Source organism: Oncorhynchus nerka, linkage group LG26, assembly GCF_034236695.1.
Source record: "Oncorhynchus nerka isolate Pitt River linkage group LG26, Oner_Uvic_2.0, whole genome shotgun sequence".
Classification (NCBI taxonomy): Eukaryota; Metazoa; Chordata; class Actinopteri; order Salmoniformes; family Salmonidae; genus Oncorhynchus; species Oncorhynchus nerka.
In genome coordinates, this window is record NC_088421.1 from 17,685,225 (window position 1) to 17,829,403 (window position 144,179).

The window sequence follows — 144,179 nt, forward strand, 5'->3', positions numbered from 1 at the left end:
TTTGGATGCTGACAGCAGTCGCACCATTGGAAGACATAGCTTGGACTGTATCCTACAAAAGCCTATTCCTGCTCTTTTCTCACGAGCCATCAAACACATTGGGTGTGTCATCATAGTGGTCTCTGACTTGTGGTCAGACTCGCTCAGGTGGAACAAACTTAATGTGCGCCCTTTTTCAATGCTGATTTGAATGTCATTAAGAAACCAGAGAAGTGTCAAAGATTTTTTTTTTGTCGTAAACATCCTTTCTGAATGTAATCCTTGAAGTAATCATCTAGTTTTTCAAAAGTATCTGTAATCCGATTACAATTTTTATTGCTTATTATGTTCTGGATTACAGTTACTGTGTTTGGTAATCCCTTACATGTAACGGACTCCCCAACCCTGGTTAAGTGGATGTTCAGACTGTTGGCTCATGGAGAGTCTATATTGAACTTCCCCAGATTTTCTCCTCCTCCCATACTTCAGTCCAGCCTTGTGGGTTCAGTGGTATTGGTCTCACTCTCAGTGTCACACCCACACTGTTGACAATGTACAGATAGATGGAGCAAGAGAGCGAGATAGAGAGCGAGATAGAGGGTGAGAGAGAGAGAGAGAGAGAGAGAGAGAGAGAGAGAGAGAGAGAGAGAGAGAGAGAGAGAGAGAGAGAGAGAGAGAGAGAGAGGAGAGAAATGTTGCTGAGAGATGCGATGAGGATAGAGGGAGAGAAAGGAAAACCCTAAAACGTGACAGGGAGTGATGGGAGGCAAAGCATCAGATGGTGAACAGAGAGGAAAACCTTTAAGCCACTCTCAGATTGTCACTGACAGCTGTTAACTGAGAGGAGGATATACAGGCAATTAGGGAGAGGCCGGGAAACACTCATAGTGGAAGAGAGAGACCGGCATGGAAATACTCATAGTGGAAGAGAGAGACCGGCATGGAAATACTCATAGGGAAACAGTGATATGCAGTTCATTATTCCTAGTTTATGTCATTATTATGTTGCTATACCATTCATCTAGGTAGGACCTTTCTGTCGCCGTGGCAATGGGGCTATGTAGGCATGGGCCTCCAAGTGCCAAGCCCTGTTGGCTGGTGATCTTCCTGGCGAGGGTAGGTGAGTTGGAGCTGGAGGGTGCATGCGGACAGGAAATGAGGCCACAAGCGAGGAATTATGGGATTGGCAAGCACCCCAAAACCACCGTAAATGAAAGAGGCTCAGAACAAAAGGGATGGTGTTGAAATAGCCTGCATATTGTACGAATCTGTTCTGTGTGTATCTGCCTAAGATCTGAGGTCTGTCTCTGATCTAAATACATTTTATTTTACAACCCATTTATATTTCTCCCAAATGTTACTGTCATTTTATTTTTGTAAACATTGCTATACAATGTCCAAATGTCCTTGTCCTTCATAGACTTTACTCATCTGTGGCATCCTTGTTCAAAGTAAAACCGTGTCAACAGAAGTACGCTAGGGGACTGTCTGCAAAACAGGTTCCACTGATCACATGCAGACACCTCCCACTATCCACCTGCAGAGGGCAGACTAGCTCTACTGAGCAGGGACTGTGAATGGTTTAATACCATTACATCTAACTACAGATGAGAGATTAGGGATGAGATTATCAGAGCTTCACGGTGTCATATAGTTCACATGCAGCCCATAGGTTTATGCTGTCTAATTCACAAGTGAATATGGCCTGAACATAGTTCATCTCAATGGGTTAACTAGTTCACTGATTACCTGTAAAATGCTTAAAAAACATTATATATGTTTATAGTTAATCCTTACATGCAACATCTCATAATTCTTAAACAGTTCTCGGAAGTACTACACTAAGTAATGACTGTGTTAGTCTGTCCACACTCATGTTCATATACAATGTCATTGTCATGACCATCTCTAAACTATAGAGAGAGTCTGCTAAAGAGAGGGAGTTGATGGGGTTTGTTGAGTACATCCCTGCTGTGCTCTGTGCTCTGTGTATCTGTCTGTCTGTGGACTGGCTGTGTTATTGGTTCAACACATGTTATTACACAGACCTCAACAAACCACAGACGGACAGAGGGAGTGAGGGGCGAGAGAGGGGGGGGTGAGAGAGAGGGTCAAAGAGGGGGAGAGAGGGAGGGGCGACAGAGAGGGGGAGAGAGGAAGGGGGCGAGAGAGAGTGTCAGATGGCAGAGAGTACACAAAGTGTGGGAGGAAAATTAAATTAAATCTGAGACTGATCAAATATAGATGAAAAGCAAGAAATCATAGGAAATATGAAAGAGAGAAGGTGTCCCAGTAAAAGTTACAGGTGTTTAACTCAGACATGAGGAGGGGTAGAAGGACTAGGATTATTATAAAACCTGTTATACCCTACATAGACAGAGAAATTCAACTATAAAGTTCAGGACTAGGATTATTATAAAACCTGTTATACCCTACATAGACAGAGAAATTCAGCTATAAAGTTAAAGTATAGATTCCAAAAAAGAGAAGACAAACTGAGCTCAGAGTTGGTTGTGGATAATTAGTGGGGAGCCTATAGCCAAAGGAAGAGGAGAAAAGTACTGTTGTGTTGAGGCAGGAAAAAGAGAGAGAGAGAGAGAGTGAATGTATAAGATAGAGAATTATTTATAGATGACTGTTGCATTTAAGTCTTTGTGGTTATGCATAACAATAACTATGGGGATTTGGTTTGAGGACCTGCCTCTAAAACAGATTGCAAAGGGCAGAGTTTGCCTGTCCTCTGCTTTCATATCATTGCATTCAACACCCTTTTTTGAAAGCCACGATTCTGTATGTGAATGCGCAATTTTATGTACAGTACCAGTCAAAAGTTTGGACACACTCATTAAAGGGTTTTTCTTTATTTAAAAAACAAACATTTTCTACATTGTAGAATAATAGTGAAGACATCAAGACTATGAAATCACACATATGGAATCATGTAGTAACCAAAAAAGTGTTAAACAAATCAAAATATATTTTATATTTGAGATTATTCAAAGTTGCCACCCTTTGCCTTGATGACAGCTTTGCACACGCTTGGCATTCTCTCAACCGGCTTCACCTGGAATGCTTTTCTAACAGTCTTGAAGGAGTTTCCACATATGCTGAGCACTTGTTGGCTGCTTTCCTTCACTCTGCGGTCCAACTCATCCCAAACCATCTCAATTGGGTTGAGGTCCGGTGATTGTGGAGGCCAGGTCATCTGATGAAGCACTCCATCACTCTCCTTCTTGGTCAAATAGCCCTTACACATACTGGAGGTGTGTTTTGGGTCATTGTCCTGTTGAAAAACTAAGGATAGTCCCACTAAGTGCAAACCAGATGTGATGGCTTGTCGCTGCAGAATGCTGTGGTAGCCATGTTGATTAAGTGTGCCTTGAATTCAAAATAAATCACAGACAGTGTCACCAGAAAAGCAACCCACACCATCACACCTTCATGCTTCACGTGGGAACCACACGTGCGGAACCATCATCCGTTCACCTACTCTGCGTCTCACAAAGACATGGCGGTTGAAACCAAATATCTCAAATTTGGACTCATTAGATCAAAGAACAGATTTCCACCGGTCTAATGTCCATTGCTCGTGTTTCTTGGCCCAAGCCAGGCTCTTCTTCTTATTGGTGTCCTTTAGTAGGGGTTTCTTTGCAGAAATTCTACCATGAAGGCCTGATTCATGCAGTCTCATTAGAACACACCTGTTAATTGAAATACATTCCAGGTGACTACCTCATGAAGCTGGTTGAGAGAATGCCAAGCGTGTGCAAAGCTGTCATCAAAGCAAAGGGTGGCTACTTAGAAGAATCTCAAATATAAAATATATTTAGATTTGTTTAACACTTTTTTGTTTACTACATGATTCCATGTGTTATTTCATAGTTTTGACATCTTCACTATTATTCTACAATGTAGAAATAGTAAAATAAAGAAAACCCCTTGAATGAGTAGGTGTCCAAACTTCTCCATTTCGTCTGTGTGCAGTGTGTGTGCATGTGTCTCTGTGTGTGTATTGTTCACATTTGACACCATGTTATCCTGTCTTGTGTCAGTGTATCTCTGTTACAGTGAATGTGTGTGTTTGTGAATGTACCAAACGTGTGATTAAATCCAGGATGTAGTTAAATATTCTTGTGACTGTACTGTCTGTTTAGGTATGTGATATGTCTGAGTGTGTATGTACCTACCTCAAACTGCTGACAGGGTAGAATGAGTGTTGGCATTGTGCAGGACAGTTTGTTGGTATTGGCACTGAGGAAGTGTAGGGGGAACTGAGGCAAGAGAGACTGAGATTACTTAAAAGGAGAAAGTTGGATAGTGCTCTCAAACAAGGAATATTATCAGATTAAACTGTGGAATGCAGACAGAACTATACTCACACACACATACTGTACGCACACATGCACACACACACTTTTCAAAGTATACCTCTCTCCTTGACTGACCCCACTAATTGATACATTTAACCTCATCCTGGAATAAACCGTAACAGCTTGCACATGTATCTTATACACAGACATGCTGTCTCGTTGTCAAATCCAAACCGTTGTCTAGCGAGCCCAAACATCCAGGAACACCACATTATGGTAAGTATTATGAATCCAAACCGTTGTCTAGCGAGCCCAAACATCCAGGAACACCACATTATGGTAAGTATTATGAATCCAAACCGTTGTCTAGCGAGCCCAAACATCCAGGAACACCACATTATGGTAAGTATTATGAATCATGAATCCAAACCGTTGTCTAATCCAAACCGTTGTCTAGCGAGCCCAAACATCCAGGAACACCACATTATGGTAAGTATTATGAATCCAAACCGTTGTCTAGCGAGCCCAAACATCCAGGAACACCACATTATGGTAAGTATTATGAATCCAAACCGTCCAGGAACACCACATTATGGTAAGTATTATGAATCCAAACCGTTGTCTAGCGAGCCCAAACACCACATTATGGTAAGTATTATGAATCCAAGAACACCAGGAACACCACATTATGGTAAATATTATGAATCCAAACCGTTGTCTAGCGAGCCCAAACATCCAGGAACACCACATTATGGTAAGTATTATGAATCCAAACCGTTGTCTAGCGAGCCCAAACAGCCAAGAACACCACATTATGGTAAATATTATGAAAACAAGTATTATCATAATTGTTGACAAAGCTGCACAGAGATATTGCTGTAATAACGTTTTTCCTCCTTTATTTGGTATAATTCACAAAGGGCGTGTACAAGAAAATGTAGAGCAATTCATTTCAAAGGGAATGGCAGACGAAACACAATGAATTAATTCAGGAAATGATTTATAATTGGTGTTTAAGTAATAACCTGTTGAGCAGTGGAGAGAGAGATGTTTGGATTTGGCAATGTTCAGCTAGCTGCCTGTTCCTCCTTCCCGCTGACAGTTAGAGGAGACGTGTTTGTTGCTGAGATGTGGGACTGAATAAACATACTTTATTGGCTAAGCAAGAGGAGAAATAGCAAACATCAAAATAACAACTCTGGCATAACAAGTATCTGTCACGAATGCATATTCTACAAGAGCCAGCTGAAATGTTAAACCTGGAGAGCATATACTTTACAGTTCTGATGAATTGAAGAGGTAACTTACCTAACTTTCACTCCACCCTGCACAAGGCCCATGCAGGCTTGTCACAGGCCAGCTAGGGACTGGGACAGTAGTGGGACCATTGTTGGTTCATAGGGAGACGGTCTTAAGTAATGTCTGCATACGTTCAGTCTCGTAACATCCCCCACTGGACGACGTATTGGTGGAGCTACGGCATAATATCACACTGTTGTTTACTGTTCGTATTTCCTCATTTCATTGAGTCATTTTCTATGTGTCTGCAGCTAAATGTGTCTACTGTCCTCTAATAACTTGAGACAGTGAATCATAGCAACGACTATTACAAAAATATGTTGGAAAAATAGCTGGAAAAACACAAATGTTGTGTTTGTGTGGGTTCTGTTTCTCCCACTAGCCAGCAAACCAGCTGATAGAGCCTCAAAGTACACCTATACCTGTTAGACAGCTTCAAATAGAGAGAGAAGACTATCTTGAGTGTGAATGTTTAGGGACCTGATGTTTTGGGTTACGGTGTCAATATTTCCATGCTCTCACTTTCTCTGTTTCTTTCCGTTTCCCGCCTACTCTAACTTTCTGCCTCTGTCTTTCTGTCTCTCCCCTAGATTTCTTTGAAAAAAATATCTACATCAAACAAGACTATCTTGGCATTGTAATGATCGGGCCGTGTTCCAAAGCTCTTAAATCAATCTAAATATCAATGAAAGCAGGACAAAAATAACATAAATACACACATATGCTCCCTCTCATGTTTGTCTTGTTGCATTTCTCTCTCTCTTATGATCCCTCTCCCTTTTCTTTCAGCCTCTCTCCTTCCTGTTGATGTTTGTAGAAGGAAATAGGATCTTTAATATTGCCATTAGATATTCAACTTCAGCACGACCGCTCATGCCCAGTGTTGTAACCCTAATATGACCACATCACTAACCCTGTATGAACCAGAGCACCAAATGTCTGTTTGACAACATGTGCCTACGCCCCTGCCTTAATTTTGACAGTGCCTTTTTGAAAGTATTCATACCCCTTGACTTATTCTACATTTGGTTGTGTTACAGCCTGAATTCAAAATGGATTAAATAGATGTTTTCTCTATCGCTGATCTACACACAATACCTCACAATGACAAAGTGAAAATGTTTTTACACATGTTTGAAAATTGGTTGAAATTCAAATGCAGAAATATTCCATTTATATAAGTATTCACACCCCTGAGTCAATAGTTTTTGGAAGCACCTTTGGCAGCGATTACAGCTGTGAGTCTTTCTGGGTAAGTCTCTATTAAGGGTGTTTCACACTTGGTCCCTTTCAGCCAATTTTTGTGAACTTAGTGCAGTTTGCTTAACTTTGTGTGCAGTGCAAACACTCCAAAGGAACTCAGACCACTCAAATGAGCCCCTGAAGAGAACCGAACTGAGACCACCTCGAGATGTGGTCTGAGTTTGGTTCGCTTGAATTCCGTGGTCCGATTCCCTTTTTTAGGGAAATGTGAACACAAAGCTCCACAGGTTCGCTTGTAATTATTCCCGCACCACACACTAACCTACCATGCCATAGACACTCACATTGGTGTGACAAAAAAAGAAAATAATGATGCGCGGAAAAAACGTATTCTGTTTTTGGATATTGCTTAGCGATTGTCAAGGATACACAGACATTCCAAAATATGTGTGGAGTTTTTAGTTCAGATGATTTGTTTTATGTGATCTGTAGGTTAAGATAGCTTCATAAACTGTTCGTTCGATTGTGGGGTTTGAATTGTGTGAGAAGACAAAAACATAGGGTATAAAATCTATTCTAGCTCTTAAAGGGACAGTAGCCTACATTGCGTGTACATTTGTAATTATAGCGTTATTTAATCTGCATGTATTATTCTGCTATTTATTCTGTTACCAATAATATTTGCATATTAATAGTATCTTCTGATTACACTTATTATGTCTCACCTTTTAATTATATGCAATCTATTAGCTTCCAAAATGAAAGGTATATGGTAGAGTATATCTAGCTGTCCGATGACACATTCTGATGGAATGGCTTATCCTGCACAGTGCATTGAGGGAATGTTGGAAAAAGATCTTGGTTCCTTTCTAAACATAGCAATGAGAATGCAAAGAGGATTTGGATCACAAAATAGGTGAAGTGAACAGGCAAAATAGTTCAAATCAAATTTTATTGGTCACATACACATGGTTAGCAGATGTTAATGTGAGTGTAGCGAAATGTTTGTGCTTCTAGTTCCGACAGTGCAGTAATATCTAACAAGTAATCTAACAATTCTCCAACAACTACCTAATACACACAAATCTAAAGGGATGAAATAAGACTATGTACATATAAATATATGGATGAGCGATGGCCGAGTGGCATAGGCAGGATGAAATAGATGGTACAAGATACAGTATATACATATGAGATGAGTAATGTAATATATGTAAACATTGTTAAAGTGACATCGTTTAAAGTGACTAGTGAGTCTTTATGTTTGCAGCAGCCTCTCTGAGTTAGTGATGGCTGTTTAGCAGTCTGATGGCCTTGAGATAGAAGCTGTTCTTCAGTCTCTCGGACCCAGATTTGATGCACCTGTATTGACCTCGCCTTCTGGATGGTAGCGGGGTGAACAGGCAGTGAACAGGCAGCTGAGTCCTCATTCAAAGGCAAGGGCAGTGTGAATACAACGAGAACTGAGATCTAGCTTCTTTTTTTTACCCCAGAGTTCACTTTAAAGAGGACTGAGATAGGTTATTTTAAAGGGGACTATATGTGAAAACCCTAATAAGAGATTTCCACACCTGGATTGTGCAACGTTTGCCCAAATTTATTTTCAAACTGTTTCAAGCTGGTTGTTCATCATTGCTAGACAACCATTTCCAGGTCTTGCCATAGATTTTCAAGTAGAATTAAGTCAAATCCGGAACATTCACTATCTTCTTGGTAAGCAACTCCAGTGTAGATTTGGCTTGTTTTAGGTTATTGTCTTGCTGAAAGGTCAATTGTTGGAAAGCAGACTGAACCACGTTTTCTTCTTGGATTTTGTGCTCCGTTCTGTTTCTTTTTTATCCTGAAAAACTCCCCAGTTCTGAACGATTAGAAGCATACCCATAAGATGATGCAGCCATCACTATGCTTGAAAATATGGAGAGTGGTACTCAGTAATGTGCCACATTGTCTTGCAAACAGGATGCATGTTGTGGAATATTTGTGTTCTGTACAGACTTCCTTCTTTTCGCTTTGTCAATTAGGTTAGTATTGTGGAGTAACTACAATGTTGTTGATCCATCCTCAGTTACTCCTATCACAGCCATTAACCTCTGTAACTGTTTTAAAGTTACCATTGGCCTAATGGTGAAATCCCTGGACGGTTTCCTTCCCCTCTGGCAACTGAGTTAGGAAGGATGCCCGTATCTTTGTGGTGACTGGGTGTATGGATACAACATCCAAAGTGTCATTAATGCTCAAAGGGATATTCACAAATATGTGCCCTTCTTTGTGAGGCATTGGGAAAAAACGTCCCTGGTCTTTGTGGTTGAACCGGTGTTTGAAACTCACTGCTCGACTGAGGGACCTTTACAGATAATTGTATGTGTGAGATGAAGAGATGAGGTAGTCATTCAAAAACCATGTTAAACCCTATTATTGCACACAGAGTGAGTCCATACAACTTATTACATGACTTGTTAAGCACATTTTTATTCCTGAACCTATTTAGGTGTAGTTATTGACTCAAGACATTTCAGCTAGTTTTTTAAATTGATTTGTAAACTTTTTCGAAAAACATAATTCCACTTTGACATCATGCGTATGGTGTGTAGGCCACTGACAAAAAAAAATCTACATTTGATACATTTTAAAATTCAGGCTGTAACACAATCACATGTGGGAAAAGTCAAGGGGTGTGAATACTTTCTGAAGGCACTGTATCTGTCTGGCTCTTTACCTTATGTTTGTTTCCCTTTGGGCAGGTCTGGTTTCACTGAGTTATTCCTAGAACATTCCAACTTAAGTGAGGTTACATAAGGAAACCTTAAGTAAGGTTACATAAGGAAACCTTAAGTGAGATTGCATAAGGGAACCTTAAGTGAGGTTACATAAGGAAACCTTAAGTGAGATTGCATAAGGGATTTGTATTCTCATCTGAGCTTAAATCTAAAGAGGTTATTACATACAACTGTAGAACTATACTCAAATATCCCTAGATATATGATTAGTATAATAAATGCATCACCCCACTATGCAGTTAAGAACACTGTTTTGTCAGTCAAAAACATGAAAGGACAAGGACTGGCACTACAGTGAAAGTTCTACATTACATTTTTGGGAAGTGTTGATGCTAAATAGTGGAGTCAGTCCGTGTGGAGTTTGTATGCTACTTGCTCTTTTCATACCATGCTGTCATGTTGGTAAACAGCAGTAAATATTGTCAGGTAGCTGTGATAGAGCAGGTAACTCCGCTACTGGTCTTCCTCTCTATTCCTCTCCTCCATCCCTCTCTCGTTCTCTGTTTACACCCTGTCTGTTTTGCTTCATTCCACTCCACCTTTCCATAATCTGTTTTTCAGCAAACGTGTGAGTATGTTTATAGAAGAGAGAGGGAGAGAGTGAGTTAAGTGTGGTGTGATTGAGGAGGTGGAATGGGCTGATAGAAAGAAGAAGGGAGGAGAAAGAGAGAGGGAGGGCTGAGAAAGAGGGAGTAGGGGGAAACAGACGGGTGGGGGGAGAAGAAGTATAAAAGTATAAAAGCCTTGCTAAACAGAATAAAGAAATATCCCTAGAGAGAGAGAGGGATTCTGAAAGAGACTTTACCAGAGAGTTGACACCATAACTATCTTCTTAGGGTAAGTACAACTATCTCATAGCTACATAACAATATACTATCCACAATATATTAAAAACAAGATATACATTTGATATTGGTAACTTTGATTTAACTCCAAAAGAAATCAAATCCCATAAAGGAGGTTAATGTTTAGGTGTAAATATTGGCTGTCACTTTTTGCAGCCTAAAATTAACTGTAAAGAACAAAACATACAGACTTTGATCCATTAAACATAGTGATACAGTGAGATGCATGGGTACAGCCTTCAGTTTATTTGATGTGCTACTGAGTGCTGAGTGAGTAGGGGTCATTAGCCTGGTGGTGCAGTTCTGTGGGTTAGTAGCATCCTGCATGGTAAAGTTTTTTTTCCAGTGAGGTGAGCACATTCTGGCCTGGGGGGGGGGTCTCAGGGCCTGCTGTGTGTTCGTCAGGCTTCATACGCGCATAAAACGCTGCAGACGATGCTGTCAGCACCTCACTAACACACACACACCCACTCATTGATATCCTCATAACCCTTTTGCCTGTAAGGTCTGTGAGCTCCCTCCCTGTGGGCCAGCTGTGCCCCATGCCTGGGGGGTGACATGTGCCATTGGGTATGTAAAGGAGGGGCGTTGTACCAGGTTGTCATCCTACCCTACAAACACAGGAGGCGACAGAGAGGGTCTGCCATGGGGCACATGGATGTGGGTGAATGTGGGGGTTTTTGTTCGCAAGGTTGGGGTCTTGTTGACTATTTGTACAGGTGTCAAAAACATGGCAAGGTCACTGTGTGTGTGTGTGTGTGTGTGTGTGTGTGTGTGTGTGTGTGTGTGTGTGTGTGTGTGTGTGTGTGTGTGCGTGCGTGTGTGGACGAAGTCCCCACAAGAATAGTAAACTAACAAACATTTGACCAACTGGAGACATTTTGTTGGTCCCCACACAGTCAAATGCTATTTCTGGGGGGTTTAGGGTTAAGGTTAAAATTAGTGTTAGGTTTAGAATTAGGTTCAGGGTTAGGGTTAGGAGCTAGGGTTAGTTTTAGGGTTAGGTTTTTTGGTTAAGATTAGGTGTGTGTGTGTGTGTGTGTGTGTGTCACTGCTCTATTGCTTCCAGCACTATGACTGTTTGTCTCCCTCCCCCATCATTCAGCAATGGCACTGACTAGTTACTACAGTATACCCATATACAGTGCCGTGAAAAAGTATTTGCCCCCTTTCTGATTTTCTCTATTTTTGCATATTTTTGATACTGAATGTTATCAGATCTTACCAAAACCTAATATTCGATAAAGAGAAGTTTACAAATACCAGTTTATACCAGTTTAATGGAAGTATATATGGAGATAGTTTAGTGCCTAAAATAAGGGGATGAATAAAAATGGTTTCCTGATACTACTGATCTCTCAGCTATAGGACAGACACTTCAGAACAAACTTCCTTTAGATTTTTGGGGGGACTATATGTTGTTCCATGTAGTGAATCTGTTATTCAATGTGTTTCTAATGGCTAATAGCAGTAATGACACATTCAATGTTTCATCCAATAATTTTATATATTTCTTTGATACCTTAAGGGGTTTTAAAATTCAAAATCAAAAAGCTAAATAATCCTTGGTATGGTCATCTTAAAACAATTCATAAATTAGCTTAGAACCCCCCGGCTTAAACAGGGCTTTTCAGTTTATGCTTGAAAACCCACAAATATTGCTGAGTTAAAGCAGTTCTGCATGGAAGAGTGGGCCAAAAGTCCTCCACTGCGATGTGAGAGACTGATCAACAACTACAGGAAGCATTTGGTGGGAGTCATTGCAGCTCAAAGTGGCACAACCAGTTGTTCAGTGTATGGGGGGAATTACTTTTTTTACACAGGGGCATTGGGTGTTGCATAACTTTATTTATGAAATAAATTAAATAAGTATGTAATTGTTTTGTTATTTGTTCACTCAGGTTGCCTTTATCTAACAGGTTTTGGTTGAAGACCTGATCACATTCAGTATCAGAAATATTAGAGAAAATGAGAAAGGGGGTAAATACTTTTTCACAGCACTGTACGCCCATAGAAACCCTGTACTTCCTGTCTGTACATCACAAGCGACCCTAACATCCAGTCATACAAAAATAACATTGGTTTTGGGAATTTGTTTGTTTGCCCTCTACTCTGGAAAAACATAAATGTATAGGCCTAGATATGAATTTTTTTGTTGACATTGAGAAATAGTGTGTAGTCAATGGATTTATGGCTGCGTTAACATGTACATGAACCCACATACAGACCCATGTAGACTCTTTACCATCAGTTCACTTGTTTTATAGCTGTCACAGTCCCTAACGTACAGTAACGTCATGCACTCCCTCCATGCCTTCTTTCTCTCGTGGTGGTATTATGACACATTTTAACATCAGTCTTCTCTCCAGCAGACCAAGAGACCGACAGACAGCCAGAGTGAGGATGAGGACTCTCCTCCAGTGTGTGGCCCTGTCTGTCACCATCTCTCTCTGCGTCTGCTACGGTACATTTCTACAAATCAATGCTGCGTCAATTCAGAATCTTTTTAGTAAACCTGGTGATCTACAGTGATAAGTCACGGATAACTTTCCCCTTCTTTTCCACAGATTCTCAAGAAAGCACGGAATCCTTTGAAGGTGATAGACCTTCAGATTCTTATGGCAGTAAAACATTCCCACATATTTGATGTATTATAAAAACACTATATTTGTACATTTTTTCATATTATTTCATCTGATTTAGAATTCCAGACCAACTAGGCCATTTAGTGAATTCAATATGATTTTGTCACTGAAATCTGTATGACCGCTCCTGTTGAGATGGGGGTAATTTCTTCTAATAAAATGGTTTTATTTAATTCCATGACATTCCAGATGTGTTTGTCAGCCCTTCCCGAGCCAACTCATTCATCAACCCACAGAGTCCACAGAGGGGAAGTGCCTACAACACTCCATCAAGAGGCAGCACATACAGGAGGTACCACACACACGATCACTGGCCTACACACAATACCCCATAATGTCAAAGCTGAAATGTCTTGAATCAATAACTATTCACCCCCTTGTTATGTTAAGCCTAAATAAGTTTAGGAGTAAAAATGTGCTAAAAAAAGCCACATAATAAGTTTCATGGACTCACTCTGTGTACGATAATAGGTTTTAACATGATTTTTGAATGACTACCTCATCTCCTCACCTCACACATACAATTATCTGTAAGGTCCCTCAGTCGAGCAGGGAATTTCAAACACAGATTAAATCACAAAGATCAGGGAGGTTTTCCAAAGCCTCGGAAAGAAGGGCACCTATTGGTATTTCTTAAAAAACATTAAATCACACATTCAATATCCCTTTGAGCATGGTGAAGTTATTAATTACACTTTGGATGGTGTATCAATACACCCAGTCACCACAAAAGATACAGGCGTCCTTCCTAACCCAGTTGCCGGAGAGGAAGGAAACCGCTCAGGGATTTCACCATTAGGCCAATGGTAACTTTAAAACAGTTACAGAGGTTAATGGCTGTGATAGGAGTAACTGAGGATGGATCAACAACATTGTAGTTACTCCACAATACTAACCTAATTGACAAAGCGAAAAGAAGGAAGTCTGTACAGAACACAAATATTCCACAACATGCATCCTGTTTGCAAGGCAATAAAGTAAAACTGCAAAACAAAGCAATTAACTGTTTGTCCTGAATGCATAGTGTTATTTTGGGGGCAAATCCAATACAACACATTACTGAGTACCACTCTCTGTATTTTCAAGTATAGTGGTGGCTGCATCATGTTATGGGTATGCATGTAATCATTAAGGACTGGGAAGTTTTTCAGGATTAAAAAAAAACATTTACGGAATGGAGCTAAGTACAGGAAAAAAAATCCTAGAGAAAAACCTGGTTCAGTCTGCTTTCCACCAGACACTGAGAGATTAAGTCACCTTTCAGGAGGACAATAACCTAAAACACAAGGCCAAATCTACACGGGAGTTGCTTACCAAGAAGACCGTGAATGTTCCTGAGTGACCGAGTTACAGTTTTGTCTTAAATCTGCTTGAAAATCTATGGCCAGACTTGAAAATGGTTGTCTAGCAATGATCAATAACTATTTTGACAGAGCTTGAAGAATTTTGAAAAGAATAATGGGCAAATATTGTACAATCCAGGTGTGCAAAGCTCTTACACGGAACCCAAACAGGCTGTGCGTGTGCGCCATCGTGCGCTATCGTGAATAAATGTATTTTGTCCCCCTACACCAAACGCGATTACGACACGCAGGTTAAAATATCAAAACAAACTCTGAAACAATTACATTAATTTGGGGACAGGTCGAAAAGCATTAAACATGTATGGCAATTTAGCTAGTTAGCTTGCACTTGCTAGCTAATTTGTACTATTTAGCTAGCTTGCTGTTGCTAGCTAATTTGTCCTGGGATATAAACATCGAGTTGTTATTTTACCTGAAATGCACAAGGTCCTCTACTCCGACAAATTAATCCACACATGAAACGGCCAACCAAATCGTTTCTAGTCATCTCTCCTCCTTCCAGGCTTTTTCATAGTTGAACTTATATGGTGATTGCAACTAAACTTTCATAGTATTACCACGACTACTGGCAAAACAGTTAGTCTTTAAATCACCCACGTGGGTATAACCAATGAGGAGATGGCACGTGGGTACCTGCTTTTATAAACCAATGAGGAGATGGCACGTGGGTACCTGCTTCTATAAACCAATGAGGAGATAGGAGAGGCAGAACTTTCAGCGTAATCAGTGTGGTTGCAATAATTGAATAACATGGATTTGTACATTTATTTTGCGACGCTCGCGCACGACGTGTCCGATCTGGTCAGCATGTTAGAGACTTACCCAGAAAGACTCACGGCTGTAATCGCTGCCAAAGCTGATTCTAACATATATTGGCTCAAGGGTGTGAATGCTTATGTAAATGGTTATTTTTGTATTTAAATATCAATACATTTGCTAACATTTCTAAAAAACATTCTGTCTGTAACACAACAAAATGTGTAAAAAGTCAAGGAATATGAATACTTTCTGAAGGCACTGTGTGTTCTTTGTTTATCTGTGTTTCATAATGGTTGACTGTGATTGTAGTTGACTTGTGTCTGTGTTTCAGAACAATGAAGTCTCCAGCGGAGAGGCGCACAGAGACATGTGAGGACTACTCTCCCTGTCGCTTCTTTGCCCATCGCTATGGTTACCAGCTGGCCTATCAGAGATATTTTGGAGCCAGGAATCCAGGCACGACGGGGAGCCATGGATTCTGAGTCCCTGTCCATCTTATCATAGCAATTATTCCTGCTATTGATTTACTGTACGCTCATTCAACACACTCTGACATTACGTAACAGGATATTGGTTCGGTGATGTAACAGTGAAAGAGATGTGACAAATATATGAAAACATATCAGTAAATCAATTACGTATATAGTGATCCAATAATCTTGCGCATTTATATAATTCAAGCGCCATTTATTGTATAACTTTATAGCCTACTCACAATCACCACACCCTCAAAGAAGAACTGCTTTCAGAAATCTGTGTTTGTGAAGATTAGCTTCACACCCACCTCCATTGTTCCCCTTTTCCATCCACACTAAGACAACAGTCTCTGTCTAACCCATATGTATTTATATGTATTAAAAAGTGTTTTTGAAGAGTTTCTTACATTCATTGTCTAAATCCTATGGTGTCACGCTATTCCTCAGAGAGGCTTAGTAACCTTACTTGTGGGCTATAGAATTCCACCTCATTTGGTTCCACGTGTTGCCAAATTTCAGCTGAATAGTATTTTGAATAGGGAGCAGATGTGTGAACGCTAGTAGCTGTCCCAGTTTGACCAGTGTGGTAGCAACAAATCAGAAAAATGTAGTGTTGAAACAATAAAAGCCAACGGAAGCTACATTTTTGCACCAGCATGACAAAGTTTGCACCTGTTTTTAAACTGTAAATGTAAATTATGTTCAGTCAGTTACTATTTGTTTGATAATCCAGTAGTTTGTATGGCCTCATCTTCTGTAACGCTCCGGGTGTCGTGGGTGTGGAATCAGACGCAGGAAACAGAGAGTGCAATACTGTGCTCTTTAATGCACTAACGCAACACTGGGTGCTCAAAACCAAAATGCCCCAAACACGGGGGACAAAAATAGTACAGCAGAATACACAACCAGGAACAAACACGTTCCTCTACTACATAACCGAAGGTCACAATAATTAATCCCGCACAAAGAAACAGGCGGGCCGGCTGTCTAATAAAGCCCAACTAATGATTCACGAACAGGTGCTAACAATAAACATACAAGGAGGGGGAGGAAAGACAATCAGTGGCAGCTAATAGGCCGGTGACGACAACCGCCGAGCGCCACCCGACCGGGAAGGGAAGCCACCCTCGGTCGGACTCGTGACATCTTCCACTTTTGGAATGTAAATGTATATATTTTTGGTAATTTTTTCCCTAACTTTTGTAAATGGGAGCATCAATGGTATCAATAGAAAATACAAATTCCCAGGTCACATACAAAAATAAGTAGTCAGCTGGTCACTGGTTTTGTTGACAAAATGCAGCTCCTCTCCGTACCATAAGAACCAGAGGTCATCTGAACACAGTGAATGTCAGTCTCTAGAAGATGAGAGAGACACAAGCATCACACTGGATCTGGCCATGGCACACCCACGAACAGTGGTGTAAAGTACTTAAGTAAAAATATTTTCAAGTACTGCTTAAGTCATTTTTGGGGGGTATCTGTACTTTACTATTTATATTATTTTATATTATTTATATTATTTTATTTTATTTACCGCACTATATTCCCGTATAAAATATTGTTATTTTTACTCCATACATTTTCCCTGACAACCCAAAGTCCTCCCTACATTTTCAATGCTTAGCAGGACAGGGAAATTATGAAATTCACGCACAAGAGAACACATGGCCATCCCTACTGCCTATGGTCTGGCGGACTCACTAAACACAAATGCATCTTTTGTAAATAATGTCTGAGATTTGGAGTGTGCCCCTGACTATGCGTACATTTTAAAAATAAGAACATGGTGCCTTCCGCTTTGCTTATTATAAGGAATTTAAAATTATTTATAATTGTACTTTTGATACTTAAGTATATTTTAGCAATTCAATTTACTTTTGATACTTAAGTACATTTAAAACCAGATACTTTTAGACTTTTACTCAAGTAGTATTTTACTGGGTGACTTTCACTTTTACTTGAGTAACTTTCTATTAAGGTATCTAAACTTTTACTCAAGTGTGACAATAGGGTACTTCTTCCACCACTGCCCACGAACAGGCAGTCACATTGATGTTTTTTTGTGATTCCGCAGAACCAAAATGTTCATAATGAAGGCTTTGCTAGGATAGATTTCTGAACTTTGTCTCTACATCGAGGAACGACATCAGCACTTACCCAGACGCTGAAATTACACCCCACATTGTCAAGGCCCAGAAGTCCGATTTGGAAAGAAACTGAGAGAGCAAAATATAGAGGTCTCTACATTCTGCAATGCTGTCAAGCAATAATGTGCTACTTAAGAAGTTGAACATGAGTGGGGAAAAGGCAACAAGTAATAGAATAGAATGGTGCAAAATATAATATAATGGAGCAGAATAGAATCGAATGAAGCAGAATAGAAAATAATGGAGCAGAATAGAATGGAGCCGAATAGAATAGAATTTTGTTCTACTTCAGTAGTTGAACAATTTATGTGTTTTAGTTTTTATATGCCTATCAATGCTCCATACAGGCACTGGATATACCATAATATGTGTATTACTGGTGAATGAATGTACAATCAACAATCAATCTAAAAATTGCTTTCAGTTTCTTCATATAGGAAATCACTGTGGTTTGTTATAAAAAAGCAAAACCTCTGATCAAAAGTCTGTCACATAATGACGGATGTCGGTTTCTCTTCTTGTTCGATTAGTATCATATGGTTTTATCAACCAGTAGTTAGTTAGTGGATTGAATAGGATGTCGTGTGGGCATGCTGTAAAACTCGGACCTCTTGAGGTTGTCTGGTGGTACTGCACATTTAAAGGAGTGTTGTCTTTATACAGTGGGGTCCGAAATTATTGACACCCTTGATAAAGATGAGCAAAAATGCCTGTATAAAATAAATAATTCAAATACTGAGCTATATTGTATGCAACAAAAAAATTGGGACATTTTCATTCTCTATTTTCATGTCATCCAACAAATGTAAACGCCTGGAGTTTGCTAAACAGCATTGGCACTTGTATTGGAGTCAGTGCTATGGTCAGATGACATGAAAATAGAGCTCTTTGTAAAATATGGTGGTGGATCTTGAATGTTATGGTACTATTTTGCTTCCACTGGTCCTGGGGCCCTTGCTGAGGTCAACGTCATCATGAACTTTACCCAGTACATAGACATTTTAGCCCAAAACTGGTTGCCTCTGCCAGGAGGTTGAAACTTGGCAGCAAGTGGATCTTCCAGCAAGACAATAACCCCAAGCACACGTCAATATCCACAAAGAAATGGTTAATTGGCTACAAAATCAACATTTTGGAATGGTCCTCTCATTCTCAAGACTTGATATCCATAGAAACTCTGTGGTTTGAAAAGAAGAGGGCAATCTTTATTTTTTTATCCATTATTTTACCAGGTAAGTTGACTGAGAACACATTCTCATTTGCAGCAACAACCTGGGGAATAGTTACAGGGTAGAGGGGGGGGGATGAATGAGCCAATTGTTAACTGTGGATTATTAGGTGACCGTGATGGTTTGAGGGCCAGATTGGGAATTTAGCCAGGACACCAAGGTTAACACCCCTACTCTTACAATAAGTGCCATGGGATCTTTAGTGACCTCAGAGAGTCAGGACACCCGTTTAACATCCCACCCGAAAGACAGCACCCTACACATGGCAGTGTCATTGGGATATTTTATTTTTAGACCAGAGGAAAGAGTGCCTCCTACCAGCCCTCCAACACCACTTCCAGCAGCATCTGGTCTCCCATCCAGGAACTGACCAGGACCAACCCTGCTTAGCTTCAGAAGCAAGCCAGCAGTAGTATGCAGGGTGGTATGCTGCTGTCAATCTATAAGCACAGATGAAGGATATCAAGGATCTGGAAGGATTATGTATGGAGGAATGGTCTAAGATCCCTCCCAATATGTTTTCCAACTCATTAAAAAATGCATTGCCATTATCCTAGCAAGGTGAGGTATTGAAAGGTACTGAAAACAGGGATGTCAATAGTTTTGACCCCTATCTTTTTGAGAAAAAAAGTATTACTTGTATTACAAAATCTCTTTCTCTGAAGAATTGTATTAGCAGTGGTGTAAAGTACTTAAGTAAAAATACTTTAAAGTACTACTTAAGTAGTTGTTTTGGGTATCTTTACTTTACTTTACTATTTACATTTTTGACAACTTTTACTACATTCCTAAGGAAAATAATGTACTTTTTACTCCATACATTTCCCCTGACATCCTAAAGTACTTGTTACATTTCAAATGCTTAGCAGGACAGGAAAATTGTCCAATTCACACACTTATCAAGAGAACCCCCCCTGGTCATCCCTACTGCATCTGATCTGGCAGACTCACTAAACACACATGCTATGTTTGTAAATTATGTCTGAGTGTTGGAGTGTGCCCCTAGCTATCCGTAAAAAAAAATTTGAAATAGTGCCGTGTGGTTTGCTTCATAATATAAGGAATGTAAAATTATTCATACTTTTACTTTTGATACTTAAGTATATTTTAGCAATTACATTTACTTTTGATACTTAAGTATATTTAAAACCAATATTTAAAACCAAAACCAAATGTTGTATTTGTAGTATTTTAATGGATATCTTTCACTTTTACTTTAGTCATTTTCTATTAAGATATCTCTACTTGTACTCAAGTATTACGATTAGGTACGTTTTCCACCACTGTGTATTAGTATAAAATAATAGCATTTCCACATTTTTGGAGCATACAATTTAACTCAGTAATATAATTATTTAATTTCCACATTTTTGGAGCATACAATTTAACTCAGTAAAATAATTATTAATTTCATCTTCATCAAGGGTGTACATTTCGGCCCCCACTGTAGGTGTGGGAATTATTAGAGACATGTACATATGTTTTTACAACAGTTAAGTATAAAAGGTGTAACAATATTTTTTCATGGGGTTTAAAAAAAAAAGACGTTTTTTTTAAAGCATGACCTCACCAAAAAATATGATGAAGCATAAATGTAGAATGTTTTTTCGAATGTTTAGAATATATGCAACAATTATTTGAGAATTCAGGGTGTGTGTGTGTGTGTGTGTGTGTGTGTGTGTGTGTATCTGTTCAAGGTGCCAGTGTACATTTGCTGTTGCTTGTGAGTGTATGATACATGATTCCTCATCCAATCACAACTCAAGATATTGTGAGGGTCATAACTATAAACTGAGTGTGTGTTCTTGTACTGGTGAGAGAGACAAGCAAGACAGAACAGTCTAAATCTCATACTTGTTGATCGTCCAGATCGTGAACCAAACAGCAAAGAGAAAGATGAAGACCTTGGCCATCCTTGACCTCTCTGCTCTGGCATGTGTGTGCCACTCTATGGGAGGTAAGAGCAGAGATAGAGCGACAGCGTTAGTCAAGGTTTTGCACCTGTGCAAAATGTGCAACTCTTTTTAGGATTTCAGCATAAATGGAATAAGGAAAATAGTCAAATAAATAATTAAACTTCATATAAATGTTAAAGAATAAATAAAACATGTAAACAATTTATAATGTTGTAGTTGTGTTTTCAGATCGAGATGATTAATCATGTACAATAGTGTTTCCTGTCTACATAGACTCCTCTACCACCACTGCCTCAAAGCCTGCTAGTGAGAAAAGAGTGGGTAAGAAACATCACTAGGATAATTAGTACCAGAATGGCAGGAGTCTGATTGTGTGTACTGTAATGTTGATGACCAGTCGTAGATGCACTGAACATGGTTATTCTAAGTGCAGTGGGATTACACTTGTTTATATTTCTCTCGTTTTAAAAAGTGAATATGTTCTATGACCTTACAGGTGTGTTTGTTAAGAAGGACCTGGCCTCCACTTTGGTGCGACAGAAGAGAGCCGGCACTGCCCTTGCAGACTTGTCCCACTCAGCTGGAGAGGTACAGTACTGTTCTGTTGTCCCCTGTCTGTCATCTGATAGCCTGGCACACAAGGTTGTTTTTCTACAAGGTGTCATAAGTTGTGTGAAGTTGACTGGATGTAATTTGGATGGTGGACCATTCTTAATAAACACTGGAAACTATTGAGTGTAAAAAAACAACAACAGTGTTGCCGTTCTTGACACAGACCGGTGTGCCTGGCACCTACTACCGTACCCTGTTCAAAGGCACTTAAATCGCTTGTCTTGCCCATTCAGTCTCGGAATTTCACACATACACAATCCATGTCTCAAGGCTTACAAATCCCTCTTTAACCTGTCTTCTCCTCTTCATCTACACTGACTGAAGTGGCTTTAACAAGTGACATCAATAAGGGATCATAGCTCTCACCTGGATTCACCTGGTCAGTCTATATCATGGAAAGAGCAGGTGTTCTTAATGTTTTGTTCACTCAGTGTATGTGTTTTGCTGTTAATCAATGTTTGTATGGGAACAAGCATCATTTCCACTTAATTTAAGATTCATTTAAGATGAAATGTGTGCAAATATTCAGGGAATTTCCTGTTGTTATAGAGTGAAATGTTAATTATATAAAGCCTCTTTCTTCACACTGGATAATGTGTAGATTTTCATCTGGTTTTTTTTCTTCCCCCTTTCTTCTTTCACCTCTTCCTCTTATTTTATGGAAACTGCCCAACCCCTTCATTCCCAGTCTGAGGGAGGTGTGTGAGCTGAACTACTGGTGTGAGAACATGATGGACACAGCTGGGATCATTGCTGCCTACACCGAATTCTATGGACCAATCCCATACTAGATGTCAACCCACTCCACAAACCAACTTCTATTCTGCAAGGCTTTTTGGAGAGAAGTAGGTGTAATGTTCTGAGGGTGAAACATCTGAATAAATCAATGAAGTATAAATTGATACGGTGTTAGAGGGAGAGCGAGAGAGAAAGAGAGAAAGAGGACAATGGGAAGTTATCAAGATAACTATTTGGTAATATTCTGTAGTGTAGCATGGTCAACAAAAATATCTAAACAATGTGTCTTTCATAAAATGATTTCATATTACATAATAATATTCTAACAATGTTATAACATGATACATTGTGTGAGATCTGTCATTTCCTAAAGGGAACAAATGAGAAACAGATTAGGCTACACACTAACGGAGACCTGAAGAAATGACCTCTGTGGTATCAAAGGCTGGTAAAGACCTTGATACAAAAATAGTGGAGCAACTATAGTGGAGCAAAAAGTTCCATTGGCTTGACATTACTGACTTTGTTTATTGAAATATTGAAAGAGCAAAGTTACATGTACAGATCTTCAGCACCTTCATGAATATAAAACATCTATGACAGCTGAAAACATTTAGACTACATTGCATTTTATATTGCATGAACAAACATATCTATCTACCTGTTCAATTGCATAAATGATCCCAATGCTGGGGCATTTAACTTGGTCATCACTGCCAATGTTCGTATTCACAGTTGAAGTCGGAAGTTTACAAACACTTTGTTTGGCGTCAATAAAACTTGTTTTTTCCACCACTCCACAATTGTATTGTTAACAAACTATAGTTTTGGCAAGTCGGTTAGGACATCTACTTTGTGCATGACACAAGTCATTTTTCCAACAATTGTTTACAGACAGATTATTTCACTTATATTTCCCTGTATCACAATTCCAGTTGGTCAGAAGTTTACATACACTAAGTTGACTGTGCCTTTAAACAGCCTGGAAAATTCCAGAAAATGATGTCATGGCATTAGAAGCTTCTGATAGGCTAATTGACATCATTGGAGTCAATTGGAGGTGTACCTGTGGATGTATTTCAATGCTTACCTTCAAACTCAGTGCCTCTTTGCTTGACATCATGGGAAAATCTAAAGAAATCAGCCAAGACCTCAGAAAACAAATGGTAGACCTCCACAAGTCTGGTTCATCCTTGGGAGAAATTTCCAAACTCCTGAACGTACCACGTTCATCTGTACAAACAATAGTACACAAGTATAAACACCATGGGACCACGCAGTTGTCATACCGCTCAGGAAGGAGACGCGTTCTGTTTCCTAGAGATGAACGTACTTTGGTGCGAAAAGTGCAAATCAATCCCAGAACAACAGCAAAGGACCTTGTGAAGATGCTGGAGGATACAGGTACAAAAGTATCTATATCCACAGTAAAACAAGTCCTATATCAACATAGCCTGAAAGGTCCCTCAACAAGGTAGAAGCCACTGCTCCAAAACCGGCATAAAAAAGCCAGACTACGGTTTGCAACTGCACATGGGGACAAAGATCATACTTTTTGGAGAAATGTCCTCAGGTCTGATAAAACTAAAATAAAACTGTTTGGCCATAAAGACCATTGTTACATTTGGAGGAAAAAGGGGGAGGCTTGCAAGCCAAATAACACCATCTCAACCGTTAAGCACGGAGGTGGCAGCATCATGTTGTGGGTGTGCTTTGCTACAGGAGGGACTGGTGCACTTCACAAAATAGATGGCATCATGACGATGGAAAATTATGTGGCTATACTGAAGCAACATCTCAAGACATCAGTCAGGAAGTTAAAGCTTGGTCGCAAATGGGACTTCCAAGTGGACAATGACCCCAAGCATACTTCCAAAGTTGTGGCAAAATGGCTTAAGGACAACAAAGTCAAGGTATTGGAGTGGCCATCACAAAGCCCTGACCTCAATCGTATAGAAAATGTGTGGGCAGAACTGAAAAAGCGTGTGCGAACAAGGAGGTCTACAAACGTGACTCAGTCACACCAGCTCTGTCAGGAGGAATGGGTCAAAATTCACCCAACTTATTGTGGGAAGCTTGTGGAAGGCTACCCAAAACGTTTGACCCAAGTTAAACAATGTAAAGGCAATGCTACCAAATACTAATTGCGTGTATGTAAACTTCTGACCCACTGGGAATGTGATGAAAGAAATAAAAGCTGAAATAAATCATTCTCTCTACCATTATTCTGACATTTCACATTCTTAAAATAAAGTGGTGATCCTAACTGACCTAAAACAGGGCATTTTTACTAGGATTAAATGTCAGGAATTGTGAAAATGTATTTGACTAAGGTGAATGTAAACTTCCAACTTCAACTGTATGTAAGGTCATCTTGCCTTAAGATTAGTTTAACCTGGCCATTCTACCCTCAAAATAATGTATAATAAAATGCAAAAGGCACTCACTCACCTGCAAGAGAACTTGGTTGAAGCGTAGGCTATTCGTAACAGTAGCAGTAGCAAAGGTTGCAGGTTCACCCAAAACTGCAGACATGAAGCAAAGACTTTGAGTGCAAAACTGCAGTCTACTAGGTCAGCCACTGGGGGGGTTGAGCGTATTTAGTTTGACCTTCTTTTTTGGTGTTTCCGGTTTATCTCACACGAGACTTCCGCCCTAGCTCGCGGCAATCAAAACATGGTGGACGGCATCAATTAGCCAAAAGCGTTTGTGTCAGTGTGATCTAAAAGGGTATCACATACATTAGTTTGATACAGGCAACGGCATTTATAGTTGACAATTCACCCGATTGGAAAGTAAGAGAGGGGAAAGGCGCACTGCCCACAGTTTGCACGTGGATAAAGGTAGAGCCAATTCAAGTTAGCTTTTTCGTTACCTGTTCATCGAGCTAGTTGATTGGCTAATTTAGCTAGCTAACGTTATGCTGATGTGAAACCTGCAGACTTTGGTGATATAGCTACCGTTGGTTACAATATGTGCTAGCTAGCTAACTATTTAACATTTCAGAAAATTAATATTGGCGAGTATTTGCATTATCTATGCCTAGCTAACATTAGAACTGGTACAGCTTTACTAGCTAATTTACCTAACGTTAGTTGTTAGTTTGGACTAGTTAACGTATACTTCTGACTAGCTGCTATTCAAACAATAATTGTTTTGTGACATTGTGCTGGGAGACGAACTTGTATGTACAAGTATGTTTCCGAGCACAATGTCAAAAGGCAATTCATTATTGGTTTAATCGCAGCAAGAGAGTGAACGTTATTTATAAAAAGGACCTCTCTGAAATGAAAATGGATGGTCCTCCCTAGAGCAAAATATATTTGACCTAAACCCTCCCTGAACGCAAAAAACGAGTGACCCTCCCCTATACCTAAGATAATAATGAAAACAAAGTGGATAGCAGAGAACATGGCTACCGTCTACCCTCACTTATTGGACAGACCAGAGCCTTACATGAATATTTGTTTAATACCGTACCATTTTCCAAAATTACAGGCTAAGAATGAACATATGCCTGTGTGTTTATCTCGTCATATTAATCCAATGCCAAATAAATGTCTTGTTTGCAATGAAACTGCCCCTGTTTGCAAATAATAAAATCTGAGACCTCATTAGGAATCTGAGCATGGTGCTTTCCAAAGTTAGGCCTAACTTATCACCCCAGGCAGAGTAGACCGACGCAGAAAAATGGCAGCTTTAACTGCTCGCCATTCTTCTTCTGTAGCTCAACCCAACGAGAGAAGGTCACAAGCGTTTACCTAAAAGCTGTCTGGGTTTAAACATCTTATATTGTATAGAAAGTGAATAACTTAATCAATTGGTAGTGACAGAATACGATTACTTCCCAAGCAAAGGACATTTTTTGTCTTTATGCTAGAAACAATGATATCCCCATATGCATCGGAATCATGTCTTTCCTGGATATTTTACAGCTTGTTTCTAGCATAAAGCGCACCAAAGCGCTGCTATAGATCACTTTATATAATCAGATCTGTTTTTTCTTTTTTGCAATTTTCTTTAATAAAAAGCAGGCCTACGGCATACCATCTCCATACCCCATCAATTTGAGTCTTGGTTTTAACTTAGCCTCCTTGTCAGTGAAGTGCTGTTATTTAAAGAGTGGATGGTGGAATTGACCAACAAATCTATTGACATAGCAGCCTATAGCCTAAGTTAGTCTGCCAACCAGGTGGGCCTACCTCTTATTTTTTTGTTAAATAGGCTCCAACACAAAGCCCTCTTGTTAGTAAACTAATTCAAATTAAGACTGTTGAAATGAATTATGCCTATTTGAATTTGCCTGCTTTCAGCACCATGAGCTGTCCATTTCCGATTGATTGCTTCATTTCAGCACCACAATGTAAGTTACTCGAATCTGGCTTATTGAGTTGTCAATAACTCTGATAAATAGGCCTACATCATGGGCAAGAAACATTTAGTTTTTAATCAAATAATTTATAGTAGTAGCAAGCTATAAAAGTTGACCTCCAGCCTTGTCATCTTTGCGCTCTCCTTCTCAAACTTAACTGAAGATAGGCTATAGCAGTGTTTCCCAATCCTGGTCCTCTAATACTCCCAACAGTACACTGTTTTGTTGTGGCCCTTGACAAACACACATCATTGAGGGCTTGATGATTAGTTGACAAGTTGAATCAGGTATGCTTGTCCAGGGTTACAATAGAAATGTGTACTATTGTAGGTACTCAAGGACCAGGGTTGGGAAACACTGTTCATGCGCAAGGGTGCATTTTTTGGGGGGAAGAAGCTCAAAAACTCTCCCTCTGAACTGCCACCGTAGGTCTACACAGCGCAGCCATTGGTTAGGAATCACACAAAAAAAAAAAAATTTGTTCAGCAAGAGCAGAGCAGGCTGGGGCTCCTGGTTGGAATATACATTGCAGTGTGTAATATTTGTATTTACACCATCCCAGCAGCTATCTTACAAGTATAACTTATATATTTTCTCCTGATTCCAATAAGTTGATACTGTATCTTCCCTGGCAGGGTGAAGGAGACGCGCTATCACCATGGGGCGACGTTCGACCTCCTCCACCAAGAGTGGGAAGTTCATGAACCCCACCGACCAGGCCAGTAAGTAACGTCATATCCTTTCCGTCGTCACCCATTGTTACTTAAGCTTCAGGGGATCCCATGTCTGTGAAAGGAAAATCATTTCAGTGTCTTATTGAGCTCAGCAGCACTATGAACAATAGTAAAGGCATCAACGTAGAGGAGCTGTAAGGTAACAGGTTCTACATCAAACTTAATGCGGTGCCTTTTCCTCTTCAGGGAAGGAGGCCAGGAAACGGGAGCTGAAGAAGGTAAGACCTTGGCTGACAAGTTGAATGTCAATGACAGGTTGACTTTGTATTCTGTCTATAAATCTCACTGTGTTCTTCTTTGCTGCGCCACAGAACAAGAAGCAGAGGATGATGGTGAGAACAGCTGTACTGAAGATGAAGGACCCCAGACAGATCATCAAAGACATGGAGAAGCTGGATGAAATGGGTGAGCCATTGCAAACGGGTTTTAAACAAGATTGTGTGTTTTGTTATTTGTCTTCCAAAAAGATCTTGCTAATCATTTTCTTTTCTCCTGTTCACATCCATTCTCTATCTGTTTTTTCCTGTGCCAGAGTTCAACCCTGTGCAGCAGCCACTGCTGAATGAGAAGGTGCTGAGGGACAAGAGGAAGAAGCTACGGGAGACGTTTGAGCGCATCGTACGTTTGTACGAAAGAGAGAACCCAGACACTTACAAGGAGCTACGCAAACTGGAGCTGGACTATGAGAGCAATCGCGGCAAGCTGTCACTCTACTTCGACTCAGTCAAGGTGTGTATGCTATGCTGATGAACATGTATGAATTGCACAGATAAACCGAGCAGTGCTGAGATCATGTCATAATTTTTTGCTGTTGTTCACTACTCACTATTTCTCTTCCTCGCTCTGTCAACTAGAATGCTGAACTGGTGGAGGTGGATAGCATCCCACTCCCAGAGATGCCCCACGCCCCCTCCAGCATCCTGATCCAGGACATCCCCCTGCCTGGGGCCCAGCCTCCCTCCATCCTGAAGAAGGGCTCCTCGTTTAGGTGGGCACTCCCCTGAATTTAGAGTACTGTCTCAGTATCATTCCTATGGACCATACCACAACCCTACCAGCTGCTCTGTAAACACTCTCTCTTTCTCTCTCAGTAAGGGGATCAGTGCCTCCATGTCTGCAGCGGTGGCAGGCGTCCCTCGGTTACCCCCTGGTAGGAAACCCCCGGGTCCCCCACCTGGCCCCCCACCGTCTCAGGTCCTGGCACTGTACGCCTCACGCAGGGCCCAGTTCGCAGCAGACGCAGGTACTGCACACACACCTCACTACTGCTTGTTTGCACATGGGATCAGGAGGAATAAATATGCTTCATTCTACTTTCTCATCCAAATCCACCTTTCTCTACCTACAACCAGATCCGTCCAACCAGGCCTCTGACATGGAGAAAGCCATGGACACTATGCTGATGGGAGGAGAGAGGGACAGTGGGAGCGAGAGCGATGGAGACGATGGGGAGGAAGACGACAGCGACTCTGAAGAAGACAGTGAAGGAGAGAGGGATGACGGAGGCGAGGTTGACAAGAGGATGATGGAGGACGATAGAGAGAAGGGCAGAGAGGAGGACAGAGGGGACAGACATGCAGGTGAGAGGCAGAGCCCTATCCGCATATGTGCTTTCTTGATCACCCCAAGTGTGTTGGGTTCAGTTTTCAAGTCTGTGCACTACTTGGTGTTGTAGTTTAAAGAATGATAACGCAGATATGGCGTTTTACACAAGGTTGTGTGATATGTTTTGCAGGACGCAGTGTGCGGTTTGCAGACATGCCCCCCTCAGCACCCAGGGAGAAGAGCAAGAAGAAGAGGATTGTGAAGAAGAAAAAGGCCATCACTCCTCTGCAGGCTATGATGCTTAGGATGGCAGGTACTGTATCTCCTTCAGTCTGCACACAACACCACTACCACACTTCAGCAGGACTTGATGATGCAGATGAATGATTGGATTGTTGACACTATTTTGGAGAATGACGTAATTTAGAGGTTTGTATGTAGGATGATTTCTCCATGGGAACTAGGTTATAATTTCTTCCTTCATCCCTTTCTCACTCATCCCCTTTATTATTTGTCTACAGGGCAGTCCATCCCTGAAGAAGAAGAGGAGGAAGAGGAAGTTGAGGAGGAGTATACTGACTCTGACGACTCCGACATCGAGGATAGGGGACCACCAGGCGACAACCAATCTCATCTTATACCCAATCAGCGCATGCCTCCACCCTCTGGACCAATGGGAGGACAGCAACCACCTCTACACATGCAGGGTCCACCAGGAACAGGGCCTCCACCGTTGGGACCACCCCCAGCTCCTCCAATGAGGCCTCCTGGTCCGCCCTCTGGCCTGCCTCCCGGCCCTCCTCCAGGTTATTTGGTTTTATGTGTAGTAATGATTGGAGTACAGTGTCATCTTGTATGAAGTTGCTTCATTACTATCAAATTACTTAAACAAAGCACTATGATGTGATATGTCTTGTTTGTCATCCTAAGGTGCTCCCCCGTTTTTGAGGCCGCCTGGTATGCTAGGTGGTCCAAGGGGACCGATGCCCCGGCTACTGCCCCCTGGACCCCCACCAGGTCGTCCCCCTGGCCCTCCCCCAGGCCCCCCTCCAGGTCTCCCTCCTGGTCCTCCACCCCGGGGACCCCCACCCAGACTGCCTCCCCCAGCTCCCCCAGGTATGTGTGGATGTATTTTTGTGCCTTTTATTGGAATTTCACGACTTTATCCCTTCTCCTTAAACACGGAACATTGTCAAAACATACATCTTTTTTTAAACATAACTACAGTTATGCAGTAGTACCCAAAGTTAACAGTAATAAAAATATATGTCAACATGGCACATACCTCAAGCTAAAATGAATGTAAAATGTATTTTGGGCAGCAAAGCATGGGAATAAAGCAGGATTTCCCCCCACTCTAATCTCCTCTGTTCTCCCTTTCTGTAGGTATCCCCCCTCCTCCACGATCTGGCCCCCACGCCAACTCGCCCCTCCCCTCTCTCTTTTCCCTCCGCCGCTTAACTCCAACGTCCTCAGTGCTCCCCCCAGCATCGTCCACCGCCAGAAACTCGGCTCCAACCCAGATGGCTCCCAGAGCAACCCAAATGCCTCCATGCTGCCCCCTCCCTCCATGCCTATGTCCATGCGCCCAGGGATGCAGATGCCCCCTCCCCCGGGGACAAGTGCCCTGCCGTCGGGCGCAAACCCCACCAGCCACCACCATGCACCAACCATCGAGAAGCGGGCCAACATCACCTCTATCTCAGCCGGAGGCAGCAATCTGGCAACAGGCCAGGGGAGTGGCGGAGCCACCATCTCAGCCAAACCCCAGATCATCAACCCCAAGACAGAGGTCACCCGCTTCGTGCCCACGGCGCTGAGGGTGCGCAGGGATAAAGGGGCCGGGAGCGGAGGAGGGCCTATGGAAAAGAGAGGAAGAAGAGATGAAAGGGTGGGAGGCCAGAAGCAGCAGTCGATGGCTGCCCCCATGGGGTCGGCCAACCCTACTCAGATGGGCCCAGTCTCTCAGCCCAACATGAAGACCAAGGACCAGATGTATGAGGCCTTCATGAGGGAGATGGAGGGACTCCTCTGAGACTGACAGGGGCTGCGGGGTGAAAAGGGTGGGTGTGTTGAGAAGGAATGAACAGTAGGGGCCATGAAGAAAGTGTTAGTGATACCATCAAGCAGATGCTGTTCAGAAACACATTGGTATCTCTAAATGAAGCAGAAAGGCTTTGTTTTTCACAATGAGACTAGAATCTCCTCCCTACCAACCTACTGTACATGGCTATGATAATTTGGCTCAATCTTTGTGAAAAAGCTAGTGTTTTTTTATGACTGTCAAATGTTTATTTTATTGTTGAACTGAGAAACTTGATGGATTTCAAAGAAAGAAGGGGGGTGTTTTGTCAGGTGTTTGTAGGAAAATCCAAATGAGTGTGCATATGCTTGTCTGAAATGGTTAGACCTGCAACTAAATAAATACTTAAACTCAATTAACTATTTTCAGTACAATCTTTTTTTAAAGTATATTTTCATAAGTCAGACTAGAAATTAATAAACCACCATGATGAACAGGCTCGTTCAGCAGGATGCAACGTTTTGGAACATTTAGATGGAGGAACTAGGTTAAGGAATCACATCAGCTCTATTCATGGCATTTCTATCTGCAACGTTTGACAACTGAATGTGGTCTAAACATTGCAATTTGAACGATTTATGAATTCAACGGGGAACATCAAGTCCCAGAAATCCTAGCATGAAATCTTATCAATTTCCGTACATGCGCACTTTAGCGTAGACGGCACGTTGGCAAACAAGCATGGCGGACGACTCGAAGAAAAGTGTTGAGATAAAAACAGATGACGCAAAGGATGAAGAGTCGAGTAATGATGATAACAGTAACGTTAATATCGCTGAAAATGATCTACAATTGAAGACCTTCAAGGATCTGGTGAGTAACGTTAGCTAGCTAAATGGAAATGGTGTATAAGCTTGCCGGCTTGGAAGCGAGCTAACGTTAGTTAAAACAGCACATCAACCAACCTACCGCTGATAAGTTAGCAAGTTAACTGTCTTTCAACTACCAACATTCAGTTCAGCATCCGACTGATGAGAGCTAGGTACAGCTGTGAGATGATGTGATTTAAAAATGGGGCGCGCATTCAGCCATGCGATGTGTAACATACACTCCATATTCTAACGTGTTTACATATTTCTGCCATGGCATGCATCTGTTTAATATAGGGTGTAACTGAAGTGCTGTGTGAAGCTTGTGAACAGTTGGGATGGAAGACTCCTACAAAGATCCAGGTAGAGGCCATACCTGTAGCCTTACAAGGTGAGTTCAGTTGGATGGAGGGGGGTGAATGTTCTTGTTTGTGCCATGTATAAAACGGTTGGTAAAGACCTGTCCTCTCGGGGGAAGGTCTCATGTCTGTTTGTACACTCACGATGCACTTTCTTCTCTCCTTTCTCAGGAAAGGATGTAATTGGCTTGGCAGAGACTGGCTCAGGGAAGACCGGTGCGTTTGCTCTGCCCATCCTGCAGTCACTCCTCGCTTCCGCTCAGAGGCTGCATACACTCATACTCACCCCCACCAGAGAGCTGGCTTTCCAGATAGCAGAACAGTTTGAGGCCCTGGGCTCCAGCATCGGAGTCAAGACCGGTACGAGGACATTGGAAGGAGTAGAAACATATTTGATGGAACTCAAGTGTCATGTGACTGTTGTTTTAACTCGTCTTTTTTTCTGTTTCAGCTGTTATCGTTGGAGGAATTGACATGATGTCCCAATCCCTGGTCCTGGCCAAGAAACCTCACATTGTCATTGGTGAGAAAATAACTTAATCCAACCTACCCCTTTCAGTTGCATAATATGGTACCATCTTTTAAGTGCATTCCTGGTTGATACTAACTGTGTCTTCACCGTGCATGTTATAACAGCCACCCCCGGGCGGTTGATAGACCACTTAGAGAACACCAAAGGCTTCTCGCTGCGAGCGCTGAAGTTCCTGGTGATGGATGAGGCAGACCGGATCCTCAACATGGACTTTGAGACCGAGGTGGACAAGATCCTAAAGGTTATTCCCAGAGACAGACGGACGTTTCTCTTTTCTGCCACCATGACCAAAAAGGTAACCACGTAATAGCCCCTATTATCTATTCCTTTTAGCTCTTCATTTGAGACTTGTCAGAGTATCCCTAACACCTGGCCTGTCACACTAACCCTTCTATGTCTTCTGTATTTACCAAGGTCGCCAAGCTGCAGAGAGCAGCTCTGAAGGATCCAGTTAAATGTGCCGTTAACACCAAATACTCAACAGTAGAAAAACTTCAGCAGTACTATGTCTTCATACCCTCCAAATACAAGGTACTTGAAGTTTGATGTTCTAATGGTATCAAGGTCATTTGTCTCTGAGAAGTCAGAAGCTGTGTATGGTTAGTGTTGGATTGTAAGTTAACTGGCTGTGTCTCCAGGATTGTTACCTGGTGTCCATCATCAACGAGCTGGCTGGGAACTCCTTCATGATCTTCTGCAGTACGTGTAACAATGCCCAGCGTGTGGCACTGCTGCTTAGGAACTTGGGCATCACTGCCATTCCCCTGCATGGGCAGATGAGTCAGGTACCCCCCTTATCCAAACACACTACTGTCTACCAACATATACCAAATATCATACTAACACTTCCAAATGTTTTACACATCAGAGAAATCCGCATGTAAGAAAGTATACATGTCTTTCTCTGTTGGTCAGAACAAACGTCTGGGGTCGCTGAACAAGTTCAAGTCTAAGTCTCGCTCTGTGTTGCTGGCGACGGACGTGGCATCAAGAGGACTGGACATTCCACATGTAGACTGTGTTATTAACTATGACATCCCAACCCACTCAAAGGTATCAGTCCTGCTTGTGTGGATGTTTCTCCCTGTCTGCAGTCTCTTCAATGTTATCACAAACGATGACCCAACTGAGCAAGTTTAGTGGTGTTTTATTGTGTGTGTGTGTGCGCGCTCAGGACTACATCCACAGAGTGGGGCGAACCGCCAGAGCAGGACGGTCTGGAAAATCCATCACATTTGTCACACAGTAAGGACCACCTTTATGCTCGATCTCAACCAATCCTATTGAAATTGGTGACTTTGTCCAAATATTTTCTTCTGATTGCCATATTAACCTCTCAGGTATGATGTGGAGCTGTTCCAGCGAATCGAAACTCTGATTGGCAAGAAGCTGCCTGCCTTCCCCACGCAGGAGGAGGAAGTGATGATGCTGGTGGAGAGAGTGAGCGAAGCACAGCGATTCGCCAGAATTGTGAGTCTCAATCAGTGTCTATTCAGCAGTGTCGTCATCCATTGTAATGGCTCTAAAGTCAGTCACGATAACCTCTTTCCCTCAGGAAATGAAGGAACAGGGAGAAAAGAGGAAGAGGCCCAGAGGAGAAGAGGGGGATGACACAGAGCAGTCCAGCGGTGTGAGGAAGAAAGTAAGAGGCGGCGCTGGTGGTGGCGGAGGAGGGGGGAGAGGGGGAGGAGGAGGGAAAAACCGTGGCGGAGCAGCATGGAGAGGCGGACGTTAAAGGTGCCAGTAGAATAACACAATGCTGTACATATTGTCAGATCCTATGTCATTTTCTCCTTGATATAAAACATCTATGATTATTAACAGATGCCTCTTTCTTTACAACCACCACATCACCGAGACAGGCTATTTAATTACCAATGACTTGTTCAATTTACTAATCAATCTTTCCATTTGTAATAAATTGTTTATGTAAAATCAAGACCATTTTCAGTGAGTTGTGTTCACATTCACAATTTGATAATAAAGCTTGTTCAACATGAATGGAATCCTGATATGATAATATAACATTAATTTTTATTAAATATTTCATTAACTATTTTGAATGTATATTTGCAATGCAGGTGACATGAACAGGGAAAAAAATAGACTTTAAACCAACAATGACCTATATTTCCAGGAAATAATGGTACCAAGAAGCCCCACCACTTTGGACACAAGATGGGGGTGTGGCATATCATGATATCTAACCAGTTACTCTGGCAGTTTATTGTAACATTTGTACCATGTCAAATATCACTCCATGCGATACTTAACGAGCAAACAAAATGAACATTGCATCAACAGCATGTTAATGACTGAAGGAACAAAGACGTGCATTATTATTTCGTGCACTGAGCATAATGATTTAATTGAAAGGAAATTTATTAGAACTTTTTAATGTCGAGGGTCCGGTTGAAAATGGTGTCAGGGAACAGGTGAAACGATGGACCAGATATAATTCCTCTAAAAATAGTTGGGTTTTCTCTGTTTTTAGCCAATAGGAGGCGAGGGTAGTAGAGACTGCAGCGTGCGAATCCAATTGTGTTTTAGCCGCATCTAATAGGTGTGTGCAGTGTATAGACTTTCACAACTTGATATTATATTCACCTCATGTGGCTTCAGAATAAAACATGATTTGTATTTGTTTATCATTAGACGTCTGTTTTTCAGAGGATATCAACACTTTAGAAAATATAGCACGTAAAGCTTCACAATGAGCTATTGAATTCAGACGAGCTGATCTATTGGTCAATATCTATGTCTGCACAACCCATCGTGGGCGGAGTAACAGCGGTCAGATCTGTTCGGTTGAGGGGACCCACCATAGGGGCAGTGTCTTTGGTGCAAACCAAAGCCTAGATAGATGCCTAAATATCAGTTGTGTTGTTCCATAAAGTGTTATTAAAGAGGGAGGTCGGTCTATTCGTGCGAACCGTTGTCCTCGTTTCTTCTCTCACACCACCAGGTAAATGACCAGCTCTTTTAGGGATAATTGTATTCTGCATTGGTTACATTTAGCAGCTTGAAGACTGTCCGAATAGATGGATTTAGGCTACATAGCGCAACTGTGGAGGTACTTGCAATGATGTCGTTATATTATGTTCAGGACTATTGATTACCCAGATACGTTGAATTAAAATATGTTAAAGGCATATATTGCGTTATATTTATTGAAGATAATTGAATAAAATAGAAATTGGGACTTTGGAGATGTTGCTACACCAAAATTGACTCCCTTGACCAGTAGAGCTCTCTGCATGATTTCAGATGGTTTCTGTTATCAACGTGATCGTAAATGTCAGATAACGTGCAGATATAGGTTGTTCGCGGACCTGCTGCTCTAATAAATACATGTTTATTGTCTATGTTGATTGTCATGTGTGGACAGATTGCGTCCCATTCACAACACCGTTACACCAGCGCGCGAGATGGCTCTAGTCAAGTCAGCGTAAGACGCGCGTTATTAAACGAGTCAACAATGTAGGCAGCCTGTCAGGCAAATCAACAACAGAAAAGTTTTAAAAAATGGGGTTCTGTTTGGCACTTACTTTATTCTGAATGCATTTGTTCAACACGATGAATACTCCACCTGAAGGTGAGGAATTGCTTTACATGTTTGGCTGCAAACGTCTACTTGGATGAGGAACGTGTGATAAATTCTGCTGTAAAAAGCAATGATGCTGTAGGCCTATTTGGCGTGTACAGATACAATGTAACAAACATCTGTGTCCTCTGTCCAATATCTGATACAGTGTGGCGGAAACCAATATCATACACAAGAAACACACTTTTGTCGTACTGCAGTTAGCTTTCAAAACGCTTAAAGTATAACCTGTGACAAATAAATAAACAATGAGGACGTTGGGTAACCTGTACCATAATGTAGCATCCTTAAAAAGAGCCCCTACATTTATGTTGAATACTGTATCCCTGAAAACTGGAAACATCACTGTGATTATTATTATCTGACCCTGCTGGTCATCTATGAACATTTGAACATCGTTGCCATGTTCTGTTATAATCTCCACCCAGCACAGCCGGAAGAGGACTGGCCACCCCTCATAGCCTGGTTCCTCTCTAGGTTTCTTCCTAGGTTCTGGCCTTTCTAGGGTGTTTTTCCTATGCACCGTGCTTCTACACCTGCATTGCTTGCTGTTTGGGGGTTTAGGCTGGGTTTCTGTACATCACTTTGAGATATCAGCTGATGTAAGAAGGGTTTTATAAATACATTTGATTTGATCAGCTTTCTGTCAAGCCCTCAGAGAGTGGGGAACCTGTGACAATTCTGGGCTGCTCTGGAAAGCACTTAGGCTACCTAGCTACCATTTGTTATCCATTGCTAGGCCTAGTACAGTGCAGCAGAGTAGACTCATCTCATCCATTTTTGTAAGCATGTAAAATTATGCAACTTTGCACTGTGCCTCCCTTCATAACCCTTCATAACCTCATGAAAATAAGATACAGGTGAGTCAAATGTCCCCACCTAGGCTAGCCAGCAGATCTGACAGCTTGCTTACAGCTGCGCTAGGGTCAGACCGCATTCGTATATAGTTTAAGACAGGTTTTCCCAAATTCCCAGCTGATTCAAATATCCAACTCATCATCAAGCTTTGAATATTTGAATCGGCTGTGAGTGCTACAGCAGAAAAACTAAATGTGCCCCCGGGGGTGGCCCAGGACCATGTTTGGGAAACCCTTGATATCTCGCAGAGCCGATGTGCGATATGGCTCGGGAAACACACCTTCCAAAATGGCTGCTGTGGCTTCTTCTACCTAGCATGAGGACGAAAAGGACAGCTTTCCGTAAAAACTAGCGGTAGTTCAGTCTTCTCGGTGTAACAGTTGGGATAATGGGACAATTCTCAGAGTGCAATGCTTTTCTCATCCTTGGATTGAGGTGTGTTTTCCAAGCCATATTCGTGCCGGCTTCACGGTGTCTTAATCTACACAGGAATGCTGTCCGACCCCAGTGCAGCTGTAAGCAAGCGGGTCGGATCTGCTGGCTACATCTAGGCTTGAAAAGGGGGTAGCTGTATTGTCACAAAGGAATGCAACCTTGATAAGTGCCATGCCTGAGAGTGCTTAACATTTCATGACAAACATGTTGTTATACTGAGTTTCTGCCTGTCTCTGCCTCTTCCAGGTGGCACTCTTTCTCTGGTACCCCCAAAATGGCTCATCGAAGTGGGCTGGAGGACCCGGAGCGGTACCTGTTTGTGGATCGCGCTGTGGTCTACAACCCGGCCACACAGGCCGACTGGACAGCCAAGAAGGTGGTGTGGATCCCTTCAGAGCGTCATGGTTTTGAAGCGGCCAGTATCAAGGAGGAGCGGGGAGAGGAGGTGGTGGTGGAACTGTCAGAGAATGGCAAGAAGGCCATTGTCAATAAGGACGACATCCAGAAGATGAACCCGCCCAAGTTCAGCAAGGTGGAAGACATGGCCGAGCTCACCTGCCTGAACGAGGCCTCAGTGCTGCACAACCTCAAAGACCGCTACTACTCTGGGCTCATCTACGTGAGTGGTTGTGTTGTTGTACACTGTTAGAAAAAAGGATTGCAAAAGGGTTAGGATAACCCTTTTTGGTTCCAGGTAGAAAAAGGGTTGCAAAAGGGTTAGGATAACCCTTTTTGGTTCCAGGTAGAACCCTCTGTGGAAATGAAAAAGGGTTCTACATAGGGGTTCTCCTATGGGGTCAGCCTGAAAACCCTGTTAGCTTCTAGATAGCACCTTTTTTTCTGAGTGTATTCTTATTATACATCTATTCACCTAGAAAGCAAATTCAACCATACTCACACATAATGCACACCGCAGACATTGCTCAATAGTTCAATATTTTAGCTGTTTTTCAGCAACTCTGGCGACGCATACCTTAAATGAGACCCAGACCACAGAATCCCATGTATTGGTCTCTTGATAATGTTGAGAGGGCCTGGCTCACCTACAGAACCTAACCTCTGGGGAACTCTGAGGAAACAGGGTCTGTGTCTGAATAAGTACTACACACATAAACTGCATACTGATTTTGACGTTTGATCTAGTAGAATTCACTTGTCTTTTCTGACTCACGTGTGTCTGACAACAGCTGATCATCAGATAAATTGACTGCTGTACCAAAATGAGCGAATGGCGGGAGTTAACGCAATCAGTTAACGCAATGAGATGACTCATTTGGAGTACTATTTTAGAAATCGCATATACTATACTAACACTTTCTTTTTTTACGCATACTATTTAGTATGGGTATTTGGATACGCCACTGTCTTGTGGCTTGATTGAAGTTTAAAAAACACACAAAGACTGATCATACTCTATAACCGTTTCCAGATAGTTCAGACCGATGGTAAGTTCTCTCTCTGTATCTATATTACCTGCCATCTTCTTTACTTTCACCTTTGTAGGTGACATTTCTATCATAAACATTGGTGGGTCAGTTTGTTTGTATGACCCCATTCCTCTTGGTTGCCCTGTTTGATCTCTGAGCTGTCTGTGGGGCTCTCTCATCTCAGTGGGGTCCCTGGGTATTAAAGCCAATACATTTGGCCCTGTGTGTTGACTGTGGAGCCCCAGGGCAGGGTGGCAGACTGGGAGAGGCACTGGCCCACCTCCTGTCACTGTTGCTGCTGTGCTCTATGCATCTGTGCATCTTTATGGTCGGGAGCCTTTGTCCTCTCACACATAAGCCGTCTGTAGAAAAGACCTCCTTACAATCCCAGAATTCCATTAGGTGATAGATAGTGTCAGTGATGTATATGATGTCACTCATTTAGGGAGATTTTAAAGCTACCTCTTGCTGTTGGTATCCCATCACTATTTTCCATTCTGTAGTCCGTAAACCTTTTTATTTTATTATCTAAGCACACCAAAAATCCAACGTCCGAGTTTGCATTGGTTTAAATTGCATGCTTTCATTGTTTGTGGAGTTATCTGCAGCTATGTTTCAGTGTAGATGGGTCTAGTTAATGATGTCCTATATACAGTGTATCGTCGTGATCTTGACCCATTTAGTGACATACGTTCCAGGAATAGAATGTGGATTGTTTATCACCTATGTCATGGTGACGGGGATTCTGGAGGAACTGCAGTCTTTTTGATTTATCTTCTCTACCAGGCTTGATGATGAATTCCACTAGATAATAGCTTTATGTTTCTCCATGTTTCTTGAAGGCTCTCTTCATCTGCATAACAATGGGCCTCAGGATCTCGTCACGGTATCTCTGTGCATTCAAACTGCCATCGATAAAATGCAATTGTGTTCGTTGTCCGTAGCTTATGCCTGCCCATACCATAACCCCATCTCCACCATGGGGCACTCTGTTTACAACACTGACATCAGCAAACCGCTAGTCATATGCTCAGTACAGTTGAAATCGGGATTCATCCGTGAAAAGCACACTTCTCTAGCGTGCCAGTGGCCATCAAAGGTGAGCATTTGCCCACTGATGTCGTTTTCAACGCCGGACTGCAGTCAGTTTAAGACCCTGGTGAGGATGACGAGCACGCAGATGAGCTTCCCTGAGACGGTTTTTAACAGCTGGTGTCAGCCGATCCCGCAGGTGAAGAAGCCGGATGTGGAGGTCCAGGGCTGGCGTCGTTACACGTGTTCTGTGGTTGTGAGGCCAGTTGGACGAACTTTCCCCCCTGCTACTCTAACTTCCGAGATGCATACAAAGCCCTATCCCACCCTCCCTTCGGAAAATCCGACCACGACGCCATCTTGCTCCTACCGTCTTATAGACAGAAACTCAAACAGGATGTACCAATTACTATAACCGTTCAACGCTGGTCAGACCAATTGGAATCCACGCTTCAAGATTGTTTTGATCACGCAGCCTGGGGTATGTTCCGGTCAGCCTCAGAGAACAACATCGATCTATACGCTGACTCGGTGAGTGAGTTTATAAGGAAGTGCATTGGAGATGTACCTAATATAACCAGAAACCGTGGATGGATGGTGGCATTCGCACAAAACTGAAAGTGCGAACCACCTCATTTAACCATGGGAACATGGCTGAATATAAACAGTGCAGTTATTCCCCCCGCAAGGCAATCAAACAAGTGCGATGCCGGTACAAAGTGGAGTCTCAATTCAACAGCTCAGAAACGAGACGTATGTGGCAGGGTCTACAGGAAATCAACGACTATAAAAAGAAAACCAGCCACGTCACGGACACCGACGTCACGCTTCCAGACAAACTAAACACCTTCTTTGCTCACTTTGAGAATAATACAGTGCCACCATCGCGGCCCACTAACAAAGACGGTTCCCCCCCCCCCTCTCCTTCTCCATGGCCGACGTGAGTAAAACATTTAGACGTGTTAACCCTCGCAAGGCTGCTGGCCCAGACGGCATCCCTAGCCGCGTCCTCAGTGCATGCACAGACCAGCTGGCTGGTGTGTTTACAGACATATTCAATCGCTCCCTATCCCAGTCTGCTGTCCCCACATGCTTCAAGATGGCCACCATTGTTCCTGTACCCAAGAAGGCAAGATAACTGATCTAAATGGCTCCCGCCCCGTAGCACTCACTTCTATCATCATGAAGTACTTTGAGAGACTAGTCAAGGATCTTATCACCTCCACCTTACCGGCTACGCTAGACCCACTTCAGTTTGTAAACCACCCCAACAGGTCCACAGACGATGCAATCGCCATCACACTGCACACTGCCCTATCCCATCTGCACAAGAGGAATACCTATGTAAGAATGCTGTTCATTGACTACAGCTCAGCATTCAACACCATAGTACCCTCCAAGCTCATCAAGCTGGAGGCCCTAGGTCTCAACCCCACCCTGTGCAATTGGTTTCTAGACTTTCTGACGGGCCGCACCCAGGAAACAACATTTCCACTTCGCTGACCCTCAACACTGAGGCCCCACAAGGGTGCGTGCTCAGCCCCCTCCAGTACTCCTTGTTCACCTACGACTGCGTGGCCATGCACGCCTCCAACTCGATCATCAAGTTTGCAGACGACACAACAGTAGTGGGCTTGATTACCAACAACGACGAGACAGTTTACAGGAAAGAGGTGAGAGCACTCGGAGTGTGGTGTCAGGAAAACAACCTCTCACTCAACGTAAACAAAACAAAAGAGATTATCGTGGACTTCAGGAAACAGCAGATGGAGCACCTATCCACAGTGTAAAAGGTGCACGCCGAGGTTACTGAAAACTTTCCACATCACAGACAAACTGAAATGGTGCACCCACACAGACCATGTGGTGAAGAAGGCGCAACAGCACCTCTTCAACCTCAGGAGGCTAAAGAAATTTGGCTTGTCACCCAAAACCCTGACAAAATATACAGATGCACAATCAAGAGCATCTTGTTGGCTGTATCACAGCCTGGTACCGCAACTGCTCCACCCTCAACCGCAAAGCTCTCCAGAGGGTAGTGAGGTCTGCACAACGCATCACCGGGGGCAAACTATCTGCCCTCCATGACACTTACAGCACCCGATGTCACAGGAAGGCCAAAAAGATCATCAAGGACAACAACTACCCGAGCCACTGCCTGTTCACACCGCTACCATCCAGAAGGAGAGGTCACTACAGGTGCATCAAAGCTGGGACCGAGAGACTGAAAAACAGCTTCTTTCTCAAGGCCATCAGACTGTTAAACCGCAATCACTAACTCAGAGAGATTGCTACCTACATTGAGACCCAATCACTGGCCACTTTAATAAATTAATCACTAGTCACTTTAAACAATGCCACTTTAAATAATTCCACTTTAATAAATGTTTACATATCTTACATTACTCATATCATATGTATATACTGTATTTTATACCATCTATTGCACCGGCCATCGCTCATCCATATATTTATATGTACATATACTCATTCACCCCTTTAGATTCATGTGCATTAGGTAGTTGTTAGATATTACTGCATTGTCGGCACTAGAAGCACAAGCATTTTGCTACACTCGCATTAACATTGCTAACCATGTGTATGTGACCAATAAAGTTTGATTTGGTTTGCCAGGAGTGCGTATTGCGGTTTGCCAGTACCAGTGATTAGTTGAGCGCCGGAGAGCGGGAAGGGAGTAGGCGTGACATAAATGAAGAACATGTTTGTGTCAGTGGGAGAGTGCCCCAGCCCCAGGAGGTGACCTCCCCCCACAGTGGGGCATAACCCATCCCCAGCTGCGCTGTACGCTGCTGCCCCAGGCTTTGTGTGTCTGAGCTAGGGTTGGCGTGCAGAGGGAGCCCCCTGGGTAATGTGGCTCTGTGTGTTGTGGTCAGTCCCTCAGTGAGGCCCCAGTATGGCTTGGTGGCGTAGCCTTGGCTCCATGTGAAGTCAGGGAGTTGAGCCAGTCCAGTGGGTAACAGGCTAACCGGAAAGCTAGCTAGCAACGCTACAACCAGGCCTTTGTGTCAGCATATAATCCCCAGCTGTCAGAAAGCATCAGCATTCTTTCATGAAAACAGCGTCCGTCTGTCTCCCGCCCACTTCATTGCAATGTGTCTGACAGTCCTGTCTCCTTTCCCACACTCACTCTCTAATTTATGATTTCTCTATTTTCTCTGTCCTAATGCTCTGGCCAACGCCAATAACCTTATTCCTGCACTTCTTTAGGTGTTTCAAATGTTTGATTGTTCAAACATTTAATACATGTATTGCAGTCTTGGCTGAGCTTCTGTACTTGTGGAGGCCAGCTGCCTCTTGGTTGACAGGATGTAGGTGGTATCACTAATAGAAAACCCCCACTAATTAGCTGTCTTGTCATTCTTGTTTGGCTGATATGTTTCTTTATTGAGGTTCAAGAACAAGCTTTCACTCGCTATGTGCATGCATAAAGGGTACTCTCTCAAGAGTGGCATTGTGTTCAGGCTTCCCACATAGTCATATCTTCAGTCTTTTGTTGTTGTCATGGCATTGCCATTGTTCCATGGAGAACTATTTTGCATGTAAACATCTTAGGTGTTACCATAAACTTGGCAAACACACACACACACACACACACACACACTCCATGGATACCAAACCAGCACCAGGCTTTTCAGGGATCATCATGCAGTTATTAGTGGTTATTTTTTAATTAAATTATCCAGAAAGAGTGAGCAACAGTTTCTTTATTTTATAAAAAATCTTCTGTTTTGAGAATTTCTGAGTAGCTTTGTGTTTAAGCTGGTGGTTAAGGTCATGGGTTAAGAGCTATGTAACGTTAGTGCCATGCATTTACAGTATATGCCACAATTCCACCGAAGACATAGCTATCTTTCTTTCAGTTTCCCCAGGTATTATTAATATGATTATGTTAAAAGCCCATTACATTATCAAATCAAGATAGTTGAACACCCTGCTATTGACTTGACACACTTTTTCATTCAATAGCGCTGCGCAAAGATTATTGATCATATATATATGCCTCATCTTCCAAGATGGCATAGCAGTTCAGACGTCTTTTGTCCTCGTCATGTCCCGTATATATATATATATATTTACAACTTTTTTCACATACCTTTTTATATATATTTTTAAATTTTCCATAAACTCATCTTCAAAACACTCTCCTGCAACCCGCCTCACCAATTTATATTTATAAAAAAAGTATTATTTACCTCAAATCTGTAATCCTCCAAGAAGCTAGCCAGAAACTAGCCAGAAGCTAGCCAGGAGCTAGCCAGAAGCTAATCCAGAAGCTAATCAGAAGCTAGTTAGCTTCTTTACTGGCTAATCGTCAGTATTCAGCTAACTACGGTTTGTGGTCATCAGCTATCCTTTAGCTCGAAAATCTATCGCCAGTTTTGTAAGGCGCAGCGCGGCTCGGAACGGAACATACCGGACCAATTTTTCTCTCCATGTCCCTGGATTTCAACCGCTAACTCTGGACGTTCATAGCTGGATCTCACAGCTAGCTAGCTGCTATCCGTGTGACTATCGGCTTTCGTTGATTCCGGAGCAAACATCAATTATTCCGGAGCTAGCCAGCTGAAGAGTTCCATCAATCACTCCTGGGCTACAATCACTTATCCGGACCCGTTTTACTGCCTACGCGGAGCCCCACCGGGCCTTCACAACTGGACTGCCGACGTTATCTACCCGAAGGAGTTATCCGGCTGGCTCCTCCGTCGCGACGTTACCTGAACGCCCATCTGCGGCCCGCTAACCGTTAGCTGTCTTATCGGCTGCTATCTGAATAGACAATCGGACAATTTATTTATTTATTTATATTATTATTATTTAATTTTTTTCTTCTTGGGCCTCTATAACTATATCTATTGTTTTTTGTTGTTGTTGTGTGATTTGGATTAATCCCCTCTACCACACGGAACCCCACTAATCTACTGACGGAACGCAAGAGGAGGCTAATAACAGACCTCCATCCTATGCTAGCTTACTACCGATGGCCTGGCTAGCTGTCTAAAATCGCCGTGACCCCCAACCATTCTCTCTACTCACTGGACCCTTTTGATCACTCGACTAAGCATGCCTCTCCTTAATGTCAATATGCCTTGTCCATTGCTGTTCTGGTTAGTGTTTATTGGCTTATTTCACTGTAGAGCCTCTAGTCCTGCTCACTCTACCTTATCCAACCTATTAGTTCCACCACCCACACATGCAATGACATCTCCTGGTTTCAATGATGTTTCTAGAGACAATATCTCTCTCTTCATCACTCAATACCTAGGTTTACTTCCACTGTATTCACATCCTACCATACCTTTGTCTGTACATTATGCCTTGATGCTATTTTATCGCCCCCAGAAACCTCCTTTTACTGGACCCCTACAAATCAGCCGGGCTAGACAATCTGGACCCTTTCTTTCTAAAATTATCTGCCGAAATTGTTGCCACCCCTATCACTAGCCTGTTCAACCTCATTTTCGTGTCGTCTGAGATTCCCAAAGATTAGAAAGCAGCTGCGGTCATCCCCCTTTTCAAAGGGGGGGACACTCTTGACCCAAACTGCTACAGACCTATATCTGTCCTACCATGCCTTTCTAAAGTCAACAAATGGATTACCGACCATTTCGAATCTCACCATACCTTCTCTGCTATGCAATCTGGTTTCAGAGCTGGTCATGGGTGCACCTCAGCCACGCTCAAGGTCCTAAACGATATCTTAACCGCCATCGATAAGAAACATTACTGTGCAGCCGCATTCATTGATCTGGCCAAGGCTTTCGACTCTGTAAATCACCACATCCTCATCGGCAGACTCGATAGCCTTGGTTTCTCAAATGATTGCCTCGCCTGGTTCACCAACTACTTCTCTGATAGAGTTCAGTGTGTCTGCAGGGTCTGCTGTCCGGACCTCTGGCAGTCTCTATGGGGGTGCCACAGGGTTAAATTCTTGGACCGACTCTTTTCTGAATACATCAATGAGGTCGCTCTTGCTGCTGGTGAGTCTCTGATCCACCTCTACGCAGACGACACCATTCTGTATACTTCTGGCCCTTCTTTGGACACTGTGTTAACAACCCTCCAGGCAAGCTTCAATGCCATACAACTCTCCTTCCGTGGCCTCCAATTGCTCTTAAATACAAGTAAAACTAAATGCATGCTCTTCAACCGATCGCTACCTGCACCTGCCCGCCTGTCCAACATCACTACTCTGGACGGCTCTGACTTAGAATACGTGGACAACTACAAATACTTAGGTGTCTGGTTAGACTGTAAACTCTCCTTCCAGACCCATATCAAACATCTCCAATCCAAAGTTAAATCTAGAATTGGCTTCCTATTTCGCATCAAAGCATCCATCACTCATGCTGCCAAACATACCCTTGTAAAACTGACCATCATACCAATCCTCGACTTTGGCGATGTCATTTACAAAATAGCCTCCAATACCCTACTCAACAAATTGGATGCAGTCTATCACAGTGCAATCCGTTTTGTCACCAAAGCCCCATATACTACCCACCATTGCGACCTGTACGCTCTCGTTGGCTGGCCCTCGCTTCATACTCGTCGCCAAACCCACTGGTTCCATGTCATCTACAAGACCCTGCTAGGTAAAGTCCCCCCTTATCTCAGCTTGCTGGTCACCATAGCATCTCCCACCTGTAGCACACGCTCCAGCAGGTATATCTCCAAAACTAATTCTTTCTTTGGCCGCCTCTCCTTCCAGTTCTCTGCTGCCAATGACCGGAACGAACTACTAAAATCTCTGAAACTGGAAACACTTATCTCCCTCACTAGCTTTAAGCACCAACTGTCAGAGCAGCTCACAGATTACTGCACCTGTACATAGCCCACTTATAATTTAGCCCAAACAACTACCTCTTTCCCTACTGTATTTAATTTATTTATTTATTTTGCTCCTTTGCACCCCATTATTTTTATTTCTACTTTGCACATTCTTCCATTGCAAATCTACCGTTCCAGTGTTTTACTTGCTATATTGTATTTACTTTGCCATCATGGCCTTTTGTTGCCTTTACCTCCCTTATCTCACCTCATTTGCTCACATCGTATATAGACTTGTTTATACTGTATTATTGACTGTATGTTTGTTTTACTCCATGTGTAACTCTGTGTCGTTGTATGTGTCGAACTGCTTTGCTTTATCTTGGCCAGGTCGCAATTGTAAATGAGAACTTGTTCTCAACTTGCCTACCTGGTTAAATAAAGGTGAAATAAAATACAAAAATTAAAATATTTCAAAGCATACTTTGAAGGGTTATTAGCTTTAATGAATATGCACTGTCAAGGTCATTCTCCTCAGATCAATGGACTAGGCCGTCCTCACCTTGCTGCAGTCGGGGTGCTATTAATTCCAAATGGCAGATGCAAGCGACTGTTATGTCTGCTGTTGCCTGTGGATTTCTCAGCTGTTACTAAGCCACTGCATCCCCAGATCTGATTTCACAGTGGAAATATCCCCTTCCCTGGAGCATGGTGCATGGAGAGCAGGCTAACCTGACCCACTTCCTCCAGCAGCAGGCCTGGCCTACCACTCTGTCCTCCGCTGAAGAGGCTGCTGCCTCCAACCCCTCCTGAGAGGGAGGGAGAGTGGGGAGGTGAGGGGAGAGGGATTCACATTTTGGTGAGAGGGAGAAAGAGAGGCCTCCTGAGTAGACTGTACTGCAGAATGCATTTATTTGTGTTATGCAACGTAACTGAATTTGTGACTGGAGACAAATTATGCCATAAGGTATTGTAGGTTTACCCAGAGTAATGGCAAAACTAAACGCAAAAACTCTCCTGCAATGTTGACAGTGTTAACTCGATATTGACACACACTCACATTTAACCTGAAAGTAAGCATAATCAGTATGATAGGAAAGTGTTATTTTAAATCAATACTGTTGATTATGTTATTATAGAGTTATTATCAGGAATAAACCAGATAAACATTGTTGTTTCATCCTGGTCTGGTGTCTAACCATCTCAACCCTGCTGCAGTCTGGTGGGATGCTACAGTAGGCCCTGTGATTATTGCTGTGGGTGCAGCCAGGTAGCTCTGCCTAGCCAGCTGCCTGGGTCCTGCACGTCACAGAGGCACCGCCACACTATTAATAGCTCCTGCTTTCAGATCAAGGGAATCCATTTTTAATTAGCTACAAAATGGAGCTTCAAGTTAGAGTTACAGAGGGCTGGCTTTTCCTATTCACCTCCCCTAAGGTTTAGAAGGAGTGAGAGGAGGCTGATAGAATCATTATGCCCTGCTTCTCTACCAACAGGGATTCTTGTCAGCTCAGCTGCCTCACAGACCAGCTCCGATGAACTGAGACCACCTCTCTCTCCTTCCTTTCCCCTCTATCTCCTTACAGCCCACTCTCTCTCTGTTTCTCTCTCTTCCTCTCCCCTCTCTCTTTCCTTACAGCCCACTCTCTCTCTGTTTCTGTCTCTTCCTCTCCCTATGTCATTGTCAGTGTTTGGCAAGGCATTCCCCTGAAAAGGCTGACTGGGCTCTTCTTACATCATGAGCATGCTCTCCAGGGCCGCTTGTCGGTGGCTAGGCTGCTGAGTCATTATCCTTCTGCCTTAATTGCTTGGCTGACTCCTGATTGTTAGACAGGGTTGCATCTTGTGGCTCACAAATAGACAACCCATGGGCTTCACCCCTGAGGTTTTGGACAAGGTCAAGTAAGCCATATATTTTGGTGATCTCATAAAAATCTAATGATTTATTATTATATTTCTATTGTGGTCACCTCTGCCCATTGCCTTATCCAGACGCCTTGGAAGAGGTGAACGGAGCCACTGGGCCTTAGGCATGAAATGAGAGTTCTTGAAACAATTAGAAGCCTTTTAAACAGAGGCTCTGTCAGTCATGTTTGGTGTGGTGTGATACCTCTGTGTGTTCTATGAACTTACTCTCCCTCTCCCCAAAGGGGTTCATTGGCATGTGAAATGGATAATAAACAAGAGAAACAAACAGTGAACATTACACTCACAAAATATTATCGATATGTACAATTAAAGTACAAAAGGGAAAATAAGTAAACATAAATATGGGTTGTATTTATGACTGTGTTTGTTCTTCACTGGTTGTCCTTTTGTTGTGGCAACAGGCCACAAATCTTGCTGCTGTGATGGCACACTGTGGTATTTCACCTAATAGATATGGGAGTTTATCAAAATTTGATTTGCTTTCAAATTCTTTGTGGGCCTGTGTAATCTGAGGGAAATATGTTTCTCTAATATGGTCATACATTTGGCAGCTCAGCTTCCACCTCGAATCAAATTGTATTTGTCACATGCGCCGAATACAACAGGTGTCGACCTTACCGTGAAATGCTTACTTACAAGCCCTTAACCAACAATGCAGTTTTGAGAAAAATAAGAGTTAAGAAAAGATTGACTAAATAAACTAAAGTAAAAAGAAAGTAACACAATAAAATAACAATAACGAGGCTATAGTACCGAGTCAATGTGTGGGGTTACGGGTAAGTCGAGGTAATTGAGGTAATATCTACATGTAGGCAGTGGTAAAGTGACTATGCATAGATAATAAACAGTGAGTGGCAGCAACGTAAAAAAATAAAATAGTCCATGTGGCCATTTGATGAACTGTTCAGCAGTCTTATGGCTTGGGGGTAGAAGCTGTTAAGGAGACTTTTGGATCTAGACTTGGCCCTCCGGTACCGCTTGCCCTAACCCTATGACTAGGGTGGCTGTAGCCTTTTACCATTTTTAGATCCTTCCTTTGACACCGCCTGGTATAGATGTCAAATCAAATGTTATTTGTCACATACACATGGTTAGCAGATGTTAATGTGAGTGTAGCGAAATGCTTAATATTTTCTGAGTGTAATGTTCACTGTTAATTTCTGATTGTTTGTTTATTTCTCTTTTGTTTATTATCTATTTCACTTGCTTTGGCCATGCAAATTAACCCCTGTCTTGGATGTACTGGGAACTACCCTCTGTAGAGCCTTGCGGTTGGATGCCGAGTAGTTGCCATACCATGCTGTGATGCAACGAGTCAGGATGCTCTTGATGGTGCAGCTGTAGAACTTTTTGAGGACCCATGCCAAGTCTGCCTACGGCGCCCTCTCTCAATAGCAATGCTTACGGAGTCTGTACATAGTCAAAGCTTTTCATTTTGGGTCAGTCGTAGTGGTCAAGTATTCTGCCACTGTATACTCTCTGTTTAGGGCCAAATAGTATTCCAGTTTGCTCTGTTTTTTTAGTACCTTTTTTTCCAATGTGTCAAGTAATTATCTTTTTGTTTACTCATGATTTGGTTGGGTCTAATTGTGTTGCCATCCTGGGGCTTTGCGGGGTCTGTTTGTGAACAGAGCCCCAGGACCAGCTTGCTTAGGGGACATTTCTCTAGGTTAACCTCTCTGTAGGTGATGGCTTTGTTTGTAGAAGATTTGAGAATTGCTTCCTTTTAGGTGTTTGTAGAATTTAAGGGCTCTTTTCTGGATTTTGATTGTCAGCCGGTCTCGTCCTAATTCTGCTCTGCATTCTTTCTCTCTCCCCCGCCCCATTGTATTGTACCTGACGTGTGTGATAAGGGCGGTAACAGAATTACACTGATCTTTCACTTAAAATGTTTGCCAAACAAAAAACATTGATTTAGGAAACCATAAAACTCTGTTTGATAACAGAATTTTGGTAACATTTTCATGTTTCCACATTTTTCAAAAACCCTGTTATATCTCTGCTCAAAATGCAAGATTCAATGATGTATGCAGAAAGAATAGGGTGTCAGCTAGGACATGACACATTGAGTTTGAAAAAATCTATTTTTGTTATTGAATAGTAGTAAGTGAAGTAGATCTACACCCAGTAACGGAATGGAGGTAATGGAATTTCATCATGGGTCCCTGATACAGTATGTACTATACAGAAATGCATAATTATGGACATGGATGTCATTCTCTTCATGGTGAGGTACATACACATATAAATATAATCCTCCTTTGCGTATTTGGATATTATTCTAAACACTGGCCATTTATTTTAATGAGCTCTGCCCCCAAACAAGACCAAATTTGAACCAATCATAGACATCTAAGTTTGGACATCAAAATACAGCACAGTAGAGCACAGTACAACACAGAACAGTACAATAGAGTACAGTATATTATAGTCTACTCTGCTGTAGTGTACTGAACTATATGCTACTTTTCTTTACTGTGCTGTACAGTACTGTGCTGTCCAAACTTGTGAACCCAACTGTGGTTTGTGACTACTATGATTTCCCATTTTAGCCAATTCAATTCCAGAAATTTCATGACCGATTTCTGAAATTCCGTTACAGATTTTGGTAACGGAATTCTGAGTTTTAATCACTTAATAATTAATGACAATAAAATCATGAAAAACAAGTCAACCTTTACTTGTTACTTCTATGAACTTTCATTATCCTCCCTCGTCATGACGGAGAGAAAGGAGAACATATCTTAAAGATATGTGGGGGTTTTTGTAATGGAATTCCAAGGCAGAACAATTTCTCCAAAATGAAATATAAGTGTTGATATTAGTTGGCAGGGGTCTTTAGCTCAACATTAGTGTGTTTTGATGTATTTCTAATACCTTAAGACTATTTCTTGTTTGTTTTCTAAGACTCCTTTTCCATCTGTTTGACCAGAAATCAAAGTCTTAGCTTATTCCAATTTGTTTGTATCGAAAATGGTTGAAAAATGTCTTAATTTCACAAAAATATATACTCTAAGCTTTCATTTGACACCCAATTGATGTGCTCCTATGAACTTAGCAAATTGGTGCTCATGGGTCCTTTTCCATGGAAATGTCCTTATATCATATAAAATCAAACTTTATTTGTCACAAGCCCCGAATACAACATGTGTAGACCTTACAGTGTAATGCTTACTTACAGTCCCTTAACCAACAGTGCAGTTCAAGATAGAGCTAAGAAAATATTTACCAAATAAACAAATGTAAATAATAATAAAAAGTAACACAATAACAATAACGAGACTATATACAGGGCACCGGTACCTAGTCAGTGTGCGGGGGTACAGGTTAGTTGAGGTAATTTGTACATGTAGGTAGGGGTGAAGTGACTATGCATAGATAATAAATAGTGAGTAGCAGCAGTGTACAAAACAAATGGGGGATCAATGTAAATAATCTGGTGGCCATTTGATTAGTTGTTCAGCAGTCTTATGGCTTGGGGGTAGAAGCTGTTAAGGAGCCTTTTGGTCCTAGACTTGGCGGTCCAGTACCGCTTGCTGTGCGGTAGCAGAGAGAACAGTCTATAACTTGAGTGACTGGAGTCTAACTCTGATGCCGCCTAGTATAGAGATCCTAGATGGCAGGAAGCTTGGCCCCAGTGATGTACTCGACCTTACGCACTACCCTCTGTAGCGCCTTTCGGTCAGATGCCGAGCAGTTACCATACCAGGCGGTGATGCAACTGGTCAGGATGATCTCGATGGTGCAGCTATAGAACTTTTTGAGGATCTGGGAACCCATGCCAAATCTTTTCAGAAAGCAAATTGGAGTGGGTCTAGGGTATCTGGGAGGCTGATGTTGATGAGAGTCATGACCAGCCTTTCAAAGCACTTCATGGCTACTGACGTGGGTACTACGGGGCGGTAATCATTTAGGCAGGTTACCTTCACTTCCTTCGTCACAGGGGCTATGGTGGTCTGCTTGAAACATGTCAGTATTACAGACTCTGTCAGGGAGAGGTTGAAAATGTCAGTGAAGACACTTGTCAGTTGGTCCTCGCCTGCTTTGAGTACATGTCCTGTTAATCAGTCTGGCCCCGCGGCTTTGTGAATGACCTGTTTAAAGGTCTTGCTCACATCAGCTACCAAGAGAGTTATCACATAGTCATCCAGAACAGCTGGTGCTCTCATGCATGCTTCAGTGTTGCTTGCCTCGAAGCGAGCATAAAAGGCATTTAGTTTGTGTCACTAGGCAGCTCGCAGCTGGGTTTCCCTTTGTAGTTCGTAATAGTTTTCAAGCCCTGACACATCTGATGAGCGTCAGAGCCGGTGTAATAAGATTCAATATAATCCTATATTGACGCTTTGCTTGTTTGATGTTTCGTCTGGGGACATAGCAGGATTTCTTATAAACGTCCGGATTAGTGTCTAGCTCCTTGAAATCGGCAGCTCTAGCCTTTAGCTCAGTGCGGATGTTGCCTGTAATCCATGGCTTCTGGTTGGGATATGTACTTACGGTCACTGTGGGGGTGAGGTGGTATACTTCTCAATGCCATTTGATGAATCCCAGAACATATTCCAGTCTGCGCTAGCAAAACAGTCCTGTAGCATAGCATCCGCGTCATCTGATCACTTCCGTATTGAGCAAGTCACTGGTACTTACTGCTTTAGTTTTTGCTTGTAAGCAGGAGTCAGGAGGATAGAATGATGGTCAGATTTGCCAAATGGAGGGCCGGGGGAGAGCTTTGTATGCATCTCTGTGTGTGGAGTAAAGGTGGTCTAGAGGTTTTTTTTTTTTTTTTTTTTTTCCCCCCCTCTGTTTGCACATGTGACATGCTGGTAGAAATTAGGTTAAACTGATTTAAGTTTGTCTGCATTAAAGTCCCCGGCCACTAGGAGCTCCACTTTTGGATGAGCATTTTCTTGTTTGCTTATGGCCTTATACAGCTGGTTGAGTGCAGTCTTAGTGCCAGCATCAGTTTGTGTTGATAAGTAGACGGCTATGAATAATATAGATGAGAACTCTCTTCGTAGATAGTGTGGTCTACAGCTTATCATAAAGTACTCTACCTCAGGCGAGCAATACCTCAAGACTTCTTTAATATTTGACATTGCGCACCAGCAGCTGTTATTGACAAATAGACACACAACCCCGCACCTCGTCTTGCTAGCTCTATATTATCCGTGTCGTCGTTCAGCCATGACTCGGTGAAACATAAGATATTACAGTTTTTAATATCCCATTGGTAGTATAATCTTGATCGTAGGTCATCCATTTTATTTTCCAATTATTGCACGTTGGAAAATATGTGTTATTGTATTATTCTAGCATGGCTGTGGTTAGTGTGTGAGGGTAGGGAGGGATCATTCCACTCTCTAGTGAGAATGTCAAGCCCCAGTCACATGAGAATGAGCTAATATCCCACCAAAGCCTCTGTCATTTCTCAGAACATTAGCCACAGGGCTTGATAAGGAGGCACTCACTATGGCGTGGAGTTCAGACTGTTTAATGGGGAGGCATCACTGTAAGGAGCTGCCAGATCTTACATTCAACTGGATAGTTCATGATAAGCTAGTCTACCATTTGACTGCCTTTCCCACAACTATTTCTCTCACTTGATCTGTTTTCTACTATTGCCTCTATGCCACTGCATGCTCAGTCTGCCCACTATGGTGACGTAAGGGACCAAAATGTAGCATAATGATGACCGCTCAATTGCACTGACATTTTGCAGACCACTTCAGAGCCACTCTAGAGTTAGAACATGATGATTGAGTAATTATTTTGAATTATGTATGATGATTGAGTTCAACCACATGGAGAGAGTTGATCACTTCTCAGACTAACAAGTGTTTATCCCCCTAGATCACAGTACAATGGAAACTCATCTTGAAAAACCTTTGGTCCCATATTAACCTCTTCTAGAGATAAAATCTGCATTCATAACTTACTCTTATTTTGTCGATTTACTGTATTTGTGTTTTGTTTCTCTCTCCTCCCATAGACTTACTCTGGGCTGTTCTGTGTGGTGATAAACCCCTATAAAAACTTGCCCATCTACTCCGAGAACATCATAGAGATGTACAGAGGGAAGAAGCGTCATGAGATGCCACCACACATCTACGCCATTTCAGAGTCAGCATACCGCTGCATGCTCCAAGGTAAACCTCCTCTCTCACTCTGTTTTGTGCAGTGTTTGGAAGGTATAGCTCCTTCCTCAGTGGTCTCTTTCCGTCTCTTTTGCTGCGACGCAACGTGCATAAAGTGTGACTGGCAGGTGCCCTGCTGAGTTGTGGATTGTGTGGGTTTTGCTGCATAATCCAGGAGATTAGTGTGTGAAAGGTTCCAGAGTCAGGGAGGCAGTGGCATTGTTAGTCATGGTTGAGCTGCCCCCCTGCCTCTGCTAGCCATAGGGGTCTGACAGACTACTTATTGATGTGGATCTACTAAGACAGACAGACTATACTGTACCACTTATAGACTACGTAATGTGTAAAAGCTCAACAATAGGCTTGTAGTTTTACAAACCACAGAGTACGGTCTATCTGCAAGTTATGTACATTGTCTGCAAAACATGAATGACTCAATTTCAGAGCATCTCTATGGGGGTGCCACAGGGTTAAATTCTCGGGCCGACTCTCTTCTCTGTATACATCAATGATGTCGCTCTTGCTGCTGGTGATTCTCTGATCCTCCTCTACGCAGACGACACCAATCTGTATACTTCTGGCCCTTCTTTGGACATTATGTTAACTAACCACCAGACGAGCTTCAATGCCATACAACTCTCCCCCCGTGGCCTCCAACTGCTCTTAAATGCAAGTAAAACTAAATGCATGCTCTTCAACCGATCACTGCCTGCACCTGCCCGCCCGTCCAGCATCACTACTCTGCACAGTTCTGACCTAGAATATGTGGACGACTACAAATACTTAGGTGTCTGGTTAGACTGTAAACTCTCCTTCCAGACCCATATTAAGCATCTCCAATCTAAAATTAAATCTGGAATCGGCTTATCGGCCTATTTCGCAACAAAGCATTCTTCACTCATGCTGCCAAACATTCCTTCGTAAAACTCACTATCCTACCGATCCCCGACTTCGCCGATGTAATTTACAAAATAGCCTCCAACACTCTACTCAACAAATTGGATGCAGTCTATCACTGTGCCATCCATTTTGTCACCAAAGCCCCATATACTACCCACCACTGCAACCTGTACGCTCTCGTTGGCTGGTCCTCGCTTCATACTCGTTGCCAAACCTACTGGCTCCAGGTCATCTACAAGTCTTTGCTAGGTAAATCCCCGCCTTCTCAGCTCACTGGTCACCATAGCAGCACCCTCCCGCAGCACGCGCTCCAGCAGGTATATTTCACTGGTCACCCCCAAAGCCAATTCGTCATTTGGCCGCCTTCTTTGGGGGCTGTAGACTCAGTTCTTTGCTGCCAATGACTGGAACAAACTGCAAAATTTGCTGAAGCTGGAGACTCTTATCTCCCTCACTAATTTCAAGTACCAGCTGTCAGAGCAGCTCACAGATAATTGCACATGTACATAGCCCATCTGTAAATAGCCTATCCAACTACCTCATCCCCATACTGTATTTATTTATTTATTTTGCTCCTTTGCACTGCAGTATTCCCTACTTGCACATTCATCTTCTGCACATCTATCACTCCAGTGTTTAATTGCTATTTCGTAATTACCTCGCCACTATGGCCTATTTTATTGCCTTAACTCACTTATCTTACCTCATTTGCACACACTGTTTTTTTTCTACTGTATTTTTGACTGTATGTTTGTTTATTCCATGTGTAACTCTGTTGTTGTATGTGTCAAACTACTTTGCTTTATCTTGGCCAGGTAGCAGTTGTAAATAAGAACTTGTTCTCAACTAGTCGACCTGGTTAAATAAAGTTGAAATAAATAAATAAAATAAAACTGAATAATTTGAGTAGGTGTGAGTAGGTGTGTCCTAACTTTTGACTGTTACTGTCTGTGTCTGTAGTTTTTTTAGCCAGAGCTTGAAGCGATGAGCATTAATCCTTCCTGCTTCTTAGTTCTAATGAGCATTTGTGCTATGATATTGGCCAGTGGCACACGTATACAGTAGGTCAAGTGCTTTACTGGTTAGTCCAACTCCAACACCTCTATCCCCCCACCTCACCCAATGTCTCGTCACTCACTTCCTTTTGTGACCCCCACCCCCATCCACACATACATTATTGTGTCTTAACCAGTGATAGCCATGAAACCCTTGTGACCAATCACCCCCTCCCTCATCATACTTTCCTTGAACTAAATATAGGCTAAATCCCTGCACAGAGCACTCACCCATTGTGGCCAGCCTGCCTTTTAGTTTCAACATGAGAGGTGTTTGAAATGGGGCCCCATGTCAAATCTACCCCCCTCATTGCCCCACTGTCCCCAGTCCTGCCACATAGTGGTCATTGTGTACACTCCCTAGGGGGTCTACTGTGGAATGAGGTCATCCCTTGTCTTAGCGATCCGCAGCATGCTAAGTACTGAGCCATCGTGGTAGTGTCATGGGCCTCAGATCACTGTGGAGTGCAGACTGTGGCTGCCTGAAGAGGGATGCCTCACTATGGATATGAGTGTGACCAAAAGAACATTTCCGCACTGGCACATCACACAGAGGAGTTAGTGTGTCAGTTCACTTTCTGAGTAGCTGACCTTATATTGACAGTATCTTGTATCTTGCACAGTTAAATAACTATTGATCTGCGTAGTGCTTACAGTGTGTTATACAGATCATTTCATTTGTGAGTGGAAAGACTGCCTCTATTGATGTTTCAAAAGCCATTTCAGGCTGTTAAGGATCCCCCACTGTTCTGTAATGGCTCTCTGTCCAGTTCCTGAGAGGAGAAGAAAATCTAATTTCCACTCTTATTTTCTTTCATTCCTTATTTTGTTCTCTCTTTTTTTTCCCCTTCTCTCCAAAATGTTCTGGCTCGGAGGACATTGTAGGAAAAATTCCACTCATCCCGCCAGGGCTTTTCTGGGACCCTTTCACTTACGGCACTGTTAACTGAAAAATACGACCGGGTGGCTTTGTGCGCTCTCTTTCCCCAACGTGGTTCCTTCCTTTTCCTCCTTTGTGAAGAGAACACAGGAGGACAAGTGTGTGGAATGTCTGTGTTCTGACTTCAGCCCAGACTACGGCTCTAGCATTGCTATGGAAGGACCATTCACCAGTCTCTCTTCTGCCTCAACCAATCACCCTCTCTCTCTCTCTCTCTCTCTCCAGTCCCATTCTCTTCTCTCCTCATTTACAGTAACAGCGTCCCTGTCTCTGGCCCTCTGGCTTCAGTCAGGGGGTTAGTCAACCGAACCGTACCGAGGCCTCACTGCACCTAAGCTGTCAGCAGGAGCAGAGCTTGAATAGTCCTAGGTGCTTATTATGGGCTGTAGCCCTTTCCTCAGGTCATTTGTTTGTGTTTCTCTCTCTCTCTCTCTCTCTGTCTCTCTCTCTGTCTGTCTGTGACACGTTTTAGTCTCAGGAACTGCTACAGACTAGGCTCCCTCTCTCTGCTCTGACCCCCTAGTCCGAAGCATGCCCTGCTGCTGACATGTAGGTCTGGACGTGCTCCTGCACTCCAAAGCAGACGAGAGAGAAATGGGGGGGCCTGTATTGTGGCTCACAATGGGGGCTTTGTGTTGCCTGGAGAAGGGGCCAGGGTGCAGTATGGAGAGGCTCGGACCGACAGGGCTCTTCCCTGGGAGAAGGGGGCCTTGTGTTGGGGCAGAGAGGGTTGACTGCAGGGAAGAGGTCAGGTCTGAGTGACAGCACAGGTGTGAAGGGCCAGGCGGGACGGGGGTATGGTAGAAGGGGGGACCCCAGGGGAGATAGGGGTGTGTCTGTTAGGGACCCTCTCTCTGTAGTGAAAATAACTCTGTGTTCTTTGGTGGATGTACTAGAGTTTCAGACAAATGGCAGTGTACACACACACTATCCCACTCATATAGACACATGTTGGCAGATGCTCCCCTAATGGCAGACAGCTGTGGAGTTCATTCAGTATAAAATGGTATTAGATCTCTGATCTCAGACAGCCATGAACTGTTGAGTCTCTGCAATAGGGGGAAAGAATGCACCCTTAATAAACCAGAGACATGAACATGTTCAAATCAAATCAAATCAAATCAAAATTTATTTGTCACATACACATGGTTAGCAGATGTTAATGCGAGTGTAGCGAAATGCTTGTGCTTCTAGTTCCGACAATGCAGTGATAACCAACAAGTAATCTAACTAACAATTCTAAAACTACTGTCTTATACACAGTGTAAGGGGATAAAGAATATGTACATAAGGATATATGAGTGAGTGATGGTACAGAGCAGCATACAGTAGATGGTATCGAGTACAGTATATACATATGAGATGAGTATGTAGACAAAGTAAACAAAGTGGCATAGTTAAAGTGGCTAGTGATACATGTATTACATAAGGATGCAGTCGATGATGTAAAGTACAGTATATACGTATGCATATGAGATGAATAATGTAGGGTAAGTAACATTATATAAGGTAGTTGTTCTCCTCAGTTCACTGGTTTTTAGAGGTTTCACTGGTGGGAGGGAGCAGAGTCTGAGATTACAGACCGGGGTTGAATGGAGACCCCATGAAAGCACTTGACGATGTGGGGAGTTTTCTCAACATACATGCATGGCTATGAATGACAGTCCTGTTATGAAATAGTTTATTATAAATAGGTGCTTTATTGCTGTATATGTTAGAGGTCTTTTGGAAAACTTCACGTGATCACATTGTTTCAAGTGTAGTTTCATGTTATCACATGTTGTCACGTTATCGTATTAACTTCCCATAAGATCACATGGAAACATGTTTTTGGAAGGGTAGAGAGGGAAGCTCAACCACCTCAGTTATAATGGCAGCTTCCCCAGCGCTGCAGGTCTGTCCAATCTTTTACTGGGGCCTGTGTCTTGGGTGGCCACACAATGCCACTAATCCACCCACGGTCTGGGCATGCAGGGCACCACTGGAGACATGTTGCTGGGTGGGTGGGTGAAGAGCGAGAACCACCGTCAACTGTCTAGAAGTGTTTTCATTGGTCACACATAGCTGGGATAGCTGCAGTCTGAGCCAAGGAGATGAGGTTACCTGAAGCTGCTGCCCCTCACTCACTCCTCCCTCCCTCCCTGGAGCTGCCACCAGCCACTGTGGTTGGGAAAGGAGGGACACGTAGAACAGTATACAACCAACTCTTTCCAACAAACACACATTTAGTGGACCTCTGGGGTAAATGTTGAAAACTGCCTGGATTGTCTGGATAAGGAGCAGCAGTGCCTGAATGTAAAAATGCTCCATAAAATGAGAGCATGGGAGATGTCTATTTGAATGTGACATGCATGGAAAGTTGGCAGATGAACAGTGACAACCAGGTCACTTGGTAATGTGATACATTCTGACATGGAGGATTTCTGTGGAAGCAGGGAGTGTTTGAATCACTGTCTGGAGAATGTAGCAGTGACTACACACTTAGAATGTAGATATGTACGGACAGGACTGGACTGCATGATTGCCTCATGGTACACTGGAATAAATCCCGTGGAATATCTGCAATTCAAGGAATTCAGATTAGCTACCTGGGTGTACAGTATTACCCCCGATGGCAGCAGGTGTTCTATGCTCAGACTCAACCTGTTTTCAGCATATTTAAGAGTGGAGACAGGTTTGAGTCATTCTGTAGTTCTCACAGTGATGAATGTAGGCTGGGGCTCTGCCAGACTGGGCTCTCTGTAGGTAAGAGCTTGGATGAATAACAGTCTGTTTTACAGGTGACTGCATTCTATACAGCATGAGGTGCATCCGTGTTTAAATCAGTGATGGCTTTCTGTTGTGTTAGTGAATGGGTCCAAACAGGGATGAGCTGTATCAGACGTAGGGATTGGATCTGAACAGGGACTGTATCAGACGTAGGGATTGGATCTGAACAGGGACTGTATCAGACGTAGGGATTGGATCTGAACAGGGACTGTATCAAACGTAGGGATTGGATCTGAACAGGGACTGTATCAAACGTAGGGATTGGATCTGAACAGGGACTGTATCAGACGTAGGGATTGGATCTGAACAGGCACTGTATCAGACGTAGGGATTGGATCTGAACAGGGACTGTATCAGATGTAGGGATTGGATCTGAACAGGGACTGTATCAGACGTAGGGATTGGATCTGAACAGGGACTGTATCAGACGTAGGGATTGGATCTGAACAGGGACTGTATCAGACGTAGGGATTGGATCTGAACAGGGACTGTATCAGACGTAGGGATTGGATCTGAACAGGGACTGTATCAGACGTAGGGATTGGATCTGAACAGGGACTGTACCAGGAGCAGGGCAGGGTGGCTCCCCCTCTCTATTGTGACTAGCCTAAGCATTGAGAACATGAGTGTGTCTCCTGCTATTTTGGTGCTGCTGGTTGTCTGTCAGGGCAATGGGTTTTTACTTTGTCTGACCTACCTAACCCTCCAGTGAACAGTAATACATCTCTACTCCTCCTTTGAATTGAAACAATGACTTCTCATTCCACTCTCCTGTACCTCTATATCCCCTCTCAGAGCAGCTCGCTGTGAATTCAGTGGAATAGAGACATTATATTCCAGTTTCCAATAAGCCCTAGGATGTTGACACCAGCAGCAGGGCAACATTAGAACCCCATGATGGGCCTCTGTTACTGCTGTTACACATTCACAGGTGTTTCTCATTTCACCCTCGTGTCAGAAGCATGTGGAAAATGTGCTTTGTGAGGTATGAGCAAAGTGTGGTGTGTGTGTGTGTGTGGCTGATACCCTCTGTGGGGGTCAACAGGTGTGGGAGGAAGGAAGCCTCGCTAGGTGTGAGGGAGGACAATGACTTCCTTTCTTTAATGTGCAGGATCTCTCTCCCTCTAGTCCCATTGGTCACTTCACAAACCATCCCCTGTCATATCCACTAGACAGGGAACAGTCATCACCTTCTATCTGACCCTTATTCCATTCCTGTCAATGATCTCAATTTCCACTGTAATTGAGTCAAACCCAAAAAATAGTCTCTCTCATAGGATGGGAAGCTATTTATTGTAGCTACAGTAGTCACTGCAACACAGTGCCTTCCGGCCTAAAATGCCACATCTAAAATGCCCTCATCTGTGTATCAGAGTCGACTGACGCCATGCTACCTTTCCCACTGCATTGCCAAGTCTGTCCCACCATGCACTGGCTGCTCTCTATGTATTACTGTCACTGGGTTTCCATGGCCTTGAGGGGTGCAGTCTACAGCCCCCTCACCTCCTCCCCTTTACCCATACCAGTTGCTGTGGGCCAGGAAGCCTGGCCACCCTCTGTGACTACACAGGAATGTCCTCGCCCCAGGACCCCAGCGTTGATGGTGAGGGGAACCATGGGCATCCGAATTCCAACAGTCATAACTGATTACTGACTGCAGCCCACAATGCACTGCTAGCTGGCAGAACTGGAGGGTCTTCTTCTGATCTGACACACTCAGCTTTGTGTCAAACTGGTCTGAAAGTATCACTTTGTAGGTATTTTAATGAGACAAAACCTGGTAAAATACATTAAAAAAATGAGAGAAAAAAGCCCAGTCTCCATTACAACATTCATCAGGCTTGACGAGCTCTTCATTACCACCAGGATATATGACCAGAGTCCCCCTCAGACCAAGGAAGAGTCATACTGTGTTGTGACTGCTTTAATGAACGGTGCATGTCGGCCTCTCCCTCTGGCCCAGTCCTCTCAGCAGCAGCACCACACAGTGTTAGTGTGGGTTATCATAACAGCTCAGAAGCCCAGAGGTGACAGTTACACAGAGCAGGTACAGAGAGGACTGGCCAGATCTAATTGTGTGTTTACCAGTTCACCCGTCTGAGAATGTAGGCTGGCGGGGGTGTGTGTGAGTGTGTGGAGGGGGTATTGAGATTGGGCTAGGCTCCCTGCGTCGCAGCATTGACAATACAGCAGTGAGAAACCCCAGACATGGCAGGGACCTCAGTCTCTCTCACACAGACACTCAGTCTTTTGTTCCTCCGGCTTTAAATACTCCTGGAATCCATCCTGACTGCTCTATATGAGTAAACAGGCCACAGCTCTTTCTATTGCTACTGCTGTAATGACCAGTCCTAGTAGATGTTCTGTTTGTGTGTGTGTGTGTGCGCAGGGTGGGTAGGCCTGGGTAGTGATATACCCTTAGAGTGTATGGGGTATACTGGCCATCACTCAGGATTTCTGATGTGTGCAAAGTGGTAACCATGGCTCTAGAATTAGCACTGCGTTTGTTGGGGTTTTATGACTTATTTTATGAATCTAATTTAGAGAGCAGGAAGAAGGATGTGGAAAAAGAGTGTTGTATCCGGTTGAAGTGACGGTGAGGCTGTTTTCTCACCCTGCCTCCCCTAGTCTGTGATCATATTTCACTAACTACAGACCCCATGATGTCAGAATAAAACCATTATTTTCTCTGACTCCTTGACTTGTTTGAATTTGGAGTGGTCCAGCAAGAAGAGTGGAATGGAGTAGACTACAATCCATACTTGGGCTCCACTGTACTCCTACCTTTCATTTCAAGATTAGGGAGGCTTGGACATGTTTTGGGGAGTAGATGGGAATGTTGAGAGATCAGGGGGCTAGTTGAGGGAGGAGGGGAGAGGTTGAGGGGGTAAAAGGGGTGGCCTGAGGGGGGGGGGGTCTGGAATGTGTGGAATGAGTAGATTAATCCGTCTGAGGGATAAATTATTAGTGGAAAACGGATCCCCAGTCTGTCTCCTGCCGCGTGGCCCAGGGGGGAGACGAGGAGAGGGTTGTTTGTCTATGTAGACCTAGATGCGGTGTTGTTTGTGTGCCACCTTCCATCTCTTTCATTCCCGTAGTTGTTGCATGCTGTGTGGAGCAGCAGACAACAAAGGCCAAGGACATGTTTGTGTCTGTCCAACCATTATCTGAACTGTTGTATTTCGTTGGTAGGGGTATAGGTTCTCCCCTGGTTATAGTGAACTGTTCACTCTGAATTGATGGCAGGAGATGGACAGCTTGATTGTACTGAGATCAGCCTTCCTGAGCCTTCAGAAAGGGGTTTTCAGTAGTCCACAGCTTGATGAATGTATGAACTGTCCTCTTGTTAGGCCCAGGATAATGGTGGCTTGTAACTTCATTGGGAGGAAACAAAAACTGTGCTGGAATTGCTGATTAATCGATCAAATCAAGGACCTGTGAGGCGTAAAAGCGCTTTTGTTTTATTTCTGAATAATACTTTGGCTCTGTGCCATGGCTGCAGAGGGAGAGGGAGAGAAGGACTCTGTCAGAGGACGGAGAGAATAAGAGATGAGTGCAACAGTCAGGACAGAGGGAGAGAGAAGAGCCAATAGAGTGTGAAATTGGTAGAACAATTTTCATTGGCCCCGCCCAGGGTATGTGAAACTGGTCATCTAGTAAACGGCCAGGGACAGAGCGTATATGGGCAGAACAGATGGATACAGTCAGACAGCCCTCTGTGCATGGGAACAAGAGAATGGAGGAGAGACTGGCTCACTTCACCAGCCAATGGGTTTGGATCAGTTAGTTGATTGATATGAATGTATGGAGCCAATACATTTCTCTTTCATATGATAAGATTTGGATAATATCATTATTAGCCCCATAGTGACTATAACAACACAATGTGTACTAAATGAATGGTATCCTGGTAGGTATGAAGTATCTACCCTATGTAATAAAGCTAACTTTCCACATTCACATAATGACTGTTAGCTAGTGTGCTTTCTGAGAACGTGGAGATCATATGAGCCATAGAGAATTAGGCTTTGATATGTATTACAGAATGACTTCAGCTTATTGGGTGTCTGGCTCTGTACTCTGCCTGTGATGAATCTTCAGGTTTCTGATTGTGAAATGCCTTTTGATAAATGGCCCACAGAGACGGGTAATTTAAGTCAAAATCTTGTTTATTTATTTATTTTGGCTTTGGAAGAGAATTAAAGATGCTAAATGACAGTTTGAAGGCCTAACCCTTCGTCAGAGGAGAGGGAGTAAAGCAGGTGACAAGGAGAGAGTGTTAGAACAAGTGAAAACAGAGGAAGTAGGTAGAGACCAGCACACCATTTTATAGCAGTGACTGGATCGATGAATCAATGGCTGAGGTTATCAGTATCGCTGACTACCGACGTTCAGCTGCCATTTTGAAAAACGCGATTGGTCTCTGATGTGAATCATATTCTGATCATGTATATCTGAGTTGATGTAGCTCGGTGTTGGGTGCTTCGATTCAAAGCGATCACAGCTACAAGGTCTGGTTGAAAATCAACAGGACGTGGATGATAACCATCGGAGTTAAATAGAAAGTTATTCTCATGAAAACCCAGTGAAAAGCTCTGTCTAGGAGACGAAGAGTAATCAAACTTTGACCTGTGGAGCTCTGGAGTCTGGTGTGTCGTCGGGAACCTGGCCACTTCTACTCAGCAACCCATCGATCATCCGTCCTGTTTTGCTATTCTCATCAGACGCGTACAATTTGGAGAGCAATAGCTTTTGGGGTTGGCTGAGGCAGAGGAAAGGTTGTCTGTAATAGAGCAGTAGACAGGTATGAGTAGAAACAGACAGTGTGTCTCTGGGAGGAAAAAAAGTGCACCACAGGCCAGAGAAATAGGAGCGCTCAACGATATGGTCATTTATCAGTGTGACTAGTCGCCAGCAGCAGTTCACACTATAGTGACATAACAAAAGGTCGTGCCTATAACACCTGGTAGACATTCAGGTAGCCAGTCAGTCCTCTGATGAAAGGTGACCAACATGAATGATTTATCATTCCAACCATCATTTGAGTGTAAAGATGATCATCCGTAGAGTTCTATTTGTTCCTGGGACTCTGTCATGAGGTCACAGTCCTGGATCTGTGGGCTTAATAAAACCATGTAAGCTCTTTCTCTTCTGATCAAATATGGGCTTGGGCTGGGGAGCACTGTACCCATGACGCAGGGTCCAGCAGTGACAGCTGCCCTCTGTGGCTGTCCAGTCTGGTAAACACAGTGACCTTAAAGGGTATCCAATGGTGACCTTCAGTGTGGCTGAGTCACCCTCAGACCTCCACAGGCCCCCTCACACTGACAACACCTCATACTATGGGCCACCAGGGTGAGTCACCCTCAGACCTCCACAGGCCCCCTCACACTGACAACACCTCATACTATGGGCCACCAGGGTGAGTCACCCTCAGACCTCCACAGGCCCCCTCACACTGACAACACCTCATACTATGGGCCACCAGGCTGAGTCACCCACAGACCTCCACAGGCCCCCTCACACTGACAACACCTCATACTATGGGCTACCAGGGTGAGTCTGAATGGAGCTGAGGCACAATGAGCTTTTAGGGAGTGAGGACAGAGCTATGACAGAGACACAGAGAGGGAAGAGGTTGCAATAGGACCAGAGTTGTCACCAACACATACACAGTAAGCTCGTGTCCCTCTGATCCCTTCTGAGAGTGCTCTGACTGTTTCATCTATAACCATCCACTGTAGCTGTCATGTCAATTTTCACCGTTTACAACATGCCTTTCTCTTTAAAGAATTGCAGTGGATTCATTATCTATTCATGATGCACATGTACACAAAGAATCAGTGTGTCCTCACTTCACCCCTTTCCCACTCTCTCCCTGGCTCAAAGCGTCGTCCCCAGGGTGGGTAGATTTAAGGGCGTCAGGCAGGCTGCTGGTTCAGCAGACAGTGTAGGGGATATTCTCTGCTGGTGACAGAGACCACTCACAGCGTGGTTGTCTGTAATGCCGGGGCTACACAGACACATTTTAACGTGACAAGCCAACTTTATCAGTGTAACCTACAGCAGCGGGGATGTGAAATCAAACCCATTCAGAGATTGGGGAGCACAGCAATACTGGTTAGATATTGATGGAGGTGGTAAGAGTTGGTGGTATTAGTGGAGGGGGCATTCCTCCCAGTGATGTTGATGTTTAGGAATTTAAGGTATGTTTGGAGGATTTCCACAGGAAATGAAACAACCTCTGTCTTTCTTCCCATGAATGTCGAGGACTCCATCCTTACAGCGTCAGAACTTTGTCTGCATTTTAGGAGAAAAGGTTATCCGAACACAGAGGGGCCTCAGTGGCTATGAATTTACAAGATGTTTCCATCTGGACTCAAATAGCTTCCTACCCAGAGACCCTCATTGTGTTGACTCTGTGTGTTACATCCCTCTGGATGATATACCTTCTGGTGTCACTGTGTCATGTCAGCTATGTCACCTATCCCCAAATAACTTTGTGATTTCATTTCCCATACATTCTGGGGTTGAGAGAGTGCCTGTCACATCATTCCGACAGGTCCTGTTCCATTACATTTTGGGGGTTGATAGCCACTCCGATAAACTGGCATGCCTCCACAACACCCACTAAAGAGCTTCATCAGAGTCAATCTATGGAGAAAAAAAGAGAGTTGAGTTACTGTTCAGTCCACAGAGCAGGTTCTTGTTAGAGTAGATGAATAGATGCTGAGTCATGAGTGGGCTAAGGGGGTGAATAATGAGAGGCAGAAGGAGAATCATGAGGACAGCAGCTGCAGCAGGTATTTCTCTGGCAGAACACTGATCTATCTAGCATCTGTCTCTATGCTTTTAACCCAGGGGTCTCCGACCCTGTTCCTGGAGAGCTACCATCCTGTAAGTTTTGACTCCAACCCCATTTGTAACCTCGCTGATTCAGCTTATCAACCAGCTAATTATTAGTATCAGGTGCGCTTGATTACGGTTGGAGCAAAATCCTAGAAGTCGCTGGCTCTCCAGGAACAGGGTTGGAGATAAAAACCTACAGGAGGGTATCTCTCCAGGAACAGGGTTGGAGATAAAAACCTACAGGAGGGTATCTCTCCAGGAACAGGGTTGGAGATAAAAACCTACAGGAGGGTATCTCTCCAGGAACAGGGTTGGAGATAAAAACCTACAGGAGGGTATCTCTCCAGGAACAGGGTTGGAGATAAAAACCTACAGGAGGGTATCTCTCCAGGAACAGGGTTGGAGATAAAAACCTACAGGAGGTATCTCTCCAGGAACAGGGTTGGTGATAAAACCTACAGGAGGGTATCTCTCCAGGAACAGGGTTGGCGATAAAACCTACAGGAGGGTATCTCTCCAGGAACAGGGTTGGAGATAAAAGCCTACAGGAGGGTATCTCTCCAGGAACAGGGTTTGAGAGCCCTGGTCTAGGCTGTTTGAACATTGACTTTTAGATCAGGTGGATCAGCTTTAATTTTGAAGATAGATTTTGGCTTCCATCAATGTAATTGTTTGCATAATTTCCAATCCCCTAGATATATATTTTCCTTTATTATTTTTCCTAACCCTATCACCCCTCCCCTAATTGTATTAAACTAATGGACAACAACACTTTGGCTTCTACTTCCAGCTTATACATACTATACATTTTTTACTAGACACAGTATATTTTACAATAGTTATCTTTTGCTTGTTTTTAGTCCCATCCAATACCAAAACCCTCCCATCTATCTCTGAAACCCATCCAGTTTTGATTTCTATTTGCCATATATTTTTCAGCTGTGATGTTTCACAAAAGTTCTGAACCTTTCTATTCTCATATATTTTTACATATTGTCAATTAAAGATAAACATTTTTGCTAAGAGTATTATTATATTATTGGTGACTTTTAAATCACCCAGCAGTGCTATTTGCAGATTTAGTAAATGTTGCAGTTCTTCAGCCATTCCTGAAACTGCGACCAAAAAACTGCGACCAAAAACCAGCTACATATCGATAGAACCAGAACAAATTATTTAATGATCTCTTTATAGCAAAATCTGCAGAGCTGGATGGTTGTATCTCCCATATATATAACATTCTATTGGATGCAAGAATTTTGTTTTTGAAAACCCTTTTTTGAATCCAGCGCCATTTTGTGTATCAGTACATAAACCAAGTGTCATGAACTATTTTGCAATCTATATGGCACAGCAGTCAATGCATTTTTTTGGTCCTTAAATTTTATATTTATCACAACTTTCCGATTTTGTTATTTAATGCAGGGCCGACAGACAAGTTCTTTACTTTTCCCCCCTTCCACTTGCCTCTTCCATTTTTGAGGTAATGCTGCAATTAGTTGGTTGTAATTTAGAGCAGACATTTTCATATATTTTTGTTAGCTGCATGTGTGACAATTCCACCAGTCCTATTTATTATATAATTTACAAAGATCATAACATTTTTTTTGTTATATAGTTTTTTTTAATCAATTAGTATATTTGAGTTTAACCATAATATTGGATGTAATATTTGTTCTGTCTTCTGGTGGATTAAACTGAAATTGGGGTTAGGGAGGGTTTGGCCGGTTGTCTCATCGCGCACTAGCGACTCCTCTGGCGGGCCGGGCACAGTGCACACTAACCAGGTCGTCAGGTGCACGGTGTTTCCTCCGACACATTGGTGCGGCTGGCTTCCGGGCGGATGCGTGCTGTGTTAAGAAGCGGTGCGGCTTGGTTGGGTTGTGTTTCGGAGGACGCATCGACCTTCGTCTCTACCGAGCCCGTACGGGAGTTGTAGCGATGAGACAAGATAGTAACTACTAACAATTGGATACCACGAAAAGGGGGTAAAATTTAAATTAAAAAAAATAGTGATATTTTGGAGATTATTTCATTTTCAAGTGAGAGGTTGTAATCTGAATAAAGTATACCTGTTGTATGACTGCATCCTTTGGTGAGAGCCTGCTGAATTCATATTCATTATATAAATAGGCCTGTTTAATTTTGTCTGGCTTGCCATTCCAAATTAAATGGAATATTGATTTAATTTAGTAGCCCCCAATTGTAGCTAGCTAGGGATCTTATCATACCACCGTCGGCAGAATAAAAAGTTATAGAAGCATTATTATGCACTAGTTTCAGAGCACCTGCATACACTCAGTGATATCCAGCTACATCTGAGACTTAGGCCCAGTACTTTTTAACCTTGTTCGTTGCCTGTGTTTACTGGATTAAACACTTGCCTTGGAGCATGGACGAAGACGCTTGCCAAATTGGCGGCTTTCATCTGGGAATTCCCTGCAACTGGGTGTTCAACTTTAGTAGTTCTGTCATATTGAATATCTTGTTTTTGGATGAAATTAGGGCATGATTTGATCATATCAAGCACCTCCTCAACCACAGAGCCAGGGTGTCAGAGCAGTCCTCTGTGGATCTTAGTTTTTGTAGTCTACATGGCTGCCCTCAGAGTTTAGGAAATCTCTTTTGAAATGAAAGACGTGTTAAGAGCTGACCCTGACACAGCATGACTGTCTCTCATACAGCTAAAGTCTTTATGAATGGGCTGTAAGGCTGATCTGATCACACTCCTCAGTGTCTGCTGGGGCAGAACACGACCCCACTGTCAATGCAGGCCAGGGGACTCCTGTTGACATAAACACTGCATGGGGGGGTGTTCATTTCTTGTCTGGATGTCATGAAATGGCGTGTGTGTGTGGTGTGTGTGTGTGTGTGAGCACATTATCTGTAGTGGAATAGGCTGATTCTGACTCTGTCTTTTTGTTTTTTCCCCCACAGATCGTGAAGACCAATCAATCCTTTGCACGTGAGTATCCTACTACTCTGTTGGGATCATTTCTATTGACATCCTTTTCACTCACATTTCACTGAAACATTTTACATGATTGAAAACCGCTTGCTTTTCAAATCAAATCGAATTTGTCACATGCACCGAATACACTTATAAGCCCCAAACCAACAAAGCAGTTCAAGAAATAGAGTAAAGACAATTATTTCCTCAATAAACTAAAGTAACACAATAAGATGAAATAACAATAACAAGGACATGACACAGGGGGTACCTAGTCAATGTGCAGGGCTACAGGTTAGTCGAGGTAATCAAATGGGGGTAATGACATTGACTAAATTTAACATATCAAAAATAGTTATGTGTATATTTCAGTGTTCCATATCAGAGGTATATTATCATCCCAAACCTTTATCTAAACTGCACCTGATGACGCCTGAGGATGTTCTCAGGGGCCTCTGCTCTGCTCCGTCAGTATGCTAGCTGTCCTGCTCCTGAAACATTACCTCATTAAACTGCCCAGTAAGGAAAACAGATCGCCTCAGCCTGCCAAGTCCTGCTCTGACACCATCTCTCAAAGAGGACTCAGAGGGTAGAGGTAGTTTTTTTAAGGAGGGCCGATTCCAGGGGAGACTCAGTGGCTTTATGAGCTGGAAAAGTAACCTGTCTGGCGCTGAGACTGATGTGGCTGCACCTTAAGTAGGGTCGTTCAATTTGGGTGATTTCCTCCATGCAGAGTTGCACCCCAGTCACTCCTTTCAGATTTACAGTCAAGCTCTTAGACTCGGGGAAGAAGGCAGAACAAGCCTGCAGTATGTGGGAGTGAAGTGAGCAGCATTAGCATCTGTTAGTTGGTCAGAATGGGAGTTATACTGAAGTGATTAGCAAGGTCCTGCCATCCTGCTGGTTCTCAATTATGGACTAGATCTAAAAAGCTTTATGATGTAGTTATGGAATTAAGTTGACCTTTGAGCAACTTTGTGCAGAGTAGAGGGAGTTATGAGTGTGGTTTGGTACACAGTCTTCAAACAATTACACCCCCTGTTGCCCAGGATGCTACTTCCCGAGTTCTTGAGTGCTATATGCCAATGATCTCATTTAGACCGACCCATTATCACAGCAATAAGCACACCAATCTTACACCATCTTATAAAAAAGTTGTCATGTCTGGCCAGAAACCTACTCTGTTGTACTATCTGAGAGAGAATCCAGTCTCCCTGTCATTGAAAACCAGTGAGTACTGGTTTACATGCCAGTCCACATGATGAGTAAGTCATTTGGTTTACAGAACAGAAAGTGGGTCAAAGACCTGTGGAATCTCTCACCTTAAGAGTGTGATGTAAGAGTCACAGGCCTTACACACTGATGACCTGGCTACCTTGTGCTTGAATAAGAAGAGTGACTAATTCAGAAAGCCAGTCTGCTTGGAATGAAGAAAAGTATGTCCCATGCCCAAATCTGATGTTGTCATTTCAACCTAAAACATCTCACTGTTCTCACAATTGTAATATGACATCAAATTCATTTGAAATGGCATTCGATTAACATATATTACACTATACCCCCACACCACCCATATACAAAGTGTAGAGGAGGAGACTCACATTGAGTTGCACTCTGGCCATTTATCCATTAAGCCAGCATTCTGTGTGGAGAGCTAATAGCTGGCTATGGTAAAGCCACGGGTATGTGGCTGTGTGCTGGGTCTGGAGGGGAGTGAGAGTTGGGTCCTGGCAGAGCTGTGGACATCCCTGTCATTAGAGCCGGGCCAAAAGCAGAGCCTAGAAACCCTGGAGACCTGCCCACCCAACCACAGGACCCTGGAGTTAAAATCAGCAGAGCAGGCAAAACAAACAACAGTATCAGACTCTCTCTAGTCTATAGTATGTCCCAGGGCTGAGCAGAGCCACCCCATCTGACATGATGAGCCTATGGGCTGGGCTGGGTCGTTTATGTGTTTTGACTGTATTTGGTTGAGAATATATGTGGAAGCCTTCCAGGAAGCTTGGCTCTGTCAAGCAACCAAAGGCACATTCATAACAGTAGACAAAGGGTTATGCAACTATTTGCTGGAAGTGTTCAACAGTGCTGAAATGTTATTTATTTTATGAGGCCTGCTTGGTAGTAGATTAGACCAGTTTCTTTGCTCTCCCTCATCCCTCCACGCCCCCCTCCTCTCTCTCTCTCCCCATCCTCTCTTCCTCTGTTTAATCTGATATGTATTGGTCCTGTCTGTGTCTTCCTCACACAGAGGCGAGTCCGGTGCCGGCAAGACAGAAAACACCAAAAAGGTCATCCAGTACCTGGCCCACGTCGCCTCGTCACACAAAGGACGCAAAGACCACAACATTCCTGTGAGTGTTTCCATTCCCTCCTTCCCTGTTCCCTTCCTGAACTCCTCCTGTTAAACCCTCCAATGTGTCCATACCGGACCCAAAGGCAGAGGCTTTACCACAGTGTGTACTCCACTTACTTCTAAACAATGTGTTCTAGTTTAATGACCCCTGATGCTAATGGCTAACGTAGCTCCTCCAGTAGAGTCTAATCAGTTTGTTGTTGTGTACCGCCTGAACCTGAACGGTCTCCGCTCCAGCTCTGTGGTGCTCAGTGCCACTCTGTCAGAGACTAATGTTAGCAGGATAATGTTAGCAGGATAATGTTAGCCACCAGTAGGTTCACTGCTTATGGCTTGTGTTTGACATAAGCACCTCCAGGTCTAACCCTTCCCTTTGTTTATTACCTGAAACAAACAGCCCGAATCCCCTAAAGCGTTGAACAAGCTCCAGGCAAGTGTTTCCCCACTTTCTAAAACACTTGTGCTCAGTTTGGATGTTTTGCATGCCCTTCCGAATTCAAACTGTACTGTCTTTTCCCATGAACGTATCTCTGCTGGCTACAGTATATGTGGTATTTGTTTGTGCTGGCAAAACGTTTAAGTCTGCTATCAAACCGACAGACTCGTATTACATTGTGTTTTATCAGTTGTTTTGGGTTTATTTAAAGGAAATGCCCAACAGTGTCAACATACAGTAAGCCTTAAAAAGTGAAAGAAATATTTTGTCATTTGAAAAACAGTGACTGTTCATTTTCTGTGACCTTAGAACAATAACTAACCCCATATGCATGTGCTGTTTGTGTTTAGGTTCCAGTCATATTTATCTTTGTCATTCCCACTTTGAATGTCCATGGCAATGAGAGGATTTGGTGTGAACTGTGAAATCACATCAGACTGTGGCTCTCCAAACCCTCTTCCACAACAACCCTCTAATATCTCAACCATTCTCCTTTATTCATGCTAGCTTTTCATCTGATTAGCTCAGAAAGCCTTTGGCATAGCTTCAAATACCTTTAATGCACTGTAAATGCCCACGGCCACACTAATACTGTTTGTGTCCATAATAACACCTGACTACTCATTCACACACAGTGGATTCCTGTCCTACAGTACAGTCTGTAAGTAGCTGTTGCTTTTGAATGTTCCTAATCAATAACCACATGTTGGGTCAGTGATGTGGGAATGCTGTGACCTTCCTGTCCCCATCTCAATCCTCACTTGGATGTCTTTGGGAATGAAATGAAGCTACTATTGTCTCTCTGCTGCATAACATGGGCATGCTTCAGTAACAATGGAGGCTCACCTGGGACTAATACACCGCGCATCATTTTTCAGCTTGATTCATGATCCACTGTTCCCCCACAGAGACTTCTAACTTTACAGCATTCTTTCCAACTGAATACTCCACTGTGGATACTTCTGAGTGTAAATGAGATATTTACTGGCCCTCATTGTCCCCCCACTCAGTTTGCCCAGGAGCTATTTTTCTTTCCCAAAACCTTTTTTTCCCCTCTGTAAAGCTATGCTTTGCTGAAGCAGATGCTGCTAAGATTAAACACCCCCTAAAAACAATTACACTCACCCAGGTTGTGTATATGTAGTGTTGATGTGTGGCGTTATCCTGGCTGTAACTCTGTACCTGAGTCCATGTGCCAGAATACACCAGTCCACTACAGCCCACTGCCCTCCCACACCACGCTACCTCTGTCCAGTTAGGATCCCTATGAGCACGGGCCAGAGGAATGTGGAGCGAGGGGATGATGGGAGGGAGGAGAGGGGAGGCTGGGGGCCAAGTAGCAGCTCTGATAGAAGAGTGGGCCCCAGACACCCAGTAGCCAGGCGCTTGGGGATTTTTCAGTGGGGCAGAGCTGTGGAAGTATTGCATTGATCTGATACAATGTTTGTGCATTAGGGAGGTAGGGAGGTAATGTGCAGTGTAGTAGGTAAAGGATAAGAGAGGGAGTGAAAATGTCCACATCACCCTTCCCTAGCGTCCAGCCATCAGGAGAGAGAGGTTTGACTGGAGCAGCTCTCTGACTCTGATCCAGACAGTGGGAGGAGGAACTCAATACCTCCATGTGATCTGTACAGTTTAGATCTGATTTCCACCCTGAGTTGAGCTCCTGAAAGAAAAATAGTCCTCACGTCGTGTTCTGCCCCGCCAGGCACCCCGACTCCAGTCTCATTCCACTGGAAATGATATATGTGGAGTCATTGAGCTAATTAAACACAATCTACCCCGATGATGCCTCCTTCTCTTACGTTGACATGTTTAACTATTCAGACAACATTATGTTAATAATGTGTCTTGTCTGGAACCAGGGTTTAGTGTATGTATGCTCTGTAGTGTATTTCTCAAACTCTAGAAACCTGAGTTATAGGATGTGCTTCAGGGTTGGCTGCGACACATCTACACGGTAGAGGCTGCAGTATGTTTAAGTGGGCCAGACCCCAGTCCTTCTGGCAGCAGCCCTACATCTCTCTGCCCTACTCTCTCACTCACCCGTATGTAGGCTGAGCCTGTCCCACATATCTGTGGTGGGGCTGGGCAGCGCTACCCCCCAACCTTTAAAATCACAGAAAACTCTGGCCCACCGGGTCAACAAAAACCTGGCCCCAGTGTCCCATCAAGAGAAACCAGGGCGGTACAGGCTGGCTGGTTGCGGTGCTATTTCTGTTGTGCCCACACAGCCAGCGCCCTGGTTAGAGTGGGTAAAGGGGGCGAGGTGCGGGATGGTGGAATGCCCCCACCGCTCGAGGATTTGGGAAGTAGCCACCGCCCCGTCACAGCAGTGCCTCCCACAAGTGGAGGGTGCATGTGAGCAGCGTCACAACCACAGGAATGTTCTCACCACCCCACAATCTCACTTTAGTTACTGCAGGCAGTGCTGCTTTTTACCCTCTGTCTTCTCTGTATGTGGGGAAGAAGTAGACTAGTGGCCTCTCAATCCCTATGAGACAGTTGGCTATGCCCTGTGGTTGGCTATGCCCTGTGGTTGGCTATGCCCTGTGGTTGGCTATGCCCTGTGGTTGGCTATGCCCTGTGGCTGGCTATGCCCTGTGGCTGGCTATGCCCTGTGGCTGGCTATGCCCTGTGGCTGGCTATGCCCTGTGGCTGGCTATGCCCTGTGGCTGTCTATGCCCTGTGGCTGGCTATGCCCTGTGGCTGGCTATGCCCTGTGGCTGGCTATGCCCTGTGGCTTGGCTATGCCCTGTGGCTGGCTATGCCCTGTGGCTGGCTATGCCCTCCAACCTGTGATGGACATGACCAGCAGCATATAAACAGCATTTGAACCTCTGTCTACGCGATTCATACAGTAGGCTTGTATTCACTCTGCTCAATAGCTTGAATTGATCAGTTGGTGTATGTTTTGACATAATATTATTAAACTGTATAATATTATAAACAGAATAATATTTAGTCCCAGATGTTAATATGAGTATAACACGACCGCCACATCTGATTTAAAAGCATTATGATCAGGCCTTTTGAGGAGGATTCTAGTGCTGCATCATTTTGTGTTCAGTCAAACAAAAATGTATTTTTCTCTCCAAAGACTGGTATTGATATTGAGGAATGCATTATTAAAGAAAGCCTCAGTCAAGAGTGCACTGAATCTTCCGTTTTGCAGATGAGCTGAACCATATGGTTTACGTTTAGTGTTTCTCAACATTGTATGAAATAATTGGGTACAATGTCATCTTTCTGACATCATACTTTTAATGGGTTATTCATTCAGTAGAAATATAGCAGATGTCTACTGCATAACAGAGGCTCCATTATCACACTCTTTTTACTTCCCATGTCCACCCTGTGGTGAAAGCAATGGCACTTGTCCATACCGATTTAATACATCTTTCATTAGCGGTTCATGGCTGGTTTAGGTGGTGGCGATATTAACTGGCTCTATATCACTCAGTTTCTCCCTCACTTTACAGGGCGAGCTGGAACGGCAGCTTCTGCAAGCCAACCCCATCCTTGAATCCTTTGGCAATGCCAAGACGGTGAAAAACGACAACTCGTCACGTTTCGTAAGTTCAAAAAGCTACACTTGGATACAAATAGTCTTGAATGTGACAGCTGTACTGTATGTTTTATGTACACATTTGTAGACGGTCTATACACAGACCCTCTGTGTAAATAGGTATTGTAGGACCTGTCTCTCCAGAATACAGTGAAATAGTGTATGAAGGAGAACACTGTCTGCTAAAGAGCACGGCAATGCGCTTTCCTTGTTCCATAATCCTGGCATGCATATACACACTCACAGTGTATCCCCACTTCTGACCAGAACTGACAACACACACACTCACAGTGTATCCCCACTTCCGACCAGAACTGACAACATACACACTCACAGTGTATCCCCACTTCTGACCAGAACTGACAACACATACACACTCACAGTGTATTCCCACTTCTGACCAGAACTGACAACACACACACTCACAGTGTATCCCCACTTCCGACCAGAACTGACAACACATACACACTCACAGTGTATCCCCACTTCTGACCAGAACTGACAACACACACACACTCACAGTGTATCCCCACTTCTGACCAGAACTGACAACACACACACACACACTCACAGTGTATCCCCACTTCCGACCAGAACTGACAACACACACACACACACACACTCACAGTGTATCCCCACTTCCGACCAGAACTGACAACACACACACACTCACAGTGTATCCCCACTTCTGACCAGAACTGACAACACATACACACTCACAGTGTATCCCCACTTCTGACCAGAACTGACAACACATACACACTCACAGTGTATCCCCACTTCTGACCAGAACTGACAACACATACACACTCACAGTGTATCCCCACTTCTGACCAGAACTGACAACACATACACACTCAGTGTATCCCCACTTCCGACCAGAACTGACAACACATACACACTCACAGTGTATCCCCACTTCTGACCAGAACTGACAACACGCACACACTCACAGTGTATCCCCACTTCCGACCAGAACTGACAACACATACACACTCAGTGTATCCCCACTTCTGACCAGAACTGACAACACATACACACTCACAGTGTATCCCCACTTCCGACCAGAACTGACAACACACACACACTCACAGTGTATCCCCACTTCCAACCAGAACTGACAACACATACACACTCACAGTGTATCCCCACTTCTGACCAGAACTGACAACACACACACACTCAGTGTATCCCCACTTCCGACCAGAACTGACAACACACACACACTCACAGTGTATCCCCACTTCCAACCAGAACTGACAACACATACACACTCACAGTGTATCCCCACTTCTGACCAGAACTGACAACACATACACACTCACAGTGTATCCCCACTTCCGACCAGAACTGACAACACACACACACTCACAGTGTAACCAGAACTGACAACACACACACACTCACAGTGTATCCCCACTTCCAACCAGAACTGACAACACATACACACACTCACAGTGTATCCCCACTTCTGACCAGAACTGACAACACATACACACTCACAGTGTATCCCCACTTCCGACCAGAACTGACAACACATACACACTCACAGTGTATCCCCACTTCTGACCAGAACTGACATTATACGTCACAGATGTCTGCAGAAGTGATACTGTTGACTCAGTGGGGACTTTTGGGCTCACAGAGGCCTACAATGTCACACAATGTTTAGAACTGCTGCCTTACACAGTTTGTATCCCTCCCTACAGGGCAAGTTCATCAGAGTCAACTTTGACGTGACCGGCTACATTGTTGGGGCCAATATCGAGACCTGTATCCTCAAAGATGGGAGACTGGGAAGTGAAGGGGGAGGGGATGTAGGAGTCTGCAGATGTACATACATAGTCAGGATTTGGCTCAAGGGGCTCTGGGATTTGTGCCACACTTCAATGCAGAGTGCTCACCAGATAGTGGATAGATAGTGGATAGACTTCTTAGAGCTAGATATATTCATACTCAGCCTTTGTTTATTCATGTTTAGGTTGACTTTGGAGAATACTGGTTTTAGTTTTCTAAGATTTAATTATATCTGGTCGTTATGCTTGTGAGAAATGTCAAATTTGTGTCCCTCAAGAATAGCATGTTGTGCAAGATTTGGCGTTGCAGAAAGTATGATTTATAAAGCAGTGTGATGTGTGCTATACAGGCATTCCTCTTTCTGAGATGGTGGTAGTCAAGGTTTCTGGAAACACTGACTAAATAGCAACCCACTCAGTGGGCATTTCAGTCTCCTGTAAAACTAAGGTCCAGTAATGTGCACAGTTGAGCTCTTGCCTGAAGTCCAAAATGGTCCAAAAATTTAGACAAAACACCCTGTACTCAGACACAAGTGATCAGAAACACATGACTTTACAATTTCAGGGCCAGCAAATTATGCCCAGTATCTCTAGATTGGGACCGCATTTAACATATTAAAGTCTGTTGAGATTGGCGTTAACAGAAATGAATACTTATTATTTTACAGTATAACATACAAGTATAGCAAGAAGCAGCAATTCATACCAATCCATTGTATGTTTGAGAAGATTCTGCTAGACATGGCACAATAACCAGTAAGCCATTTACCAGCACAGGAATGATGGCATTGCTCCTTTGGATCTTGACTCCCTGACTACCAGACCTCCTGGAGAAGTCCAGGGCCGTTCGCCAGGCCAAAGACGAGAGGACCTTCCATGTCTTCTACCAGCTTCTGGCAGGAGCCGGGGAGCACCTCAAAAGTCAGTATCTTATACACCATTCCAATTATAATGGTTGTCAATAGTGTCTTCTGCAAGAAGAGTCAGAACTATGTCTATTATTTTCAGTTTTTCAATGTTCTGTGCCAGAAATGGCTCGTTCAATATTGTATATGCCATTTCATTATTTCATCTCATGTTATAAGTCTTGGCTGTTCTGTTATAGTACACTGGTTTTTGATTTGTCCCCCCCTACCCCTGTCCTCTCAGCTGACCTGCTCCTGGAGGGCTTCAACAACTACCGCTTCCTGTCCAACGGCAACATTACCGTCCCTGGCCAGCAGGACAAAGACAACTTCCAGGAGACCATGGAGGCCATGCACATCATGAGCTTCTCCCATGAGGAGATCGTATGTGAGTACACACACCCTAGACCATGGATGCCATGCACATCATGAGCTTCTCCCATGAGGAGATCGTATGTGAGTACACACACCCTAGACCATGGATGCCATGCACATCATGAGCTTCTCCCTTGAGGAGATCGTATGTGAGTATACACACCCTAGACCATGGAGGCCATGCACATCATGAGCTTCTCCCATGAGGAGATTGTATGTGAGTATACACACCCTAGACCATGGATGCCATGCACATCATAAGCTTCTCCCATGAGGAGATCGTATGTGAGTATACACACCCTAGACCATGGAGGCCATGCACATCATGAGCTTCTCCCATGAGGAGATCGTATGTGAGTATACACACCCTAGACCATGGAGGCCATGCACATCATGAGCTTCTCCCATGAGGAGATCGTATGTGAGTATACACACCCTAGACCATGGAGGCCATGCACATCATGAGCTTCTCCCATGAGGAGATCGTATGTGAGTACACACACCCTAGACCATGGAGGCCATGCACATCATGAGCTTCTCCCATGAGGAGATTGTATGTGAGTATACACACCCTAGACCATGGATGCCATGCACATCATGAGCTTCTCCCATGAGGAGATCGTATGTGAGTACACACACCCTAGACCATGGAGGCCATGCACATCATGAGCTTCTCCCATGAGGAGATCGTATGTGAGTACACACACCCTAGACCATGGATGCCATGCACATCATGAGCTTCTCCCATGAGGAGATCGTATGTGAGTATACACACCCTAGACCATGGATGCCATGCACATCATGAGCTTCTCCCACGAGGAGATCGTATGTGAGTATACACACCCTAGACCATGGAGGCCATGCACATCATGAGCTTCTCCCATGAGGAGATCGTATGTGAGTATACACACCCTAGACCATGGAGGCCATGCACATCATGAGCTTCTCCCATGAGGAGATTGTATGTGAGTATACACACCCTAGACCATGGATGCCATGCACATCATGAGCTTCTCCCATGAGGAGATCGTATGTGAGTATACACACCCTAGACCATGGATGCCATGCACATCATGAGCTTCTCCCATGAGGAGATCGTATGTGAGTATACACACCCTAGACCATGCATGTAGTATCAATGTCTGATTTACTCTCCCTTGTGGTTGCAGGCATGCTGAAGGTGGTGTCTGCAGTACTACAGTTTGGTAACGTTGTCTTCAAGAAGGAGAGGAACACAGACCAGGCCTCCATGCCTGAGAACACAGGTGATGCTATACCCTCAGAGGCCATACATAATCCAACCAACACTCCAGCACTTTGAAATCATCCAGCTTAAGTTTGACCATTTCTCACCACACAGCTGAAAATACATTGTCCCAGTTTACAGTGAGCTGATTCTCTGGGCTGCAAGTCTTCAACATTGATCATCCTCCCACAATATGCTGCTCAGCCTCAAAAACAGTCCACTCACTTGGGCCACATAATTTACTGCAGAACAGCTTCATTAAAATTCTGCTGAAATCAGTATTGGGTCTTAGTGTGAGTCAGCTGGAATCACAACACTAGCAGAGTAGAGTCATCCTTCACCGTTGTGGCTGAGACAAGGATAGCAAAGTGTCAGCAGCTCCAGATGTCTGTCCTTAGTACAGTATGAAGTCTGGCAGCGCAGAGACACTTCACTGAACTGAGGTCAGATTCCTCAGAACTCCTGCAGTGACAGTCCGAATTTTGTTAATATAAAGACATGCAGGCACATTGTAGCGGTCCATATCAGGTATGTTATACCCCGGGGCTCATGCTGCGTGTCTGTATTTGACTTATTTTACTTCAGAAGGAGATGGCTAGTAGGAATAAATGTGTCATTTTTCATTTCTTTCTGGCACGTTGCTCTGCATTAATGGTCAGTGTATAACGGTAAACCATGCAGTTTGGTTGTCATTAGGAAAATGGATGTGTCTCTGCTGAGATTTATCCTGGGTGATTTTAACTGATGAATCATACATCAGACTGTGGCCATATCCTTGGGTAGCTGGGGTAAAATGAAGCGGTAGTGCTTTACTGAGGTCTTTCATTACATATTCCTGTCTGACATTTCCCCAACTGTTTTGAATTGACACAAAGCTCTCTATTTGTACTGTATAGAAGGCTCTGTCTGTGCCCATCTCCAGGTTGCAACACTGATGGGTCACTAGTAACCCAATGTCCTGTCTTCCCTCCCAGCGGCTCAGAAGCTGTGCCACCTGCTGGGGCTGAATGTGATGGAGTTTACCAGGGCCATTCTGTCCCCCCGCATCAAAGTGGGCCGAGACTACGTCCAGAAGGCCCAGACCAAAGAACAGGTAGGAGCTGTTCTCCAGTTCCCATCAGATGTACACTCCTAACCGTTTCTGCATTCACTAACACCAATCTATGCAGGTCCATGAAGTTGGGTTAAGTAGATACAGACTGGTACCCAGCAGACTGTCGTCTATCGCTCTCTGGTTCTCTCCTCAGGCTGACTTTGCAGTGGAAGCCCTGGCCAAGGCCACATATGAGCGTCTGTTCCGCTGGCTCGTCCACCGCATCAACAAGGCCCTGGACAGGACCAAGAGACAGGGAGCCTCCTTCATCGGCATCCTGGACATCGCTGGCTTTGAGATCTTTGAGGTACATTTATTTTCAAGATCATTCATCTCTTGTTGCAGGCATATAATCATGTCCAAGAGGGACTGTCTTATCTTATTGATCTGTAATACTCATCTCTCACATCTCTTTCTCTCCCCATATCCCTCATCTAGCTGAACTCATTTGAGCAGATGTGCATCAACTACACCAACGAGAAGCTGCAGCAGCTGTTCAACCACACCATGTTCATCCTGGAGCAGGAGGAATACCAGAGGGAGGGCATCGAGTGGAGCTTCATCGACTTCGGCCTGGACCTGCAGCCCTGCATCGACCTGATTGAGAGACCGGTCAGCTTTTCATCTTTACACATATAGGTGTATTTTACTCAAGATTATGTCTGAGGAACTTCATCAGATTCTTCTCCTTTCTCTCTGTCTGCAGACCAACCCTCCAGGAGTTCTGGCCCTGTTGGATGAGGAGTGCTGGTTCCCCAAGGCCACTGATAAGACATTTGTAGACAAGGTGCTCCAGGAGCAGGGCACCCACCCCAAGTTCCAGAAACCCCGGCAGCTGAAGGACAAAGCCGACTTCTGCATCATTCACTACGCTGGCAGGGTACGTCCACGCAGAGCCTGGGTCTCAATACACTGAAATGACTTCCTCTCCTCAGCTCGTCCTCTCATATCGTTTCATTGATTGCTGAAAACAAGGCAGTTCTGCCATATGAGCTCCCTTTTTATGGCGAGGGCCTCATTCATTCGAAGAAACTGATTTGCCATTCACATTTTTGTTGCTTTGCCTGGTTAGGGGTTGGAGTGTTGGAAAGACGAAGTAGTGTTTTTGAAATTAGAATGATTGTTCAGCTCCATAATGTCTTAAGAAACATGTTTTCTTTCTGAATGACGTTGTAACCAGTCAATGTTAAAGTGCTGCCTTTGAGGCAGCAGACATGTCTCCACTAAAGCTCTAGTTAACAGGTAATTGCCTTAGCATAAAAGCCCAGTTGTGCTCCCAATCTCCACATCTGGTTCACATTGGTGTGAGACCGATTTTACACTGTTACGTAATCACGGAGTTTTCAACTTTCACCTCAGTGTGGTCTCCCATCTGGAGAGGGCCTATGTACGTTCCAGGCCAGACTCCACATGAAATAAAGTTCATATCATCTTCATCCATTTTCTTATTAAATTTGTCACACAAAGTTCAGATGTACATTTTGTTCACAGCACCAGTAGTCCTTACACATGTTAAGACTTAATAAATAGGTTTGGTATACAGCTCATAAACTCATTTTCTCTTGACCAGGTATCTATTTAATTTGATCAGACATGAACCTAATAATTGGAAGCTATTTAACACGATGTGCCGGTACATATAGGCCTGTTTAGCTTACGTCTGTCTGTCTCTCCTCAGGTGGACTACAAGGCTGACGAGTGGCTGATGAAGAACATGGACCCTCTGAACGACAACGTGGCCACGCTGCTCAACCAGTCCACTGACAAGTTTGTGTCTGAACTCTGGAAGGACGGTGAGTGTCCCATACTCTCTTCCTGTTTGGACCATGTAGTTGTCACTTTGTTTGAGTCTTGGTTTGTCAGTGACAGTGGCAATGGTGGGAGTATTTGTACGCACTCTCATCCATTAGACTTCTTGTCTGGTTCATATTCAGCTGCTCGCTTCTCTGTGATGAGTATTGTCAGCCAAAACATTGTGCATTTGTGAGGTAACCTGAAATATCCGCTCGTAAATCTCCTCCCACCTTTTATTTCCCCATTTGGCACATCCAAAGCGATTGAGTTTCATTATGAGTCATTGGACATCTACAATGTATACAGAAACAACTAATAGAAAGGAAATTACTGAATTGCTTTGTTTTTGTGCATGGAATATTCTACTAGACCAGTAACAGCAATATGTCTCTGTCCTTTACAATGTACACAACTATTCATTGTTTGTGTGAGTGTGTATGCAGTAACATAATAACAATAAATCTGTGTCTGCATGGATGTTTATGTAAAGCTGAGTTGTCCCTCACATCCTCCCCTCTCTCTGTTTCTGAGTTGTAGACATTCAGACCTTTCAGAGAGCCTGTTTCTATGACAAGGCCTCTGGTCTCCTTGAGCCTCCAGGTGAATGCACACGTTGCTGCTGCTCTGTAGGGCTCTTCCTGCTCCCTCACGGCTGCACTCTGCACCCTTCGATGCACCCACCGCCTCTAGGCTTTGCATGACCCATAATGCACTGTTGATAACCAAGACAATAGCTTTCAGCAATGCTGGTTTGTCTGGTGCCGTTCTGTCTCAGTCAAATCTCAGCTCAGATTGTTTATTTGAGATTCCTGCACAAGGAAGCACCAGGATTGTTATAATTTGTTTGGAAGAGCCATCGTAGGTAGGACCTTGAAGAACACTAGCATGGAGACATCTGCCGGTGTGGAGTAAATGTATGAGAAAAAGCCTGGACATTGCCAGGGCCATGGCTGTTTAATGTATTCAACACTCACCTGTAAACTGACGACAGTAAGGCTTGGAGCTGACTGGAGAGTGATGGATAGAGACCGACTTCCTCCACCACCTCTTTCACAGGATATTTTAGCTACAGATCACACTGACTTTGCTGGAATTCATAATCCCTTTAGCATGGGCTAAGCCTGTTTTTTGAGGGTACATTTTTTAGCAACCTTAACCTGCATGCGGGATCACTGATCTGATTTCCATAATCTTTTATTTAAAAAGATAGATTGTGAAATGAAGCTTCGCTAAAATATCACCCTGTAGATATCGGTGAAGCTGATGTGGAATGACTGAAGGAGAAAAGATTCATCAGTCAGTGTCACTTAACCTTCGCACACACTCCTTAAACTTCTGTCACCCTTGGATATTGAAGTAAATCAGAGCAGTCACTTAGAGTTAAGGGGAGAATATGATTCAAAGAGTTGTAATGATTCAGCACGGTTCCTGTTCCAATCAGTTGTCAGTCTTGACCATTGCCCTATGCTTAGAAGCCTGGTTCTGGTTCTCCAAACGGATCAGGGCCCTTTTCATCTGATGACTTTATCCTTTGCACCATCTATGAAGAATGTGTATGCATATGTCCAGATCCTTTCATAAGGCCAATGAAGCTTACCATGCTAATGAAGCTTACCATGCTAATGAAGCTTACCATGCTAATGAAGCTTACCATGCCAATGAAACTTGCCATGCCAATGAAGCTTACCATGTTAATGAAGCTTACCATGTTAATGAAGCTTACCATGCCAATGAAGCTTACCATGCCAATGAAGCTTTTGCCATGCCACATTTAAGGACAGCCGACTACACTGTGAAACCATGGTTTCCTAATAAGCCTCTAAAATCACATCAAAGAGGCATGATGCATCCCTGCCAAGGGAAATACTGCCTGACCCCAACAGAGGATTTCTGAAAGATATTTCAGTACAGTATATGCAGTTGAAGTCGGAAGTCTACATATACTTAGGTTGGAGTCATTACAACTCATTTTTCAACCACTCCACACATTTCTTGTTCACAATCTATAGTTTTAGCAAGTCGGTTAGGACATCTATTTTGTGCATGACACAAGCAATTTTTCAACAATTGTTTACTGACAGATTATTTCACTTATAATTCACTGTATCATAATTCCAGTGGGTCAGAAGTTTACATACACTAAGTTGACTGTGCCTTTAAACAGTTTGGAAAATTCCAGAAAATATGTCATTGCTTTAGAAGCTTCTGATAGGCTCTAATTGACATCATTTGAGTCAATTGGAGGTGTACCTGTAGATGTATTTCAAGGCCTACCTTCAACCTCAGTGCCTCTTTGCTTGACATCGTGGGAAAATCTAAAGAAATCAGCCAAGACCTCAGAAAGAAAATTGTAGACCTCCACAAGTCTGGTTCATCTGTACAAACAATAGTACGCAGGTATAAACACCATGGGTGTCACGTTCTGACCATAGTTCTGTTATTTTATTCTTTGTTTTAGTATGGTCAGGGCGTGAGTTGGGGTGGGCAGTCTGTTTGTTTTTCTATGTTGGTTTTTGTGTTCGGCCTAGTATGGTTCTCAATCAGAGGCAGGTGTCGTTAGTTGTCTCTGATTGAGAATCATACTTAGGTAGCCTGGGTTTCACTTTTGGTTTGTGGGTGTTTGTTTCCGTGTGAGTGTTTGGGCCACACGGTACTGTTTCGGTTTTGTATATTTCACGTTTATTATTTTGTTGTGGTTTTGAATAAATCAATATGGACACTTACCACGCTGCGTTTTTGGTCCGATCCTTACTCCTTCTCAGACGAAGAGGAGGAAATCCGTTACAATGGGACCACGCAGCCATCATACCGCTCAGGAAGGAGATGCGTTCTGTCTCCTAGAGATGAACGTACTTTGGTGCGAAAAGTGCAAATCAATCCCAGAACAACAGCAAAGGACCTTGTGAAGATGCTGGAGGAAACCAGTACAAAAGTATCTATATCCACAGTAAAACAAGTCCTATATCAACATAACCTGAAAGGCCGCTCAGCAAGGAAGAAGCCACTGCTCCAAAACCGCATATGGGGACAAAGATCGCAATTTTTGGAGAAATGTCCTCTGGAAAAAGGGGGAGGCTTGCAAGCCGAAGAACACCATCCCAACTGTGAAGCACGGGGGTGGCAGCATCATGTTGTGGGGGTGCTTTGCTGCAGGAGTGACTCACAAAATAGATGGCATCACGAGGGAGGAAAATTATGTGGATATATTGAAGCAACATCTCAAGACATCAGTCAGGAAGTTAAAGCTTGGTCGCAAATAGGTCTTCCAAATGGACAATGACCCCAAGCATACTTCCAAAGTCGTGGCAAAATGGCTTAAGGACAGCAAAGTCAAGGTTTGGAGTGGCCATCACAAAGCCCTGACTTCAATCCCATTTGAAAATTTGTGGGCAGAACTGAAAAAGTGTGTGTGTGAGCAAGCAATTTTTTACCCCCAGTAATCTACACACAATAACCCATAATGACAAAGCAAAAACAGTTTTTTTAATGTTTATTAAAAATTGAAAACAGAAATGCCTTCTTTTTTTTTGGTGTGTATATTTTATATTATTTATTTATTTAAAATGTACCCCTTTTTTCTCCCCAATTTTGTGATATCCAATTGTTAGTAGCTACTATCTTGTCTCATCGCTACAACTCCCGTACGGGCTCGGGAGAGACAAAGGTTGAAAGTCTATGCGTCCTCCGATACACAACCCAACCAAGCCGCACTGCTTCTTAACACCGCGCGCATCCAACCCGGAAGCCAGCCGTGTCGGACGAAACACCGTGCACCTGGCAACCTTGGTTAGCGTGCACTGCGCCCGGCCCGCCACAGGAGTCGCTGGTGCGCAATGAGACAAGGATATCCCTACCGGCCAATTGTGCGTCTGGATGACGCTAGGCCAATTGTGCGTCGCCCACGGCCCTCCCGGTTGCGACAGAGCCTGGGTGCAAACCCAGAGTCTCTGGTGGCACAGCTGGCGCTGCAGTACAGCGCCCTTAACCACTGCGCCACCCGGGAGGCCCAGAAATACCTTTTTTACATAAGTATTCAGACCTTTTGCTATGAGACTCGAAATTGAGCTCAGGTCCTGTTTCCATTGATTATCTTTGAGATGTTTCTACAACTTGATTGGAGTCCACCTGTGGTAAATTCAATTGATTGGACATGATTTGAAAAGGCACACGCCAGTATATATAAGGTCCCACAAATGACAGTGCATCTCAGAGCAAAAACCAAGTCATGAGGTCGGAGGAATTATATGTAGAGCTCCGAGACAGGATTGTGTCGAGACACAGATCTGGTGAAGGGTACCAAAACATTCTGCAGCATTGAAGGTCCCCAGGAAGACAGTGGTCTCCATCATTCTTAAATTGAAGATGTTTGGAACAACCAAGACTCTTCCTAGAGCTGGCTGCCCGGCCAAACTGAGCAATCGGTGGGAGAGCGCCTTGGTCAGGGAGGTGACCAAGAACCCAATGGTCACTCTGACAGAGTACCTCTGTGGATATGAGAGAGCCTTCCAGAAGGACAGACATATCTGCAGCACTCCACCACTCAGGCCTTTATGGTAGAGTGGTCAGACGGAAGCCACTCCTCAGTAAAAGGCACATGACTGGCCACTTGTAGTTTGCCAAAAGCCACCTAAAGACTCTCAGACCATGAGAAACAAGATTCTCTAGTCTGATGTAACCAAGATTCATCTCTTTGACCCGAATGCCAAGCGTCACATCTGGAGGAAACCTGGCAACATCCCTACGGTGAAGCGTGGTGGTGGCAACGTCGTGCTGTGTGGATGTTTTTCAGCGGAACGACCGAGGCAAAGATGAAAGGCGCAAAATACAGAGAGATCCTGAATGAAAACCTGCTCCAGAGAGCTCAGGACTTCAGACTGGGGCAACGGTTCACCTTCCAACAGGACAATGACCCTAAGCACACAGCCAAGACCACGCAGGAGTGGCTTGGGGACAGGTCTCTGAATGTCATTGAGTGGCCCAGCCAGAGTCCGGACTTGAACCTGATCTAACATCTCTGGAGAGACCTGAAAATAGCTGTGCAGCGATGCTCCCCATCCAACCTGACAGAGCTTGGGAGGATCTGCAGAGAAGAATGTGAGAAACTCCCCAAATACAGGTGTGCCAAGCTTGTAGCGTCATACCCAAGAAGACTCGATACTGTAATTGCTGCTAAAGGTGCTTCAACAAAGTACTGAGTAAAGGGTCTGAATACTTATGTAAATGTGATATTTCAGTTTAATTTTTTTTAATGAATTAGCAAACATTTAAAAAAAACTGTTTTTGCTTTGTTATTATGGGGTATTGTGTAGATTGATGAGGGGGAAAAAACTTTGTAATACATTTTCAAATAAGGCTGTAAAGTCAAGGGGTCTGAATACTTTCCAAAGGCACTATATTAGTAATACTCTGAGGAATGTCTTTTTTAGCCCGGAGGTTGTTTTGTCTGTCCTAAATGGAAACAGCCAGCTGGTCTCTAAAGGAAGGTGAGCTGCCACACACCACATTGAATAATAATGTCTTTTCCCTTCCGTTCTCCTTGATCTCTGCAAAGAACATTGCCTCATATATTGATGCTATCTGAATATGCAAACAAGATGGTATTGTTGATATTATTTCTCTGTGTTCCATGGCAAGAACAACCACTGATCTAGCTAGTCTAATTACGTTCAAATAAAACCAATTGACTGCAGTTTATGTAACGGTGGGGGTGGAAAGGTCAAATAAAATGGCTGTGCTTTTCTTGGAAAAACAGCTGTATTATGAACATGTTTTGAGTTAAGTTGGATTAGGTTTTGCAATAGCTTGGTTCAGTCTTGTTTCTTTTGTCTGCTTTTAATGAACATGTAGTCATGCTAGGGCCAACCGCCCATCCCACCCACTCTGGCTGTCAGTCATGTTGTTTACATGTTGTTGCGCTTAGAAGCCCTCATCTGTCCTGGTCATGCCTCTAGTCTTTTGCGGCTTGATTATACAGTATATATGTTTAGTTCACGCACCAGTCACCCCTCTAGCAGCGTCTACCCATCTAACTCTGCCCTTCTCTCCTCTCCCTCTTTCTTCTGTCAGTGGACCGTATCGTGGGTCTAGACCAGGTAGCAGGGATGAACGAGACGGCCTTCGGCGCAGCCTATAAGACCAAGAAGGGCATGTTCCGTACGGTGGGCCAACTCTACAAGGAGTCTCTCACCAAGCTCATGGCCACGCTGCGGAACACCAACCCCAACTTTGTCCGCTGCATCATCCCCAACCACGAGAAGAGGGTGAGCAATGAACAGCACACCCCCACCACTGACCACCAGTCCCTCCCCCCCTCTGCCCACTGCATCCCAGACTACAGCCCCCACACCACCCACCAGAGCCACTGTAGCCCAGACTACAGCCCCTCCACCACCCACCAGAACCCCTGTGGCCCAGACTACAACCCCCACACCACCCACCAGAACCCTTGTAGCCCAGACTACAGCCCCCACACCACCCACCAGAACCACTGTATCCCAGACAACAGCCCCTCCACCACCCACCAGAACCCATGTAGCCCAGACTACAGCCCCACACCACCCACCAGAACCACTGTAGCCCAGACTACAGCCCCCACACCACCCACCAGAACCACTGTTGCCCAGACTACAACCCCACACCACCCACCAGAACCACTGTAGCCCAGACTACAACCCTACCACCCACCAGAACCCCTGTAGCCCAGAATACAGCCCCCACACCACCCACCAGAACCACTGTAGCCCAGACTACAACCCCTCCACCACCCACCAGAACCACTGTAGCCCAGACTACAGCCCCCACACCACCCACCAGAACCACTGTAGCCCAGACTACAACCCCTCCACCACCCACCAGAACCCCTGTAGCCCAGACTACAGCCCCCACACCACCCACCAGAACCCCTGTAGCCCAGACTACAACCCCCACACCACCCGCCAGTACCACTGTAGCCCAGACTACAGCCCCCACACCACCCACCAGAACCCCTGTAGCCCAGACTACAGCCCCCACACCACCCACCAGAATCACTGTAGCCCAGACTACAACCCCTCCACCACCCACCAGAACCACTGTTGCCCAGACTACAACCCCTCCACCACCCACCAGAACCACTGTAGCCCAGACTACAACCCCTCCACCACCCACCAGAACCCCTGTAGCCCAGACTACAGTCCCCACACCACCCACCAGAACCCCTGGAGACACACTCTGCTACCAGGCCTCAGTGGGCCCTCTGCCTCCATAAACAACAGCTCAGATGGAAGGCTGGAAATGAAACAATAGCAGAGTGGGGAGTTATGGGCTATGTGGGCCTGTTAAGTGTTCCCTAATGTATTCCAGGGGATTTAGACTAGACACGCTTGTTTCTGCAGCGCAACCACAAATGACTGTCATAAATGGATGGTATGGATGGAGAAGAGGATATAAACACTGGTTGTTTTGGTGTGAATGTGTTCAAGTAGTTAGTTTAGTCCCTATGCAATCCTAAGTGTAGAATGGCATTTTGCATAATATTTCACAAATATATTTGAAGTAACATTGTTTCCCTATAAAACATTTTCTGGGTGAAATTTTCAAAGCTAAATGAACAGTAACAGCATTTAGTTGCTCTTAGTTTAGAATAATCTTCTTTGCATGAAGTTTGGTACTGTACTGTATCTCTCCTTGACCTCTCACTTCAATGCCCCTCCCTCCCTACAGGCTGGTAAGCTAGACCCCCACCTGGTTCTGGACCAGCTGAGGTGTAATGGTGTTCTGGAGGGGATCCGTATCTGCAGACAGGGCTTCCCCAACCGTATCGTCTTCCAGGAGTTCAGACAGAGGTACTGTACTCACTGTACATGCACCTCATACACGCACCTCATACACGCACCTCATACACGCACCTCATACACGCACCTCATACCTCATACGGACTATTTATTTATTTCAACCCAATTGATGAGTTCCTGTGTTTACTTTTGAGAGAGAGATTATACAGGACAAAGTGTCATTGGTTTCCCATTGCCCTGGGTGTTGTGCTTTGATTATCTCATGGAGCTGTTCTATTTCTGAACAGTGAGGCTTCTGTAAGATCCGAGGCCTCTCACGTCTCTCCTCACACCCTGGTCCTAGTCAACATGGAGGTGTGGTGTAATGACCCAGGGCCTTTACACATTCATGTCCACTCTGTTGCCAGGTATGAGATCCTCACCCCCAACGCCATCCCCAAGGGCTTCATGGATGGCAAGCAAGCCTGTGAGAGAATGGTGAGGATTTGTGTGTCACTATTTTACTGTGTTTAGCACATTGAATACTTGGGAGAGGCTCTTTGTCCTTTTACAAGCTAGAGCACGGTAAGCAGGTTAAATGTATATCGACTTCATAAACACCCATGACATGATTCTTCCTGAGTATTTATAGGGCATCGCTTAAATGACACTGTTTATTATGATTTGGCCTTCCTTCCCTGGATTTAAATCTATGACCCATTTTCACTCCAGATCCGAGCCTTGGAGTTGGATCCTAACCTGTTCAGGATTGGGCAGAGTAAGATCTTCTTCAGGGCTGGAGTCTTGGCCCACCTGGAGGAGGAGAGAGACCTGAAGATCACGGACATCATCATCTACTTCCAGTCTGTCTGCCGGGGATACCTGGCCCGCAAGTGAGAGTTCTCTATATGCAATGGCCTTACCTTTCCTCAATTCCTTCCTTTCGTGACCACTACAACACTTCTTAAGACAGAAAGATGCCACAGATATGTTTCCTTTGACCTTCTTGGTCAGTATGTCTGACCACGTCTCCCCTCTCTCTCCTGACAGGGCGTTTGTTAAGAAGCAGCAGCAACTGAATTGTCTGAAGGTGCTTCAGAGGAACTGTTCTGCCTACCTGAAGCTGAAGCACTGGCAGTGGTGGAGACTCTTTACCAAGGTGGGCATGTCTCCATTACAGTACACTATATCTACTGTATATGGCTAATCTGTCTTTGTAACACCAGCATTGTCACGTCTCTCTATATAGCTATATGATAAGGCTCCTAGTCATCTACGTTTGAACAGTGGCTGACCCCAGGTCTGTGTTCTGTCCCCCAGGTGAAGCCCCTGCTGCAGGTCACCAGGCAGGAGGAGGAGATGCAGGCCAAGGACGATGAGCTTGTCAAGGTGAAGGAGAAGCAGACCAAGGTGGAGGGAGAACTGGTGGAGATGGAGAGAAAGCACTCACAGGTCAGTGTCCAGTCCACACCAACTACAGTGGACTACACTCTTTAAAAAAAAAGGTGGTATCTAGAACCTAAAATTGTTATTTGGCTGTTCCCATAAGAGAACCCTTTGAATAACCCTTTTTGGTTCCAGGTAAAACCCGTTTGAGTTCCATGTAGAACACTTTCCACAGAGGGTTTTACCTGGAACCCAAAAGAGTTCTACCTGGAACCAAAAAGAGTTCTACCTGGAACCAAAAAGAGTTCTACCTGGAACCAAAAAGAGTTCTACCTGGAACCAAAAAGAGTTCTACCTGGAACCAAAAAGAGTTCTACCTGGAACCAAAAAGAGTTCTACCTGGAACCAAAAAGAGTTCTACCTGGAACCAAAAAGAGTTCTACCTGGAACCAAAAAGAGTTTTACCTGAAACCAAAAAGGGTTATCCTATGTGGACAGCCAAAGAACCCTTTTGGAACACGTTTTTCTAAGAGTGTAGACCCTAAGGATCATCCCTTTATGATCTTCAATTCCGCATTGTACCATTCAGTCCATTATGCCCATGTTTGCATTGTGTAGCTGATTGAGGAGAAGAACATCCTAGCGGAGCAGCTGCAGGCCGAGACGGAGCTGTTTGCCGAGGCTGAGGAGATGAGAGCCCGTCTGGCCGCTAAGAAGCAGGAGCTGGAGGAGATCCTTCATGACCTGGAGTCTAGAGTGGAGGAGGAGGAGGAGAGGACCCAGGGCCTGCAAAGTGAGAAGAAGAAGATGCAGTCTCACATCCAGGTACTGATGAGACATGGAGACTGCAGAGTGGAAGCTTGAGAAGATTGAACATGGAAGTGGTTGCATGTATTTTATGACAGAAAATATATTTTCTGTGGACCCAAAACATTTCTACCAGTTACCTTCTTAATAAATGCTGTGATTTTATTTTATTTTTTCAGGACCTGGAGGAGCAGTTGGATGAGGAGGAGGCTGCCAGGCAGAAGCTGCAGCTGGAGAAGGTGACAGCCGAGGCCAAGATGAAGAAATTTGAGGAGGACATCTTGCTCCTGGAGGACCAGAACTCCAAGTTCCTGAAGGTGAGTGGAGATGACAACATTATGCTGCTGGACTTTACTATCATTATAAACAACCTGACTCCTCTTTCCCCCTTCAGGAAAAGAAGCTCCTGGATGACCGTGTGAATGAGATGATGTCCCAGCTGACTGAGGAGGAGGAGAAGGCCAAGAACCTGGGCAAGACAAAGAACAAGCAGGAGGTGATGATGGTGGACCTGGAAGGTAGGTGTCCTCTTACCTACAAGGTCTCACTAGTTATAGGTAGTGAGTCCAGACACTTTAACATCATCCGTCTCCTTCCCTTCTCCCTTCAGAGCGTTTGAAGAAGGAGGAGAAGACTCGTCAGGAGCTGGAGAAGGCCAAGAGGAAGCTGGATGGAGAGACTACAGACCTGCAGGACCAGATAGCTGAGCTGCAGGCCCAGATAGAGGAGCTCAAGGTGCAGCTGGCTAAGAAGGAGGAGGAGCTGCAGGCTATACAGGCCAGGTGAGACAGACTGACGGACGGACAGACTGACGGACGGACGGTGGGACAGACAGACACAGGCCAGGTGAGACGGACGGGCGGACGGACGGAGGGAGGGAGGGCCCAAAGCTGGATGGAAGCCGCCTGGAGATATAGTTCAGATGTATTTTGCCATTGGAAGGTGTTTGACTGCGAGGAAGTCTGATTCTCTGACTGCCTTAGACTGAAGTAATTATCACATAGTTGTATAGCGCCGTCATCAAATTCCCTCCCATTTTAATTGTTTCAACACCTGTCTTTTATATGTCATATTTAACAATGGTAGGTATACAGTTGGCCAGATTTGCACCAGTAATCTGACTATTAAAACCCTATGAGCATTTACCATTTTTATGCCCTTTCGTCATGATACGGTGCTGACCAGACCACCCAGCAGCTATTTATTCAGCAGATCTCACTGGGTTGGAATGTGTAAATGTTGGCCCCACGTCTAGTCTGTGTTGAACACTGGCCATTAAAAACACTCTGCTCTTTCAGGACCAACTCACATACTCAATGGTAGTGACAGAAACAAGGTATCTGTGTTTATTTCAGGATATATTGTCTAATACTAATACTGCCAACCAGTGGAAAATACATGCATAGCAACTTAGTTCAACTGTCCAAGCATAGGCCTATGACTATTTGGGGTCCTTTGTACTTGTACGACAATGTTGTATTTTGCATCATAATAAAGAATTTAAAATGTGTGTGTCAGGGGAGACGAGGAGGTGACCCAGAAGAACAACGCCCTGAAGCAGGTACGGGAGCTACAAGCCCAGTTGGCAGAGCTGCAGGAAGACCTGGAATCAGAGAAGGTCTCCAGGAACAAGGCTGAGAAGCTCAAGAGAGATCTGAGTGAGGAGCTGGAGGCCTTAAAGACTGAGCTGGAGGACACCCTGGACACCACCGCAGCCCAGCAGGAGCTCAGGACCAAGCGTGAGCAGGAGGTGACGGAGCTGAAGAAGGCCATCGACGAGGAGACCAAGAACCACGAGGCTCAGATCCAGGAGATGAGACAGAGGCACTCCACGGCCCTGGAGGAGGTGTCTGAGCAGCTAGAGCAGGCCAAAAGGGTGGGTGGCTTCACAACAACCCCATGGTCATGTTTAGTCAGAGAAAATTTGGATGAGGTAGTGGAGGTAGTACTTCCTCTGTTTTAAATGTTTTGTGTTGTCTGAGCATGATTCCTATTGTAATATCTCTTGGTCTGTGTCCAGTTCAAGGTCAACCTGGAGAAGAACAAGCAGAGCACAGAGAGTGCCAACAAGGTGCTGGTCAGTGAGGTAAAGGGGCTGCAGCAGGCCAAGACGGAGTCAGAACACAAGAAGAAGAAGCTGGAGGCCCAGCTCCAGGAGTTCATGGCCCGGGTCACAGAGGGAGAGAAGGGCAAGGGAGAGCTGGCCGACCGCTCCCACAAACTACAGGTGAGAGAGGGCCATTTGCAGTACACACACACGTTAACCTCTGCTGGTGATGGTCTCTCAACTGGGCTGTTTGCTGTGTGTGCAGACGGAGCTGGATAGTGTGTCTGCTCTGCTGGAAGATGCAGAGAGGAAGGGAATCAAGCTGGTTAAAGACACCGCTGTCCTGGAGAGTGCTATGCAGGACACACAGGTGAGCTAGACTGGACAACCTCTCATCGGAGAAGAACACATTATGTGTATCTTAAAGGCCCAGTGCAGACAAAATCTTGTTTTCCTGTCTTTTATATCATATTGTACAACAGCTGATGAAACTAACACTGACCAAATTTGATCAGTGTTATTTCCTGATAATTGCATAAATTGTATTTTCAACCAGCAAGTCCTTCTAATCAGCAGGTTTGCATGCGTGGGAGTTTCGGCTTTCCATGGTGACATCGCCATGTGGTAAACTGATTTAATAGACCAATCACAAAGAGATCCAAACCGATTTTGCTAATAGCAGCTAGTTTTCAGTTTCCCCCTCTCCACTCCCAGACAGTCCTAGCAAAATTGTTGCTTGAAAAATAGTTTTTTGCTACATTACATTAAGAGGATGTGGCATTCTGTTTCCATGTCAATGTCTCATCTTTGGGATATGGGATTTTGTTTGTCTGTCTGTCTCTGTCTATCTGTGTAGGAGCTTCTCCAGGAAGAGACACGTCAGAAGCTGAACATGAGCAGTCGTATCCGCCAGCTGGAGGAGGAGAAGAGCACCCTGCAGGAGCAGCAGGAGGAGGACGAGGTGGCGCGCAGAAACCTGGAGAAACAGCTGTGCACACTGCAGGCCCAGGTCCGCACAGCGCCTTGCAGCTTAATTGTGTCTATTCAAATAATATTACACATTAACTGCAACACAGATGATATCACCATAACAAGCTACCACCTACTGTAGCCATCCTTCAGTGAGCATCATATCATTATAAACTTTATGTATGTGTAGCTGGCTGAGACCAAGAAGAAGCTGGAGGATGACGTGGGGATGGTGGAGGGTCTGGAGGAGGTGAAGAGGAAGCTGCAGAAGGACATGGAGCTGGCCACCCTGAGGCTGGAGGAGAAGGGCATCGCCTTTGAGAAGATGGAGAAGACCAAGACCCGCCTGCAGCAGGAGCTGGACGACCTCATGGTGGATCTGGACCACCAGAGAACCATCGTCTCCAACCTGGAGAAGAAGCAGAAGAAGTTTGACCAGGTTTGACTGATCACTCTAAGCCATCCATAATGGTAGCTAAATTGGCTTGGTCTTAGAGCACAGTATGGAATGGCATTGTGTAGATAGATGGTGGACATTTTCCCTCTGTAAGTCAGTTTTTACCCTGTGTTGTAGCTGCTGGCTGAGGAGAAGAACATCTCTGCACGCTACGCTGAGGAGAAGGACAAGGCTGAGGCGGAGGCCAGGGAGAAGGAGACCAAGTCCCTGTCTCTGGCCCGGGCTCTGGATGAGGCTCTGGAGGCCAAGGAGGAGTTTGAGAGACTCAACAAGCAGCTGAGGAGTGAGATGGAAGACCTGATGAGCTCCAAGGACGACGTGGGCAAGAACGTAAGTTTTGCACTGAATACCTGTGTTTTTTTCAACTGAGGGCAGAATGGTTTGCATCTGTTGTTTTCAGATGGACTGCTCTGCATCCTACAGAAATAAACTAGGTTAAACCTAAACTTTAAAAGCCAGTTCATTCCAAATATCATCACCTCAAAGTATCCTCTCTACCACTGTCCAGGTCCATGAGTTGGAGAAGTCCAAGAGGACTCTGGATCAGCAGCTGGAGGAGATGAGGACTCAGCTGGAGGAGCTGGAGGACGAGCTGCAGGCCACGGAGGACGCCAAGCTGCGTCTGGAGGTCAACATGCAGGCCATGAAGGCCCAATACGAGAGAGACCTGCAGGGGCGAGACGACCAGAACGACGAGAAGAAAAGGGCGCTTGTCAAACAGGTGCAAAGAGGACACATTACTTCCATACAAACAAGAATTGTGTGAAAAAATTCCAGGAACAATATGTTGTCATACTCTCAGAGAATGTACACCACCCCCTTCCCCTCCTCTGACCTGGTCTGTCCTGGTCTCCTCAGGTGCGTGAGATGGAGGCAGAGCTGGAGGATGAGAGGAAGCAGAGAGCCCTGGCCGTGGCTGCTAAGAAGAAGCTGGAGATGGACCTGATGGACATGGTGGGACAGATAGAGGGCGCCAACAAGGCCCGTGACGAAGCCATCAAGCAGCTACGCAAATTGCAGGTAATAAACTCACACCGTCTGTAGAACAGACAAGACAAATAAAAAAAATATACAATTTATTATTTAGATCGAATCCCATTATTGACCAATCTCCACTTTCTCCCTCAGTCCCAGATGAAAGACTACCAGAGGGAGTTGGAGGACGCCCGGGCCTCTCGGGACGAAATATTCTCCCAATCCAAGGAGAACGAGAAGAAGCTGAAGAGCCTGGAGGCAGAGGTTCTCCAGCTGCATGAGGTACAGTGGGCTGTAGTATTGCTCCCGTCATAACTCTGTGTTTTGGTCGGCTGTTTCCTGTATTCTAGACTGGCTCATCTTACTGTGAGAAATGGTGACCTGTGTTTGACCTCTGTGTGACCTCTGCCCTGTAGGACCTGGCGGCGTCAGAGAGGGCGCGGCGCCACGCAGAGCAGGAACGGGATGAGCTAGCGGACGAGATCTCCAACAGCACCTCGGGCAAGTCTGCCTTGATGGATGAGAAAAGGAGGCTGGAGGCTCGCATTGCTCAGCTGGAGGAGGAACTAGAGGAGGAACAGGGCAACATGGAGCTGCTCAATGACCGCTTCCGCAAGACCACCATGCAGGTATGAGCCAGTTGGAAACATTTTCAGGTTGCAGACTTGATCATTGTAATCATATTACCCTTGTTCCTGACTTTTAGGGAACAATCCATTATTCACTTTCCCCTCTCTCGTTCATTCCCTGTTTTCCTCTCTCCACCTCTCTCCTCCCCCAGGTGGACACCCTGACCCTGGAGCTTGTGGCAGAGCGCAGCTTGGCCCAGAAGAGTGAGAATGCGCGCCAGCAGCTGGAGAGGCAGAACAAGGACTTGCGGGCCAAGCTGGGTGAGCTGGAGGGCTCTGTGAAGAGCCGGTTCAAGGCCTCCATCACTGCCCTGGAGGCCAAGATACTGCAGCTGGAGGAGCAGCTGGAGCAGGAGGCTAAGTGAGAAACACAGCAACTCTCTTATAACAACTCCAAACCTTATTAGACAGGGTGAAATAGGAGACCAAGACTCTTTGCACTTGAAGATCTATGACTGACAACCTTTGTTACATTGCGTTTCCTGTGGTGCTCTAACTGTCCTATGACCTCATTCCTCTGTCCTCCTATCAGGGAGCGAGCAGCGGCCAATAAGCTTGTGAGACGGACAGAGAAGAAGCTGAAGGAGGTGTGCATGCAGGTGGAGGACGAGCGCCGCCATTCCGACCAGTACAAGGAACAGGTGAGGAGCTTGTCACGGATGTTTGGACGTCCCAGATCTTGAAGCTACAATATATTTAATTCTCACTGAAAACAAGTCTAAGAAGCGATAGGTTTGTTCTATGTGCTCTATTTCTATGCTTCCTGTTCTTAAGTTTAGTTTTTGCGTCTTTTACTTTCGGTTTTGTACAACAGCTGAAAATATCTATTTGTTTGGTTATGGATTCTCTACACAATGACTGCTTGTTTTGACTCAAACAGAAATGAGGTGAATTCTGCATAGTGCATTTTTAAGATGTACACAGCTAAAGAAGGAATTCTATCCAATTCAGTACAACTTGCAAAGGTGGGCCGGGATTGGATAGGTGTGAAGATTTAGGATTGGAGTCTTTCCTACAGTAGGTTCTTTCCAGTAACCACTGGACCATAGGAATGCTGAGTATTGTAAGTATTAGTATTGACTGTTCATCATTGTTGATGTCTGTTGTGACTCCTGGCTGAGTCAGATGGAGAAGGCCAACTCTCGCATGAAGCAGCTGAAGAGGCAGCTTGAGGAGGCTGAGGAGGAGGCCACACGTGCCAACGCCTACCGCAGGAAGCTGCAGAGGGAGCTGGACGATGCAACTGAGGCCAGCGAGGGTCTCAGCCGCGAGGTCAACACACTCAAGAGCCGCCTCAGGTATTTAGAGCCCCACACACACACAAACTCTAAGATTATATTTTTCACACAATCAGTTGTGTATATTGGCCAAATTGTGGTCCTCTCCACCTCTCCTGGCCCCATCTGTCCCCTGCAGGCGTGGAGGCCCCATCAGTTTCTCCTCCAGCCGCTCGGGCAGGCGTCAGCTGCAGGTGGAGGGAACATCGCTCGACCTCCTATCCGACGACGAGGTGGAAAACAAGACCACGGACGCCAATGCCAACGAGACGCCAGCGGCTCCCCAACCAGAGTAGAAGCTCTCCCTCCAGCCCACATGCAGCATGGCCTCCGCCCCACAAACCTTACCCCTGTCCTCCTAACCCCAGACACCAGCAGTGGACCCCACTACTCGGCCTTACCCCTCTATGGCAAGCTGCAGGGCCAAGCAAATCCATCATCTCCTCCATATGAATATACCGCACATCAAGCCTTGGATTCGTTTTTAACATCAATTGCAGATAAAAGTGCATTTAAATTGCATAGGAGTCTGAGTGTGCATAGGCACTCGAAAACAAATAGCAGGAGTTTACCATAATGATGTTAAGCTACTTCCCTGGAACAGCCATTAGAATCAAACAGCCCTCTAGCTAGAATTAACCACTGTCATTTCAGCTGGTTTACTGGCACACAGGTGGACGACTGCACACAAGTCGGTAAAAACATGCGTCTTTCATGATTGTACAGTATTGGACCAGGATATGTAAAACAAAGCACAGCATAAGAGAGGGAATTATTTTTAAATGGGAGCCTAAATGACGATCCCACTGAATGTTTTCATCAAAACCACCACTGTCATAGAGATACTGCAATCCACTTAGTTTAGTATAAAAATAACTATGTGAATAACTCTTTAGTAGCAGGTTTGTAGTAAATGAGATTGTACCACGCCATGTTGCCTCAGCATTCCCATATATATATGACCAGCAAAAGACCCTGTTATCTTTACCAATATAACCTTGTCCAATAACCCATCATTTTATATTTGACATATCAATCTACTTTAAGTGGTGTACGATAATGTGTGGAATTAGGTTTGTCAGACTTGGAGCAAAGGCCCCTTTTTTAGAAAGACAGCCCAAATGTGTGCTTGACATACTGCAATATTGCTATGTATAATTCTGCCCATTCAGTTATGTTTTCTGTACCATGTACAAAATGCTTAACTCAAAATGCACAAGGTTTCTTTGGCATCTCTTGTCACCATAATATCATTGCATTACAAATGGCTGAATAATATTAGCATGATTTACAGAAGGGTAATTCATGTTTTATTGAAGTTTTTTTGAGTGTTAGAGCGTTGGTTTTAATTCAGTGGTTCAGGGTAGAGAAATCGATCAATTTGAATATGCACACTTGTTGATGCCTTGATTGTTAAACATAAATTACAATTTTGTAAATTAGTAAATACATATGAGGCCTTTATTTTAAAGGATTTTAAACCATAACAAATTGGGGGAAAAAGGTTTATCTGTTTCTTTTGAAAGACACTTCTCAATAAAGACATGGGGAGGAACAAGTGTATAGTGTTTGAACCAGTTTCATAGCTTTAGTGTCATATTATACCATAGGCACCTCTCCCATCGTGTTGGTGTGAACCAGTGTTATAACAGAATGATTTATGGAGCCTTCTGTCTGCCAGGCAGAAAGTAGGATTTCATTGGGTTCAAAGCTTTAACATCCTGAAGGTTGTTATTATTAGTGGACTGGCTGTTGACCACCAGGTATTCATCATCTCCTTTTATTTCCTGTATTCCTGTATTCCTAGCCTTTTTTTGTTATTGTTGTAAAAGACCAATAAACATATCCATTATAGAAAAGTGTTTTATTTATTCTGTAATTCTTGTGCAACACGTTGATGTCCTCTTAGTCTTTCCCACAGTAGTTGTGGTAAAGACTGTCTTCCAAACTGAAATGTGACGTATGGTCCTTGTTACATTGTCATACATTGTTCCATTACTTCATTGGTGGTTACATTGAAGCCCTGAGGGAGCGCGTAGACTATAGACTGTGCACAGACACACAGTATTATTGTAATGTTAACTTTGTCCACTAGGGATTGCCTCTTGTACAGTGCATTCGGAAAGTATTCAGACCCCTTGACTTTTTCCACTAGGGATTGCCTCTTGTACAGTGCATTCGGAAAGTATTCAGACCCCTTGACTTTTCCACTAGGGATTGCCTCTTGTACAGTGCACCAACCCCTTGACCCACTTGACTTTTTTGACCACTAGGGATTGCCTCTTGTACAGTGCATTCGGAAAGTATTCAGACCCCTTGACTTTTTCCACTAGGGATTGCCTCTTGTACAGTGCATTCGGAAAGTATTCAACCCCTTGACTTTTTCCACTAGGGATTGCCTCTTGTACAGTGCATTCGGAAAGTATTCAGTGACTTTTTCCACTAGGGATTGCCTCTTGTACAGTGCATTCGGAAAGTATTCAGACCCCTTGACTTTTTCCACTAGGGATTGCCTCTTGTACAGTGCATTCGGAAAGTATTCAGACCCCTTGACTTTTTCCACTAGGGATTGCCTCTTGTACAGTGCATTCGGAAAGTATTCAGACCCCTTGACTTTTTCCACTAGGGATTGCCTCTTGTACAGGGATTGCCTCTTGTACAGTGCATTCGGAAAGAAACCCCTTGACTTTTTCCACTAGTATTCAGACCCCTTGACTTTTTCCACTAGGGATTGCCTCTTGTACAGTGCATTCGGAAAGTATTCAGACCCCTTGACTTTTTCCACTAGGGATTGCCTCTTGTACAGTGCATTCGGTATTCAGAAAGTATTCAGACCCCTTGACTTTTTCCACTAGGGATTGCCTCTTGTACAGTGCATTCGGAAAGTATTCAGACCCCTTGACTTTTTCCACTAGGGATTGCCTCTTGTACAGTGCATTCGGAAAGTATTCAGACCCCTTGACTTTTTCCACTAGGGATTGCCTCTTGTACAGTGCATTCGGAAAGTATTCAGACCCCTTGACTTTTTCCACTAGGGATTGCCTCTTGTACAGTGCATTCGGAAAGTATTCAACCCCTTGACTTTTCCCACAGGGATTGCCTCTTGTATGCATCGGAAAGTATTCAACCCCTTGACTTTTTCCACTAGGGATTGCCTCTTGTACAGTGCATTTGCGGAAGTGCATTCGGAAAGTATTCAGACCCCTTGACTTTTTCCACTAGGGATTGCCTCTTGTACAGTGCAGTCGGAAAGTATTCAACCCCTTGACTTTTTCCACTAGGGATTGCCTCTTGTACAGTGCAGTCGGAAAGTATTCAACCCCTTGGGATTGCCTCTTGTACAGTGCATTCGGAAAGTATTCAACCCCTTGACTTTTCCCACATTATACGTTACAGCCTTATTCAAAATGGACAAAAAAACGTAAAATCCTTATCAATCTACACACAATACCCCATAATGACAAAGCGAAAACAGGTTTTTAGAAATTCTAGCAAATGTAAACAACATTAAAAACAAAAATACTTGTACATGATTGTTCATGATTTGGAAAGGCACACACCTGTCAATATAAGGTTCCGCAGTGGCATTTCATGTCAGAACAAAAACCAAAGACAGTTTGGCCGCCCAGCCAAACTGAGCAATCGGGAGAAGAGCCTTGGTCAGGGAGGTGAACAAGAACCTGGTGGTCACTCTGACAGAGCTCCAGAGTTCCTCTGCAACACTCCACCAATCAGGCCTTTATGGTAGAGTGGCCAGACGGAAGCCATTTCTCAGTAAAAGGCCACATGACAGCATGCTTGGAGTTTGCCAAAAGCCACCTAAAGACTCTCAGATGAGAAACAAGATTCTCTTGTCTGATGAAACCAAGATTGAACTCTTAGACCTAAATGCCAAGCGTCACATCTGGAGGAAACCTGGCACCATTTCCATGGTGAAGCATGGTGGTGGTAGCAACATGCTGTAGGGATGTTTTTCTGAAGCAGGGACTGGGAGACTAGTCAGGATTGAGGGAAAGATGAATGGCACAAAGTACAGAGAGATCCTTGATGAAAACCAGCTCCAGAGCATGCAGGATCTCTGACTGGGGTGAAGGGGTCACCTTCCAATAGGACAATGACCATATGCACACAGCCAAGACAATGCAGGAGTTGCTTGGGGACAAGTCTCTGAATGTCCTTGAGTGGCCCAGCCAGAGCCCAGAGTTGAACCCGATCTAACATCTCTGGAGAGACCTGAAAATAGCTGTGCAGTGACGCTCCCTATCCAACCTGACAGAGCTTGAGAGGATCTCCAGAGAAGACTGGGAGAAAATCCCCAAATGCAGGAGTGCCAAGAAGACTCCGGGCTGTAATCACTGCCAGAGGTGCTTCAACAAAGTACTGAGTAAAAGGTCTGACTACTTATGTAAATGTGATATTTCAGATTTTTGTTTTCTTTATAAATTTGCAAAAAAATCTAAAAATCTGTTTTTTCTGTTATTATGGGGTATTGTGTATAGATTGATGAGAAAAAAAAAACAATTTAATCAATTTTAGAATAAGGCTGTAACTTAACAAAATGTGGAAAAGGTCAAGGGGTCTGAATACTTTCTGAATGCACTGTAGGTACATTTATTCACTACCATGTACAGTAAAGGAAAATAAATTGCACTCGGTCGGTGAGATGTTTTATATTTATATAATTGTAAACATACAGTAGATGGCCTACAGTGGGTACATGCTTTGTGGTGTAGGCGGTTTCCTCTGGTGGTCTAGGGCAGCCTGATGTCCAGGTGGTCTAGGGCAGCCTGATGTCCAGGTGGTCTAGGGCAGCCTGATGGTCTAGGGCAGCCTGGTGGTCTAGGGCAGCCTGGTGGTCTAGGGCAGCCTGATGTCCTGGTGGTGTAGGGAAGCCTGATGTCTAGGGCAGCCTGATGTCCTGGTGGTTTAGGGAAGCCTGATGTACTGGTGGTCTAGGGCAGCCTGATGTCCTGGTGGTTTAGGGAAGCCCGTTGCCCTGGTGGTTTAGAGCAGAATTATTCCTTGGTGGTCTAGGGCAGCTTGATGGTGGTCTAAGGCAGCTTGATGGTGGTCTAAGGCAGCTTGATGGTGGTCTAAGGCAGCTTTATTCCCTGGTGGTCTGGGGAAGATTGATGGTGGTGTAGGGTAACTTGATGGTGGTGTAGGGCAGCTTGATGGTGGTGTAGGGCAGCCTGATGGTGGTCTAGGGCAGCTTGATGGTGGTCTAAGGCAGCTTGATGGTGGTCTAAGGCAGCTTGATGGTGGTCTAAGGCAGCTTGATGGTGGTCTAAGGCAGCTTTATTCCCTGGTGGTCTGGGGAAGATTGATGGTGGTGTAGGGTAACTTGATGGTGGTGTAGGGCAGCCTGATGGTGGTGTAGGGCAGCTTGATGGTGGTCTAGGGCAGCTTGATGGTGGTCTAGGGCAGCTTGATGGTGGTCTAAGGCAGCCTGATGGTGGTCTAGGGCAGCTTGATGGTGGTCTAAGGCAGCTTGATGGTGGTCTAAGGCAGCTTTATTCCCTGGTGGTCTGGGGAAGATTGATGGTGGTGTAGGGTAACTTGATGGTGGTGTAGGGCAGCCTGATGGTGGTGTAGGGCAGCTTGATGGTGGTGTAGGGCAGCTTGATAGTGGTGTAGGACAGCTTGATGGTGGTGTAGGGCAGCTTGATGGTGGTCTAGGGCAGCCTGATGGTGGTGTAGGGCAACTTGATGGTGGTGTAGGGCAGCTTGATGGTGGTGTAGGGCAGCCTGATGGTGGTGTAGGGCAACTTGATGGTGGTGTAGGGCAGCCTGATGGTGGTGTAGGGCAGCTTGATGGTGGTGTAGGGCAGCCTAATTCGATGAATCTGATGTTTCTTGGTATTTTGGTAGGTGTTACTCCAGGTGGTCCCTGGGCTCTGTGCATCTCCCTGAGTTTTATGATGGGTTCTCCTGGTCCTGAGGGGCCTGGTCTCCTTCACCTGCTCCACTACAATGAGAAATGACAGGGAGATCTTACATGCACATACAATGTCTGGAAAATAACACATATAGAGGGATTACAGGTTAAAGATTACACATTCAAGATTACACATTCAACTCTTAATGTGTGGTCAATGAATCATCTTTTTTTTTTCTTGATGACTCATTGTTGTGATTGACTCCATTTGTGACATTCTTCTCAAATTTGTGGCCTAGAGCCTTACCTGCAGACATAGAACAGGATGTAGGCAGTCTGTGCCCTCGCCCTCAGCACAGTGGCCTCATCTGTCCTCAAGACACTTGCGTCATCCAGGCAGAGCCACCCACTGCCACGGCTGTCCAAAACATCACTGATGTAGTGGCCTGGGGAACAAGGGAGACAGAATAGAGTGTACATTAAGCTTTCAGAATTATGTATGTGTGTGCGTGCGTGCCTGTATACCTGCATGCCTGTATACCTGAGTGCCTGCATACCTGTATACATGTTGTCTCCCAGATGTGAGATCACACTTGACAATTTGTAGATATTGTCTGGCTGGTGTCTCTGTAAGGAAACACATTTAATAATAGGATAGTTATTTTGTCTACAGGATAGGGGTGTCTTCTATAACTGCCTTATCTTGACCCGCCCCCAAACTATCTCAACTGGATCTAATTATCTGTTATTTATTTATTTCTCTCTCTATATATATATTTCTCTCTCTCTCCTCACCACAGCGACTGCCTGCTGCCCCTTCTCACTGTCAGCTGGTTTCTCTAGCTGGTCAGAGGAAATTGAAGCTGGTGGGGGTATATCAAATATAGTGTAAATACAAACCAAAAAGTGAAGCGGAAACCTATCAACAAATATACTCTTAACTTCCAACTTGCTTTCCTCAACAGTCCTGTTTCATGAGAGGGTGACTCGTTGTTGTGATTGACTCCATTTGTTCTGCATGATGTCAGTAACACAATGTCCTACCTGGTCTATCAAGGGTGCCTTTCGGGGAGTTTGCAGATGCGTTGTCCATGTTGTTGTTCCCCAGTGAGCTTGCCCTGTGTAAATCGATGGCAATGAAAATCAATATCTAGTGTGTGAAAATCCTGGTGTGTGTTGGCTGCTCAATGTGCGATGTCCCCAAATAGAGTGTAAACCAACCTGGCTCCATGCTGGACAGGGGCTGTCTCCCCACATAGGGCTGGGAGGGTCAGTTCTGCAGGGATGGACATGGGATCGTCCACCTTCTCTGGCTCCCAGTTGCCTGCAGTAAACCGCTTAATATGAAGCATTAGGACCCTGCTCAGAGACAGACGGACAGGCAGGCATTTACACAGACAGACAGACAGACAGACAGACAGACAGACAGACAGACAGACAGACAGACAGACATTCACAAAGACGGGATGAACAGGCAGGCATTCACACAGACAAAGGAATCAGTCTTGTACTCAAATCAATAATCCAGTTTGGTGAGTTAGATCAGGACTGTCAATTGTAATCTGAGATGATGATGGGGGGACTCACCGGGGCAGCGTGAGGAAGTGCCTAGTCACAGATGCCATGCTGCCTGAGCACACCCTGCATGCACACTCTAACGCAGATGGCTAGGTGACAAAGCATAGCAATACAATTATGAACATTATGACATTAATGATAGTGTTCCTTGACATACTAACTCTTGGTTTAAGCTAAGTGCTGACCTTAAAGTAGAGGTCCAGGCTGTGTGGCAGGTAATGGCTCAGGCTCAGTGACAGGTGATTATAATCCTCCTGGCCATAAACTATAACTCCACAGCTTCAGAAGTACGGAGAGAAATGCATCAGCTATCCAACACAAACCTTTTGATCCCTCTACACACTATCTTAATGCTTTACCTCTGTATCCTGCATGTTATGCTGACATTAAACCTCCTCACAAATGTGATGACGACATCAAGGTACACCGTATACAAATGACAGCTGTTACCTGGTGCAGGTACGGGAAGTCTTCAGCTTGAATTCTAACTGCTTCACGGGGCAGGTGTATGGCTCTGGTGAGCCCTTTAATGCCATACCCTCCTCCTTCAGCTGTAAGAGGAGGAGCACCACACATTCATGGGCATCCTAAGAGAAGAATGGGAAAGAAGCAGAAAATACAACTACAACTGAAACAGAGCTGAGGAAAAACACTGTCACGTGTCCCAGGTTTATTGTTAAGTGAGTCTTTTAGCATATAATATCTTACCTGTTCATCGTCGTCCTCATAGTCCTCATTGACAACAGAGAGACAGCGCTTGACTGTTTGAAGGATTTTCTTCTTTTCCTTTTTCTTAGCATTAACAGTGCCTCTAGAAAGCCTGGCCTGATGTAACTCGGCAAAGCAGCTGTGGAGGGAGACAAAGAGCATGCATTCAGGTTTCGCTGTCTCACTTTGGCCACAGATTAGCTCTGTGCTTCTACTTTAGCTGATTCCTGATTGTGACAGGAAATCACCTCTGGTGTTAATCAGTAGCTGAGTTGGGTGTGGTTTTATCTTAAAAATTATATGAGGCACTAAGAGTGTACGAAAGTGAGTATACATACATACATACACACACACACAAACATACATACTGAACAAAAATATAAATGCAACTCGTGAAGTGTTGGTCCCAAGCTTCATGAGCTGAAATAAAAGATCCCATACATTTTCCATATGCACAAAAACCTAATTTCTCTCAAATTTTATGCACAAATTTGTTTACATACCTTTTAGTGTGAATTTATCCGTTGCCAAGAAGCTGATTAAACAGCATGATCATTACACAGGTGCACCTTGTGCTGAGAACAATAAAAGGCCACTCTAAAATGTGCAGTTTTGTCACACAACACAATACCACAGACATCTCAGGTTTTGAGGGAGCGTGCAATTGGCATGCTGACTGCAGAAATGTCCGCCAGAGAATTGAATGTTCATTTCTATACCATAAGCTGCCTCCAACATCGTTTTAGAGAATTTGGCAGTACATCCAACCGGTCTCACAACTGCAGACCACGTGTAACCACACAAGCCCAGAACTGCCACATCTGGCTTCTTCACCTGCGGGATCGTCTGAGGGGGTGCTGAGGAGTATTTCTGTCTGTAATATAGCCCTTTTGTGGGGAAATCTCATTCTGATTGGCTGGGCCTAGCCCCCCAGTGGGTGGGCCTATGCCCTTCCAGCCCCACCCATGGCTGCGCCCTTGCTCAGTTGTGAAATCCATAGATTATGGCCGAATGAATTTATTTCAATAGACTGATTTCCTTATATGATCTGTAACTGAGTAAAATCTTTGAAATTGTTGCATGTTGCATTTATATTTTTTATTTAGTATACATCCAGTACATCTACATACATACATACATACATACATACATACATACATACATACATACATACATACATACATACATACTGTACATACATACATACATACATACATACATACATACATACATACGTACATACATACATACATACATACATACATACATACATACTGTACATACATACATACATACATACATACATACATACATACATACATACATACATACTGTACATACATACCACAGGAGGTTGATGACGGGTTGGTGGTAATGGCTGGAGCGGAATCAGTGGAATGGTATCAAATACATCAAACATATGGTTTCCATGTGTTTGATGCCATTCCATTTGCTCCGTTTCAGACATCATTACGATTCGTCCTCCCCTCAGCAGCCTCCACTGATACATACATTGAGGCGGGACTGTGTACTGTAACTATAAGCATCTAGGTGGGTGGGTCAGTGTGTGTACAGGTGGGACAGGAGGGTGAGAGCGAGGCTGTATACCATAGCAGTTTAGAGGAGGGGTAGGAACTCCAGGTGTCCTGCTGTCTCAGGATGTCTCTACAAAATGCTGGCAGCCCCAGCAGGCACTGCAGAGCAGAGTTCATGAAGCAGGTGTTGCCAATATTAGGCAACCTGTGGGAAAGAAGCCATCGGTTACACACTAATATCTGAACTGTGGACCAAAGGTAAACTAATGAATGGATTTGTAAGGCATGAATGCAAGATAACTCTGAGTACCACACATAATTATTTTAAACAAAAAGAGGAGCTCAGAGATAAGAGTAGGTGTGTGTGTGTGTGTCTTTTACCCGAGGAGTTTGGTGTTGTCTTCACCCTCGCCTGTGCAGCTCTGCTCCCCCAGCTGGGTGCTACTCTTACTGAACAGGTTGCGGAGGCGGGCCATGGCGTCCCGAGACCTGACCAATGGCCTGGAGGAAGAGAGACAGGGTAGAGGCCTCAGTAGCAGTAGCTTAACACCAATCTGTCTGTTTGAACACTGTTTTAATGTACAGGCATACAGATATTCGTTACCATGTCATAGTGTGAGTGACAACTCTTATGTAGAGTCGAGTGAGATGAAGGTGGCAATTGTCTACAGTACCTACCTCTCCAAGGAGACAGAGGAAGCCCTCAGGTCAATGGAGGCCTCTGCAGAGAGAGACCAAGAGACGGACAGCGGTAAAAGAGAAGATTTGTCAAAGATGAATTGAGAAAAATAGCACCAACAAATGGCACCCGTTTACAGACCTGCGATGCCAGCAAATTGGGGTACCATTCTCTTTGTCTGTGGAACAACTGCCCCCACCTCTTTGACCTCGGAACTCATAAGATCTCTGTAAAGACACACAGACATGTGCATTAGGTTAGCTATATTATATCGGCTTTTTCATTTCAATTCAATGGTGTTGGTTGGCATGAAATTTGATATCAGGCTGCAGTACCTGGCAGTCTCACTGTCTTTGTTGGTCTCTCCATGGTGGTCAAGGGGGTTTGGAGAGGAGGACTGGGGGGCAGGGGAGGAGACATGGGTTGGGGAGGAAGGGCAGGCAGGACTGGGGGGAGTGGCAGAGGAGGATGACTGAGTTGAGACAGCCAGGGGAACACAGGAAGCACTAAAATGGGAGGAGGTCTGTGATCCTTCCTCTGAAGAAGAGGAAGAGGAAGAGGAAGAGAGAGATGACATGTGGAGAGAGGAGAGGGAAGAGAGGCTGAAGAACTCGGAGAGAGTGGAAGGGGATCTGGCAGGGGATCCGGGGGGTGGGGGGGGAGAGTGGGATGGAGTGCCAATTGGTGTTCGGCCAGACAAGGGGTCGAGGGGCGTCAGAGATGTTGTAGACGGTTTAAAATGGATAAAAGAGGGAAAAGGAAGAATCAAGTTGGTGGTGATCCTTTACGTTCTTCTTCTCCCGATTTTTCCAAACTGATGCAGTTACCATGCTGGCATCCGATGGTGTCAGTTTGGGTGGGATTGGGAACGGCGATGGACAGCTGCTCCCAATCCCGAGGCGAACTCTGCACTTCTTTTTCTGTTTGGAGAAACATTATATAGCTAATATAGTACATAAAAATGTATATTAAAATATATTTCTTGCTTCACAACAGAACTTGTTACATTTGAACTTGCAGCAAAGGTCAAACCAAACCACATGATCTGACCATAAAATATAGAACTCGTCGCCCAATCATATTGAATTCTGTATCATAGACTAACAAATAGCAAAAGTACATGTTTATAAAAATAAAACCATTGTAACCATACAGTTATACCCTCTGTCCCAAATCCTGCCGTTTGGCACAAATAAATAGACAATGAAACAACTAGGAATAGCTGAAAAGAATAGAATATACTCTAAATTGTAACAGAATTAGATACATTCTAGCCCAGAATAGACATATACCTTTTTACAGCAACACAAACATCCCATTTCAGTGTATTTGTAGACTGTGCCTTATTTTGCAGAACATCAAAATATGTTGCCTATTTCACATTGTGATGTCATAAACCAAATTATGATGCGCCTGACTACGCGTTACCAGCGCAAATAGCCAACAAATCACACACACCAAAATGTTGAAAAATAATTTACAAAATGTAATGAACCGTCTATTCAGAGTTATTCTTATTTCATAAAATATACCAAATAACTAGGTTCTTGCCACATGTTTTTTTATTGAGAAAACATTGGGTTATCTTTCTCCCACGCTCCCTGGGCCACTGACGCGCGATTGTATGGGATATGGGAAGAGGCTAGGACATTCGAAGTAACATTACTGTCTATCAGAATCAAAATAACTTTGATTGGCCAAGTGGCCTACATTCACACATTCACAGAATTTGACTCAATGAATTGGTGCTGCCAGCAATAGACAAATGTACATACACATTTACAGCCTGTACAATATACAGCAAACATAAAACATATTTATTAGCTTCTATCTTTTAAGATACTTTAGAGTAACATTTTATTATGGAAAGTAAAATGCCCATTTCACTTCAGTTGACGCTGATCTGATACAGATCGAACGTAGCTTTGCAATGGTTGTTAGGAGGACCTTTGACAAATAAAAGGAGAGCTGCACACTAGCGCAGACTCAATCATTTAATAACCTAATATCCAACGTTCCGACCGACAAGCTGTCTTCATCAGCGTATACTGTTAGGAGGACCTTAACACAGATGGATCTATTAATCTCTGACCGTACCTCATTGAAAAAGGTGCCACTCTGCATAGTGACTGTAAACTAAGCTAAAATACTAACGTTAGTACATTTATTGTATATTTGTTGTTCTGTAAACCCAGTTGGTCGCCACCGCACCTGTCACAACTGTCAACAGATCATGACATAAATGCAAAGCATCATTTGTTCTCGCAGAGTAGATTGTAGATCCTACTACCACCTGGATAAACTGGCACCGCAGGTGTGTGATTACACCGGGATATTCATATGATTGACCAGTTAGTGGTTGTAGCTATCAGGCTCAGAGAGCGCTCGATGCTGCAAGTTGAGCAGCAAACCGTTACACTGCACCTACTTCTGAGTTTGGTGTCATCAAAGATGGCGATTTGCTGAGTGGTCATGGACACATCTCATGGTCATGGATAAATATTATCTTGCTTGAACTTGTGGTTATATTTGGGGTTTAATGTAATTTCTGTTTTACTTTTGAATATTTTAAAACACAGCTGTAATTGAAGCGCAAGGGGGAAACAGGGTTAGCTACCGCAACAATGCAAATCACGTTAAAAACACTGCAACAGCAGACCATTCAAATTGACATAGACCCAGATCAAACGGTAAGTGCCCATTTGTTCATAATAATGCCAGCTGTGTGCGTTTTATCTAGCCCGCTTGGCTAACTATCTTTTTTGTTATTTGCACGAAAGACCAAATGAATTGGTCCCAGATTGTTATCAATTCGGATAATACAACTAACAGGCTAACGCTAGCTAGCTAGATGTTATTGACACCCCTAGCATTAGCTAACTAGCTAGTTCTTAGCTAGTTAGCTTGCAAGCTAATGTGTGTCAATTTGCTAACCCAATGTTGAGTCTCATTTTTAGCTAGCTATGTAAGTTATTATCCGCTAAAACATCAGTTAGCTTGCTACATGACTAGTTAACGTTAGTTATCCCTCATCACGTTAGTTTTAGCTAACTATCTAGCGTTAGCTAGACAACGTAGCCATATTACTAGCTAGCTAGCTATCTATTTTAGTTATTGATGATGCATGTCCAGTTGGATGATTAATTAGCAATATTCTAGCAGACATTTACTATCTGGGTCATAAAGAGTGAAAATAGCTAGCTAGCTAAGTTACATCATGTAAGGTAAACCGCAATGTAAGAAGTTGGGCAATTCAAACAGTCAGTGTTAGCGAGCAACTTTTGGGTCGCACTGTGTTTAACAATTAAAGCAAGGCTGAACAGCTTCTTTTTGGTTTCTACAGGTGAAGGCACTGAAGGAGAAGATAGAAGCAGAGAGGGGAAAAGATAACTTCCCAGTGTCTGGACAGAAGCTCATATATGCTGGCAAAATCCTGCAAGATGATACACCTATTAAAGACTACAAAATTGACGAGAAGAATTTTGTTGTAGTTATGGTATCTAAGGTACATTTCCCTAATCCATTTTACTTGGACTCTTAATGAGCTGCACCAGCATGTTTTGGGGTTACATGATTGTCTACATAGATCACAGTAATAGCCTGTTTATATCTCCTCTGGATCTAGGCAAAGTCTGCCACAGCTGCTTCAACACCTTCCTCAGAGGCACCCAAGGCTCCTGTCCAGGACTCTGGGTCCTCGTCGTCTGCGGGCCCGGCCCCTGCAGCCATCCCTATCCCCCCAGAGGAGCCCACACCTACAGTCGCAGAGCCCCCAGCTCCAGCCAGGTAGGCAGACCGAAGACAGCCGTAGAACTGATATTAACTTGTGATTTGGTAGACAGTCTGCCAAATTGGAGAGAGTAATAAAGTAAGCTTGAGGCCTGTTCAGGAGGGTGGAGCGTTACAGAACTCTTTGCATAGACACATTTTGTGTAGGACAAATATGACCTAAACATCATGCAACATTTATTACATTTCTATCTGCAACATTTTGTAGTTTTTTCATCTTACTGAATACACCCCCTGTAAGTCTCTGTAGCTCAGTTGGTAGAGCATGGTGTTTGCAACTCAAGGATAGTGGGTTCATTTCCCGGGACAACCCATACGTAAAATGTATGCACACATGACTAAGTCGCTTTGGATAAAAGCGTCTGCTAAATGGCATATATTATTTACGGCCACAATATACCACTGAATGGGTTGACTGGATTTTTGACCCTGTCGTTCTGTTTGCAGCTCAGACCTCAGTGTGGAGGTTCAGGGGGGAGATGCCTCCTCTGCCTTGGGTGAGTGATGGACTTCGACCTGGCTATGTGAATAATGCATCAGTGTGGAATGTATCTGCTGTGTTGCTAGATTGATGATAGCATGTAGTATGGGCATGGGGATTTGTAAGATACCTTCTAGCAGCTATGTGTTTGTGTGTGTAAATATTGTCCATTGTAACTCGGGTAAATAGTTAACAACTTGTTTCTTTTGGTCAGTGACAGGAGCGGAGTATGAGACCATGCTGACAGAGATCATGTCTATGGGTTATGAGAGGGAGAGCGTGGTAGCTGCTCTCCGGGCCAGCTTCAACAACCCCCATCGGGCCGTGGAGTACCTCCTCACTGTGAGAGCCGTCAACACACCACACAACTACCTAGGATACACAATACTGTGCAACCAGGCACCATACACCATGACTCTGCAAAATGACACTGAACAATAGCCCCAAAAAATACCATGAATGTAAAATTACACTGTACAGCATGGCACCATATTTGATGAAACTTTAACATAGCAGCATGTACAATGTGCTGAGTATTTGCTGCTGTGTGTTTCCAGGGCATTCCTAGCAGTCCGGTCCAAGAGACTAATCCCCCAGCACAGCTTCCTGCATCTGCCCGCACAGGCACAGAGACCCCTACTGTTGCTGAGGGTGAGTCCATCTGCCTATATCTCTGCTATAGTATTACATCTACTGTACAGTTCATTCTGGAAATGTTTTTAGACCCCTTGACTTTTTCCATGTTTTGTTACGTTACAGCCTTAATCTGAAATGGATTATATGTTTTTTCCCCCTGATCAATCTACACACAATAGCAAGCAAAAACAGGATTTTAATAAATACAATAAAAAGATCACATTTACATACAGTTGAAGTCGGAAGTTTACATACACCATAGCCAAATACATTTCAACTCAGTTTTTCACAATTCCTGACATTTAATCCTAGTGAAGTTCCCTGTTTTAGGTCAGTTAGGATCACCACTTTATTTTAAAAATGTGAATTATCCAAATAATAGTAGATATTTATTTCAGCTTTTATTTCTTTCATCACATTCCCAGTGGGTCAGGAGCTTACATACACTCAATTAGTATTTGGTAGCATTGCCTTTAAATTGTTTAACTTGTGTCAAACGTTTCGGGTATCCTTCCACAAGCTACCCACAATAAGTTGGGTGAATTTTGACCCATTCCTCCTGACAGAGCTGGTGTAACTGAATCAGGTTGGTAGGCTTCCATACTCGCACACACTTTTTAAGATCTGCCCACACATTTTCTATGGGATTGAGGTCAGGTCTTTGTGATGGCCACTCCAATACCTTGACTTTGTTGTCGGCAAGCCATTTTGCCACAACTGTGGAAGTATGCTTGGGGTCATTGTCCATTTGGAAGACCCATTTGCGACCAAGCTTTAACTTCCTAACTGATGTCTTGAGATGTTGCTTCAATATATCCACATAATTTTCCTTCTAATGAAGCCATCTTTTTTGTGAAGTGCACCAGTCCGTCCTGCAACAAAGCACCCCCACAACATGATGCTGCCACCCCTGTGCTTCACGGTTGGCATGGTGTTCTTTGGCTTGCAAGCCTCCCCCTTTTTCCTCCAAACATAACGATGGACATTATGGCCAAACAGTTATTTTTTTGTTTCATCAGACCAGAGGATATTTCTCCAAAAAGTACGATCTTTGTCCCCATGTGCAGTTGCAAACCATAGTCTGTTTTCTTTTTATGGGGGTTTTGGAGCAGTGGCTTCTTCCTTGCTGAGCAGCCTTTCAGGTTATGTCGATATAGGACTCTTTTTACTGTGGATATAGATACTTTTGTACCGGTTTCCTCCAGCATCTTCACAAGGTCCTTTGCTGTTGTTCTGGGATTGATTTGCACTTTTCGCACCAAAGTACGTTCTTCTCTAGGAGACAGAACGCGTCTCCTTCCTGAGCGGTATGACGGCTGCGTGGTCCCACCTCCAATTGACTCAAATGATGTCAATTAGCCTATCAGAAGCTTCTAAAGCCATGACATAATTTTCTGGAATTTTCCAAGCTGTTTAAAGGCACAGTCAACTTAGTGTATGTAAACTTCTGACCCACTGGAATTGTGATACAGTAAAATAATCTGTCTGTAAACAATTGTTGGAAAAATTACTTGTGTCATGCACAAAGTAGATGTCCTAACTGACTTGATAAAACTATAGTTTGTTAACAAGACATTTGTGGAGTGGTTGAAAAACGAGTTTTAATGACTCCAACCTAAGCATATGTAAACTTCTGACTTCAACTGTAAGTATTCAGACCCTTTACTCAGAACTTTGTTGAAGCACCTTTGGCAGCGATTACAGCCTCAAGTCTTCTTGGGTATGACGCTAGTGTCATCTTGTTGGAAGGTGAACCTTCACCCCAGTCCTGAGGTCCTAACCTGCTCCAGAGCGCTCTTCATCAAGTATCTATCTACTTTGCTCTGTTCATCTTTCTCTTGATCCTTACTAGTCTCCCAGTCCCTGCCGCTGAAAAACACCCCCACGGCATGATGCCGTCACCACCATGCTTCACCGTAGGGATGGTGCCAGGTTTCCTCCAGATGTGACGCTTGGCATTCAGGCCAAAGAGTTCAATCTTAATTTCTTCAGACCAGAGAATCTTGTTTCTCATTAGGAGTCCATTAGGTGCCTTTTGGCAAACTCCAAGTGGGCTGTCATGTGCCTTTTACTGAGTTGTGGCTTCCGTCTGGCCACTCCACCACAAATGCCTGATTGGTGGCGTGCTGCAGAGATAGTTGTACTTCTGGAAGATTCTCCCATCTCCACAGAGGAACTCTGGAGCTCTGTCAGTGACCATCGGTTTCTTAGTCACCTCCCTGACCAAGGCCCTTCTCCTCCTATTGCCCAGTTTGACCGGGCGGCCAGCTCTAGGAAGAGTCTTGGTGGTTCCAAACTTCTTCCATTTAAGAATGGAGGACACTGTGTTCTTGGGGACCTTCAATGCTGCAGAACTTGTTTGGTACTTGTCCCCAGATCTGTGCCTCGACACAATCTTGTCTTGGAGCTCTACGGACAATTCCTTTGACCTCATGGCTTGGTTTTTGCTCTGACATGCACTGTCATCTGTGGGACCTTATCTAGACAGGTGTATGCCTTTCCAATCAAGTTGTAGAAAAATCTCAAGGATGATCAATGGAAAGTGGATGCACCTGAGCTCAATTTCAAGTCTCATAGCAAAGGGTCTGAAATATAATACTGTAATTGCTGGACTATTAAGCGCACCTGAATATAAACCGCACCTACTGAATTATTAAAAAATATGTATTTTGTACATAAATACACAGCACATGTCTATAAGCCGCAGGTGCCTACCGGTACATTGAAACAAATGAACTTGGTCACTATCTTCCTCCTCCTGTGCACTGAAACCACTGAAGTCATCTCCTTCGGTGTCGGAGATGAATAGCCTGAGAATTGCTTCATCCGATGTTGGATCGTTTTCATTGTCGCTCTCGTCACTTTCATCCGGAGGCAAATACCCCGCTGAGCTCATGCTGCCCCTTCAACACGCAGCAGTCCAGCCTTTCGAAACCCGTTGATGATAGTGGATATTTTGACAATGCTCCACGCTGTCAGGACCCACTGGCAGACTTGACCATAAGTTGCTCTTCGCATGCAGCCCGTTTTAGTGAAGGATTTCTCCCCACTTGTCATCCAAGACTCCCACTGAACAAGGAGCGCCACCTTAAATGCACGATTTACACTGATGTCGAGTGGCTGCAAATACTTTGGGCTATCTGCTTTTCTTCCCTCTGAAAGCCTTTTGTCTTTTTGCACTGAGTCAGTTCCTCACGCTGCTGTTTCCAACGTCTTATCATCGACTCATTAAGGCCAAGCTCCCGTGCAGCAGCTCTCTTTCCTTTTCCAACAGCCAGATCGATCGCCTTCAACTTGAAAGCTGCATCATATGCATTTCTCCGTCTTTGCCATGATGAGGGTGACAAAATTACTACTGTAATCAGAATGATGGGAAGTTTGAGCGCACTCGATTTTACGTCACATTATGTGACGGTGCTCAGTTTTTTGGCGGCGGGAAAAATCCATAAATTAGCCACGTCATTGTATAAACTGTGAGGTTCAAAGCGTGGGAATAAAGTAGCGGCTTATAGTCCGGAAATTACGGTAGTTTATTTTTAAAACATTTGCAGAAAAATTCTAAAACCTGTGGAGAGTGATGAGGAAAACATTTTAATCAATTTTAGAATATGGCTGTAACACAACGTGGAAAAACTCAAGGGGTCTGAATACTTTCCAAATGCACTGCATATCAGATGAGATTGTTGGAAAGATGGGCATGGTTTATGTGCATTTTCCCTAGTAAGTGTTGTATCTATATCTACTGTATGTATCAACGGGTTCTCTTCTGTAAATATTCTGTTTGTGTTGCAGGAGAAAACCCTCTGGAGTTCCTGCGTTCCCAGCCTCAGTTCCAGAGCATGAGGCAGGTGATCCAACAGAACCCCTCACTGCTGCCAGCTCTGCTCCAACAGCTGGGCCGGGAGAACCCACAGCTCCTACAGGTAACACACATACACCATGCACTACACACACTGATGGCACCACCACTCATACTAGCTTGCGTCACACACTCCCTATATTGACACCTCCCAGGTTTTGTGATTTCACAATGTATGTTCTGCCTGTTGCTGATTGCTGTCTACCTATCTTTCCCTATTGATAAAAATCAACAACAGCAAATCAGCCAGTACCAGGAGCTGTTCATCCAGATGCTGAATGAGCCGGCGGGGGAGGTTGGAGACGTGCCTGAGGTGGGGGACCTGGGTGCTGCAGTGGAGGAGGGAGCTCCAGTCAACTACATTCAGGTCACACCTCAGGAGAAAGAAGCCATCGAGAGGGTGAGGGGAGCTAAAGACCTCTCAATGCACTGTTTAGGGCATAAGATGGCTTCAACTGACAAGAAGACTAGCTAAGAAATGCATACATTGTGATCTTTCTGGTGAGAAATAGTAATGAAATGTTATATTTTTTTCTCTCTCCTGTCTCAGTTAAAAGCGTTGGGTTTCCCCGAGGCGCTGGTGATCCAGGCCTACTTTGCCTGTGAAAAGAACGAGAACCTAGCGGCCAACTTCCTCCTGAACCAGGGCTTTGAGGATGAATGAGAGGCGCTGGCCTGCCCTCCTCTCCAGCCCAGCACAAGGACTGCACCCCACTGTAGAGCAACGATCTTCAGGTCATTTCAGAGGGAGGGGGGGGTCTTACAAGCTACACAAAGTATATGTTGATCTAAGGGTGAAAGAGGAATAATGAGATCCACTTGAATTCCAATGGAATGTGTGGGATTTGTTTAGGGCAGATAGATGTATATTGAGATTTTAGAAGAGCTTTGGGAATGGGAAGGAGGGGGCTGAAGGCTTTGCGGAGTGTGTGCGTGTGTACATGTCTGTGTGTGTGTGTGTGTGTACAGGTGGATGCCATTCAATTAAGGTGCAAAGTCATTGATATGCATATCTAAGCTTGTTAATGCTGTAGGTGGTTGTAATGGAAGCGCATTCTCCTTGATGCACTTCTACAATGTTGGTGTATTGAGGCAAGAGGGGAAAGGGAAACTAAACTGACGGTCATGAAGAGTCCGCTTGTGGTCTGTTCACTTGATTGCACCAGTCCCTCACATTTCCTTTGCCATTCAAAAACCAACCACATAGCAAAACACATCTCATCCCATGGTATTGTCATATAGGCAAGTACATTTCACCAGTGGCCAGGTTAAGTTATATATGGGGTCCCCTCACTACACCTCATAGCTAGCGCTTTTAGTTTTCACTCAGATATCCATGATCTCTCTGGGTGTGGAAATGCTCAACATCCTGAGTAAATCGAGCGGTATAGAACAACCAAAATGACTATTGGATGTGTGTATGCTCACAGAACCGTACAGGTACATTACTGTGTGGATATGTGTCTGAAAATTAGGTTTTGCTGAAAGGTGCACAGTCCTCTCTAGTGTTACGTCTCTGATGAGCTGACCAACGCTGACCTTACCTTTACATATAATCCTCTGAAGAGGGGAAGAGAGAGCTGGCAGGGACCAGTCCTGGGATGCTGGAGTTACTCAATTACCTCTTTCCCAAGGCTGAGGAGTAGACACACCACCTTTCTCATAGGATCTGATTAATAGTACACACGAAGGGCAGCTCAAATACAACGGGACCAGCTGGTCATGAGACACTAAGGGCTGGATTCAGCCCGTATCGTGTAAAAATGTAAGGGTAATTCCCCGTTGAGCAGACATATGCAGCATTTACCATGAATGCAGTCTTGGCGACTGCGGGAACATTGCCTTTAAATTGTCAATAGCGCTATAAAGCGGATATTCAGCACTACGGATTGAATAGAGCCCAAAATGTCCAGTAAGAACAAGGGTCCACATGAAGGTTGTCCGTATAAAGTCTTTATTAAACCAGGACCCAGTCATAGCCAATCATTGTCATCATCCACAGCCTGAATGAGCCTATTCAGACTATTCAACAGTCTTTAGTGATGAGGTGAATCTGAAGTTTAAACTGGCTATCGCCTAGCTTTAACCAACTGTTTCCAACTGAGATAGTAAAACATGAGGCTTAGACCAGCAGATCTCCCTTCCCAACTAGGTTGTATGTAATGAGTAATGATTTGTCTGTTTTCTCGGCATCTGTCATTTTGTCTTTGATTGACATGCTTCACCTATATTTCAGGATGACATTTTAAAAGTTCTTTTAAAAGTTTACAATAAGGATTCTCAGTGTTTTAAGATGTTGCTATTGTGGGTTTTCTGAGGGAACGGAGGGTACCAAGAAATGTGTGGTTTTATCAAGGTATGTTTTCTCTTTAACTTAACATGGCAGGAGTTGAATGGGTCTGTGAAGAGACAAGCTTTTATGAGTTTGGATTGAACAGATGCATTCAAATGTATTGACTCCCTTGCACAGCATTCCCTGTTTTCTCTTTTCAAAACTGGTTGAATGGCTATTTTTACCCTGCAGGCACCTTCAACTTGCCACAAGTAAGATCAATTACACTCAAACCAAATTCATTGTGCATTTAGTTCAGGCCATTTTTGACTTAAGTGAAAAATGTCAGTTTTGATTTATTTATTGGACCTTTGAAACAAATACACATGTGAACACAAAGTTTTCAATCTCAACCTATTTTAAAGGAATAGTGAATAGTGATCATGACAATATGTTTGACTGCATCTGTTTTTGTGAACATGGCTTTCACTGACACTGGCATTTTACAGCATCAACATGGTCTGCTACAATGCTCAGCTTCATTAAACATCAATATATCATGGCTTCTTATGTTTTATTTCATGCCAAACACTCCCGTATGCACCACATTCTTGGTCTGGACAATGAATGAGGCCAACTGAAATGAAACTCAACGTGATCTTATGGAATACAAAGTATTACAGGAAATGTAATTTATACACACTCCGGTTCAAGTCCAGGCATTTCAGTATCATGTGGGAATGAGTAGTGCTAGTCCTGTGGACTTGACCCTCCATTATCAGTATTGTTAAGTAGATTTTCTGATAAGCAGTGAAACTATTTTGGCCTCTTACCCCACTCTAACATGATGCAACTCTAGGGTTCTCATCCCCAGCACAGGCAAACCACCTAACCAATCAAACAGCAATCTGAAAATAAGCAGACAGAAACAGGTAAGTTACAGTCAAGAACATCCTTTTATTCAAGTGTTGCTCTTTTCAAACTGTTTTTATTATTATGGAAAAGAAACTGTAATTAACACATGCATTTCACCATGGGCTCTGGGAGGTGTATTCCTGAGGGAGGGAAGCTGCACTGAGGGGCGCGGTGGGGGGGCAAGGCCAGCTGGGGGTTCACTCTACACAACACTAAACATGGCCCTACACACTTTAAAAAATAAACCCAAAGGAAAATAAAAAAATGGAGGGCCAGGGTGAGACAGCTCTCTGGTGCTACAGGGCAAGATAGGTAGGGACCAACATTCTGCCCAAGCAAAGCACACACTGAAACCTGTCACTCTGGCTTCTCGACTGGCGCTTTACTTGTCAAGGCTAATACTGCTGCTGGCTGCAATCACTTACAATAAAAACGTGCATATTCTTGTAGGAAACAAGTAGGCCCTCTATCAAGCCCACTCTTGATTTTGCTGGTGGAATTTCAAGGTGCTTTAACTGTACCACGTGTCACATACAGTGTATAGAACCATATGACTTTAGTCTGTAATTGTTCTCACTGTTCATTTAGGGTTCTAGTAAATGGGTGTAATGGTTCTCTTGATTGTGGATCTGAGCCTGTCAGTCTACCTGGGCTGAAACCATTCCGTTATAAGGTGCTTAGTCATTTCAGGTACTTTTTTTCACTTGTTTTAATAGCTGGTCTCATACAACCACTAGAAAGGTGCATCATTAAATGGTCTCAATGTAGCATTGCTGCATAAGATATGAAAATCCAAATTCTGTAAAAAAAATTTTTTGATAAAAACAAGAATTATAAACCTGCCCATTCTACCCCAGTTGCCATGCAGCTCCCTTGCACATTCAGAGGGAAATTCCTATGTGTATTTTATCTCCACATGATATGTTCTCAAATACATCCCAGTGAAAAACTAGGCGCCCTCACAGACCCTCTCCTCGCCACACCCCAAGAGCCCACCCGGTGTAACTTGTTCACATTAGCTGTTCAATGGAGAAGTTGAAGAGATCGGTATGGTATACAATGTGAAGCATACAGACAAGAATAACATGTGAGCTAACTGCATTCTGCTCAGACAAAGTTTTGCTTTTTTTTACCCCTCCATTCAGAGAAAAGGGGTTTGGGGAGGGATAAGGAGGGTAACGCAGCTACAGACTACTCCAGTGTCCAAGAGAGACAGAAGACAAGATACAGGAAGACAAGCAAGACAGATTTTTTTTTTTGTGCTTTTCTTAATTATTCAACAATAAAAATAACTAAATCACACCAATTTCCTTTAGTACTATATATACTGCTTTGAAAAGCTTGAAGGAGAGGATATAGAAGAAATATGAAGGAGGGGACTTTTTTGAGACGGGCACTCAGGATTACAAGATGGAGTCTGTGAACAAAAGGCACTTTTTAGGGACAACCTTTAAGATGCTCTGATTCTAACACTACATCACCAAACAAATATTTAGAATAATTTACACTGCGGATTGGGAGTGGAAGGGGGAAGGGTTCACTTCTTCGATTTAAACCTGTTCTCATCCTTTCTGTGCTCAAAATACACCTTATACTCCCTCACCTCTTGTTTGGGTTTGAGATAGGAGTCTACTAATCAACTAAACCTACCAAAATGTATTTCACATTACACCTCCCATCTCTCCAAACGCTGTTAATCACTTTGTGGTTGAGCTAACACTTAGAAAATGGATTCCATATCTGATGCATCTCCCAAAATGGGGAAGATCTTGTCTGTGTCCCAAACTTGATTACTTTGGTTGTCCAGTTTTAAACATGTCCACAGTTTAGAAAATTGGATGCAAGTTGCAATTCATCTGTTAAATAGGTCATGTTTTAGTCAGTTCTCTGGTGATACTGACAAGGCCCAGATGTCCATTATGTCAGGCCTTTTCCACTAGTTCATCATCCCATTGTCAGGATAACCATCTAATCAAACTAAACAGAACGGTCCTCTTCCTGCTATGGGATAAAGGTTGAAGAAAAATGCCTTTTGTCACAACCTTTTCATATAATGAACCCCTCCCCCCTTGGTAAATACAAAAAGAGAAATAGAATAATGCATGTTTCCTAAAATGTGCTTTATGATAACACTTAATTTTGTTTATTACTATTTATGTATAATAGAGTTTGAATGTACTTTATTTCGTAAAAAGCACCAGTTTCATTTAGTGATATATATTTTTGTTTTGCTAAATTGTTCCTTCAGCCCTCCCAGATTTAGAAAACAAATCATTACAAATACATTTTTTTAAAGGAATAAGGGAAAAAAATAAAAACTCATTTTCAATTTACAAAGACTGGGATTTTTTTTGTCTGCCCTCGTGTTTAGAGTCCCGGAGCTAGTGGACTTAAAACAAAAAAAATAGAGGGTTTAGCCTCTCTTTTCTCGTGACACCCTCAAACAATCTCTAACAGACAAACACAATTTATCTACCCAAGGCATTGCACATGGCTCAATCAACATACATACATTTTTTTCAACAATACTTCCCAAACAAGAAAGAATAACCAAAATCTAATCTGTTATTTTCCTTGACTACAATGTCACTTTATTGTTTGCTATATAAATCATGTATCTATAGTATTTGCCATGGAAACTTTTTGCTATTAGATGTAGGTGTGGGTGTAGGGACTGGTACTTTTGCTCTAATCAGATATTTAAGATGCATCAATTGACTGTGCCATGCTTCAAAAAATAACTAGACTGCCACAGAGCTTATTTTGCAAATAAAAAAATGTATATATCTATAAATATATATGTGTGTATATATAAAGATGATTGCAATTATTCAGTGAGCTGTCACTGTTTTTCTCCCCAGACATAGCATTTCACCACCATTCACTATTAGCTTATATGTGAGAAAAAGAACCTGAATTCATGTTTAACAAATTGCATAATGGGAATACAGAGGCACTTCCATAGATTAGAAAAGAAATCACCATAGCCATCATAATTCTTATTCAGCAGTGCTAGTTCTCTATCAAGCTGATGAGATGGTTGCCATCTGGCAACATTGTTTCCCTGCAGTGAAGTACATGGCCAGGCAGTCCAGTTATTTTGTGAGGTTGGTGATTTGAGCTGATGTTGAACTGAATCTTAGTAATGTTAGGAATTCAAATAAAAAGTGAATGATTAAAAACAAAAGGTTTCCTCAGAGATTTCCCTATGTTAAGACTTCCCTTTACAGTCAATCTGGCCTGGGCTGGGGGGTTGTAACTGCTACTTATACTGTAAGTTTGCATGTGAGTGTGTGAGTTTGTCAAGTGGCGCTGTGCTAAGTGTGTTCATTTAATTTGTCCCTCTTGATTTCAAAAGGTTGAACTTTTGGCTGGTAAGGTATCTTTAGGGCAGTTTGATCTATAAGGGCTGATTGAACAGAATGAACATGCTGGATAGGATGGGGAGCTGAGATCGTGTCAGGGAAAAGAGGCGACCATAGCACCCTGCCAGACCATCTCAATATGGCCTCTGACTTCAACCCAGGCTCTCCTCCCCAAACATGGGAACAAACATGTCACATCATTTTGCTCCGCAGCGTGGCTCTCTGCTCTTGGAACAGGGGCAGTCTGGGAGTGTAAACAAAAAGGGTCAACTTCAGGGAGATGGGAGGGAGGTGGGCTCTGGGCCCTCAGCAACCTAATGTCACTGTTTCACTACATGGTACTGAACACTGACAGAATCACCCTTCCTGGCAATACCACTCGAAGTCTCGCTCCCACCCGCTGTATTTCTCAATAAGGTGCTGTCATTCAAACACATTTTTTAAAGCGGACAAATTCAGAGGGACAAGTCCAATAAGAGAAGAAACAAAAAATAAAACAATTCTGTGCAAAAGGGAATATTACTACTACAGCTGTGTAGTTCTGGGTGTTAAAGCAGAGGCCTGTATTTTTAACTAAGTATGTGTGTTGGGTTCTGTGTCTACAACAAGGGGCAAAAAGAGTGTACTGGAAACGTGTGAATAGCATGTGGTATAGACAATAACACCACTTGGGCCCGGTGTGTGTGTGTATACGTGTGTTACAAATGGCATTCATCATTCAAATGAAAGTGGGTATACTTAGCACTTGATTATTGTCGCAGTTGTAGTTCTGCAAGAGTGAACTGGGCAATTGCATTTTGCTTTACTTGGGTTTGGGTTCTTCTGCTGGGATGCTGGTTAGAGTGGAGGCCTTGTGTTGCTGAACTGTAGGCTGAGACTTTTCATATGTTTTTTTCTCTTTCACTAATAATAACAATACAATCATAGGTAAGCCTGTTTTTCCCCCATGCCATGTAGGTGTAATAGTGGACATGAGATTTGTGTTAATTCAGCTTGTAGTGCAACCTTTAGGATATGTTTTGGCATGGTTTCTGTCTTGTTAGTAGTGGGGCTGATTAGGTCAATGGTTATAAGACTGGGAAATATTGGTCAATTGACAGTGTGTTGAGTGACAGGGAGACATCACAGTAGCATGGACTGCTACATATTTCACTGGAACCTAATGGGTTTGTTTTGTGGGTGATTTGACAGTGGGGAGTGTACCTCATTTAAATTATGGCGTGTTTTGTGCCTTCAAGAGAGTGATTGGATGTTCCCTTCAATTTCAATCCCCACTCCTACATCAGTTTTTTTGACTGTTGAACAGTTGCTTTTCCCAGCCATTGCACAATGTGTCCTTGTTCCAAAGTAGAAGGTGACCTTTTTTCTCTTCAGGTTCCTCTTTTTGTGTTGCCGTGTTTTGCTGGTTCGGTGGTTTTGAGAGATGATGACTTGTCCTCTGCCTCTCCCAAATTCTATGATCCTCCCGTCTTAAAAATGGGTGGGGGTCCCTCTGTTTAGGTAATCGGGTCCAGAGTTCCTCTACTAGTATCATGCTAAGATTTCCTGGGTTGCTTCACTTTTTATGTGAGACATAAGGATTGTTGGGCAATTTCCTGTGGGTTATTTTTCTGTTTTCCATGTTTCAATTCCCAATTGTAATGAAAGATTCTAGACGCTGGTTTGCAGACAGGTCATGTCAGAGGAACCAAGACTGTTAAATAGAAAAAAAGAGGACATTGTTAACAGGATCCATCCCTTTTTTCAATTTTCGCTTAAAATGACATACCCAAATCTTAACTGCCTGTAGCTCAGGCATTGAAGCAAGGATATGCATATTCTTGATACCATTTGAAATGAAACACTTTGAGGTTTGTGGAAATATGAAATGAATGTAGGAGAATATAACATTAGATCTGGTAAAAGAAAATACAAAGAAAAAAACAACTGTTTTTTTTGTATTTGTTTGTACCATCATCTTTGAAATGCAAGAGAAAGGCCATAATGTATTATTCCAGCACAGCACTTGATGGCAGCAGTGTATGTGCAAAGTTTTAGACTGATCCAATGAACCATTGTATTTCTGTTCAAAATTGTGTATCAAGACTGCCCAAAATGTGACTAATTGGTTTATTAATAACTTTTCAAGTTCATAACTGTGCACTTTCCTCAAACAATAGCATGGCATTCTTTCACAGTAATAGCTACTGTAAATTGGACAGTGCAGTTAGATTAACAAGAATTTAAGCTTTCTGCCAATATCAGATATGTCTATGTCTTGGGAAATGTTCTTGTTACTGACAAGCTCATGCTAATCGCATTAGCCTACGTTAGCTCAACCGTCCCGTGGGGGACCTACCGATCCTGAAGAAGTTTTAAGTTAAAATGTGTACCATTGAAAATAAGTAAACACTAAGTTCCACAATTGACCACTAGAGGCCACACATTGCTTACACTAACAATGGTCAACAGTTGTCAGCCCCTTGTCATATTGAGGAAATACTCTCAGCTATATTGACTGACTGTCCATGGCTGTACTGTAGTGTAGTGTACTGTACTATAGTGATGTGGGAGTATGGTGTGGCTCTGCTGCTAAAGGCTGTTGTTATTTCTGACTGGACTCAGAGTCCACAGGCAGCGGGGGGAGAGATGGCTGGCGCTCCCTGTATTCAGATTGAGTTTCTCCCGCTCAGTGTGAAAAGAGAGCAGAACTGGGTCGCCGGCCGGGATCTGGCACCAGTCAACACTGGCCAACATTCTGGAGCCTTGGAAACTCTGGGCCTCCGGGGAGGTGCAGTTTGTTTGTTTGACTCTAACAGGTCGCCTGAATACCCCCCCACTCCTGCCTCTTGCCCTCCCTCCTCCCCCCTCTTGCCGCAGGCTCTGTCCCAGCAGCCTACGGGCTTCGTAACTCTTCCTCTGTCAGTTACACTATCTCTCTGTCTCTCTCTCTCTCCATCTATCTCCCTCTAACACTCTCTCTGGAATCCTTGGCAGTAGTGACCACCCTCTTTCCTTACCCATGCCTTCCTCCCCCCAGCATCCCCTCTCAAGTTCAAGTGGCTATGACATCATGTCTGGTTGCTGCGGGCAACCAGACAGTCGGGACGTGACTTCTCTGAGGAGGGCTGTGCTGAAACTCTCCCTCTCCCCCTCTTTCACTATTTTTCTCCCTCCCTCATTCTCCTGTTTCCTCTCTCCTCCGGCCGTAAAACCCCCTTGCTGCCATCAGAGGGCACTTGGAGACCAAATATCTATGCTCTGGGAGTGAGAGTTCTATTCAGGCCCTGCAGTCACAGCAAACAGACTTTTCACAAGGCCTTTGCACATTATTAATGTTTTGATAGAGCATTATGCTAACAATGTCATTTCTGAGCTACATATGCAACCAATTAAAGCTCCCTATACAATTTAATTTCTCCAGTGCAAACTAAAACCATACTGTAAACACAATATACTCAATAGCACAGAGCACTGGAGGGCTACACAGGAAGTGTGTGTGTGTGTGTGTGCACGTGTGTGTGTGTGTGTGTGTAGTTCTCAGTTTGTTCAGAAAGAGAGGGTAAAGAAGGGACAAAATGGCGTAGGGTTAGCACGGTGGTGTAAGGTGAGCCTCATGAGCGGGGTGGGTTAGTCAAACAGGGCATGTTACGAAGCTAGAGAGAGGGAAGAAGAGGGGCGGTAAGGAGGGAGAGAGAGAGTGAGCTGAGGGAGAGCATAGAGGGAGTGAAGCGAGGGAGTGTAGGGAGGGAGGGTGAGAGCAGCAGAGGGCTTCAGATGGTTTCCATGTGGTGGGGAGGAGTGTGGAGCAGAGCTGGCTCGGGGCGGGTGTGGTTGGACACTAATGAGAAAAGTGCAGTGGGTAATGGAGGAGGCATATGAGCGAGAGGCAGTGCGGTGGAGAGAGAGAGCCCGCTGCCTGAGGGGCAGGCTCCAGATGGGCCAAATAAACAGTGAGAGGTCAGTTTAACACACACGGTAAACCACACACACGGTAAAACATACACACGGTAAAACACACATTCACAACAAATCATGGGATGAGGAGAGGGAGGGGAAATACACCAGTGAGATTTAGGGAGTAGTTTGGGAATAAGAAATATTTTGGCATGTATCCATTCACCTAAGTAAGTTTCCTGAGTTGGGCCGATAATCTCAATGAAAACAGACAGGTTTCCTACACACAAAAAATACACATACACGCATGCACACCACATGAAAACACGCACGGAAACACATACTCACACACTGTGGAAAGCAGCAGAAAGCGCTAATGTGCTAATGCAGTTTGGTAGTGTTGGTACTAGTGTTGATGAGAGTAAGGGCTTGATTAAATCCGTAGCGCTGAAGAGCTGTGCTACAGCACGATAGAAATGTAAAGGCAATGTTCCTGCGTTAGCGGAGACTGTAGTCATGGATTGAATCGATCCCTAAAGCTGTTTGCTCACCTGTGTCTGCTGCGGGATGTTCAGAAAGTTGTTGTCCCGTGATCCGATGCTGACAAACCTGTTGGGAGCTGGGGCCCCTGACGTGGAGTAAGCTGCAGACAGACACAGAAAGGAGAAATGGTCAAACCATTTCAGCACAAACCACAGCCTGTGATCAATAAAAGAAAATTACGGAGCATCGTACTTAAGTTTCATAACAATTTCAGTAAATACTGCAATGAAAATACTGCTTTAAGCTCTCAACCTGACATCACACACATAATTGTTACTGTAAGTCCCCCTAAGCATCATAGAGTAGGGCTACTGAACTGAGCCGGACATCTCCAAACTATAACCCTGGTCCCATTGGGGTTAAAGGTTGAAGCAAATTTAGGGAAGTTGGAGGTCAATATGGACTGCAACACAAAGGTTGTTATTACAAACCCTTCTAACATGTGAAGAATCTGATACTGGAAAATTGCTGTAGTGTGTGTGTGTGTAGTGTGTGTAAGTCTGTATTATTTAGCAGCATACACAAACGTTAAGTACACTTTGAGAAAAAAAGGTGCTATCTAGAACCCTTTTAAGAAGCCCTTTTGTTTCCAGGTAGAAATCTTTTCTACATGGAGTAGAACCCTTTCCAGAGAGGGATCTACATGGAACCCAAAAGGGTTCTAGCTGAAACCAAAAAGTGTATTTTTATGGGGACAGATGCAGAACCCTTTTGGAACCCTCGTGTTTGAGAATCAGTAACATAGATAAAATACATAAAAGACTTTGAGACATTGATTGAGGGGGTTGAAAAAAATGTATAAAACAAAACAAAATAATACAAAAATCTGAAATATAAAAAAGAGAAGGGAAAAAAAGAAAAAAAAAGTGCTCCGTCCAGTGCCCCTTCTGTCATAGGTGAGAAGCGTTTTGGCAGACACGCCCCATATCTAGACACACCCTTCTAATGGACACACCCCTTCAGTCTAAAACTGCACATACATAAGCAGAACTCCATGTCTGACCTTCAAAGCAACAACACCACCAACTCAGATTTAAAAAAAAAAAATCAATTAAACTAAAAAGTAAAATATAACTCCAAATATTATTTTCATGTTTGGACATTTTTTGGGGAAATGGCAGAATAACTGGAGCATGATGTTTTGGAGTCCACATAAACTGCCCTAAATATGTGCCACTAGTAAAAAAATAAATAAGTGATTTAGAGTGAGCAATTGACAAAAAGGAAATGAAAACTCTATTTCTATTTTAGACTACTTCCGATCTCAAATGACATCTCGGGGGCTGGCCAAATGAGTTAAATAAAACATATAAATGGAGGAAAACCAGGATGGCAATCTTCTGCATCAACATCTGTGAGCGCAGAGGCACAGGGGTATCGAGGAAGGGTTAGTGTCATTCAAGGCAGTGCTCAGGATGGGTGTTCTAAGAGAAAGAGGATGGGCCTAATATAGAGCCCTGGAGGACACCACAAAAGGGTCATCAGAGGAGAATGGTGACAGGCTTCTGTCATAACTCTAGGGTCAGTATGATCCCAGACGGTGAAGGAGGTGAGAGGTGAGCTGGCTGTTGGGGGGGGGAGGGGGTATTTACTATGGGAGTGGGCAGAGGATGGATGGCCAGGGCCCTAAGATACAGAGGGGCAGCTCCAGTAAAAAATAAATAATTATTGGGTGATTTTGGTTTTGGTTCTGACTTGGTCTGTGGGATCACTTACACGGAGATGTGGGCGAGGTCAGTCCGCCGTCGGGAGGCGTGCTGCTGGATTTAGAGTCGGACATGGGGAGGGGCACTGGGCGGGCCACTGGGGGAGGTGGAGGCAGCAAGAAGGAGCCCGGCATTTTGCTCTGGCCGCTCCCGTTTGGCTGCGGACAACACAAACAGGGTCAGGAGGGCGACATGTGACAACCCGCACACGGCATGAGAGGACGCAGCTCCAGAGACCAGGTCCAAAAAATATCCATGATGGGTGGTGGGAGAGGTGGGGGTGTTGGAAACAACAGCCAAACGAATGATGTATGTGCATTGCGTCATTTATGGAGGTGTACAAAATAATAATCACCACAGGGGTTGATAGGGGATTTGGAGCAGAGGGGAGTTCTGGGGTGGTCCATGGTGGAGGGGTGAGTGGGGTGAGAGCACAATTGGTGGTGGGGTTTGTCCATAACATGGCAACAAATCAAAACATGGGAAAAATACTCCACTAAGAAAACATGACACCAACAACACGCAAAATAATAATTACAATAAAAACGGAAGACAGAACATGTATGCTTGATTGAAATGTGCTGTGATTGTAGGCTTTCGTGCTGATGATTACATAATCTGAGGGGGTGGGCGGAGCAAAAGAAAAAAGGGAACCTTAGGGTCTGGAAGAGCACAGGACAAGGAAAAAAGATTAAGTACAGAAAACCCTGGACCAACAGGAAATTGTCAATAGTAGTATTTTGCTTTCTCCTCCTCACTGGTGCAAAAGTTTGGCAATTGGTTAAAGTAAAAAAAAAAGATAGAATCAGAAAGTCAACCCTGTTTCCTTACCTTGCATACTACATAACTTAAAGGTTTTCATGTTTTTCACTGTTACAGTTTCACTCCTCTATCATCATACTGTATCTATACTTAACAGCAAATGGTGTCCGCAGTGATGAAACACAAACAAACCTGTGGTCTCTATCTCAGTACTGTACTCAGTGTAGTGTTTACACAGGGAAACACAGTACATATCTATACAGTGTTAATAATCACCACTTCATTTAGTCATGCTTGTGTCGTTTGCATGGCCACACATTAGATCGTGGAATTCTATTCTTACTGCCTTCATTTGTCTTTTGTTGTGCCCATGTGTGATTATATTAGTGGTTGGTGTCACTCAGCCCCTGAACTCTCCTCTTACATCAAACCTTACCTGGCCGCCAGACTGTCCCGAACCATCAGCGCAGACAAACTGCACAAATTCCTTCAGGGGGTCCTGTCCAGGATGGTGGTGGTAGCGAATGGTGGGGTGGGTGAAGTACGGGCTGGACTGCTGGATGATGGAGGGGGAGGGGAAGTGCAGGGCAGAGGCTGAGGCACGGGGGCTCCCTGAGAAGAGACATACGTTAGTTAGATAGATGAAAGGAGGGAGAGTGAATAAGAGATCAACAGAGATTAACAGCGAGACATGCAGTTCAGCAGTGAACACTCACTGGGCTTTTAGTTTAACAGTCAACAGGGGCCACATCTTAAGACCAAGGGACAGGCACATTGAGTGACATCGGTCCAAATAGGAGTTTCATTTCGTCAAATCATGATAGATTGAGGGTGAAAATGTATTACAAGAAAGAATGAGGCTTTACAGGAAATGCTTACACATAAACAAGCACACAAACGCAACGGTCTACATTACAAAAGCAGTCCCCAAACCACACAAAAAAATTAAACGCACAAAGAGATCATTGAGCACTGTCTTAAATTAGAATGTCTTAATGCCTGTGCGTCTGTGTGCTGTTTTGTGGGTGTGATTCACAGGCGCCACAGCAATTTGGCATTTAAATAGGCAAGCTGCTTTCCAACGATCCTCTATGACAAGACTAATCTTTATGTTCACACTGTACGTGTGAGTTTATGTGCATGTGTTAGTGGTCTACACATGGATGATATCTATTTGGTTGTGTGCAGGTGGGGGGGTTTAAATGTCCCTGTGTTGCTGGTCTGTATGGGAATACAGAAGCTCTCTTTTATGCCTGCATGAGCGGGTGAGAAAATATCTCGCTTTAAGTCACCCAGCCGAGCTGAATATGGAGACTGAGGTGTGAATGAACGTTTGAATGGGACACAAAGCCCTCTCTGTCAGATGTATATCCATTACCAAATCTCCTTGATTTGTATTAGTGGGGCGCACCCTCTCCCTTTTTCTTCTGGTGTGCCAGTCTACCCCTTTTAGTGTTGCCCCACCCGGCAGGGCCTCCAGCTGCCCGCGTGAGGCTGCCAACTCCAGTGTGTTACCCCCAGACAGGGCCCTGTACCCCCCAGCCAAGCAGCACATCGCTCCCTGCCAGGCTCCATGCTACCCCGGTGGAGCCGTCTCCCCGGTCCTTTAGTCCCCCTTAATCCCATTAGAGACTGGGCTAGGGCCAAGCTCTCTGGGGGGGGCTATACCCCAACCCCCCACCCCCATACCCCCTGGATCTACGACACAAAACAACAACAACGCAGTAAACACTTTCACACAGGCATGGGAATGACATACATAACTTTGTTGAAGAGACAAAATACATGTGCTCCATTCAGTATTGTCAAGGGAGCATTGCCTAACTGCTCCAGAGGCAGAGTACACTCTTAGAAAAAAAGGTGCTATCTAAAAGGCTTCTTCGGCTGTCCCCATAGGATACTTTTGGTTATCCTGTCCCCATGGTTATCCTGTCCCCATGGTTATCCTGTCCCCATGGTTATCCTGTCCCCATGGTTATCCTGTCCCCATGGTTATCCTGTCCCCATTGTTATCCTGTCCCCATGGTTATCCTGTCCCCATGGTTATCCTGTCCCCATTGGATAACCATGTAGGACCCTTTCAATAGAGGTGGAACCAATAGTGGAACCAAAAAGGGTTCTCTCTGGAACCAAAAAGGGTTCTCCTATGGGTACAGGTGATGAACCCTTTTGGAACCCTTTTTTCTAAGAGTGTGGGAGGCAATCTCAGCATCTCTGAGGTAGATGTCATTACATGGTGGTCAACCTCACTGCTTCTGATCAATTTAGGAACTTTTAGCTTTGAGTTGGGAGTTCAGATAAGTTCACATACTCATTATCTGTGGTGAACTGTTCACCCTTCACAATGACTTGCTTTGAGCTCTTAAGAAATGACTTCAGAACTGCTGGTTCATAGTGATGATACAATTGAGAATGCAAATGTCCCAGTTACAGCCCTGTGGCAACTGTTGATATCTGATTTTATCATGAGATCTTTGTCGATGACCCCAGGGGGTTGAAATAACCACTGGCTCACACAATGACTCTGTTCCACTGCCAGATACAATAACAGTAAGCTCTTCACACACTCCCTGGGTTCCCCGACCATAGGCGTCTCAGTCAGAGAGAGAGAGAAAAGAAAGAGAGGAGAAGAAAGAGATAGATGACTATAATAATTGATGGTGAACGGCATAAGCATAAAGCATTTTAAGGGAAAATGGCAAGACATTGTCAGCCGTGAGCCAGGAGAAATACTCAACAGAACAAGAACAAATGTCTTCTCTAAAAAATACAGGACTCATGAGAATGTAGGGCTGTACACCAAGTTTCTATCAGGCTCTGTATAATAATGTTCTGAAGCCAATGAATCATGTGCACTTCGTGAACTAACTACATGTACCGGTTGTAAGACTATAGTTGTGGGTTGGGGCAGTGTGGCTCGGGGAGGTGGTGATCAGGGAAGGTGGTGGTCAGAGAAATGGAGGTACAGAATGGAGGCTCTTCACCCAGTCACCTAAGCACCCAACCACAGACTGACAGAGACTGATCTCTTTACAGGGAGCAGGAAGGAACAACTGTATGTTATACTCTAGCCTAATTTGCATTCGGAAAGTATTCAGACCCCTTCCCCTTTTCCACATTTTGTTACGTTACAGCCTTATTTTCCTCTTCAATCTATACACAATACCCCATAATGAAGAAACAAAAACAGTTACAAAAAATAAATAAAAATACCTATGAGGTTTTGCTGCGATCCTTTGCTATGAGACTCGAAATTGAGCTCAGGTGCATCCTGTTTCCATTGATCATCCTTGAGATATTTCTACATCTTGATTGGAGTCCACCTGTGGTAAATTCAATTGATTGGACATGATTTGGAAAGGCACACACCTGTCTATAAAAGGTCCCACAGTTGACAGTGCATGTCAGAGCAAAAATCAAGCCATGAGGTCGAAGGAATTGTCCATAGAGCTCCGAGACAGGATTGTGTCGAGGCACAGATCTATGGAAGGGTACCAAAACATTTCTACAGCATTGAAGGTCGCCAAGAACACAGTGGCCTCCATCATTCTTAAATGGAAGAAGTTTGGAACCACCAAGACTCTTCCTAGAGCTGGCTGCCACGCCAATCTGAGCAATCGGCGGAGAAGGGCCTTGGTCCGGGAGGTGAGCGAGAACCCAATGGTTACTCTGACATAGCTCCAAAAGTCCTCTGTGGAGATGGGAGAAACTTCCAGAAGGACAACCATCTCTGCAGCACTCCACCAATCAAGTCTTTATGGTAGAGTGGCCAGACGGAAGCCACTCCTCAGTATAAGGCACATGACAGCCAGCTGGGAAATAAGATTCTCTGGTCTGATTAAACCAAGATTGAACTCTTTGGCCTGAATGCCAAGCGTCACGTCTGAAGGAAACCTGGCACCATCCCTACGGTGAAGCATGGTGGTAGCAGCATCATTCTGTGGGGATGTTTTTCAGTGGCAGGGACTGGGAGACTAGTCAGGATTGAGGTAAAGATGAACGGAGCAAAGTACAGAGAAATCCTTGATGAAAACGTTGCTCCAGAGTGCTCAGGACCTCAGACTGGGGTGAAGGTACGCCTTCCAACAGGACAACGACCCTAATCACAGCCAAGACAACGCGGGAGTGGCTTCGGGACAAGGCTCTGAATGTCCTTGAGTGGCCCAGCCAGAGCCTGGACTTGAAGCTGTGCAGCCACGCTCCCCATCCAACCTGAAAGAGCTTGAGAAGATCTGCAGAGAATGGGAGAAACTCCCCAAATACAGGTGTACCAAGCTTGTAGCGTCATACCCAAGAAGACTTGATTCAACACTGAGTAAAGGGTTTGAATACTTATGTTAACGTCATATTTCAGTTTTTTTATATGTGCAAACATTTCTAAAAAACAGTTGTTTATTTGTCATCATGGGGTATTGTGTGTAGATTGTTGAGGGGGGAAAACAATTGAATCCATTTTAGAATAAGGCTGTAATGTAACAAAATGTGGAAAATGTCAAGGGGTCTGAATACTTTCCGAATGCACTGTATATTCTGTGCCTTAGGTTTCTTTCAAAAACATAACTCTACTGCCGTTGTCCCTCACAGGGTGGGACAGCAGAGCCTTCCCCTACGGACACCACTCACTGCCACCCCTCCACTGGGTCTGGGTCAGGGGATGGGGGATGGGCAGGGGGTTGGGAGGGCTGTCAGGGGGGTCTCACCTGGTCTCACTCCCGCCAGCATTGGCAGCGGGTGGTGGGTGAACGCCATGCGAGGCGACCTCGTCTGCTGCGACAGGGCGCTGAAATCGAATTTCCCCGGCTTCTTAAGAGAACCAGGCGAGGAGAGTCCTGGCAAAAATGGGATCAACAAAATGGCAGAACAGAGACTTGGGTTTAATGAACAGGCTGGTGGCTATTTGCTCTATCAAATCAAATTAACTGAAGACTTAAATTTAGACTCAAGACTTCTACTTAAAAAAATGTAATGGATTTTATAATTGTGATCTACTAAAATCAATGCATCGATTGATTACACCGATGGATCAACCTCTCTCTTTCCATATCTCTCTGTTAGTGTACGGTCTCTGTGCTGTAGCATATCAGAACCAGGGTAGAGTAAAGTAGGGGTCCAGGGGGGAGGGAGTTGTTTTGAAGTGGCGCAGGGTGGGGGGAGGGGGTGGGGGGCGGGGGCGGGTTCAGAGGAAGGCTTGGGGCACAGTGTCAGAGGGGAGAGAGAGAGCTGGGAAATGTAATGGCATTATAATTGCTGCCACCATTGGAGTATATGAGCGAAAGACAGGATTCTGATCACTGGCATTCTACTCTGGTAACTGGTCCTCTGCGTGGAGTCCATGAGCAAGCATCCAGTTCCCAAACTCACCATTGGTAGGGCTTGTCTCAGGGTATAGGAAAATCAAATAAAAAACCACAACATCCCACCACCAATCCCACACCAGCAGTGATCTCAGCACCCAGCATCCCTTATAGACAGCAGGACCTCCAGCTATATGACAACACTGTGAATACATACTCCCTCCCACACACCCTACAGACTGCACTTGTTAACGTGCCTGTTTACAAGGAATGTGATTTTGGACTGCTTCACAGCTAGGCCAGAATGTGTTTCTGTGGCACATTGACTGGCCAGAATTAGTTTCTGTGGCACATTGACTGGCCAGAATGTGTTTAAGTGGCACATTGACTGTGTAGCTATATTCAGATATATTGTAGCTGCAGGCTGCCAACAGATATATCAATATGTCCTTTAATTTAGTGGCCTACTGCTTGTAAGTCAGTCTGTCAGTTGTATGTAACTCTGGGCTGGTGGGAGGGAGACTCGGCTGCCTTGTGTTTAATGCATCTCCTACAGATATGGTAGATACAGAACACACACACACAAGCTGTTCAGTCAGGGTGGCAAGCAGACGGCCCAATGCCAATGAAGGATGGATGGAAAAGGGGAGAGAGAGAAAGTAAAGGAGTGGAAGAGTGACGGCATAGCCTGCACATATATTTAACAACATATCAACGTGTCCTCCTACTTCTATAAATGTCAGTTGAGGCTTCAGGACTATGAACTATTCCCCAGTTTGGTAAAAACAGGCACACTAAGTATAGGCCAGGCTTACCAACTGGCCCAGAAACATGGCCAAATGTGTAAGAGCTGCAGAGTAAAGAGACTGTTTTATGATCAAGGCCTCGTGAGGCAGGGTTTGAGGGAAATTATTTTGATGTATGGTAATCGGAACAGGCAATTTAGAATTGTAGGGTTTGTGACCATTGCCAAGTGGTGTGTTTGACCTCAGGGAGCCACGATATTCAAAGAATGAAATCAAGTATTGGAGAGAATAATTAACAAAATAAGAAATAAAAATAATTTTGCACTCAAACACACATTTTTCTACATGCATGCCCTGAGTCACAAACATATACTGCACAGTTTGTGACATTTTGTGCATACACACACGCACGCACACAAAAATAATTTTTAACAAATTCACAAACAGAAAAAAAACCTGACTAGGAAGAAGTCCCATAAACGACTAAACGACACATATTCACACAAATAAAACAAACACATGAAATAAAGAGGGGATCGTTTCAGTACGGCCCTGGGAGATGCTGAAATAGCTTTTACAAGCTGAGCATATAAACTCTAACGAGGCAGCCGTTCTCAAATACGTTTTTGAAGTGTTACTTCGGGAAACATTTGATCACAACAATTACCCACAATGCTTCTGACTGCAGCGTTGCAGCTGGGCCTGCGTGGGCATTGGTAAGTATAGAAATGGGTAGGCGGGCACGTATGTTCTGCTAGGCAGGAATGTGTGACACCAAGTGGGAGTGGGGAGTGTGATGATCCATTTGGTGGCATGGTATTAATGATGATAAAAACACAGCATGGCACTCAGGCACTTTAAGAGGATTGGGACATTAAAATAGGAATGTGTCTCACCCAGTGAAACGCTACTGGCTATATGAGACAAATGTTCAGGGTGGACATGCTGAATATAACCACCAAGGCTAAAGGGGGATTGGGCACTCTGTGATTTCATTTAGTTATCGTAACAAATGTGACGTCTGGGTGAAGAGCTGGGCTGGAGAACAAGGCCAAGATGCCCAAGGAAAGATTTGCATGTTAGAGTTAACAGAAGTTACTCTGATCGCTCTCTTCCAGTTTCTGTTTCTCTCTGAGTGAGTGTGTGTGTGTGTTTCCTTGCACTCGTTTGTTTGCGTGAGCGAGCACGATCGATTGTTCTGCACTATTTCTCAGACCAACTCCTGGCACATGGCTTGTGCAGACTGGCAGCCAATCAACTGCTCCCATGACCCTTCAGCCTCGCCACGCTAACAAGCTGGCTGCCACAAAAAGCCCTAACTGTCAGAGGACCGTGACCCCCCCGCCCCACAACCAGAAAGAGGAACACAGACATACAAACACATATACATACCGCTCACTCCCATCAACACACATACACATCATCAAAAACACAATGTTCCCTACTACACATATCTCCTTCCACAAGCTATCTCAGACCAATACGTTGACTACAGTACAGTGATGGGCTGAGCTTGTAATGAAGTGAGAGAGGAGAAGGAAACAACCAATGAAAATGCATAGAGGCGTATCAATGTCCCCTCAGCAGGCACCGGAGACAGCAGAGCAGGAGACAGCAAAAGTAATGATGAATTACATGATCACCTCATATGCCTCAGAGCCTTCCATTCAGGTAGTGAATCACCTTTGCAGGGGAGCTGAGACCCTCTCCCCCTCTTCCCCCCTACACCACCACCACCAGAACAGATGTCTGCTGTAACCCAGTAGCTCCCATTGCTGTAGACACATGGAAGCACCATCTGGACCGGAACGCTGTTACTCTCCAGATTGTGTGTGTGTGTGTGTGTGTGTGTGTGTGTGTGTGTGTGTGTGTGTGTGTGTGTGTGTGTGTGTGTGTGTGTGTGTGTGTGTGTGTGTGTGTGTGTGTGTGTGTGTGTGTGTGTGTGTGTGTGTGTGTGTGTGTGTGTGTGTGTGTGTGTGTGTGTGTACACGTTTGTGTGTGTTTGTACACGTTTGTGTGTGTGTATGTGGAATATTTTAGAGACAGACGGTGCCTTGTGCCTTGACGGCACACCTGAGTGCATTTAGTCTTGTTTGTTTGTGTTGTATTCCTCTTCCTGTCCTGCCTGTTGAAGGAGGCTATGACAGGTGGGGGGGGGGGGGCACAGAACAGCACCGCCTCAGTAACTGACTGGGTGAAGCATCTCACAGCAACTCAACAGGAGACAGAGCCTCACTCTGGAATCTCTACCCACTCTCACAGGGCTGTACCACTGATGCATGTGTTGCTGACTAAATTACAAGTACTGCAATTCAAAACTCTTTTGCAATGTAAATGAACTGAAATTTGAATTTTGAATGAGCGAATGCAAAAATAGTGCAAAAAAGAAATTGAAATCAATTAAACATTGAAATCAATTAAACATTGAAATCAATTAAATAAATGCACAATAGGTTACAGTTTTTTGGCAGCCTGAATCAGAAAATACACAACCCTAATCAAGCCCTCTACCTTAGTAAGTGGACACAGTGTTTGAGAGGTAGTAATAGACTTGGTGAAGCTACTGGGTTACCAAAAGGCTTTGGTACTTCCACAAACCACAACAGATATCTGGGAGAGAAACAAGAACAACCCAATAGCAGCAGAGAGGAGAGGGATGGAGAGAGGAACAGAGAGAGGGATGGAGAGAACACTCGCTAGGAAGTATGGAAAAATAGACAAGCAGAGAGACAGAGAGATGCATACAGTACAAGTTGAGGACGGCATGAGTTAATGTACAGTATAGATTATAATACATATATATGAGTGCAATGTTTTCTAACCATGGTAAGGAAACTGCACGCCATCGTTTTCATGCTTTATCTTCCTCTCTTGCACACTGGCCAAATGGTGCTGCACTGGAAGTCCAAACAGGAGAGAAGGGCACAGTTAACCACGGAGGAGGGGGAATTAGCAGGGTGGAACGTTAACCACAATCCACTCAGTTGATGACATGAGAGCTAAGTACAGGATGATTGACATGTAATGAAATAAGAACAGTGGCACAATTAGGAATATTATGTTGTTATAACGTGTTTGTAAATTAACTGCGTCCATATAGAGGCCACATTAAAGCAGACACATTTTACAAATACATTCACTGCTCTCCCTCCACCTTTCCCATTGGCCACCATTAGAATAGGAGGCTTCTGTGAGGGCTGGGGATGGAAAGGGATGCACACCTTACATTAATTCATGAACATGATCTATTATAGAACAGAGGAGTTGGAGGGTAAAACCATAAGGAGACAGGGAGGTTTGGGGGGTGCAGCTTAGAGGATGGAGCGTCTATGGGAGTCTGTGTAGAGTCACAACTTTGAGAGAATTTGTGATTTCAAGAAGGGGGGGGGTTGTAGAGATATTTTCTTGGAAAATATTATGCCAAAAGCTATCCACATTATATCTTTAATACAAAGCTTTTCATAGAGGCTTAAGTCTAGACTGTATCACAACCGGCAGTGATTGGGAGTCCCATAGGGGGACGTCCGGGTTTAGCCGGTGTAGGCCATCATTGTAAATAAGAATTTGTCCTTAACTGACTTGCCTAGTTGAATAGGTTCAATTCAATTAAATAACCATTTTAAAAAGTCAAGTCAAGTCTGTCAGCAGGCTCTGTGATTCACATGTCACATCACACACATCACCCAGTCAAAGAACCTCTAACCACAGAACATGACGTCCACTGGAGGCCTTGTGCCTCTTGCTAGGCCGTCATAGTAAATAACAATTTGTTCTTAATTGACTTGCCTGGTTAAATAAAGGTTAAAAAAATACAATCTAGGAGCCTGAATCTAATAATTTTTTAACTGAGCACAGAGCCGAGCACCAGACACACTGGTATACTACTACATACTACTACTGCAGAGCACACTGAAAGTATTTAGAAAAGGTGTAAACACAGGCCTACAGAGCAGGTGGATATGAGGGGGAGGGTGAGGGAAGGAGAGGAGAGGAGTGAGGGTAGAGGGAGGAAAACAGGTCTGACAGACAGTAGGGGGATACAGTGCCATAAAACACAGCAGGGGGTGTTAGATGGGGTGGGGGTGGGGGGGGGGGGTTATGGGGGTATCTAACCTGCGTCCACATCGTTGGGCCAGCCACTGGACTGGGAGCTGCTGCCGGCCGCAGGGAGCGGCCCGAGTAGAAGACATCGTCCACCGGGCTCTCCATCTCACTGTCGTCAATGGACTTGCGCTTGTTGGAGCTGGAGAGAGAAAGGGACTTAATGGGTGTGGAGGCAGGAATATTATTTACTTGGGAGACAAAGTACAGTCTGCTGAGAGACAGATAAGTGCGGCTAGAAGCTTTATTCACCATCCTTTATCTGAACATGGCCATGTTTGTTACAGTCCCTCAGATTAGACTGTATACCTAGACCGGGGTAGGCAACTCTGGTCCTGCTTTTCATTTAACCCACCTGGAAGACCAGGTGTGTTGAATTTAGACAATCACCAAGCTGATCAATTAGCTCAGTTGGTCAAGTGTGGTGCCTAGTTGGAACAAAATCCTGCAATACCTGTGGCACTCCAGGAACAGGGTTGCCTACCCCTAGCTTAGACTAAAGTATTGTAGAGCGTAAGTGTGTGTACAGTGAGTGAGAGTGTTCCTTGGATTCAAGTCCATACGAGACCTGTAAAAACATAGGTCCTTAAATGCACAATGTTTCATAAGTGGATCCAAATAAAGAATTGTATGTGTTTTTGGCTGTCCGTCTGGCTGAATGTGTCTATATTAAAGTAGTGTCAGGGGAAATATAGTGGAGTGAATATAACTACCTCCGTGGGAGACTTGCATAAAGCTCCATTTCAGTCCTGCAGCGTGAGAGAGAGAGAAATAGTGAGACAGAGAGAGAGATATGAGAGAGAGAGAGATAGGAGAGAGAGAGAGATAGGAGAGAGAGAAATAGGAGAGAGAGAGAGATAGGAGAGAGAGAGTGAGTGAGGAAAGGGGGAAAAAAGAGACAGAAAAAACAGACAGACAGTTTGACAGATAGGTATAAAAAAAACACCAGATGAAGAAAATTTCACAGAGAAGAGAGGGGAGAGAGAGGAAGGAGAAGAAAAGTCCCATCACGCAATCATAGCAGAGTGAGGAAAGCATTCACAAAGGTTAGACAGCATAGACTGAAGTGTACAGAAGCTAGTATTAGTAGGCTACAAAATAATCAGGTAATGTGTGTGTGTACCTGGTGGAGGGGGTGGAGGTGATGGAGCGGCGTCCCAGGGCCACCTGGTTGATATTGTAGTAGCCAGG

The 144,179-nt window shown here is 44.0% G+C and overlaps 6 protein-coding genes and 1 pseudogene across 11 annotated transcripts in view; 6 read left to right on the forward strand and 1 right to left on the reverse strand.

Annotated features, from left to right (window-relative positions):
* Window positions 1–10,298: 10,298 nt before the first annotated feature.
* Window positions 10,299–16,055, forward strand: LOC115109895 (matrix Gla protein-like). 2 transcript variants are annotated; one of them, XM_029635144.2, is made up of 5 exons: window positions 10,299–10,405; window positions 12,786–12,877; window positions 12,981–13,010; window positions 13,248–13,350; window positions 15,513–16,055. In XM_029635144.2, the coding sequence occupies exons 2-5, from the start codon at window positions 12,817–12,819 to the stop codon at window positions 15,661–15,663; spliced, it is 345 nt and encodes a 114-aa protein (XP_029491004.1). In that variant the 5' UTR covers window positions 10,299–10,405; window positions 12,786–12,816; the 3' UTR covers window positions 15,664–16,055. The 2 variants fall into 2 exon arrangements, with proteins under 2 accessions (XP_029491004.1, XP_029491005.1); XM_029635145.2 differs by having other exon boundaries at window positions 10,303–10,405; window positions 12,783–12,877.
* A 4,813-nt stretch (window positions 16,056–20,868) lies between these two features.
* Window positions 20,869–22,443, forward strand: LOC115109894 (osteocalcin-like; annotated as a pseudogene).
* Window positions 22,444–24,943: 2,500 nt separating this feature from the next.
* LOC115110463 (WW domain-binding protein 11-like) lies at window positions 24,944–31,391 on the forward strand. Its single transcript, XM_029636151.2, is given in 13 exon segments — window positions 24,944–25,145; window positions 27,310–27,396; window positions 27,595–27,626; window positions 27,720–27,813; window positions 27,941–28,137; window positions 28,263–28,396; window positions 28,500–28,651; window positions 28,761–28,988; window positions 29,144–29,266; window positions 29,475–29,759; window positions 29,884–30,069; window positions 30,340–30,360; window positions 30,363–31,391. Coding segments are annotated over 12 exon segments (2,142 nt in total). The 5' UTR covers window positions 24,944–25,145; window positions 27,310–27,332; the 3' UTR covers window positions 30,989–31,391.
* A 285-nt stretch (window positions 31,392–31,676) lies between these two features.
* On the forward strand, window positions 31,677–34,737 carry LOC115109892 (probable ATP-dependent RNA helicase DDX47). The gene is made up of 11 exons (XM_029635143.2): window positions 31,677–31,849; window positions 32,143–32,236; window positions 32,376–32,564; window positions 32,656–32,727; window positions 32,841–33,031; window positions 33,151–33,267; window positions 33,375–33,521; window positions 33,652–33,789; window positions 33,911–33,981; window positions 34,077–34,206; window positions 34,292–34,737. Exons 1-11 carry the CDS (start codon window positions 31,718–31,720, stop codon window positions 34,469–34,471), a joined length of 1,461 nt encoding a protein of 486 aa, XP_029491003.1. The 5' UTR covers window positions 31,677–31,717; the 3' UTR covers window positions 34,472–34,737.
* Window positions 34,738–35,555: 818 nt separating this feature from the next.
* LOC115110462 (myosin-10-like) lies at window positions 35,556–102,127 on the forward strand. Of its 4 annotated transcripts, XM_065010182.1 has the most exons (40): window positions 35,556–35,701; window positions 37,880–38,252; window positions 54,794–54,950; window positions 70,389–70,416; window positions 72,650–72,752; window positions 73,152–73,184; window positions 76,673–76,765; window positions 78,468–78,531; window positions 79,377–79,475; window positions 79,704–79,847; window positions 81,004–81,099; window positions 82,055–82,173; window positions 82,328–82,480; window positions 82,612–82,785; window positions 82,880–83,053; window positions 83,852–83,966; window positions 90,034–90,227; window positions 91,669–91,790; window positions 92,147–92,216; window positions 92,451–92,611; window positions 92,769–92,877; window positions 93,039–93,170; window positions 93,723–93,929; window positions 94,091–94,228; window positions 94,306–94,429; window positions 94,522–94,693; window positions 95,430–95,787; window positions 95,932–96,138; window positions 96,224–96,328; window positions 96,815–96,967; window positions 97,118–97,366; window positions 97,502–97,714; window positions 97,893–98,105; window positions 98,243–98,404; window positions 98,513–98,641; window positions 98,776–98,988; window positions 99,141–99,349; window positions 99,521–99,629; window positions 100,114–100,286; window positions 100,405–102,127. In XM_065010182.1, exons 2-40 carry the CDS (start codon window positions 37,908–37,910, stop codon window positions 100,559–100,561), a joined length of 5,976 nt encoding a protein of 1,991 aa, XP_064866254.1. In that variant the 5' UTR covers window positions 35,556–35,701; window positions 37,880–37,907; the 3' UTR covers window positions 100,562–102,127. The 4 variants fall into 4 exon arrangements, with proteins under 4 accessions (XP_064866254.1, XP_064866255.1, XP_064866257.1 ...); XM_065010183.1 differs by lacking the exon at window positions 73,152–73,184; XM_065010185.1 differs by lacking the exons at window positions 35,556–35,701; window positions 37,880–38,252; window positions 54,794–54,950; ... (5 more) ...; window positions 79,377–79,475; window positions 79,704–79,847 and adding an exon at window positions 80,671–80,731.
* A 10,925-nt stretch (window positions 102,128–113,052) lies between these two features.
* LOC115123099 (UV excision repair protein RAD23 homolog A-like) lies at window positions 113,053–122,242 on the forward strand. Of its 2 annotated transcripts, none has more exons than XM_029652400.2 (9): window positions 113,053–113,333; window positions 113,987–114,148; window positions 114,269–114,429; window positions 114,880–114,929; window positions 115,134–115,255; window positions 115,471–115,564; window positions 119,342–119,472; window positions 119,647–119,808; window positions 119,959–122,242. In XM_029652400.2, the coding sequence occupies exons 1-9, from the start codon at window positions 113,268–113,270 to the stop codon at window positions 120,070–120,072; spliced, it is 1,062 nt and encodes a 353-aa protein (XP_029508260.1). In that variant the 5' UTR covers window positions 113,053–113,267; the 3' UTR covers window positions 120,073–122,242. The 2 variants fall into 2 exon arrangements, with proteins under 2 accessions (XP_029508260.1, XP_029508259.1); XM_029652399.2 differs by having other exon boundaries at window positions 113,054–113,333; window positions 115,128–115,255.
* Window positions 122,243–122,617: 375 nt separating this feature from the next.
* LOC115123096 (nuclear factor 1 X-type-like) overlaps window positions 122,618–144,179 on the reverse strand; it is a 143,140-nt gene continuing 121,578 nt past the window's right edge. Inside the window, 10 exon segments of the mRNA XM_065010186.1 lie at window positions 122,618–127,653; window positions 130,388–130,479; window positions 132,096–132,243; window positions 133,284–133,459; window positions 137,548–137,676; window positions 141,710–141,784; window positions 143,001–143,052; window positions 143,055–143,130; window positions 143,702–143,737; window positions 144,112–144,179. The exon segment at window positions 144,112–144,179 is cut by the window's right edge and continues 53 nt beyond it. Of these exon segments, the coding sequence (XP_064866258.1) occupies window positions 127,639–127,653; window positions 130,388–130,479; window positions 132,096–132,243; window positions 133,284–133,459; window positions 137,548–137,676; window positions 141,710–141,784; window positions 143,001–143,052; window positions 143,055–143,130; window positions 143,702–143,737; window positions 144,112–144,179 (867 nt within the window). The 3' untranslated portion in view covers window positions 122,618–127,638.

What these genes read in the sequence shown, in the direction of transcription:
- LOC115109895 (XM_029635144.2), top strand. Translation starts at nt 12,817, where the DNA reads ATGAGGACTCTCCTCCAGTGTGTGGCCCTGTCTGTCACCATCTCTCTC. An exon ending in CTCTCTCTGCGTCTGCTACG is followed by an intron (nt 12,878 to 12,980) that starts GTACATTTCTAC and finishes TCTTTTCCACAG; the next exon opens with ATTCTCAAGAAAGCACGGAA. An exon ending in AAGCACGGAATCCTTTGAAG is followed by an intron (nt 13,011 to 13,247) that starts GTGATAGACCTT and finishes ATGACATTCCAG; the next exon opens with ATGTGTTTGTCAGCCCTTCC.
- LOC115109892 (XM_029635143.2), top strand. Translation starts at nt 31,718, where the DNA reads ATGGCGGACGACTCGAAGAAAAGTGTTGAGATAAAAACAGATGACGCA. An exon ending in TCCATCACATTTGTCACACA is followed by an intron (nt 33,982 to 34,076) that starts GTAAGGACCACC and finishes TTAACCTCTCAG; the next exon opens with GTATGATGTGGAGCTGTTCC. An exon ending in CACAGCGATTCGCCAGAATT is followed by an intron (nt 34,207 to 34,291) that starts GTGAGTCTCAAT and finishes TCTTTCCCTCAG; the next exon opens with GAAATGAAGGAACAGGGAGA.
- LOC115110462 (XM_065010182.1), top strand. Translation starts at nt 37,908, where the DNA reads ATGGCTCATCGAAGTGGGCTGGAGGACCCGGAGCGGTACCTGTTTGTG. An exon ending in AGCCGGGGAGCACCTCAAAA is followed by an intron (nt 79,476 to 79,703) that starts GTCAGTATCTTA and finishes CTGTCCTCTCAG; the next exon opens with CTGACCTGCTCCTGGAGGGC. An exon ending in CAGCTGGAGCAGGAGGCTAA is followed by an intron (nt 99,350 to 99,520) that starts GTGAGAAACACA and finishes TCCTCCTATCAG; the next exon opens with GGAGCGAGCAGCGGCCAATA.
- LOC115123099 (XM_029652399.2), top strand. Translation starts at nt 113,268, where the DNA reads ATGCAAATCACGTTAAAAACACTGCAACAGCAGACCATTCAAATTGAC. An exon ending in AGATGCCTCCTCTGCCTTGG is followed by an intron (nt 114,930 to 115,127) that starts GTGAGTGATGGA and finishes TCTTTTGGTCAG; the next exon opens with TGACAGGAGCGGAGTATGAG. An exon ending in CCGTGGAGTACCTCCTCACT is followed by an intron (nt 115,256 to 115,470) that starts GTGAGAGCCGTC and finishes GTGTGTTTCCAG; the next exon opens with GGCATTCCTAGCAGTCCGGT.